Source organism: Ostrea edulis, chromosome 1, assembly GCF_947568905.1.
Source record: "Ostrea edulis chromosome 1, xbOstEdul1.1, whole genome shotgun sequence".
Taxonomy (NCBI): domain Eukaryota; kingdom Metazoa; phylum Mollusca; class Bivalvia; order Ostreida; family Ostreidae; genus Ostrea; species Ostrea edulis.
In genome coordinates, this window is record NC_079164.1 from 70149062 (window position 1) to 70270957 (window position 121896).

The 121896-nt window shown below is 34.9% G+C and overlaps 5 protein-coding genes, 1 long non-coding RNA gene and 2 other non-coding genes across 19 annotated transcripts in view; 5 read left to right on the top strand and 3 right to left on the bottom strand.

Annotated features, from left to right (window-relative positions):
- Positions 1 to 6192, top strand: part of LOC130052736 (uncharacterized) — a 13377-nt gene extending 7185 nt beyond the window's left edge. The window contains exons 2-3 of the long non-coding RNA XR_008801118.1: positions 1493 to 1678; positions 6106 to 6192. This is a non-coding gene — a long non-coding RNA (uncharacterized LOC130052736). The remainder of the gene's footprint in view (positions 1 to 1492; positions 1679 to 6105) is intronic.
- Trnaa-cgc (transfer RNA alanine (anticodon CGC)) lies at positions 3979 to 4050 on the top strand. The gene has a single exon. It is a non-coding gene; the product is annotated as a tRNA-Ala (tRNA).
- Positions 6193 to 22807: 16615 nt separating the features above from the next.
- Positions 22808 to 25775, bottom strand: LOC125683485 (uncharacterized). Of its 2 annotated transcripts, XM_048924713.2 has the most exons (3): positions 23957 to 25774; positions 23611 to 23829; positions 22808 to 23087 (listed from the first exon to the last, which is right to left on the bottom strand). In XM_048924713.2, exons 1-3 carry the CDS (start codon positions 24002 to 24004, stop codon positions 23046 to 23048), a joined length of 309 nt encoding a protein of 102 aa, XP_048780670.2. In that variant the 5' UTR covers positions 24005 to 25774; the 3' UTR covers positions 22808 to 23045. The 2 variants fall into 2 exon arrangements, 1 of the variants encoding a protein (XP_048780670.2); XR_008801119.1 differs by lacking the exon at positions 22808 to 23087 and having other exon boundaries at positions 23648 to 23829; positions 23957 to 25775.
- Positions 25776 to 28078: 2303 nt separating this feature from the next.
- LOC125683494 (protein DDI1 homolog 2-like) lies at positions 28079 to 35204 on the top strand. Its single transcript, XM_048924725.2, has 8 exons — positions 28079 to 28457; positions 30072 to 30287; positions 30892 to 31018; positions 31619 to 31746; positions 32003 to 32131; positions 32229 to 32332; positions 34325 to 34508; positions 34710 to 35204. The coding sequence occupies exons 1-8, from the start codon at positions 28193 to 28195 to the stop codon at positions 34913 to 34915; spliced, it is 1359 nt and encodes a 452-aa protein (XP_048780682.2). The 5' UTR covers positions 28079 to 28192; the 3' UTR covers positions 34916 to 35204.
- A 3317-nt stretch (positions 35205 to 38521) lies between these two features.
- Positions 38522 to 53557, bottom strand: LOC125683504 (DNA fragmentation factor subunit beta-like). The gene is made up of 6 exons (XM_048924735.2): positions 53309 to 53557; positions 50942 to 51071; positions 50222 to 50416; positions 45146 to 45225; positions 43709 to 43983; positions 38522 to 40735 (listed from the first exon to the last, which is right to left on the bottom strand). Exons 1-6 carry the CDS (start codon positions 53453 to 53455, stop codon positions 40537 to 40539), a joined length of 1026 nt encoding a protein of 341 aa, XP_048780692.2. The 5' UTR covers positions 53456 to 53557; the 3' UTR covers positions 38522 to 40536.
- Positions 53558 to 53659: 102 nt separating this feature from the next.
- Positions 53660 to 89594, top strand: LOC125683447 (centrosomal protein of 104 kDa-like). 9 transcript variants are annotated; one of them, XM_048924594.2, is made up of 29 exons: positions 53660 to 53750; positions 58632 to 58772; positions 59706 to 59797; positions 59904 to 59985; positions 60994 to 61132; positions 61599 to 61664; positions 61764 to 61834; positions 61989 to 62098; positions 62303 to 62514; positions 62968 to 62995; positions 63082 to 63196; positions 64555 to 64629; positions 67551 to 67600; positions 68148 to 68230; positions 68478 to 68642; positions 68738 to 68799; positions 69380 to 69452; positions 69727 to 69792; positions 71665 to 71789; positions 72444 to 72678; positions 72802 to 72897; positions 74172 to 74219; positions 74956 to 75000; positions 78907 to 78933; positions 80320 to 80396; positions 80673 to 80781; positions 81191 to 81329; positions 84790 to 84936; positions 88726 to 89594. In XM_048924594.2, the coding sequence occupies exons 2-29, from the start codon at positions 58660 to 58662 to the stop codon at positions 88767 to 88769; spliced, it is 2694 nt and encodes an 897-aa protein (XP_048780551.1). In that variant the 5' UTR covers positions 53660 to 53750; positions 58632 to 58659; the 3' UTR covers positions 88770 to 89594. The 9 variants fall into 9 exon arrangements, with proteins under 9 accessions (XP_048780551.1, XP_048780566.1, XP_048780572.1 ...); XM_048924602.2 differs by having other exon boundaries at positions 53692 to 53760; XM_056158620.1 differs by lacking the exon at positions 53660 to 53750 and adding an exon at positions 56102 to 56120.
- A 2122-nt stretch (positions 89595 to 91716) lies between these two features.
- Positions 91717 to 118636, bottom strand: LOC125683476 (lisH domain-containing protein ARMC9-like). Of its 3 annotated transcripts, none has more exons than XM_048924680.2 (26): positions 118460 to 118636; positions 118156 to 118230; positions 113332 to 113457; positions 112664 to 112831; positions 112189 to 112338; positions 111949 to 112041; positions 111780 to 111807; positions 111502 to 111593; positions 107243 to 107317; positions 106529 to 106653; positions 106207 to 106321; positions 105577 to 105672; positions 105253 to 105343; positions 104385 to 104508; positions 104134 to 104273; positions 103545 to 103621; positions 103344 to 103418; positions 102186 to 102276; positions 101755 to 101807; positions 101448 to 101579; positions 100888 to 100973; positions 100541 to 100650; positions 97975 to 98032; positions 97457 to 97824; positions 97323 to 97340; positions 91717 to 92732 (listed from the first exon to the last, which is right to left on the bottom strand). In XM_048924680.2, exons 2-26 carry the CDS (start codon positions 118213 to 118215, stop codon positions 92668 to 92670), a joined length of 2616 nt encoding a protein of 871 aa, XP_048780637.2. In that variant the 5' UTR covers positions 118216 to 118230; positions 118460 to 118636; the 3' UTR covers positions 91717 to 92667. The 3 variants fall into 3 exon arrangements, with proteins under 3 accessions (XP_048780637.2, XP_048780656.2, XP_048780647.2); XM_048924699.2 differs by lacking the exon at positions 111502 to 111593 and adding an exon at positions 111287 to 111297 and having other exon boundaries at positions 118460 to 118606; XM_048924690.2 differs by lacking the exon at positions 97323 to 97340.
- LOC125664966 (U4atac minor spliceosomal RNA) lies at positions 102589 to 102717 on the top strand. Its single transcript, XR_007366127.2, has one exon. It is a non-coding gene; the product is annotated as a U4atac minor spliceosomal RNA (small nuclear RNA).
- Positions 118637 to 121896: the final 3260 nt, after the last annotated feature.

Genomic DNA, 121896 nt, shown 5'->3' on the forward strand with positions numbered 1-121896 from the left:
TAAGATTTACGACTTTTTGGAAAACGGGCCCCTGGTCTGTTATTCACAGAATATCTTACGACTAAGATCAAAATTTTACAAACACTGTAATTTCCTTATTTTTCAATTCTTGTAGACTTTCTTAATCAATATGTAAAGTACATCCATGGTTTGTAAAAGTTGAATACATACTTATGACCTTGTGATCGGTATTTAATTATCAGACAGGATATTTTTTTCATCTTAGTCGTAAGATATTGTGTGAATATGGGCCCTGAGCCTTTGGCTTAGGTGAGCTAATAAAAAGACACAATTCAGTTGAAGTCCATTGGTACACAGATACATTTACAGGACTTCAATGCAGTTAATAAATTGATGGTGACCTGTCCAAGAGTAAAATACAACTTTGACACAGGAAGTAGTAGTGGGATTCGAACCCACAAGTCTCCATAAAATGACCGTTAGAACGTTAAACAATATAAAATCAATCAATCAATATATTAGAGTTTCCATATTGCTCGTTGGCCTTACTTGTGACAAGATCTTTCTACTGGTACCAAGATAGTTGTCCTTGTACATTGGCCATCTTTGAAATTAGCCATTATCGGGAGCATTTGTGTTTCTTAAACATATCTTGTTCACTTAGTTATGGCCCTTGGACCTAGAAAAATAGCATGAATTATCAGTTTTCCAGACTTTTTTGTGCTTGTAGATGTTCATTAAATATTTGGTACATTGCTTTTCCATAACAAGTTACAGATCAAGTTTGAATATGGTCCCGGTCCGTTGATTTTTTGCTTAGTTATGGGCTTATGGCCCTTCAGGCTTGGACTTAAAAATAGCATGAATAATCATTTTTCCAGACTTTTTTCTTATGCTTGCAGATATTCATTTGATATTTGGTACATTGCTTTCCCACAACAAGTTACAGATCATGTTTGAATTTCGTCTTGGTCCGTTGATTATTTATACTTAAGTTACGGCTCTTTGACTTGGAAAAATAGGTTGAATTATCAGTTTTCCGGACGTTTTTTTTTTTTTTTTTTTTTTTTTTTTTGCTTCATTCATTTGATATTTGGTACATGGCAATGCCATAACAAGTTACAGATCAAATTCGATTTTCGTCTCGGTCCGTTGATTTTGCATTAAGTTATGGTCTAGGATGAATTATTTTACATCCAAGTTTCTTATTTCTTTAGATAAGAGTACTACATTAAAACTTCTAGCATAGTAATACAACAATGTAGATTATTTATTTATGATCACCTACATTTCAGTTTATTGATTTGGTTAAAAACTTAAACCTAATTATAAATTTGTCTTTTCTTGGTCTAGTTTCTACTTGAATAGTAGTTGATTTCCAATCACTCCTATCCTAGTTCCTCAATTTTGCCTTTTACCATAACCTACATAATATACTTTGAATATTGTTGTGGTACAGTAATTTTTGCAACCGATAGGGGACTATTTTATTGTCATGCAATACTCTCAGAATGCTTGTTTGTTTTTTCAGGTTATGTTGACAGCCTGACATAAGCAGCCATCACTCGTGTAGAACGTTCCACATGTCTCATTATGATGTTATAGGGGATGCTCCTCCACTTCAACTATTGGGCTAGAGAAGGGTGAAGCTGCACATGTTCAGAAAATACTCGCAAGATACAGGCAGAATTAGCAGAGAGTATATCCATAATTTTTTGTAAGTAAGAATTATGTCATTTGTTTTCAATTTGGTGTTGGCTGGACTTCATTTCAAGGAGAACTTTACAAAACCCCAGACATTTTTGTCTAGCATCTTTTTGTGTATGGGATTGTACACAGTTGATATACAGTACAATCCTTATGTATACCATTTGAATTTTCAAAGACAGGAACAAAAAATCATGTACAAGTGCATAATGAAAATACGTGAAATGTACATATAAAACTTATATTGCAATACATTTTTAAATCAAAAGCTCATTTTGACAATCCTGCATTTAACTACGTTTTCCATCCGCAGTTTGAACATTTATATGACAAAAACAAGATGGGTATAAAATAAATCAATCGGTCTACAAGTTAAAAAACATACATGATTCTAACTTACCTTTGGAGATCGTATAACCCTCATCACGTCCTGAAAACCACCATGGAAATTACTAAAACCCAAAGTTAGCACATCACTTTATGAATATAGAAAATCTCACAATTTCCGTTGTTTTCAAGCAAAAATTATCCGAAATAAAACAATCCAAACAATTTACAATTCATATTTATACAGATGGTTCAAACGACCAAAACAAGTCGCTGCTGCTGCAGTTATCACAGGCGACGTTTTCTCTGCACAACTTTTGAATGAAGCAACAATTTATACCGCCGAAGCAAAGGCTATTCAGCTTGCGTTAGAGTGCATTAAAATTACTAATGACGAACATTTTACTATATTCTCAGACTCCCTATCTTGTCTACAGTCAATAAACAACATAAATATTGATCATCCATAAATTTTACATACTCTAAACCAGTACTACCTTCTAACTAAACAAGGTAGGGTAGTTCTGCTGGATCCCAAGCCATATTGGTATCCCTGGTAACACCATACCAGACAAAGTGGCAAAAATGCACTTCAAGATGATAATGCACACTTATTACACTGATTTAAAATATTTCACAAAACTATATGCAAATTCTCTTTGGCAAATCTATAGGGATTTCTGAAACAAATAAACTTTATTCTATTCAAAACAAGTAAACAAACCGTATAACGTCGTAATAAAACGATTATTTCAAGAATATGCATCGAACGTTCAAAATTGACTCATTCTTACCTACTTAACAAAAAACTTCAGTCTTAATGCATATAGTGTGACTGTCCATTAACTATATATCACATTCTTTTAGAATGCAGTGATTTTACGCCCATACGGAATACACGTTTTGGTATTGTGCAATAAATGCAAGAACTTTTTACAAATATTGACAATCATTATATTATACAATATTTACAAGAATGCGATTTTTACAGAAAAATTTTGATCTGCCCCTCCCCTTCCCTGTTTATTTTTAACGTCTGTCCGTCGGATGTCCCATGGTATCCCGTGTCAAAGATCACAACCACCTTGACCGTTTTCCTGATTTTCGAAAAAGAGTAGGCTCACTGGGGGCCGTCAGGAAAACACTCACAACCAGACAAATTTCAATTAGTTCACCGCCGTAAAATGGCTGAAATATGGGCAAAACGGCGTAAAACCGCAACCACGCTCCGGATCAATCTCTCACCAGAGGGCGTTACGCTACGCTCCACAACACCTCTGTTATCGTCTAATTTACAAGAATTTTGTAAAACAGAGCGTCTTTGAAAATGAGATAAATCTGCATCATTTTCATAAATAAAACATACATTTATGAGTTGAAAACACATTGGTAGGTATCGAAAAGCTGTATTACGGTAGTGCAACCTCCATATTTATGGAACTATTTTGTCTTGTGAAATGTATTATTTCACTTTCACTTCGTAACTATGGACTCTACATTAAAAAAAAACTAGCGAGATTATAATGATGAAAATCTGACATTGCATAAAGAACAAAACGTGCCTTTCTGTTGGAGTCAAAGACGTCATTTTGCCCGTGCGAGATCATGTGGTTAGCCGAACTATTTATCAGACGATAACAGAGGTGAAAGTGAAGCTTGCGTAGCGCGCCCTCTGGTGAGAGAATGGCTCCGGATTTTACAGTGAGTAGTCCCGCAGTGAATGTGACGTATAGAATTTTTCGAAATTTCCACAGATTGAAGTCGATTTAGTCTGATTTCGAGGTTGAATACATTGTCCGTCCGTCTGTCCGTCAACACTTTCTTTGTGGCACGATAACTCAAACAGTTTTCGTTGTACGGTTTTCAAATTTTATATAGAAATAATTTACAATAAGAGGAAGACACCTATAGATTTTGGGGTCATGTCACTTTATCTGTATGTATGTCATTATCTTCGTTATTATGACTGTATCTATTTACAAGGCCGCGGTGGCCTTGAGGTAAGAGCGTTCGCCCCGCATGCGGAAGGCCGGGGTTCGAATCCCCGCCGCGACAGACCTAAGTCGTTAAAAGCAGGTAATGACAGTTCCATCGCCAAACGCACGGCACCAGGTGTGAATGTCACGGGTCCTCGGAGATGACCTTACAAACGGATGTCTCGTGTCACATTGGGCGTGGCACGCTAAAGAACCCTCACTGCTCAATGGCCGTAAGCGCCTTGTAAAGGTCGAAATTTGAAGCCCTTCACCGGTCTTGGTGACTTCTCCATACGAGTGAAAAATTCTCGAGAGAGACGTTAAATGTATCAATCAATCGATGTATCTATTTACTAATGTGTAAGAATATGCATCGAACGTTCAAAATTGACCCATTCTTACCTACTTAACAAAGAACTTCAGTCTAAATGTATATATTGTATTGATATAGGATATTTTACCCCCCCCCCCCCAAATATATATATATATATATAACACAGGGGATGCTTACTCCTCCTAGGCACCTGATCCCACCTCTGGTGTGTCCAGGGGTCCGTGTTTGCCCAACTATCTATTTTGTATTGCCTGTAGGAGTTATGAGATTGATCACTGTTCGTTATCTTCACCTTGCATATATATATATATATATATATATATATATATATATATAATTATTCCCAGTCAACAACTCAGGATCGGAATACAAAATTAAATTTTAAATTTCTGATATCTGGTTGCAAAGTGGAGGTGTGTTCAAACGTAACTGCTTCATTGAATTATGTACTAATTACACCTTAGAGAACTGTTCCTTTTGATATACAAAGCCACAAAATGAGTGCATGGCCTTATTCATTATTGTTACCGACTTTTGTCGGTGAAGATCTTGAAATAGCGTGTTTCACTGCTTGCTGACAATAACGTTCACATTTCTACGCGAGTATTTTGATATTTGCTTATGAACATATTCAATAGATTTCTATTTTTAAAAATGTAGAACACTTATCAAATGTGTATGAAAACGCTCAGACCCCGATGTCAGAATTTTCTTTTCCTAGACATCAATATGTCAAATTCATAATCCTTTTCGAATGGTATGTACCACATTTTGTACCAGTTATCCATTTTGAACCCCTTTACAATGGGATTTAGTTGCACCGTTGTGTTTGAGTGGATGAGTGTGCCAAACAGAAGTAATTTACATTTGCATCAGTCTCTCATAAATATGTTTTATGCTTCATGATTCCCTCTTCACAAATTTTTATTAATTGTTACATATATACTAGCCCCAAACATTGCTATATCGGGAAGTTTCGAGTGTGCCGGTCCCCAAAAGCACGTGACTGCGCAGGGGCGGTTACTTCCCTTTGCCGTTGCTATGCGGAATGTAAACACACCGCCATTTTCATTTCCGCCTCGGATGCTGAGAAAGGAATGAAAAAGTCCAGCGGCGTTTGAGCGGATTTAAGCGGGGGGTTAGGGGCGGCAGCCCCCGATAACTTGAATAAAAATAACTTACCTCATAGAGCGAAATCGTCGAGACTGTTGTTGAAGTCGATGGTTTGAAGGACAAGTCGTTGTTTTTTCGGGTTTAACGTAAGTCTTTGGATACACGAGTAGCGGGACGAGCAGGGTAGGGTTATACACAATTTTAATACGGTCAAGATAGGAATGGGTCGGCTGAATTATTGAGATACTTCTTACGTACACAATACTGACTGAAGTACAATGTAAGACATAGTTTCTCAGACAAACAATTTCAAATCTTCTCAAGAAAATCTTTAGATATGAGCCAAGGTGACTCGATCAGGGGAGCGCTGTGGCCCATGTGCCTCTTACTTATCATGTATATCTTTAAATGGAATAAGATTGTAATTTTTATCTTTATAAATTTTCTTACTATTAAGTGTAAATTATTAATTCTTAACACCTGCACATAAATAAATATATTTTCAATAATTATTTAAAATTATACTCACAATTATGATATAACCTTCTTAAATCTTTACATAAAATCTATAACACAAGATTGCCTCGAGGTCAATCTAGAACCTGTGTCATTAAGTTTGTACAATACAAATGTTCCAAAGTGACTAACATTACTTTTGTTAATCAAAATACGTCACTTTGATTTCAGGTATACACTGGTGGGTACATCAACCCTAAAAGGAGGAAGACGCGTCGCTGATCAAGTGGAATAAATAAACATCAACTCCCCTACATATTGCAGTCTTCAGCTTGTGTATTATATTTTGGAATGAATCTTCCATTTTTGGATTTGGGAGGATGGGAGGGTTTTGGTTGATTTACTTTTGAGATGATCATCATTACTACATATTACCAACTCTGATGTCCAATACAGACATAGATCGATTTTGAAGTGGCACAATAAAGGCATCGACTGATTATAAAGGCATTGGACGACTATGGAGTCGCTCAATGCAGGCATTGGCCGACTGTTGAATTGCCCAAGGCAGGCATTGGCCGGCTATGGAGGCAGGCATTGGCCGACTATGGAGTCGCTCAATGCAGGCATTGGCCGACTTTTGAATTGCCCAATGCAGGCATTGGCCGACTATGGAGGCAGGCATTGGCCGACTATGGAGTCTCCCAATGCAGGCATTTGCCGACTATTGAATTGCCCAATGCAGGCATTGGCCGACTATGGAGTCGCCCAATGCAGGCATTGGCCGACTATGGAGTCGCCCTCTGCAGGCATTGGCCGACTATGGAATCGCTCAATGCATGCATTGGCTGACTATGGAGTTGCCCAATGCAGGCATTGGCCGACTATGGAGTCGCCCTGTGCTGGCATTGGCTGACTATGGAGTTGCCCAATGCAGGCATTGGTCGACTATAGAGTCACCCTATGCAGGCTATTGAATTGCCCAATGCAGGCATTGGTCGACTATGGAGTCGCCCTATGCAGGCATTGGCCGACTATGGAGTTGCCCTATGCAGGCATTTGCAGACTATTGAATTGCCCAATGCAGGCATTGGCCGACTATGGAGTCGCCCAATGCAGACATTGGCTGACTATGGAGTCGTCCTCTGCAGGTATTGGCCGACTATGGAATCGCTCAATGCATGCACTGGCTGACTATGGAGTTGCCCAATGCAGGCATTGGTCGACTATAGAGTCACCCTATGCAGGCTATTGAATTGCCCAATGCAGGCATTGGCCGACTATGGAGTCGCTCAATACAGGCATTGGCTGACTATCGAGTCGCTCTATGCAGGCATTGACCGACTATGCAAGTCGCACAATGCAGGTATTGGCCAACTATGGAGTCGCCCTATGCAGGCATTGACCGACTATGGAGTTGCCCAATGCAGGCATTAGCCGACTATGGAGTCGCTCAATGCAAGAATTGACTGACTATCCAGTCGTATAATGCAAGCATTGGCCGACTATGGAGTCGCTCAATGCAGGCATTGTCCGGTTGTAAAATGAAACAATACAGGCATTGGTAGATTTTGAAGACAACCAAGAAAAACAGAACAATGCCCGTTTTGAGAGAACGTTGGGTATACTAGCTTTTGCATTAAGACATTAACACAATAAATTTGGACATTGACGAACTGCAAAAAAAAAATGTTGTCTAAATTAACTACATCAGTGTACACATTTAATTTTTGTTTAAGATTTCGTCAATGCAGATTTAAATATTTTAAATGTGAAAATATTTTTGTAAAAAATTCACCGCTTTGTATTTAAAAGTTAATCATTTTATCAAATCGTCTATATTTTGCTCATATTTACATTGCTGAAAATTTTTATTACAATTTTGCACATTGCACTAGTTTTCTGCAATTGTATCAATAGAATATTTACAATACATGCCTTAAAATGCGTCATTGAAATTAAAAAAATAGATTGGACAAATTAAAAAATAGTTCACTTCACACTCTGTTAAGTGTCATATAAATGTTTCGTTGTTCCACTGACGGACAAGAATTTATTTAGTGATCTCCAGGTTGACTCAATGGTGTTGGTGTGAGCTCCAGCGTCTGGGTCAGCAAAATGTAACGAGTAGTTAACTTTCAGGTGTTCAAATCCTTCCTTGTCTAAGATATCGTATGCCTTCCAACAGTCACTTATGATAATAAAAAAAAAATCCGTAATAATTGCAAGTAAAGTGTCACGGGACCTATCTTCAACTGTAGTAAAAAAACAAACAAACAAAACCACTCTTTCTATCCCCCCAAAACCCAAACACCGTCCACTTTACGGCCCTTATGGAACTTTCTTTTTCCAAATTTGAATTCGTCTATTTCAACGACTTTCTCAGGCCCTCCGACTTTCTCCGAGTCTTTTTCTAAGATACAGGCCCCCAGACGCTGAGCACATTTTGTGCACACTGAACACGTTTCGTGCAAAATCCCTGATTCTAGGGCCTTCTAAGATGTTACTTGACTAACTCATTCTAAAAGAAAGATTTGGAATGCTTTTTAAGGGAGGTATCATGTTCTTAGTTATTGGAAACAACATAAATTCTAATGAACTTTAAATTTTAATTTTTTTTGGCTCAAAAGTTGGAGGAGGCAGCTGCCTCCTCCGCCTCCATGTAATTTACGGCCCTGGGGGACCGGCATACTAGAAGTGTTCCGCTATATCAAATACAGATGTCACTCTCCTCCAATAACCCTCAGCGAGGCCCTTGCTGACCAAGTCGGTTTTTAGTTAAAATTTAGGAACACGTTTTGTATCGGTGCCATAGTGGAATAAAGCACCCTGGAGCAAAATTTCCCAAGAACGAGTTCCACCCCCTTCGCTTCGCTCATGAAGCTCAATGGTAAGAATTTAACTGGTTTTACTGATAAAGTGGTCGATTCCTGTGATTTCTTGCATATCCACATTTTTTTCTTTTAATTTTTGATTCTCTATGTCATTGTTCACAATGCATTATATTGGAAATTCCTACAGACAACCATAAAAGTGAAGGTCCGTCGCGTGTCGCAGCAGGCGTTGACACGTTTAAAGAATCTTCATTGCTACGGTTGTAGCAATGACTGATTGATTGATGTTTTCCGCCACAGTCAACAATTTTTCAGTTATCTGATGGCGCCCAGTTTTTATTGGTGGAAGAGAGAACCCAGATACAATGTACATGTACCTTGGAAGGTCGGTGGTCTCTTCCCAGGTACATTATTTCTGGGTTCTCTCTTCCAGCAATAAAAACTGGGCGCCACCAGATAACTAAAAAATTGTTGAGTGTGACGGAAAACATCAATCAATCAATCATTGCCACAACCCACAGCGCTAAGCATAGCTCTAAATTTGTGGTACTTCACCTACAACTAATGACGTCTCAATAGAAGTGAAAAATACTGGAAGGAACGTAAGACAAACAACTAGTCATTAATGGCAGTGTTAATTGACATGAGCGTTGCAGACCTTACAATTCTTTGCTATGTAAACGATCAATATCCCTTCATTTGTTTACAAATAAATTTTCTTTTATTTTTCATATTTTCATCAAAGTGATTAGTACCAAACATAGATAAGCACATTTAAATTGAAGAGATTTTAAAACAGTACATAAACAATAATATAATTTATAAGTTGCGGTAACGCACATACAGATTAAATTCCTAGCATGATACTTGTAATTTCACACATAAATCATCAATATAAGATGTACATGTAGGAGTTATGGGATTGATCACTGTTCGTTATTTTCACCTTTCATGTACTAGATAGAAAAGAAATTACGTATGTACATAAACATTCTGTATTTAGAAATCTCAAATTACGGAAATAAATGTGTATTGCAATATCTCTATCGTTAAATCTGGCTTGTAATAATCGTTACAAATCAGAGGAAGTACCGCATTCCGTATTCCCTATTCCTAAATCCTGTGTCGCGTCCTTCTTTTTGAAAATTCTTTTAACAGTTTCAATAAAAGCTGATTTTATTTGTTGATTAAATAGCAAGAACAATAATGTGTTGGCGGTGTAGCTTGACAATCCTATATAGAACGCCAGAGTATGTAGTCTTATGTCGAGGTGGTTCATGTGGGGATCTGTGATGGTCAACACGATGAATGGGAGGATCATACCCACGAACACGCTAATTAACACTATAATCGTTCGAAGCAAACGCCTTTCGTTCCTTTTTCGCTGGCCATGAACATTCTGCATTGCGTTCACCACATTTCTCCCGCTGGATTTAAGTTTTCTAAGAATTTGAAAATAACAAAATGAAATAGGTGGTGTAGTTAAAGTTGCGAATATCACGAGAGTTAAATTCCGAAAACCTGAGTCGGTTATCAACGGATTGCAGAAAAATCGTAGCTTGTCGTATTCAAAGTTTCCCCATACATTCGTCAGAGGAAATAAGTAGAGGACTGGTAAGGATAACCAGGTGATCGCTAATATTATCCCAGTGTTTCTAGCGCTATATATTCTTTCGTACGATGTAAATCGCACTATATGAACGTACTGGTTAACGGAAAATAAAGCGGTATTCAGAGCAGAGGTTCCAGTGATACAACAAATTAGATATCCAAGAAAAGGACATGTGGTGGATCTTTGATTTTCCACGTCAGACGAGAAAGCAAAGGATGCAAATATAGGGAGGCACACTGCAGACGTGCAGAAGTTACCGACGAACAGGTTCAGAACAAATGTGAATGCAGGCTGGCGGAATAGACCTCCTTTAATCAAAACACTGATACACATCATATTAAGCAGGGATCCAAATATACACAGTGACGTTGATAATATTTGGTGCAGGGTTCGATTTCCCGACCACCCTTCAACTATTGTAGTTTCCACGCTAACATTTAACACCATAGTTGTTCGATACATGCAGGCCTGTGTAGATAGTCGCACAGCAATATGTGGCTAGCTCACAAAAATGATGCTTCAACGAATTAAAAAAAAAATCTTTACAAAATTGACTATGAAAGTATATGTTTGAAAACCGGAGATTGGGTTTCTCGATTGTCCAGGAACATCTTTTTAATCATTCCAGTTGATGTGGCATTTCCAGCATAAAGGAATCCTTTCATTAAAGTATTATTGCCATCATATTAACCCAATCCTATTATCTTGTCGCAAGTTCTCAAGTAAACATGGGAGCTTATGGATAAAAAAAATCGTGTCTGTTTTATTTTTAAATTGATGACACGAACGAACTCAATCCATTGATCAATCATCACTGATTGTTTGAATGCATATAGTTTGAAAACCAAACTGAATGTAGAAAGCTACCGGCTTTAGATGCAAAATTTAATCTCTACGTAGCGCTAATGTCGGTAGCAGAGGGGGGGTCAATAACGCGACGCGGGACTTCCGCGTTTTAGTCCCCTACCGACGAAGTCAAAGGGGACTGTAGGTTTGCGTTCTGTCCGTCAGTCCAGTTATCCGCATTTTTTCTCTGTTCTTGTAGATATTTATTTTATAATTGGTACGTTGCTTTGCCATAACAAGTTACAGATCAAATTCGAATTTCATCTCAGTCCATTGATTTTTCACATAGTTATGGCCCTTGGACTTAGAAAAATAGCATGAATTATCAGTTTTCCAGACTTTTTTTTGTGTTTGCAGATATTCATTTGATATTTGGTACATTGCTTTGCAATAACAAGTTACAGATCAAGTTTGAATTTGGTCCCGGTCCGTTGATTTTTCACTTAGTTATGGCCTTTGGACTTAGAAAAATAGCATGAATGATCAGTTTTCCGGACCTTTTTTGGTTATGCTTACAGATATTTATTTGATATTTGGTACGTTGCTTTGCCATAACAAGTTACAGATGAAATTCGAATTTCATCTCCGTCCGTTGATTTTTCATTAAGTTATGGCCCTTGGACGTAGAAAAATAGCATGTATTGTTTGTTTACATCGAAGTTTCTTATTTCTGTAGATAAGAGTACTGCACTCATTAAAACTTCTAGCATAGTAATACAACAATATAGCTAAATTATTCATGATCACCTACATTTCACAATTTATTGACTTGGTTAAAGACCTAAACCTAACTATAAATTTGTCTTTTCCTGGTCTAGTCTCTACTCGAATAGTAGTTGATTTCCAACCATTCCTATCCTGGTTCCCCGATTTTCCCTTTTACCATACAGTGATTTTTTATGGCACATTTTGGGTCCGAATTTCGGCCCTTTCCCCTCCTAAAAATTGTCAATTTTCCCCCAATTTAGCTTGCATTTTCCCCAATAATAAGATTATGAAAGAAAAGTGCATTTTAAAAAAATAAACATTCGATGTGAATTATATGCATACGACTTAACAAAGAGTTATGGCAATGATGATTTGGATAGAATAATTGAAAATTTTAGAAGGTTAAAGAAAATTAGATGTGTAAAATAAAGATAATATAATGTTTGATATGATTTTAAAACTTATTTACGATAAAATTGTTTTTCCCAATTTGACTGAAATGTCGACATTTTTTCCCAATTCAAAAGCCACAGGACCCTTGCCTAAAATTTAGAAAAAACACTGCCATAACCTACATAATGAATTTTAAATATTGTTGTGGTATAGTAATTTTTGCAACGGGTAGGGGACTATGATTGTATTGCCATGCAATACTCTCAGAATGCTTGTTAAAACCTGTGTCTTTCATTTCTAATGCTGGAATCGTGGCGAAGGAAGAGTAAATATCTATGTGAAACGTCTTAGGTTTGAGTGAGGCTGAATTTGTCATCTGAAGGGAAACTCGTGATAAACAGGGGACCAGCAATATCTTGCTTTCATTTAGGGCATTGTTGTTTAAACATGCACTTATAACTTAATAATTTCCAGCTCACGGCCTCTCACCTTTCACTGGTATTAAACTGATGTACGTAACTGCAGTTACGTACATCCCAAGATGGCGGAAGAAGAAACGGGTAATTTTTCAATTTAGATTATATCTTATCCTATCAACTATTCAGTGATATTAATTAGTCAAGTTTGTGGATTTCTTTACGCTTTATCGTTTAGAATGGTAAAATCCGTTTGTTTCTCCTGAATGGACGAGTTAAACTCCTGTGTAAAAACACACGTGATCTACGTAACTCATTAAAATATTTTTGGTTGATGTACGTAATTTTCCTTTATGATGTACGTAACTATGCAATTCACACGTAGTTCGACAAACCCTAAAGCTTGCTTTCTAAGCAGCTAAACAAGCAGAGACGTAATGGACATACTTTGTGGCAGAGAAAGAATGTCATTAGCGATCAAAAAAAAAATTCATTCTATAACCTCTTGAGATATTTGATACGAACAGATGCTGCACACAGGGAAAAGGGGGGGGGGGGTTATTACTCCAAATTTTGAACCATTTAAAGACTACCGGTATGCCTATTCTTGGGAGGACTTGTTTTGAATTTTGATGTCTTTTGGAGGTCCAACAAAACCGTAGTATTTCTGTCGGGGGGAGGGGGGGGGGTAGTAGGTAAAATGGATGTTTTGGGGTTGATTTTCTTGGTATTCTGAAGGGGTTAAAAATTTAAAGGAGAAATTTATATCATTATCAGTAACTTGTATGAATGTTTCACAAGCTTAGAAGATCTTGATTTTAAGATGTTTTATATTTTTCAGGTTATGTAGATTTTCAGTAATTCTTTATTATCATTTTTGGGCGGGGGGAGGGGGGGGGGGTGTAAAAATGTGCATAGATATTAGGGGGATGTTTTTACCAGGTATTTCTTTAGGATACGTTGACAAACATGATTTGTTTGGTATTATTTTGCTGCAATACTACGTAGACTCAATTACTCTGCTGGAATTAACTCTACTGGAAAATTTTCATGTGATCTTCAGAGCTCCAGAGTCTGTTTTATCCGAGTACAATTAATACCAATTAATTACCTTCAATATATTATTTTAATATCATTTCACGTGTTCTCGTCTGCGTATGCATGGTATACATAAGTGTTGTAACACGTCGAAATAAAAGAAAGCAAAAAGAATAGCCATATTAACAAAGTATCAATCATAGAAAAGATAAATTGGACAAACCGTTCATGCTATTACATTCATTTGATTTATCTGTTATTTCCGGTGTGTAAAAATACTTTTTGTTAATTTTGCTTAGGGACCAACCATGTAACTTGCGGAAAGGGGCTATGTTTTTTTTTTTTGGTTTTTTTTGTTGTTTTTTTTTTGTTGTTGACGAAAAAAAAATTGGCACAGAAAAAATAGGGTAAAAAATTATCTGAGGCAAGGTTTTCCACGAATAGTAGTCCCAGATAAAACCAACCAAGTTAAATGACCGGTCCCTTATCCTTTTGTTACAAAAACATGGTCGATGCTGTACTTGCTCATACACTAACGAGTTTGGTTACCGTTGAAGAATATTTGTGGCGTACTTTGAATGAAGTTTATCAGTGATTGTGCCATTTTTTGATTGATTGCTTTTTAACTTATAGCTTTATAGGTACTACGTCATAGATATGAAAGAACGTTCCTAAATCTTAAAGGAGCTTAAATTGAAGGTTTGATTTGATGGCATGTTGGTAGCATTATTTAACATGTGATTTTTATTGATGAAGGCATTCTATCGGGCTTTTTGAATGAACAAATGAATAAAAGTTTAATGGAGATCTTTTGAGTTACGTACATCTTTAATGTGCAAATCGGAAAGTTACGTACATCATATTGTGAAAGTTACGTACATCAATCTACGTATTTCAAATACCGATTACAGCAAATTCGGGACAGTATCATGAAGACTTTGGGTACAGTTCTGAACTATTGATATAAATAGACATCCTCTTTCGTGAAGTGTATTTCACTTTGCTTTCTAAAAGACAAAAACATCGCTATTCTAATTTAACTGTTTCTTCTTCCGCCATCTTTGGATGTATGTAACTGCAGTTACGTACATGTACATCAGTTTAATACCAGTGACCTTTGTCGGTGCGGGTTCGAATCCGGCTCGCACCGGTAAGTGAAAAAGTTTCCCAGTTTACTTTCGGAAGGCCGGTGGTCTCTTCCCAGGTATATTGTATCTGGGTTCTCTCTTTCACCAATAAAAGTTGGGTGCCACCAGATAACTGAAAAATTGTTGAGTGTGGCGGAAAACATCAATCAATCAATCAATCAACCCAGCTCCTTCTTGAATAATTGTGTAATATGCACATTTTTAATTTGTTAGAATTGTCATTGATCTAACTCAAGTGAATGACAAACAATTATTACAGTTTGTCGTGGATACTTGTATAAATGAAATGTGCATTCAACTGTGGTAAAAACACATTGTAGATTGTACTTCCTCCAATATGAATACATGTATATTATGCGATCCCACCTCTGGTAAATCCAGGGGTCTGTGTTTATCCCACTCTCTATTACATGTATGTATTGCTTATAGGATTTATCTCATACGTGTGGTGTATATTGAAAGTGAGATAAAGCATTAGCTTTATCACACGCCTGTTTGATAAAGCACTTCCGGTCCGAACTACTTTTGACACTGTCCCCGCTTGGATAACATATTTTCTGTGTTTATGCATATCCATGCATGAAATAAAGCGTAAAACTTATTATTTTGTATTTATTTAGAATTTCTTTTATAGCAAAATTAAAATGATGTTGTCCCCACTGACATATAATACAAGTTACCGGACACAAAAATGCCAACTCAGTCTGTAACTACTCAAAAATTACGATCAGAAAACAAAAATATGTGCACTCTATTATCATCGACAAGGAATCGAGCGCCTACTGTACAAGCCTAATCGAAAGTACCTCGACATGCTGCGGTAAGCACAGTCTTTTTTTTCTGGAGCATATTAAATGTAACAAAGCTTTACTTACTAGGCTAGGCCTATAGATGGTTTTCCATCGAAGCAATTAAGCAAGAGTTATTTCCCATTGGCCGCCATATTGTAGGTTAACATGCCCGGATTCCTTCATTATTCAACCAAAATCAGCCTTGTTATTCGGGTCACTGAGGTGGAGATAAACTGGTTTTTTTTATTAATATACATTTGTTAATGCATCTTTTACTTCATAATCAGTGCAATATGAAGACAAGATGGCGGCCAAGCGGAATAACTCTGGGTCAAAATACGTCATATGAAAACCATCTATTCAAAGTGCCTCAGGATTTCCTCTCGCCCTCAGATCCAATGAAACTACGTAAATAAAATCCAAATGCACAAACACTTCTACTTTTCATTGTAAACTGTTGAACATTCTAATAACGCTGCATTAAAATATTACTTTCATCGATCGTTAATTCGTTATTACAATTGTTTATTTCAAAACGACGACGACATCAAACTTTTATCAGAAGGTCAGGCCTACGTCAAAAAATAAATACTCGGTCAATAGGTGTTACTTTAATGGAATAGCAAAACCATTATTAATTATAACTATAATCCCTTCTAAAAACAATTTTCATCCATGGTTTCTTTTATAAAAATGCCCTTTTGTGCTGTATATTAATGGTTTATAAGCGCACTATTTTTTCCCGCGTAAGTTAGACAGAGTAAGCACGACGTCTGAGGCACGGATTCAAAACAAATTCAATCAGCTGTTTCTACCATACTGGGGATCATCTCAAAATTAAGTGAAAAGAAGACGCATGAGATAAATAGAACATCTATCATTGCGTATTTTGATATTTGGTTTATCCAACTCGTTGATATGGTGTATTTATTCGACCGACAATCCTCGCGAATAAATACACCATATCAACTCGTTGGATAAACCAAATATAAAAACACGCAATATAGATATCCTCTATTTATCAGATCGATCACTGTTCGTTATCTTCACCTTTCATGCAAAAATTAGAAAGATATGATTCCGCTAAATTTTGTACCACGGAAAAAAATAAATATATCTTTTCATGGTCGATATAACGATCCAATTTACCAGTACAACTTCTCAGTGGGTCAAATGCTGTTTGACGTGTTTCATATCAATTCTTAGGCCGTTCTTTTTTCTTTATTTTGACTACGGATTAGTTTACTCCGTTTACTTGATCAAGATATGGGGCATATGGTGGATGTGACCGGTCGACAGGGGATACTTTTTTGTACAGTTTCTAAAGTCATCTGGTCCAAAATATAGATGATTTCACTTGGAGCTCAAACCCTGGTATTCAAATAAGGAATAGATTAACAAACCAAACATTCGCTCAGTTTGATCAGCAAAATGATTTGTGTCATATTACGAGAGCTTGAAGTTGGCATAAAGTTGCAAAAATGCCATTTCCACAAATTCAGTCGGTTTTCCTTTCAGAAAACATACAGCGCATGCGTTGAGCAAATTCATATTCAAGCATGTTTTGCATCTTAAAATAATACACAATATATATAATTTTCATTTTGCTCGACAAATGCGCACATCTTTTCCTGAGCAATAATCTGTATGACATTTGACAGTTTTCAGGCTTATTTTGAGAAAAAGGCGGGAAATGTCTTGTTCGTGATGTCATAATGCTATCCATTTAGGAATATCATTCTGATTTTGTTGACATAGTATACCTGGCATATATTTTACTTTCTCAAAGCGCTGATTAAGGTTAATTCCAGACAAATTTTATAGAGAGAAAATTTTGGGCCTTTTTATGCATATTGACCTTGTTCTTTGTTATTTCTTTTATACGCTTACGAAAAATGTATGTTTTAAGGTTTTAACGACTCCAAATCACTATGATTGACATAAATATTCTTGATTCTTAAATATTAACCTCTTGAAATGATCTCTTAACACAGTATGTATGTTTTCGTGTCAGCGATCTGATCTACTTGTTTTTGTCTTGTTTTAATTTGGAGTTGTTTGATTAGCCTAATCCAAACTCTGTATTTTTTATTCTTTAGAGGAATTATAAGATTGATCACAGTGACAAAATGCAGTGACTTTTGGGTGAAAAATCTGTTTTACATTGCTTAATTTTACATCCATTTAAAGTCCAGATACACATATTAACAACATCCCAAAATTTACAAATATGGTTTATTTCTCTTGTTAGCATTGCTGGAAGATAAAGTAGTGACTTTCATGTGTAACAACTTGTATAGTGAAAAGGTGAAGATACCAAAGAATGGTGGTCAATCTCATAACTCCCATAACAAACACAAAATAAAGAGTTGGGCAAACACGGACCCCTGGATATACCAGAGGTGGGATCAGGTGCCTAGGAGGAGTAAGCATCCCCTGTCGACCTGTCACATTAGCCATGGGTCCTATATTTTAATCAGGTACACGCAGTAATTCGTGGTCAAAGTCAGTGTGCCAAGAACGGTCTAACAATCGGTATGAAATACGTCAGACAGCATTTGACCCCATGATAGGTTGTATTGTTAAACTACATCGATATAACGACCATGGAATTTGCGAAATTCCAAATTTAAACGATACTATTGAAACCGCGAAATTCCAACTTTAAACGATACTGGTGAAACCTCAATTGTAACACCGCCCTATTTTTCAGTAGCCTGTCTCGATTTAAAAACTGATCATAAACAGAAGAAGCTCCTGCGTATCGAATCAATTGAGAGACATAAACATGTCATGCAGGTGATAATGAAATATTGCTAAATAAGTAAATATATATGTAAAGTTGAGGATGGAAATAATCTCTTTTGTCATAAGGTAGAGCTTGCCGTTAGCATCTATATTCAATAAAATATCAAAGTAAGAAGCAGGTATGGTAGAATGCGATGTCTTTTATTTCAATTTCCGTGAGGATCCGGGTTAGAATAGGTCCTCAGTACGCCATGCTTGTTGTAAGAGGTGACTAAATTGGGCGGTCCTTCGGATGAGACCGCAAAAACCGAGGTCCCGTGTCACAGCAGGTGTGGCACGAAAAACATCCCTCCCTGCTCGAAGGCCCTAAGCGCCGGGCATAGGCCTAAATTTTGCAGCCCTTCACTGGCAATAGTGATGTTTCCATATGTGTGAAATATTCAATATACAATCAATCATACCTGTAGGTTACCTGTAGGTGTCGAATAAGTTGACAATTGTCCATTATTTTTAAGAATGGACAAATACTGTCCTTTCTTAAAAATAATGGACAGTAATTGTCAACTTATTGGACAGTGCCAAGTAAACCCAATGACTTATTAGACATCTACAGGTAGGCTGAAAATAAGAGAAAGACAATACGTCTGTGAAAGAGATACATATTTAATTTTAAATTTCCTACAAGTAAGAATCAACACAGATATCGGAAAAATCACTGAAACACTTAAAACGATATTTCCCCTTAATGGAATTCTCTGTTTCAACTTTAAGATTCACAATTTTTTTTATTCCATAGGCCATTATTATTATATCGCATCAAAACTTTGAAAGACATATTTCCATACTGTATTCGAATTTCGCTGGATTCAGAGGCACATTCCGAAACTTCTTCACAACACTTCTTTTTTGTTTTCTTTATTAGCATATCCTAATTCTGAATTATTATTTTCGCTTTCATGAATCATTTCATTTCACGAGATGGGATTATTGAGTTCTTTTGGCTGGCGTTAATTATTTCCTCCTCCAAACATTCGAAAACACAATGCTTTTCAAATAACAATTTGGCTCCAAAACTTTCTCACATTCCATATCACAATGTAAAATTACAAAACTTTCAGGTTAGTTCTTGAAATTCCCCCTTAAAGACATCTATGGTCCTTTTAAGGATTTTATGTGTTTGACTTCGTTGATTTCTAGCCGACTATTAGTTTTGTTTTGTTCGATCACATCACCCCATGTTCGGTTATTATATTGATCGATTCAGATTCGATTGATTGTATATTGTTTAACATCCCGCTCGAATTTTCAGTCATATGTAAGTGTAGCGGTCAGCCGGATTCGATCGCCGGTGGCCAGATAGCTCAGTTGTTAGAGCACCTGACTAGAGATTCAGGGGGGCCGGGTTCAAATCCCGGTTTGGTCCGTTGCATTTTATCCCTTCCTGTTACATTTGCTGCCGTAGACTAGCCCCTGGAACTGACAGGTGAAAATGTCTGCCAGGGGATAAAGATCCTGGGTTGATGTCTTCAGGTGTGAAGACATTTAAGGAGGGAGGAGTGTAGCGGTCAGTCGGATTCGATCGCCGATGGCCAGATAGCTCAGTTGGTAGAGCACCTGACTAGAGATTCAGCGGACCCGGGTTCGAATCCCGGTCTGGTCCGTTGCATTTTCTCCCTTCCTGTTACACATATATAATATATATATATATATATCACCATTACCGGTAAAGGGCTATAAACTTAATTTACAGCTGTAGGCTTATGCTCGGCGCTTATGACCTTTGAGTAGGGAGGGGTTGTGAAAAGAGTGTGAACGCGATTACAGGGTGTTTCTATACGGGAAAGCCCTAGAAACATCTACCCAGTAAACACTAATAAATTGATCAATTTGACTTAATTCAGTTTGCAATTCCCCTATTTTCAAATGTTATGCACATTTATTAACACTTTGTACAGAAATAGTTGAAAACAGAGAGGTTCGATTTCTTTGTACAGATGTAGCTCCCATATAACACAAGTGATTTAACTGTAAAAGGGTGTTAACTTTGTTTTAAAACTTCCAAAGGATTGAATTGATTTGAAAAGGGTAAAAAAAATTTTTTAAAAACAACGATGAACGCTTCAAACCACGCTCGTACTGACAATTAGTAAAACGTCCGAATTCAGGGTACCTAAATAACAAAATGTATGTTAAATTTCTAGTTTTTGTTCTTGATTAAAAAATGGTGATACATGTATCATTTTTGTATTCTTCAAGTTCACTCTTAAACAGTATTTTTCCACGGGATATAGGCAGTTTGTTTATTCCATCGAACAAATTTGGAGAGCACTTCCAATTATTATCAGCAGATAATAAGTAACCCAACAGTTTGTCATTTAGTATTACAGCATCATTATTAATATCAGTGAACAAGGAATACTTCTAGTAAGACTTTAAATAGATTTGGGCTTAAGCTTCCACCCTGTCTGACACCACAGTATATTGGACTCGCACTTTTTCTGAGCTTAACATCCGCCCCTATTGACAGTTCTAATTTGATCAATACATGCTCTTTAAAATATGGTAAATTCAAATTGACCTTTAACCTGGTGTTTGGACCCCACACTCCCATTGATTCACCTGTTATTCCCAAAACCGTTTGTGCTTTTATTAAACATCTACGTACGTAATTACTCAGTTTTCCCTTGATCAAATGTATATGATAATTATAGATGTGTTTGATATAGGCATAAAATATCTTCGATAATTGAAAATTAGATACAACAAATAGAGAGTTCACGAATGTTTGGAAATATTTCTTATTAATTTTGTATTGTACTTTAAAAAGGGAGGATCAAAAGACAAGGGGCATTAAGGGCCAAAATTTGCCCAATGTTAAAACACTATATTTTACTGTTATTCTGATTAATTGCGATTAGTGTCATCAATTTCAGCGATTTTTATATTGATTTTGATATGTTTTCTTAATTTTGGGGCAAATTAATGAAAAAACAACAAAAAATCACAGATTTTTGGAAACAATAAATAACTTTTATATCAAACAAGAAAGAACAAAACAAACATTTCCACATGTTAGAATTCATTATACAGGATTACACTGAAAACAATTATGAACAATAAATATGCCTAAATTCCTTATTTTGGGGTAAAACGACTGATTTTTACACAAAAAAATCACAGATTTCTGGAAACATTGAATAACTTTTATAGCAAACAAAAAATAACACAAAAATCAACTGCATATGTTAGAACCCATTACACAGCATTATATTGGAAAAAATTGAGAACAATAAATAAGCCTAAATTCCTCATTTTGGGGGAAAACAAGCGATTTTCGCACAAAAAATCACAGATTTCTGGAAACATTGAATAACTTATAGTAAACAAAAAATAACACAAAAATCAACTGCATAAATTAGAACTCACTACACTGCATTACATTGGAAAAAATTGAGAACAATAGATATGCCTAAATTCCTCTTTTTTGGGGGGAAAACAAGCGATTTTTGCACAAAAAAATCACAGATTTCTGGAAACATTGAATAACTTTTATAGCAAACAAAAAATAACACAAAAATAAACTGCATATGTTAGAACCCACTACACAGTATTATATTGGGAAAAATTGTGAACAATAGATAAGCCTAAATTCCTCATTTTGGGGGAAAACAAGCGATTTTTGCACAAAAAATCACAGATTTCTGGAAACAGTGAATAACTTTTATAGCAAACAAAAAATAACACAAAAATCAACTGCATATATTAGAACTAACCATACAGTATTATATTGGAAAAAATTGAGAACAATAAATAAGCCTAAATTCCTCATTCTGGGGGAAAACAAGCGATTTTCGCACAAAAAATCAGATTTCTGGAAACAGTGAATAACTTTTATAGCAAACAAAAAATAACACAAAATTCAACTGCATATGTTAGAACCCACTACACAGTATTGTATTGGAAAAAATTGAGAACAATAGATATGCCTAAATTCCTCATTTTTACACAAAAAATCACAAATTTCTGGAAACAGTGAATAACTTTTGTAGCAAAAACATTGTAACAAATTGTGGCATCTAGGACATGCATTAAGACTTCTTACATAAAAATACTTTAATAGCACCTTGCACTATACATGTGCAGACTACTCTTCTGTGGCACTGTCCTCACTTTCCGATTCATCCATCGGTTCTGGAATCACAGCAGCATCTTCCAGATAGTTTGCCCAGTTCTGCACACCTGTGATGGATTCTGTGTGCCGTCCATATCCTAGATACCACAGTACTGAGGCCACATGCGCACATGCCCCAACAACTCGTGCACCTGCCCGACACTGACAGTACCAGCCTGTCACACTTCCACTGGAGTACTGAATCCATAGTAGGTACGTATACTGCTTGGAAGAGATGTGGCGACTCTGGATTCGAACACGCAGGACATCAGAAATCTCAGAATTCACCATGATGCTGTAGTCACCATCTTCACTGAGATGCTCTGTTGTGTAACTCCTGGCAAGTTTCAGTTGGTATATACCTACTGTCAAGTTGCGGAGTTCATCAGGAGAGAGCCTTGGAAACTCCACTACACAGTCTTCAGCATCTAAGGCCTTCCATGAGCTGATTCTTCTATGCAGTGCCTCAGATTCCACTCTCTCTTGGGTTTCTCTGTGATGCTAGATACTACAATAATATTGTAAAAGAATAATTTTGATGCATAATTGCTTTTTGATTTTGTAAAAGTTAACAATTGATAATATCAGGTGATAATATGAACTATTATATGATTAAACACTGATGTGTAAACTCTGGACATTTTACTCATAAACTGAATAAAAGTACAAAGCACTTTTATGTTAAGTTTGTTAGTAAAATGTTCAGAGTTTACACATCGATAAATTGTTCAAAAAGAATATTTGATTCTTATAATTCCAATTCATTCACTGCATTAACAATTTTAAAGAAATGAATAGTTTCCCCACACAACGTTTCTTGATTTCAGGCATGCATGAATTCATCGCGTTTTTGGAATTATTGATATGTAAATTCTCGTTCAGCTTTCTTTTTGTCCATTCAAAATAATTGTAATAAATAGCATTGGAATTATACATGCATATCTTTTACAAGCAGATTCTCATACTCTATACACTTGATTTATCTGTGAAAATATAATAAAGTGTATATCACAGATTGTTGACATCAATACCTTCATTTTGGCACCCAAAATCTGGTCACTGTCTTGATTTCCCTGGTTAAGAGGTCGTCGGTACTTATTACAGAGTGCAGCAATCAGGCAAACATACTCTCCAATGTAGGGGATCTGTGTATTTGGCACAACGTTCTTTAGGTACCTCCACTGCTTTAACCGACCATTGACAGATTCAACTATCCACCGGATTTTGGTGACCAATCGAGCTGAATTAGCCTGAAAACAAGACTTCAAAAATTATAAATCTGCAACATCATGTTTATTTCTTTTAATCTGTAATGTGGTCATAAACCCTGTATTTTGTACATTCAATTACTTTAAAATTCAGAAAAGTACAATGTACCTCATCCACTGTGTGTTGTTTATGCCCTTTAGGGAGGAAGGCTGGCATATGGGCTTTGATTCCTAAACTGTCAAGAAAGTCAATGGAATCCCTGAATCCACGGTCTACTACCAGGATATCATCTTACTGTAACCAATCTTGAATATCCTCCACATTGGTTTTGATGGAATGTTTCAAAATGTTTGCATCATTGTTTTTGTGGTCGGCAAGATATGGCCCGAGAACAGACACAATGTATCCTGTAGTTGACACGATAACCATAGGCTTCACTAGTGGACGGTTTTTGTGTTGACTGAAGGAACAACGTTGGAATTTGAAGTTGCTGCTTTTCTGTATGTATACGTATGTTCCATCCACCACAAGGATTGCAGGTTTCTCTATGATACTGCCAAATATCTCTTGAGCTAGTGGTCTTGTGTGGTTCTCAATAACATCTCGTCTTGATATATAACCAAAACCAACATAATTTGGTGTAAACGTTTCTGTCAACTCCTTTCGTGCTGTTCTTAATGCTCTCCTTACGCCACTTTTTTCAATGTTAAATAGTGTTGACAACATTTGATTTGAAAGGCCAGTCCTTAACTTCACCAACAAAAGGGCAATGCATGTTCTTAAGCTACGATTCTTTGTTGATCGGATTGACTGGCAATGGGATATAACATCATAAAAATTTTCCTTTGAAATCCCGGTTAAATTCATATAATCTAAATCAGCAAGTCCTTTGCTGGTATCAAAGTCTAATCTGCATTTTTCATTCCTGAGAGCAACTGATCTGATGGATGATATAAGTGAATATAAGTCACTTTTGTTGAAAAAGGTTTGACATTCAGTGGAAGCAGTTGCCAGAAACTTGATAGCATCTTCCCTTAGGGAGAAATCTGATGTCATATGTATCTGGCAGCACCTTGCTCCAGGCAGTAACATGTGACCTGTCCTAATAAATATTCTGTGTCTGATATCTGTAGACACTGTTAGCAACTTAGAGTCTCTTCCTTTGCAAATTACACAACTGGAATGGCTCTTCCCAGAAGACTGTATTGGAAGAGGAATCACTTTTGGGCTTTTCACGCACAATGTCTTTCTTGTTTTAACTGGTGGTTCATAATTTGGATCACTGTCATACAATGAATTTGAAACACAATCTGTAGTTTTGTCAACTGAATTCCGGATATGACTTGCTCTGTAAAACTTGGAATAACAGTTAGTACAAGTTACGTCTTTTTCCTGACAGGTGGTGATGCCTAGGTACACTCTGTAGCTTTCGTATGAAGATCCAATAATGAATCGCCTTTGGTCAACTTTTGTTCTTCTGCCACATGAAACACATGGGTATTCCTTTGGTCCACCTCTATGCATATTCTTAAAAGAAAAAAAAATATCTTAGATGTATATACAATTTGTAAGAACTTCAATGCAATATCTGTATTAATGATAGGAAAAAAATCCAGAAATCAATTTAACCTACTTTTATCCCTAAAGTAGTTCATTGTGCACCAATCAAGTTGAAATGTGAATAGATTTTGTAATTGTATTTCGATCTGAGAAAGGTTCTGAAAAAATTTCAGCCTGCATTCATAGCGAAAAAAAAATATGGAAAAGGAGAACAAGGTTTCTTTAATAAGTGACTCATGTACTACGACCTTGAGAAACAATAGACAAACTCCACTTGGCATATGGTGTATGTGTACCCAGTTTGACTATCCTACCTAGCCCCAATGGTTCAGTCTGTATTCTGCCTACAGGGTTTTCCTAAGTGATACTACGCTCTTGACCTTTGACCTTTAAGAAGAAAAAGACTTCCTCCACTTGGTATTAGGAGTATGTGTACCAAGTTTGACAGTCCTAGCCCTAATATTTCGGTTTGTATTCTGCCTACAAGGTTTTCTATTAACTGATATTACAACTTTGACCTTTCACCTTTGAAAACAATAGACATGTTCTTCTCATCAAGGTGATCAAATGTAACAAGTTGTAAAATCCTGAAGCTTACTGTTAATTTTGCATTTTGCCTACAATGTATGGACAAACAGACTGACAGACAGAGAGGGGTATAGCGTAATAATCCCATCTTCGATAGGTGTATAATAAACACATATGCAGGTGATAGTGGAATATTGTTAATAACTATGATTAGTTTACGATGGAGAAGCTGAAATCACTCCGTTTGTTACAGGACATTACTCTTCAGCTCATAAAATATGATATTGTGACTACTCCTAAATATTGAATTGTTGCACTCTTAATCAATATCATTACTGTGATTGATATGTGGAATACCTTCCTTAGAGAGAGTAACTATATAATTTGAGATATCGATATTCATCATAATTATTCCACAACTTACATGTAAGTAATCATTATATTTCTCTTTAAAAGACGATGTGCACATTAATTCATTTGATGAAAGCAATAATTGATTTAATGATATCTTTAATTCAATTGAAGAGAGCAATAATTCTTTAAGAGAGAGCAACTATATAATTAAAGATATCTTCAATTCAACATATCCACAATTGAATTAATGATCTCTTTAAATGAAATGTTGCTCTCTTTAAAAGAAATGATGCACGCATTAATTCCTTATACAAAAACATTGTAAATAATTGAATTAAAGAGATCATCAAAATATTTATACCAAGCTCTAAATTAATTATTGCGAGCAATATTTGTACGGAATTGATGCTCTCATCAATTGAATTAAAGACAGCAATAATTGAATTAATGCGCGCATCATTTAATCATTTCAAATAACCATTGAAAAGAGATCATTTTAATATATCTTCATTAAAATAATTTTTAAAATGTTTACACAAAATAAGTTGAATTACTTTCATATTATTCATTAAACTATGATCCCTCAATTAACACAACACCCCTTATGTGTTTTTTTTTTGGGGGGGAGGGGATAGAATGCTTGGCACCCGAGGGACACCTTGTTGGTGAATCCGTCTTCAAAAGTAGTTCAAACAGAAAAGGTAAATATCACGAGATTAAAAATTTTGGTACCAAAAAGGACACATGTGAAACATAAAGCCCTTTTAATACTAACCATTCAAAATGTTATGGCCAAAGTTAAAGTTTACGCATATAGACAGACAAGCTTAAAACTATATATGCTTCCAAAACTCTCATTACAGGGGCATAAAAAAAACAATGTTGTGCCATAAATGTGTCAACTTCTTTTTCCACAACAAAATTAATTTTTTGTTAATCAAAACTGAACTGTCAATGTCTTAAATACAAATGCTTTAGATTTCAAAATAATGAATTCAACACAAATGATTGAGTTCTAAATTAATTATTTTAAAACAAAATCCAATAAAATAAATAGCATACAAAACATAAAGTTGAGTCATCTATGGTATTTGAATTTTAAAAAATATATTCTTAATATTTATGTTTTGATTATTACTGTTTATCTCTTTAACTGATTCAACTTCTAAATTAGTTGAGGGGAAAAAGGGCTCAAAATCAGTAGACTTAAATAATAATAATATTAATCACTTTGTAATTAATTGCAATACTTCGGCTTGGCCGAGTATATTTAAAATTTCGTAAAGAAGTCATTTGCGTAGGGGACGAATTCACTTCACACCTACAAGAAAAAAATAAATAAAGGGCAAGGTCATTCAAAAATAGCACACCAAAATATATTGCTTTGATAGTGCCGAGACAAAAACGTGTATTTCAATGCTATATTAAACTTCTAAACATTAAATTCGTTTGAAATATGAAAAATATGTTGGGCATATGTGGCAGCTTATGTGTACACGAAGGTCCAAATGGCAGGTGTCCTAGGACTTAACAGTCTATGTACTTGATTAATGCATGTTAGGTGTAAAAGAGTCTAAAAGGTCTTTGTGAAGTGTACAAAAGAAGTGCGTGAGAACTACGCACGTTAAGTCTGTATTTCCGCCTACATTTTAAACTCGTATAATTTTGAAGGCTTTGCAATCTTGCTAATGATATTTTTTAAAATGCAAAGTAAAATCCACTAGTAATTGTTTTTCAACTTTAATACCAGTGTTATTTAATTAATTGCTCTTAATTTCAACTCCTTTTTTATTAGAGGGTAGAAAAATATGCAAATCGATATCGTTCCGGAAATAAGAAATCCCATCCAGATATTTTTATCTTTAGGTTAATATGTAGACTGAGCGCATGTGCAGTGAAAACGGAAGTTTATTCACAATGTGTTTTGCATGATACGTATGATACATCAAAAATACCAAAGCAATGCATATCACAGTTACCACTTTGTCGGATCAAATATTTGCATTAGATGTTAGTGAGGATCTAGAACTTGAAAATTTTAAGGCATTATGTGAGTTTGAAATCGGCATTTCAGCTTCTGAAATGGCTATTCTATGGAATGGGCGTCCTCTTCACGATGACAAAAGAACATTGAAGTCATATGGTGTTAAAGATGGAGACATGTTGTTATTGCAACACATGCGTGGGGCCCCACAGGCACCTCAGAGTCCACAACAATCTGGAACAGGTTGATTTTTGCATTTATAATTGTGAAAAAATATATGGTATAAATCACGCCTTGAAATCCGAGATTGCTCCTGGCCCCTATCCCAGCTTTTTTATTGTGAGATGTACAGGAGAGAGTTAGAGCTGAGGATAGTGGTAATACAGCAACGCCAGCTAGTATTGATGCTTTGTGTAGGCCTGTCTGTTACAACTTTATTTTGTGGATTAAGCTTCCAGGATTTGAGGATTTGTAATTGGATAATTATTCTACAAGTTAACAATTACTATTGTGATGCTATCGCTGTTTAAAGGGAAGTGTATTGACGTCATGTGCAAAGAAATCAAAGGGTGAGGAAGCAACCTAATTCAAAGTGAGGCTTCATTTGTCATTGATATTAAAGGCTGTTAGATGGTGATAGCATCGTATTAGTTTTGGACAGGTGAACTTGTAGAATAGTCATGTAATTACTGAATCCTCACATTTTGGAAGCGAGATATGCGAAATAAGCACCAAATTTTCTCATTTTATAGTATGAAAAAGTAAAAGGGGTCTTTAAGAACCTCAACACTCCTTATATCACTAATAAACAAGGTAGCTGAGAATGTAGTTAGCAGACTGTACACAAAATTTTACACCTTTTCAACCCCACTTGCACTGTCATGTCTGTACATTAAAATTCACACAAAATTTTAAATTGTACTTATTCATACATTGTGTAAATTCACACTATCAATTCACTCCAATTAAAGTCCATTGTTTGATTGCATAATGTGTCAACTTCCAACAGCAGGACTTGGATATGCTTGGCTGATCTCAGACAAAGTGCCCTGCAGTGTGGTCAGAAATAGGTCAAACAGGTGGTTTGTTAGAGAAGAAATCAAGCTAATGCTAACTGACATCTTTTAAATTTGATTTTTGTTCATCATAAAGTGTAGTAAATTTAAGTTAAACTTGTAAAAATGTTTTAAGCAGATTTTTCATATTACAAGTTAATTCTGAACTCAATTATACAGTTTGTAGTGTTTGACACATCTCATTTTGTTTAAAAAATTCTATTTTCTATATGTAAACAAAAACATGGCAGATGCCTTGTTTTACATAACAAGGAATTGTTAGTGCAGCATCTCACTTGCAACTCAAAAACTGACACTCAAATTTTTGTTGACCATTATAAATATCTTAGTTAAGCATTGAAATCTTGGTAAATAAAATTCGATAATTTTTAGTTTCAATTGTGACCATGCCACTTTAAGGACACATTGTTCACTAATGAAAGTATCAAAGCAAAGCCACAAGCAAATTAAAATGCTCTGTTTTCATGTTCATATGAATAAGTAGTTATTTGTTGCATACTCAATCCACTCATGAATTCTATTTCAATGCCAAGGAATTCACTTCAGAATTTCCACCAATATAGCTGGGGGGAGAAGGGGGGGGGGGAGCAAGTTTCATTTTGGGGTTGGGGGATACATAGAATATATATTGATACAATTTTAATGTACAGCAGACTTCTGAGTGAATTTTGTACATGTTAATTGATTTTACATGTGGACTTAATCATGTCAATGTAGCAAATATAGCAGTTTGTCAATATTGTACTACACTAGTAGTAGCTGAGTTTTTAATTCATTGTAGGTGTACCACTGATTGACTTTGGGAGTATAAGTATACCAGGCCAGTCTCCAGGACAAGGTCAGGGTGGTAGTGGTGCCTCAGGAAGAGGCCAGCAACCCCTTGCTCCTGATGACCCAGAGGTTATTAGACAGATGCTGCTCAATAGTCCACATGAGTTGTCATTGCTAAAGGAGAGGAACCCACCCCTGGCTGATGCTCTTCTCAGTGGAAGTAAAGGTGAGCTTATTTCTGGGGGGGTGGGGGCTGTTCTATATAAATGTTTAAACAAGAAACTTTAGCTAAAATAATGTAACAATTGTCCATTAAAACAAAACTTACATCTGGAATGAATAGGTTATCAGGGGTTCACTCATGTGTTTGATATAAAATGCTTTTAAATGTTGAAAGGATATTTATAGGACATTATACTGCATTATGAAATTCTTCATTGATGAAAGTACGAGCCAGTTGTATTTATGGCTATGTTTGATCTGTGATGATTATGAAACACTGGTGTGAGTAATTCACAAATGAGTATATATTCTGTCCATTACGGTACATAGAAGCAGTCAGTTAGAATTGTACATAAGGCAAAATTGAAATGTAATGATCTTATTTGAAGATTCAGTCATTTATTAACCTGGTAATTTACAATCAAGTTGACTGGCAATTAAGCTATGGTGCACTGACAAGAAATTAGCCATATAAAAATTGCTTTTCAACTTAATGGTACATGTATCATGTTTTAATCATTCAATTATTCCTTGTTTCAATATATTATGTCCACCAGAAAAAATTATTACCTATCTGTGTGATGCATATTTAGTAATTTGCTTTTCAGAAAAGTTTGCAGAGGTGTTCAACAAACAGAGGAAAGAAAAAATGGAAAGAGAGAAAGAAAGAATGCAGTTGATGAATGCTGACCCTTTTGATCCCAGTGTTCAAAGTGTCATTGCTGAGGAAATAAGGTTTTTCAATATAATATTTGCTTAATAGTAATATGACTCTCAACTGTGATTATCATTATAAACAAATAAAAGTGATAAGGAACAGATGATATATATAATGTAGAATAATTTTTACAGTGAAATTTTTTAAAGAAATTCTACAATAAACAGTTGCAGTAACATATGTTATTGCAGTTGATCACTAAAACAATGAATTTGAGCATCAGAAAAGGCCAACAATTTTTTCTCACTTAAAACAGATTTTTCAGTGTGTTTGCAAACTAATCAGAACCAAAAATATATTGTAATTTAAAGTGGTTATGTATGCTGAGTGTTAAGAATGCATTTTTCCATTTCCAACATTACTCATAGGGGAAAAATGTGTGGTAACTGAATATAATATATATTACATGTATATTAAATATCTATATCTATACGATTGGGGGAAATTTACGTGCTTATTTTTTGACCGAGTAATTAGTGTAAATTTTCCCATGCGTAAATAACCACTTTTACATTGTATATATCAACCTGTCGTATCATATTTTGGATTTATTAATTTTTTTTCTTATGGGTCTTATATAGCCTTGATAACGAAATCCTTCACAAAATTTTATTCAGAATGAAAAATGTAGAGTCCAACATGGAGAGTGCCATAGAGTTTGCTCCAGAGAGCTTTGGACAAGTTGTGATGTTGTACATAGATTGTAAAGTTAATGGACATGATGTTAAAGCTTTTGTGGACTCAGGTCAGTAGATAAGAATGTATTATCATAAACATAAAAGATCAAAATGTTTGTACTTGGACACAAGAATTTAACCAGACACATTATCAATTAGTTTGAAGTTCAAAGAGTTTCAGTGAGTCAGACATAGATAACACACAAACACATGTACTGTTTATATTATTTTAAGATCTGTGGTTTTTTTTGTCAATGATTATTATAATATTTAAATAAAACTACTACACTTCCTGAATCAAATGCTCGTTATTTTGTGGTTTAGGAGCCCAGATGACAATTATGAGTCAGGCTTGTGCTGAGAGGTGCAATATTATGAGGTTGGTTGACCAGAGATGGGCAGGAATCGCTAAAGGAGTGGGTACTCAAAAAATCATTGGAAGAGTGCATTTAGGTAATTCTTTGTTTTTAGTGGAATTTTTACTGAATGTAATGCCGATGTGTTAGAGGTATAACCAGAATAAAAAACACTTATATGTTCTAAACTTCAGGACAGATTCAGATAGGCAATGATTTCCTTCAATCTTCATTTTCAATATTGGAGGATCAACCAATGGACATGCTTCTGGGACTAGATATGTTAAAAAGACACCAGGTAATTAAAAGTACACATACATCAAATAATGTTAGCATGTATGTTGTAATTTCATATACTTATTTGGATTTTATTTTTCACATGGGAAAATGCTCATGGGCTATTGTTATTTTATTTGTAAAAAGCTAAAACTTGAATCTATTTCTGATCAAAATATGTGTGTTGTTTGTCATCATTGTAGTTGGCAACGGCGTTTAATACGTTTCACATTTCCATCTTCATGTCACAGGGATCCAACCAAGATGAAACAAATATTGTTCTAGTTTCTTACTTACTTTTATTGTGCAAGGAAAAAAAACCTATAAGAAAAACACAAACTCTCACAACACACAAGACACTCGCACAACATTTAAACACACATTTAGACATTGCACATTTAAACATACATTAACAGTACAAAGAACACAACATTTTCTGTTGCCAGTGAAATTAATTATCAATAAAAAAAATAATAGAAGGAAGTATAAATCTTACCAGGACTCCAGTAATATTGTATATTATATAATTTATATATTTTGTCATGTCTCTTTAGAGTGACCATGAAGATTTTGTAAAATCTCATGGGTAAATAAAAATGATGGGAAGTGGCTTTTTTATACGAGAGTGAGGTTAATAAGGAATATCAATGTCTTGATGGTCATTGAGTTGAAAGGTCGACATAAACCACATGACTAAACAAACTTACAACCATTCATTCACACTATATTTAGTTACACACCTAGTCTAGTAGTCGATTGGCTGTACATGTATGTGCCAATAGCATTTAGAAATAGCGCTCACTCTAATACAACTTAATAAATAGCAGCCGAGACGTTCATCTATTGGTATCTTTAGGGGGAGGAGGGGATTCAACAAATGGAAGGGTGATGCTCCATTCCCCTAGTAAATAATTAAGAAACAGTACATGTAGTGATACTATCGATAAAGCTTCCTGACTATATATTTGTTTGAACCATAAACCCTGGGGTCAGATAGGATGGGGCTATGAAATAGGGATTTGAATCTTTACATACATCTGTATAGCAATATATAGGGAAACTCTGAAAAAAGTTTCTATAAGAAACAAGAATCATATCATTATGATATGTGAAATTAAAATGCAAGCATCTTTTTGTTGGGTGCATTTTTTCTAAACCCCAAACCCAGGGTGGTGCTACGATTTGGATTTAAGCATTACATTGAAAATTAAAAGAAAACAATTTTGATTTCTTTAAATCCATATGCAAAAATTGCTGTAGCTAATGGAAGGTTGTATTTGCAGATAAGATAATTATAACAACCATAAAATTTGGGAAATGCTGAAGTTAAAGAAGACTGTTGAAAGTTTTGTAGCATCAACTTATTTGTCAGTAGTCTGGTTTAGAAATTGATCAGATGCAGAACGTGCTCTTGCATATCAAATCAGTTAGAAGACATAAACATCATATACATGTGACCGGTAGCTCAGTGATAGAGCGTTTGCTTCTTAACCGGGAGATTGAAAGTTCAAGCCCCCTTGTGTCATGGCTGCATCAAACCCAAGACATAAACATAGGTAGTGATTTGCTCTTTTGTCAAACACTTGAAATCTAGAAGTGAGAATCAAGCAACTTTCAGTTATGACCTTAAAAACAGAGGTCTTGTGTTGCACATTAAAGAACCCTCACCACTATGGCCCTGAGCACTAAACACAGGCCCTAAATTTGTGGATTTTCACCTACAGCTAGTGACATCTCAATACGAGTGAAAATTTTTCAAGAAGACGTAAAACAACTAAACAACATCCTCATGCAGTTTGGATTCAATAATCTCTATTCCATGACTATTAGTACAAGAATGTGGCCAACATAGGGATTTCAAGTTTACCTTCTTTAGATCCAAACTACTGAGTAGAGCTGGGTGACTTTGATGAGCATTGTGGCCAAATGAGCTGGTTGCTTTGATATTTTCTTAAAATGACCGTGATTGACCCTTGTATTACAACATTTCTCATATGCATCTGTCTTTTGCTAGTGTTGTATCGATCTCAAGAAAAGTTTGCTGATCATTGGAACAACAGGAACTGAAACTAGATTTCTGAGCGAGTCCGAACTTCCCGATCAAGCTCGACAAAACTTTAATCAACCCATGTCTCCCAAATCACAATTGTCAGAGGATGCTCAGCTCGCAGAAGCTCTTGCAAAATCTCAAGATGAAGGCAAGTTACATTAAAAACAGAAAAAATATACTAGGTAGAAATGTTTATGCTCAAATGGAATGATTTTTAAAAATGTCTAATGCAACTTTTGGCTTCCATATACAAATGTCAAGCAATCTTTACAATAATGTTAAACTACATTATATATATGCATGTATTTATCACTTCAAATGTTTTAAAGCAAAAACTATTTCCTTTCAGCCTTAAAACCAGGTCCCTCAAGTAGTAATAAAACTGTAACCCCAAGTGCCTCTGTTAAAGCCGATTTTCCTGAGGAAATCATTCAGAGGCTTATGAATAATGGATTCTCAAGACAGGCTGTGATACGTGAACTAGCAGCTGCCAATGGCAATGCAGATCAAGCATTAGCTTCTCTGATAGCCAAGTCATTTCAGCTTCCACAATGACGAACCAAGCATTAGTATGAATGTGGTGAATGTATTAGCGCGTGGTTATGATCATGAGGTTGTAAATTTGTCAGGGGTATTTTTAATCAAACTTTTTATACAATGATGTAATCATTCTTCTTAACTCTCCCAGTTTTATTTCAAGTGAATGTGTTTTAAGCGATTGTTTTTGTTTCTTGTTGACACACAAGTTGATCTGTCTTTAAAAATTACACTTTCTTGTTTATCTCTTGTTCTGCATGTCAGGTTCTTTTAGTTCTTTAGCTCGAATAAAGAATTGATACACACATACATAGTTCTACATGCTTCCATCATAGTTGACCTCCATGGTCTATTTGTTTCCCATCTCCACAACTGGTCCAGGATATTGCCAGTGTATCTCCAGCTAGTTTTGAAAAATCGGAAAAATTTCATAATCGATAATCGGTCATAATCGGAAGAACTCTATCGATCAATGATTGATATAATTGGTACTTACATGTAGTTAATAAATGTTTATTATTTTTGGGGTTATTTCTATTTAGTTTTATGGATATGTGCAGCATACACACTTGCTGGTGTCACTGAATTCCCAATTTTCAATGTGTAGTCCACTCTGACTCCCCCTTGCACATGTCATGATATAAAAGTGGGATTAACAGTCAGATGAATCTCGGATTAGGTATTAATTAGTGTACAGGTGACAATTGATTATGAAAAATAGAACCGATAATCGGATTCGAAGAATCATAAACGATCGACAATCGTTTCATCACTATCCCCAGCCTCTACTTGCTATTTGAGAAGTAGATGAAAGAGATCTGCTGGAGATCTCCGAACTTCAGACGAGCATATCACTCGTGTAGCTCTCCACTTGACCACCGAATACACCCCCAGTATAGTCAGAATAATCCACTTGTACAGGAAGTTTTAGTGAAGTAGGAATGGGTAAAGCATGGATTATGATTTAGATGATGTCAATATAGTCGAGGCTATAAAGAAGTCAGCTGTGCATACCAGCAATGATTTCTGAATACCAAGTAACATTCACTTGTGAACAGGCATTGTTTGTATGTATTGCATAGCAGTACATATTCTCTACTGGCCCCAGGACAAAAGTTAAACTTAATCGGAAATAAAGAGAATAGAATATGGACTCTGTCAGAGAATGTGTGCTAATGCTAGTGACATCAAATTCATTTAATTAATAAAATGCTTTTTTTTTGGTTTGTTATTCGAGGAGTGAAGGCCGCAAACATTGCAGAAAAAATGCATAACCCGCATTAGCATGATATAATAAATAACCAGCGTTAGCATGATATAATAAATAACCAGCATTAGCATGATATAATAAATAACCAGCGTTAGCGTGATAGAATAAATAACCAGAGTTAGCGTGATAGAATAAATAACCAGCGTTAGCGTGATATAATAAATAATCAGCATTAGCATGATATAATAAATAACCAGTGTTAGCGTGATATAATAAATAACCAGCATTAACGTGATATAATAAATAACCAGCATTAACGTGATAGAATAAATAACCAGTGTTAGCGTGATATAATAAATAACCAGCATTAGCATGATATAATAAATAACCAGCATTAACGTGATAGAATAAATAACCAGTGTTAGCGTGATATAATAAATAACCAGCATTAACATATAATAAATAACCAGCATTAGCATATAATAAATAACCAGCATTAACGTGATACAATAAATAACTAGCATTAGCATATAATAAATAACCAGCATTAGCATATAATAAATAACCAGCATTAGCATGATATAATAAATAACCTGTATTAGCATAATAGAATAAATAACCAGCATTAGCATGATAGAATAAATAACCAGCGTTAGCATGATATAATAAATAACCAGCATTAGCATATTATAAATAACCAGCATTAGCATGATAGAATAAATAACCAGCATTAGCATATAATAAATAACCAGCGTTAGCATATACCAATTTTTTCTGCTACATTTGTGACCTTCATATTCCATAGAAAAACATATTTTTCTGTATTTTTTTTAAAAGAATACTTTAAAATATTTAAAATTAGACTGCAGAACATAATTGGCAAAATTGAAATATTACAGCATTCATTACTGTCATCTTTTGGTCAAAACACTTGACGTCACAAATAAAAAGGGCAGGTACAAATCAGCACAGACGACCGTGAAAACGTTGGACTGAAATTGTAGCTTTAGAAGTCAATCTCGTTTCATTTTGAAATTACAGCTGTACATGTATCATAACCAGTATAATGGGTATAGGGTGCAAACATGACATCTTCTGAAATGCATTGACAATCAACTTGTAATAAAATTTTATAATAAGACATAGATTTGAATATCATATGATTGTATGTTACTTCACAATAATGGAAAAATATATCTGATGTTTTAGAGGAGATCATTATTGGATGATTTTTGTAGAATATTAAGGTAGTTCCACCCTCCTGTGATGTCATAAGATTTTGCAAAGTCAATGATTTAATAAGATTTATGCATGATAGAAACGTAAATTTTGTCGGAGTCTTTTTCAATGGTTATTGTTAAAAATCTAGTTAAGGAGGTATGCTACACCAGAGAAATTTGATGTAGATGAAAAGTGTAGGATATGTACAAAAATATTTTGAATTTGAAAATTTTCAAATTTACTTTATTTTGTCAAAAAATACAGTTTTAGTAGAAGGTAATCTGAAAAAAATTTAAAACCCCTGCTGGACTCGAACCTGCGACCTACAGTTCAGCAGTCGGTATTCTAACCTACTGAGCTACTCGGCTAGGCATTTCAATGGAAAAGGAAAAGTCAAATATTGCTGATATCGATTTTGTCATCCATGTTTTTAAAGGAAGTCAGCCATTATGACGATGTAGAGTACTACCTTAACCATAAAATATTTCAAAAGTCTAAGTTATATACGAATAATCAATTATGTTTTAAAATATTGAATCCATGGGCAATAACTCTGTTTTCATTAACTTATCTATCAGTCCATTATGCGATAGATTTCCTTTATTTTTCACAAAAATTTTGTATGATTTTTAAAAAAAAAAGTTTCATGAAATTGCTATGAATACTATTATATTGTTACAACCAGTTTTTGTGAAATTTTGATAATGCTGTTTAATGAAAATCGCTATTTTCTGATGCTGATAACATGTATATTATGCCAATAGATAATTTTTTTTATTAATACCGCAACATACACTGTATTTATTTTATCACTTTTATTTGTTACTAAGATATATTATTTGAATAATCAACAATCAAATATAAGATTGAACCGATACTTCTAAAAGGGTGGAATTACCTTAAACATTACATATTAAATTTTGGGATTAGCTAGAATAAAATGAGATAATGCTCTAAATCATAAATTAAAGCTCTTTTCGAACACATCATTTATGTGCAAGATTAACAAGTAAATTAATTTATTTCATTTATTTACTTTTTTTTTTTTTTTTTGAAAGATGTAAAAAAAAAATTTGGTTAACATGATGAAAGTATTCTCGTAAGACATCAAATGCATGGTTCAACCTTGAATACTAATAGTATCATGATGATCAATATAAACAAATAATAGAATAAAATAAATACATATTCAATGAAATTTCATCAATTCTTTATTCCTGAGAATGCTATTTTGACAAATCTTTTATTCTAATAAAATTGGGTAAATAATGTACAATATATTATATATGTCCAAATTTATATGTAGCTGTAAAATTCTTTATTGGTATAAAATTTATCCTGTACACTAGATGTCATATGATAAATACATGTCATAATATACATATGTATTTTTGTTTAAAAAAGAAAGATTTCAATACACCTATATATCAACACTTCACCGCGAGTTACGTCCCTTTGCGGGGTCAGCCAAAGGTCAATCGGTGAAAAACCAAGTTTTCCTTCTTTACCTTACCAAATGTAAGATGTTATTACTTTGAATTTTAGCCAATTACCAAGTTTTCATACAAGTTAATGGGTTGCACCAATCTGGGGCATATTGTAGTTGACTGCAATTGATGGAAAAATAACATGTCAAAGCTACAGATAGGAAAATTACAAAGGCCAACGTAGGGAAATACGATTTTTATCTGCGAGATGGCGGACAAGGGACGTAACTTTCGCGAAGTGTTGATATGTGTATTCTTCACACAATATTGAGTTTTGTCACCTATCCATATCAAGTGTAACAGGTTTAATTCTTTCAAATTTAATTTCATTGAAATACAGTTGAATGTTCTCAAGCAATAGATGTGTTTGTCAAAAATAAAAGTTCATTGTGCTGCAGAGTGTAAATTTAAATAAAATAGCCCTAGACTAAAGTGTGTCATCTAAAAACTTTAAAATTATTGAAATTCCAGATACAAGTTACATATATTCTACAAGTTAACATGCAGAAGACCGGTACAACTGTATCACAGTATTGTGTACATACATTGCATAGTAATTTTATCACAGTGGGAAATAAAAATATAAAAATCCATTTTATGAAATCAGCATTCATTCATAATCTATTAATTTACCTCAAAATCAGCAAGTACATGTAACAACAAAATAACAAGCATTTGATTTTCAGGAAATTCTATGAATTTTCCTATTTATGAAATTCATAAATACCAACACTTAGTGGCAAAACAATGGTTAGTATCAAAAATAAAGTGTACAGTTAGGGCACATGAAATGCACTCATCTAGAACTATATGTAAAAAATGCATAACTAAACTCAAAGTCACAAGCTGTGACACGGTCATTTGCAATTCCAAAATGAGGCACGTTGACCTATTTCATGTTCATGACATATCTTCCCCTAAATATGCAGCAAATGACTAAGTCTGATAGTCCTAGGCCTCACAAAGCTTAAGTTGTGATTCAGACAAGATTTGAATATGTGTAGCAATAAAATACCAATACGTACTTTTGGGTTGTAATACACCTTCCCTCAGGGGAAGGCAACCAAGATTGATGTGACCTGGACACAAAAAAAGCTAACAAATGGACAGGCATGAGCCCATACCATAACACAGACCTGTAAAAGGGTGTATAATAAATACTCCCAACTTTTATTAGAGAAAAAACTGTCCCAAAGATATTTGGAAACAATGCCCCATCCTCTTCATATTGACCAGATCTTTCAATTGGCACATTTAGCCTCCTTTGAGATCATCAAAGATATCACTGAATTGGGTTTCACCATATAAGGGCAATTTCTTTCTTCGTGTATGATGTATGCATGTACATGAATGTGATTTTGAGAGAGGATACTTAAGCTCCATGAAAAGAATGCTAGTGTGAAGCTTTCAGTTCATACCCTCATGTTTTATCAAAAGTGATATTTATTTTTTATTTACATTCTACAATGTACATGTACTTGCATTTCTGCCTTTGAAAAAGATGTACATGTACTATATTTATTCAAAAGCATATTCTTCATAACTGTAACACATTCATGAAGAAATGGCCATCATTATAATTTGTAAAGATATCAAAGGCAAAAACACTGGAAATGTAAGCAATTGTATAAAATGAATGTCTTTCATAGAATGAGGATAATAGAAAATGAAGCAGTCCTAAATCATAAAGCTGAATTTCTGACATTACAGACATAATACCATCATTTAGAGCAAAAATCACTCCATTTCACTTTGCCCGATTCTCGTGCAGCTTTTTTGTGGCAGCCAATTTGAACCAGTTTTAAATTTTCCCTTGAGAAGAGTAATTTGTACAGAAGATCTACATTTAAGTTTTGATATTTCTGCTTCTTTCGAGCTGCCTCAATAAGTGTTGGTATCACCTCTCGAGATTTTTCAATTCTGAAAAAAAAAAAAATCAGTACAGAGTATGGAGTAATAAACACTTTTTAACAGAATTATGTGAATGAAAGAATAATGTCTTCATTAATAAAAGCTATATATACTTAATATATTTGCCCTTTATTTTCCTGTACTTATTGCAAAGTTTTTCATGAATGCTAGTAATTCAAAAGAATAACCACCCCCACCCCTTTCACTTTTTGGTACTCTCTTTCTAGACTAACTTTTTAAAAAATACCTGTTTAACTATTTCATAAATTCAGTATGATGTCCAAAAGGAAAATCCTATATTTTTTGAATATTCTGTTTCCACTCATCTTTCACTTCTCTAAAACTAAGCCATTGTGTACAACTATACATGCTTAATGACATATATGTATGTTGTGCTCTTTTATATTGATGTCGATCATAATTACATATTCAAGTATGGTTTATTTAATGATTCAACATTTAGCCTGCAATTATTTACAATCTATGCCATTTCTGCCACTCATCAATTTTCAAATGGTAATCCTAATTTAAAACAGTTTAACACCATATATTTCAATAGATAATTTTATATTCAAGTAACATGCATCCAGAAGTACTTTCAGAGGACAATTTTCAAGTGTGGTGAAACCAACATTTAGTATTATTGTATGAAAACTTAGGTATTTTTGACCAATCATTTGTGGTAGTTTGGTCCCCCACTCAGTGTTAGATCCTACCTGTACAATACTAGTTATCTCAAACTACTGCAATACTCCATGTATTCTTGGTTTCATGCATCAAAGGGCCAGGTTACATGTTACAAAAATATCAGGATATCATATACAGTCTAACCTTGTTATCTCAAACTCAATGGGACGAAGAAAAACACTTCTGAGGATTCCAGATACTGAAGGTAAAATACTTAGAGAATAAGTGGTTGGGATTTCACTTTGACATATCCATGGTATTTAAGATGTTGGTGTTTGAGATACCAAAGTTCAACTGCATCAGAAAATGACAAGGTGCCTGTTTCATGGGAATGGGGTATGGCAATCTTAAAGGGACTGATTTACGACCCCCCCCCTTTTTTTTTTACTTATAATGATCAAAATCTACTGTCTAATGTGTTTAAAAAGGTTTCACAAAAAAATAAGGTTATATATTACACTGTACCACAGAAGCTCATTTTAGAGAGTTTACTATTTGTTTTGTAAACAAAGATTGTGGTATGTTATTGTTTACAAAGTTTTCAAATGAAATAGATTTTGATATAAGTTTATTAGGCCATGCCAATTAGTAATCTATTCGTCGGATTTGCCACTTCTATTTGTAATAAATCCAAATTATAATATTATCAAAAAAATAATATCCACCTGTGTCCAAAAATATCTGCGTAAAATATTTTTGACTTTTTACAACAAGCACACAGACGACCTTGATGCATGTGGCTGAAAATGACAGAATCGCAGGCTCTCAAGAAAAATCCTAAACATGTAATACTGTTTTACATTACACATGATGTCTATCTTAATAGGTATGATACTTCATAACACTGGATTGGAAGTTGTTCCTTATACTGCAATCAAACTGGAAGCCGATGAAAATTCTGAAGCGCTATTCGATGCCACTATTTAGAGAACATTGACTGCGTACAATTGATTGATTATATATTGTTTAAATTTTCTCTTGAGAATATTTCACTCACATGAAGACGTTACCATTGGCGGTGAAGGGCTGCAAAATTTAGGCCTATGCTCAGTGCTTATGGCCATTGAGCAGGGAGGGATCTTTATTGTGCCACACTTGCTGTGACACGGGTCTCACCCGAAGGACCGCCCCATTTATTCGGCTCTTACGACAAGCAAGGGGTACTGAGTACTATTCTAAATCGGACCGACAGTTAACGACAAATTCACAAAAGGTTTTTGGTAATTGTTAATTATGTGTGTTCTATTAAAATTCAAGAAAAGGCTTTTAAAAAGCGATACATTGGAGATTTCAAAATTGGACATGTCCCTAGCAATATGCATAAATCTTATTAAATCGAAAGTTTGTAGAAATGAAACTAAAATTAAATTCTTTAAAAAGACCTTATCAGATAATGTTGCAAAGCGTATGTATGAGGTATGAAGAAAATGAAGTCTTTGAAACATGAAATACTTCTTATTTATTGTAAACTATATCAACAAAGTTGAAAAATGTTAAGTTCATGTGGTAAACAAATGATATCTGATGATTTTAGATCTTTATTTTTAAGCGATTGCTTTTTAAAATCACACTTAATTCAATTAAAATTATTTACATTTCTTGTATTCGCTCGCCTCATAATTTTTATCTCCAAAATAAAAAATAATATTTGTAAATTAATTTTGCCCTCTCACCACTGACACTTTTTTTGTTTGAAAATCCGAAGAACTATTTTACAAATTGGTGTGGCCTTATACATATGCATTTATCACATTTCAAGTATTCTCTAAAGTAAAATGTGTATCATATAAAATTAAATTTGTGATTGTGCAAAATTAAGATCTTTCACATAACAAAATTAACATTTCACTAGTTTATTTGTAAACATAGAGAGACTTGAGACTTTGTTTACATAACATAGAGTTAAGGCAAAACTATTGCTCATATCAAGGTCCATATTTTGGTTGTCAACATTAAATGGATTATATTTTTAATGTTAAACATAAAAAATGAAAAATATTTTTTCCCCAAACAACATGAACCAGTCCATTTTTAAGTAGATTAGGCATTACAATCAAGACAATAGGAAACTTATTTCACAAGAAAATTCCTGGCAAAATGTGGTGATATGGTGAAAAAGGTGATTGAGTGTATATCATAGTGTGTATAAATATATTTAGAGCACAAATAACATATGATGCATTTACAAGAGTTGTGTAAATATCAATTTTTATAAGGATAAATATAGAAAAAGTTGAAAAATTATCGGAATTCTTCAAATACATCAACAGTGATTTTCTCCCCTGAAAATCTTACATATGGTCCAAATTCCATAATCCAAATAGTTGTCTGTATCCCTTAGAAGCATAAGGATTGATGGTGTGAAATTTGTCGCAATGATCCACATCATATGGCCCCTCGCATCGAAACCAGCCCTGAGGGTCACACATACGACCTTTCTCATTAGATGTACGATCAAAATATAAGGAGTTGAAGTCTGATTTTTTAAGTTTCTGGAAGCCTTCGTCTAGGAGATCCAGCAGGTCCTGCTTGTTTTCCACATCAGCTTCTCTTTCTATCTGATCTTTTGCCTACAAGGTAAATATGTATTGATGAAAAAGGACAAAAGATTACAAATCCAGATTTACAATATAACAATTATAATGATATTTATCAACTGCTATTTATGATAAACATGTTTTTAAGAAATAGGGGCTTTGTTCACAGTGTAGAATTTACAATATTGGAGAGTAACAAAGTAAACATACAGTGAAAACTGCCTAATCAGACACCTGTACAATCTGTTTCACTGAGCATTCCGACCCTTATTTTCATTATCAATTTCTCATATTTTCATTGTTTTTTACACAGTTTATTCAGACACAAGGCGTATTCTGACAAGAACATTTGTCTCCCAGTGCATGTCAGATTAGGGAGGTTTCATTGTACTAGTAAATTCATACAGAATGAAAAAGCTCGAATAGGCAAAACAAATTCAGAAATATACAGTAACTTTAACAAGTGAAGCATCTCCTCATAACAATGTACAGTCACACACAGTCATCAGAGAATTAACATATAGAGGACATTATAACCCACAAAGATACTCAATCTCTCCATCCAGTGGCAGTGAACCTTCAAAATCAATGGGGTTCAACAGCTCTTCATGAGGAACAAGTATGAGTTTGACAACACACACAGTTCTATGGTCTTATACATATCCTGCCCTCAATAATATTGAGAAATTCCCACCCGTGGCTATGACCTTGAAAATCAATAGGGCTTGACAACTTACCACGGGGAACACAAAGTTTGATACCCCCCCCCCCCCTCCTCATTTTACAACGATTTCATCTTAATTTTGCCTACAAGGATTTTAAGGAATTTTCTCCACTAGTGACCTTGGCTTCATGATGGGGAACAACTCAGTCTGATTAAAATCAATCCTCTCACTTCGCTCGATATATGGACAGTCGCTGCTCCCACGTAGCGATTATCCGTACATCGAGCTAAGTGAGAGGTTTGATTGTAATCAGACTGGGGAACAAATAAGAAAAGTTTGGTGACCCATGCTACAATTTTCTTTAATTCACACATATTCTCTCACACACACACACACACATCAGCACCACTCTATTCCTGCCACAATTCATTACATTCATTGTTAGGATCTCAATTCAACATCTAAGATCTGGGGATATTGTTTACAGTGTAGAATGTACAAAGCGCTGTGTTAATCATTTGGTAACGTACTGTAACATAGTAACTGCGTATCCGGGTCTGTGCACTGTGTCTCATCACATCACTCTTGGTTTTATATTTCTTATTGAGTCCTGAAAATTAAATAAGAAAAATAATGGTTGTTTCAGGGCACAATCCATGTTTGATTTGTTTATGAAATATGTATTCCTTTACAATTTAAATATTCTGTCCTGAAACAAAAACAAGTGCAACAAGAGATGTTTGTAAAACACATATGCCCCCCATGGTGCAAAATTGAAAAGGGTTATACACACATACATCATTTAATTCAGAGTAGTATCATCAATTCAAAATATTGTGCAGACAATATCTTCCTATGTCAAGAGTGGATTGACCATGTGACCTAAAAATCAATAGGGGTCATCAACTCCCGAAGATGTACCAGTGTACCAAGTTTGATGTCTGTCAAGCAAAGGGTTCTCAAGATATTGAATGGATAGTATATTCCTATGTCCAGTTTGACCCTTGACCTTTGACCATGTGACCTCAAAATCATTAGTAGTCATCTTCTCTTGAAGATGTACCAGTGTACAAAGTTTGATGTCTGTCGAGCAAAGAGTTCTCAAGAAATCGAGCGGACAGTATATTCCTATGTCCATTTTGACCTTTGACTACTCGAGCTCAAAATCAATAGGTGTCATCTTCTCCTGATGATGTACCAATGAACCAAGTTTAATGTCTGTCAAACAAAGGGTTCTCAAAATATTGAGCAGACAGTATATTCCAATGTCCAATTTGACCCTTGACCTTTGACCATGTGATTTGAAAATCAATAGGGGTCGTCTTCTCCTGAAGATGTACCAGTGTACCAAGTTTGATGTCTGTCAAGCAAAGGGTTCTCAAGATATTGATGGACAGTATATTCCTGTGTCCAGTTTGACCCTTGATCTTTGACTATGTGACCTCAAAATCAATAGGTGTCATCTTCTCCTGAAGATGTACCAGCGTGTACCAAGTTCGATGTCTGTCAAGTAAAGGGTTCTCGAGATATTGAGCAGACAATATATTCTTATGTCCAGTTTGACCCTTGACCATGTGACCTCAAAATCAATAGGGGTCATCTTCTTCTAAAGATATACCAGTGTACCAAGTTTGATGTCTGTCAAGCAAAGGATTCTCAAGACATTGAGTGGTCAATATATTCCTATGTCCAGTTTGACCTTTGACCATGTGACCTCAAAATCACTAGGGGTCGTCTACTCCTTAAGATGTACCAGTGTACCAAGTCTGATGTCTGTCAAGCAAAGGGTTCTCAAGATATTGAGCAGACAGTATATTCCTATGTCCAGAGTAGATTGAACCTTGACCTTTAACCTTTTGACCTGAAAAACAATAGGGGTCCTCCTCTTTTCATATCCAACCCACATATGAAATATCATTACGATCAAATGAATGATTCTCAAGATATTGAGCGGACAACATGTGGTCTACCGACCGACAAGTGCAAACCAATATGCCCCTCTTCTTTGAAGAAGGGCATAAATATCATTACGATCAAGTGAATGGTTCTCTAGATATTGAGCGGAAAACATGTGGTCTACCGACCGACAGGTGCAAACCAATATGCCCCTCTTCTTTGAAGGGGGGGGGGGCATAATAAAATTTGATTTTCCATGTGAAAATGTTATTGCATGTCAAAATTTTAAACTACATGTAGTGTGCAGTGTACAGTATACTGATGCTCCTTGTACAGTACATGTCCATTGAATGCTATGATAACATGAAACCATTACTTTGTACACTACATGTATACTGTACTACCAATCCTTTAGGTATATTACTTGAATGCTCTGTGAATGGGTGGGAATGGAAAACTTTTCATTGGGAACAGAACATTGGAAGATTTTCGTGATAACACAATGATTATACATGAGAATGAAATGCTTTGGACTGAGAATGGAATGGAACAGTCTTGGTTGATATGTAAATGAAATGCTTTTTTTGGGTTTTGTTTTTGATTCTTTCCAGTTTTTATTTTCTTGTGATAAAAGAGAAGTTTTAGCAAGAGATGGAGAAAATAAAAGAGGTTAAAAGAGGTTTTTCCCCCATTAGTTTACTGCTTGGAAGTGGAGGTAACCAGTGGTTAAAATGGACAAAAATATAGAAAAATTATACTTTAATATTGAATTTCTTTTCTACCTACATGTACATCAATCATTGCATTACTGTGAATTTACAGTAAGTGTGAACGACTCAACTTCTCAAGTTCATTCGAGGTCTCGGATAGTTGGTTTCAAAACAAATCTGTCAATGATGACGCATCAAGGAAAGAACAATCACTGCGATTGGACCAATATTTAAAGGGGCGGGAATACAAATAATTTTAGATGGTCACACGTGTCTTTACACTAGCGTGTCATTACATAATCTTTTAGCACGATGGAAGAGACTGCGAAAAGGGAAAACCAATACCAACTAAAACAATGACGTTGATTTCAAAATAACATGCCGAGGGTTTATTTTATGGTAAAATCAGTAAGAAATTAGGCGTCGCAAAGGCCACGTTATAAATTTGTCAATCATGGGAACTCTTGCACCGAAAATGTCGCCAACGAAGCTCATACCGGATGTACTTTTGTTTATCGAGTATGAAATTAAAAAGAAATCAAATGTATATTAATAGAGAAATCAGACAAAATTTATTAAGAAGAAATATTTGCACCCCTGACAATGTACCATAGGTGTCTTTAATTTGTAGAGCTGCAAGAAATTTTTTGGGAAATGACTTTCAAGAAACTGCAAAGAAAATCCAAGAGAAGCATATTTCGTCTGAACACAGGGACTCATCACGAAATATTTGTCTTTTTAAAATTTGACATCGTCTATTCTATATTTACAAATAAATGTAAATATAGAATAGAGAGGGTCAATTCGTGACGAGCCCCTGTGGTCTGAACACGAACGAAGTGTTGAAAACTTCTTTGCTACTGATTTTATTGCAATTTAGGCCGAGTCAGTTATATCTATCTATATCTATATATATATCTATATATATATATATAAAGCACTAAATAATCACAACTACTGTAGGTACTGAAAATTTTTGCCCCAGCCCGGTGTCGACCCAGCGACGTACTGCACCCATCGCCTAGCAAGATAGTCAAACTTAAATATATATATATCGCGTTCGTACAACGGGTAATCGCAATCATGGACATGCAGTTAGGGTTGGACCAGCGATATAGGTTCAAAGGTACGCCAGTAACGCAACATTAACAATCAACCTTTGCTGTGGTTTATTATGACGTTATAGAAGGCGCGTCTAATGCTAACGAAATGCTGAATTTCTTTAATAATGTGTTACATGTACAGGAGAGGGATGGTTTGGGGAATTTAATTTTTGCTAGAATTCACAGAACTTGCAGTTGTTCATTCAATTAACAGTATCTAGCGATGGTTTCTTCCGAATTTCTTACGAAAATGTGGGTATATATAACAGTAAAAGACATCAAAGCATCCAAATGCCATGTGTTGAAAATAAATGTTTTCTCGAAGTAGAATATCTATTGATCTAATTACTTAATCTGACAAATTATTTTAGGGGCGAGATCAAATGTTCAATGTTAGAGAGAACAGTTCGCATAGTTCTCACCAAGACCCCCCCCCCCCCCCCCCCCAATACAAAACTAAATATCAAGTATGTTGAAACTAATCGATTAACAAGTAAAACAAATGAAAGTGTACATTGAAACTATTAAACGTTTATTAAAATGTATTATTATGTGGTTTTAAAGTCAGTTGTCTTTTTTCCCCACTAATGTGTAATCGATGTCGGATGACAGAAACTTACGAGTTTTTACCCCCTCTTCCCCCTAACTATTTGAATTTAGAAATTTTTCCGACATCGATCTTTTCCAATGCTTTGCAAGATTTCGAAAATATCCTCAGAGAGATTAATTTTAAAATAACGATATGGAAACTGCGAATGTGAAAGAGACAACAAAACAAAAGTATTGTTCTTAAACGGACAAAATCGCCTATAGAAACATGTACTGAAATTTCTAATCACTTAAAACCGACAAGTATCTACAGAAATTTAAGGGAGTAACCTTTCAATTTTTATTGGGATATAGAGGCAACTGCGGATCCTGCCTTTTCCCGCAGCATTTTCAATCCCGTCATTTTTCTTTTCTTTTCAATATTCAGCACTATTTGAATTCTGGGATATTGCTATCTTGCCTTTTCTTTACATATCGGAGCTCACCTTTTTCACCCTGTATTCCCCCTCCCATACCTATTGATACTGTGATGGATTATAAGTATAACACGGTTATTCCTGTTTAAAAGATCAAATTTATAAGGTATCTGATAAAAGTTAAATCTTCTAAAGTTTACGAGATATCTTGTATCTTTTATAAGACATCTTATATTTTTTTCTTTATAAGATATCCCATCACTTTCATACATGTAGATATCTAGTATATATAAGATAAACTTTACAAGACATTTTATTAACGTAATCTCAAATCTCCGTTGTCAAATCAAAACCGATATTGAATCTCACGCTACGTACGGTGCAATTTACACTGAAATCAAATAGTGAAACTTACACTTGTTAGGCATGAGATAATATAATGCCAAATACTTGGGACCGCCTACCTATAATTTAACCGACCTATCAAAAGCGCTCTTTAAAATCACTCGGGGACTTTCCAATGAACTATCTGGAACACGTCATGTACTTGCCGATATGTCTCGTTCACACTTACTGTAAATCCACAGTAAATATCGAGTAAAACAACAAACAAGAGCTATATAATGATGCTAAGACTCCCAAGTAGTTCCAAATGAGCAGGTACGAAGGGAATGACTCTAACACCCTGCGCAAAACAATTCTTGTTTGAGAATGAAAAGCTCTTAAATAAGAGAAAACACACTGAACTGAAAATAATGCTGGGCGATTTGAATGAAATTCCTTCAGAATGGAGACTGAATGACTCTACAAGGCAAAAACAATTTCAAACAATTCATTTGGTGCAGTACGCTTCCAGGGTCTAAATACTGTAACTATCCTATAAATGAACAGCTTGTCAACAAATACAGACATGTAACGACACTCTGATTCACCTTCAAACCAGTCTTCGTGATCCTGTCTTTTTTCCGATGAGGAGTTGGTTTCCAGAAGTTCCAGGTATTGGGATATGATGTGGATCTTCTCTGGAGCATCCTCAGCTTTCAGGAGATCCCGGATCTGTGATGCAATTTCATTCTTCCTGGTAGCGCAGTACAGCTTACTGAGGGCATCGTGAATCAGGGCCCCAGCTGTAAAAGAAAGGTCAGTGAATCTAATGAGGGCACTGATAATCAAGGCCCCAGCTGTAAAAGAAAGGTCAATGAATCTAACAATCATCCATCTTTTGGAAGCAATTTCAATGTCTATAATCAAGGTCCTAATTTTAGAAGAAAACCAAAACACCACTCCCATACAGTCTGTTTTGTTGAATCAGACGTATGTGGTTTATTTCATTCAGAATTGCATGAACACGTACATGTATTTTTCTTCATCATAATTTTTTTTGTACATGCATTGTATATTCTTCTTTATGAAGTGTATCCTTTCAAGTTGGTGAAGAATATACATAGTTGAACTTTGGTATCTAGAACACTAATACCTTGAATACCGTGGACATGTTGAAGTGATTCCGAAGTCCCAACCACTTATTATTTATTAATAAGTAATTTACCCTCGATATCTCGAATCATCAGATATCTCAAAGTTTTTTTCCAGTCCCATCAAGTTTGAGATAACAAGATTTGACTGTATGTACAACTGTGATTACTGCATACCCCCTCTCCATTTCTCTCCTTTCTTTAGAAAGACAAAAACAGTCTGGGCTGGGAGCTTTTTGAAGAATTTATCATCTGCGACCACTGTACCATCATCCTCAATTACAACAGTGACTTCATCTGAATGTAACTGCAAAACATAAATACCTGGGCAATCAACGACATAGTCACAACAAAGTAAACAACCGATACTGCATGCGTCACATCTTCATGGAAAAAACTTAATTGTAAATTTAGAAAAGTACAATGTTGTTCTTCTATTAATACTGTACAGGTAATTAAACATACACTGTACTTAGCATGTCCTATCTAAAGCAGTAATAACTATTTAAAATGATATTTTTTATGAGTAATATGTCTTTCTGACCACATCTATTGCTAGTGAGAATTTCATAATCAATGATTGGTTTACTGTAACTTACTGTAACTTAGCAATTATAATCGGACATAGAGAAATTCTATAATAAAGTCATTTAACTACTGAAAAAGTGTAAAATAATATACATTTCCTACATTATATTTGTTGTTTCTATTGCTGAGAGAGCATAAATGAATATTTACTGTGTGTATTTGTTATTCTTTTATACTATCTTAATATCCTTTAATCAATATTACTTATATAAAAGTCAATATGATTTTTAGAAGGGTTTATGCACCACAAATGGTTATGATTTGCTTCATACATTATAATATTGTCATTAACTTACAGTAATCCTGCATAATTAAAATTCCGCAAAGAAAAATAAGAAAAGAAGAATATTTTATTAAAAAACAAATCAAATCTATTGTCATATAGAACCTGAAAAGGTGATCGACGAACCCTTAGGCTATTGAAAACATGATACGCACATGCATGCAGAGTTAGTTAGAATAATCTATAACAATACTGAATAGAACATTCTATCTAGTGCAGAGCAACAGTGGCCTTTGAAAATGGTTTTATCTACAAAATTCACACATGGCTTTGTTCGTATCAAGATTCTCTTTGATGGATGGTCCTTCGTTTATATTCCTAAATCAAAGTACATCAGCATGTATCTAACCGTGCGAACATGCTTTATTCCCCAGGTAGAGATACTTTCGCTTTCATGTGTACTGCCATTATGATAAACAAAACTTTCAAGTTAACAAATAAGTCATGGCAGGAATATTTTTCAAAAACTAGTCGTTGAGAAAACAAAATCTACAAACTGATTAATTGGAATAAAATTTTCATAATCGAGCGCTTAGAATTTGCCAACAATTGACTGATTTTCGATTTTAATCGATGGTTGGAACACCACTATCTATTGCAAGTCTATACATGCATGTATATATATATGCTGACTCCTAATACTGTTACTCACTGATGTCTTACATTGCTACTTAGGAATGTCACTAGTTTTGTTTCTTATTAATTCACTGATGAAAATTCTCTCAAGGTTCTCTTGTTAAAAAATGTATTTATATTGGAAATCTTGCCAAAGAATATGCAAACTTGACGTCAAATAAATTATAAAAATTTCATAAACTTCTAAATAACTGATAACTAAATTGTACAGTAACAGGAAGGGAGAAAAATGCAACGGACCAGACCGGAATTTGAACCAGGGGCCCCCTGAATCTCCAGTCAGGTAGACTACCAACTGAGCTATATGGCCACCAGTGATCAAACCTGGCTGACTGCTACATTCCTCCCTCCTTAAATGTCTTCACACTTGGAAGATATCAAACCAGGATCTTTATCCCCTGGCAGGCATTTTCACCTGTCAGTTCCTGGGGCTGGTTTATTGCACCGATGTTACAGGAAGGGAGAAAATGCAAATGACCAGCCCAGACCGAGATTTGAATGAGGCCCCCTGAATCTCCAATCAGGTGGTCTACCAACTGAGCTATATGGTCGCCGGTGATCAAATCCGGCCAACCACCTGACCACTACAACTTCAGCATGGCTACATATATTGTTAATCCAAACTCTTCCATGTCTTGTAGATGATAATGGAAAGAACTTCCAATTCCATTGAATTTTCACTGAATTTGTATAATTTTCTTGCAACCTAATTATATGCTAGTTAGTTATATACAAGTACTAGGCACAGACACTTGTTTCTGTGAATGACTTATGACCTCTGTATACTACAATGTAATAATAACACCGTGTTATTATTAGTATACAGGTCATAAGTCATTTACAGAAACAAATACCTGTGGTACTTATAGGCCTATCCTATAAGTTATATAGAACACTTAGAATTGAAGATGGATGTCTGCATGGGTAAGATATTTCAAAATTACAGAAAACGCAGTCTTAGACTCAGCCCTAGGCCTATAGGCTAAGACTTTTTAAGAATACCCAGTCTGACAGTCAGATAGCAGTCTCCAACGCACCTTTAATTTCTGTGCACCTTTCTCCAGCAGCTCTTGGAAGTTTTTGGCAGTCACGCCTACTCGTTGTTCCCGTTTTACGTCTTGAACCTTGTAAGCCCTCATTCCGCCATTAAATAATGACAAAAACCGGTCTAGTATAAAAGTCATTTAACCGTATTTTAAACTCATTCAAGCTATTGTTCTTCTTTCATTTTGATGACAACACGTGCTAAAATTAGTAACTCGTTTCATTTTGATATTTCCCGCGTTAAATCGTATCTATCATTATGTTATTTTATTGGTGACTATTTAAGTTATTTATGGTAAAAAAAAATAAATGCAGATCTAATCAAATATTTTGAATTTTAAAAAAATTATTTTTTTCAGGGGAGACTCAAATCTCGTTTGTGCGAGACTTCAATGCAGCCATTGATGTCAATGTACACAAACTGAATGTTGTCAAGTAAATGCAGGTTTATTTTTCGTTTCTGTTAGCTAAGAATAATCCATAGATAGCGTTTGTAACTGTTAATATAGTAACTTTTATTATTATGTCAATTTTGATGTTTTAATGAACCTGAAGATGTCATTACTTTTCTCAATGAATGTTGATAAATTTTAGCGGGCACCGGACTCGTTCAAATTTTTTCAGAACTTTGTCATACTTCATAAATCCATTAAATTTATGACTCGTATAACTTATAAGTGTTTTCAAACGCATGCAGTGACATATAACAGCCGCTTGTTTAGCTCCAATTAGGTTTATGGTTTTGAAATCTATAAACACCTGCAAACTCGAATTATAAACTGACAAACATGACCTCATTTTGTCTAGTTCCGAATATCCTCAGGCCGTCATACATGTTCAGAAACTGTTTTTGTAATTATCTCTTACATTTTAACGTCCGCACGGTGCTAAGAAAATATTTGCAGTAAAATTACTTTGTAGTGTGAGTGATCAGACTAGATTGTATATTAGCCTGGGAGCCTAGCAAATTTAAAGTCATGAAAGGAAAATTCATGTATTTAAAGTTTTGTCACTTCTGAGTATGCTTGCCTCTTTTTTGTTCTTTTCTTTCTTTTTAACATCAAGTTCTTTGGTAAAGCAAGACACAATTGCCAAAGCTTTTAGAATATTGCTGTATGCACAGGCTTGATATACATTCAGTATGATTCTTTGAAGGTTGGATTAGCCCCATTCCCTATTAAAACACCATATGTATTTCCAAAATTGTAGATGAACTCTCCCCCAAATAGCTGCATGTATAAATTCATTTGTCGCAGTATTGTTCTTCTTCTTCAAATTTTGATTATTGGAAGAATTTCAATGAAATGATTATATACATTTACTTTAATCTTGGTTGAGATTCGGCTCAGCTGAATATTTGGACTGACGCCTTCACTGAATCTCGGAACAGTCCTTCATAATTCATGTCTGGAAATTTACTTTCAGCTTCGCCCAGTTCTAGCAATTAATGTGCACTTAGGAGACACTGCTGTTCGCTTCAAATAAGTGATTTGACTATCAAACTAACTCTCTATCACTATTAATTTTGTATTGCTTACCGTCTAGGTATAAAAATCCCAAAATGAAAATAGGCATTAAATTTTCCGTTGAAATGAAGATTTCCATAGCACAATATTTTAACTCCTGGAATTGAAGAGTTCCTATAGTCTGCTTTATCTAGTTACTAATACATTGTATCTATACATACCTACTTGCATTTCGCTAATTTAAGAAACAAACTATAGGAACCCTTCAATTTTGGGAGATAAAATATTGCACCATAGAAGTCTTCATTTGAACGAAAAAATTAGTGATGGTTTATTTTATGGAATTTACATACTTAGACAGTAAGTAATAGTGCATTAATAGTGATACAGATTTGGTTTAATAATCAACAAACTGATTTGAAGCGAAAAGCAGTGTTACCTAAGTGCACATTAATTGCTAGAACCGGTCGAAGCTGAAATTAAATTTCCAGACATGAATTATGAAGGACTGCTCCGAGATTTGGTGAAGGCGTCAGTCCAAATATTCAGCCTAGCCGAATCTCAACTGAGATTTCATTTACTCATCAGGCTCATTGCCACAATCAGAGAGCCAGAGCATTTATAAAACAAAATCAGTCAATATTGTATGGTTTTTTAAAATTTCATTTTTGATAGAGAAATTTAGTTCTTGAGAGACTTTTCCAACTTGACATAAATGGCAATTAGAATTTCCCATAAGAAAGATCCGGGACCCTACATTTCTGTCAGATGTTCAAAAATCGCTATTCATAAATGAACTAGACACACAACTAGTGTACAGTCCGGGATTTTTTAGGGTCTCTAGAGGGCCAAAATTCGGCCCCATTCCCAATGCTGAAAAGCAGGTGTTTTTCCCAAAATTATGCCTAAAAATTCCCAAATGATGAATGCTTGATGTCACAGATGAGAATATGCCTTGAGGGGCCATCCAACCTCAGTGCCACTCTGTTGCAAAAAAATTGTGTCAGTTTTTTCTCTGCCAAAGACCAGAAATTAAAGGTTGTTTAAGCCAGCCACATTTATTATAAAATATCAAATGGTTAACTTTTTGCTTGTTTTTCTTATTTATTTGTATGAAACAAATTTCCCAATTTCAATCAAATATCGCTAAACTTGAAGGTCCTGGTCCCCTTGATTCAAGGGATAAAAAATCCCTGACAGTAGTGCAGATGATGATATACTGTAAAATGTTTTTTGTTTTTATATAGTGCTACCATTGGGATGAGCACAGCAAATTGGAGGGAAAAGGGGGATCTGTAGACTCGGTTTTCCTCAACTGGATTGGCCAGTTGATAATGATGTCAAAACAAAGATTGACATATACATTTAAATGCATAGATTACAATGATTTTACATGCCTATTTTTTTTTTTAAATTTGTCCATTGATTTGCTAGTTACATAATGCATCAGGGAACCTGTCTATCAAAGTAAGGAGGGCAAGTTATGGAATGATTATATATTCAGTCACAGAAATTACTTTGATCATTCTGATTGTACGGTAACACTCAAATTTCGTATATACATATCATTAGAGCTAACTTCGTTTGCAGCCTCTGGGGCTGATATTTACAGAGTAGGTGACAATTGAAAGTCTGAGTAATAAGCCCTATTCAATCTACCCAATGTTATCAACAACATAATTGGGTTGGGTGGTATGCAGTACTTACAGTATGAATTTATATGATCACCAACGAATAAACAAATCTGACCATTAATTATAGTAGATATTTTGTTTAATGTATCAGTCATTGTATCTGCAGTTTATAATATTGGACAAACTATTGTTTTGAACATATCAAAAGGATTGGGTACAAGTTCTTTCAATTTACTTGCCGTATTTTCTATGCAATATAATTTTAAATATTTTTTTCTGTAGACCAAAACTGTGAGATTTAAAGCTCTAGTGAAAATCACATAGCCATAACATTATGATAGAACAGGCTCAATAATCATAGATTGAAACTTGGTAAAACTGTTTTAAACAGGTTTTGCACCGGTCATAGGGGACGAGTTATTTTTTCAATCTGTAAATCAATTTTACTGTGAAATTAAATTGTTCCTCACTAAAACAAAATAAAGTCTAGTTTTTACATTTTTGACTGTCCTTTACTTGCTTCGGGGACTTTCTTTTGTATCATAGATACAGTAGTTATGTATCATAGTATCAATAAAATGCACTGTATTCTGTATTAACAATGATGGATTTAACATGAGGCAAGGCAATAATGATTACACAAAGTATCAAATTTTTAATGAAACAAAAATATATATATACCGTATTAGTGGTATTTTTAGTGAGACACAAATTTAGCAATTTCCCCCTAAATTATGGATATATATATTTAGCGAGAGCTAATTTTAGCGACTTTATGATTCCAAGAAAGATAGCTGTTGCCTCCGATATTGAATGAATATTAGCACTCTTTAATTTTAACGATCACAACACTGTCGTTAATAATACCAAAATTAAATCTTTGCAGCAAGCTTAATATTCTACTTAGTGGTATAAAGCAGAAGATAAATGAAATTTCTAAGCAAGTTTTGAAGACAACGGCATATAAAACAGAAATCTGTATTTTCTGGACAAATGGAATTGTTTTGTAAATCATGAAAATTCAGAACTTTAAGTGATTCATTAAAGTTGCGTTGTGTTGTAGTTGAAAGAACAAATGTTGCATTTGTCTTGACAGGACTATTCTATACATTTTATCAGTTTAAGAAATTTCAAAAATACAAGTGCAGCATTTTAATCTCCTTTTATTAGTACTGGAACTAGGCATATGATGGACTATTGACTTGTACAGGTGGATTTCAAACTTTTGATCTGTTCCCTGAGGTGGAGGGGGGATGGGATTCAAAACTTTTGTCCATGCTTTCCCTCTGCAACCTTTATTCTGATGGTGGTACATGTATCTGGTAAGGTGTGGTTTGTAGTTGTATATGTGAGTTTCAAATTTGAAGTTTGACTTGGCCTATACCACTGCCTGGAGTGAAGGAAAAATATTCTCCATATATATTCTCAATACTGGAGTAGATGTCTGATATCTTGTGAAATCTAACTGGAGTAGATGTCTGATATCTTGTGAAATCTAACTGGAGTAGACAATCTGATATTCAAGCATTCTTATGTTCCGTGTTTAGATTCTTGTTTGTTTACAACATTCAACCCATGTGGTCAGGATGGTGTCACTAGAGGTTTTACAGGAATCAAAATCTTCAGAAGTCAAGAACTACAAGGATGCAATATGTCAAATTAATAAGCAAGCATAGCCATGTAAACATAGATTCAAATTTGTTCACACCATGACAGATGGGCCATGTTTTCAATACTACCGGGTACCTCCCCTCTCCCTGCTCTGTGCAGCAGGTGTATATTACTTGAGAGCAAGTCCTATCTTATATCATTGTTGATTGGAAAATAATAAATATTTTATGTGATAATTTCATGTTCATTTCACTGTATCAATATGAGGACGGGGCAAAATCAATACCTGCATGGGCTAGTGTGAAATCATAGTCTTCCACTTCTGTGTTATAATGTAATTGACAACTGACTGGTGTCATATTTATAGGATTAGTAGACTGAAATACAATCAACAAGGAAATCAATACAGTACATTTAAAGCTGATAATATACTGACCCTGTTGAGAACTTTAAATACTGAAAAACACACATTATGTCAATACATGATGATAATGCTGAGACTCATCTACACTTAGGATCAATTATATGATTGTACAAGTTCTTAGTTCTATATAGATTTATCTTTATTAGCATTCTCTAGTACAGTATACTTATGTTGATTTTAGATCAGTGTCATTTGCAATGTAAAGCACCATGCCGAGGAAGTTGCCGTTTCGAGTGCTCCATGTGTCTGGGCAGGATGAAAGCTACAGAGCAGCAGAACTGAATTATCACAGCCCCCTAACAAAGGGATGGCAGGCATCAAGGTCAGATTATAATGCTCACAAACGGTGCATGTGATTTTAATTACATTTGTAAAATTTACTGGCTTCAGATTTTCTTTTTCTTTATCATACCTAAGTTTTCTGACCTATGGCTGGAACTCAATCAAGTGAGTTGTTTTGGAACTCATAGAAAAAGTGTTTATAATCTAAAGATGTAAAGATTAATCATAAGTTTATTAAGGTAGCTTAATTGGTATCCATCATATCTAGGACATCTTGTAAATTTGCAAAATCGGAAGAAAAAAATATGTTCATTTTCTGCTCATTAGATAAGGAGTTGTAAAGTTGTTTATAAGGAATTCCTTTTTTTTTGTTTTGGTTCCTATGGTATGTTGATGGGAATCAATTAAGAGTGTTGTGTAGAACTTGTTTGAGTTCTATAGAGTGTCCAGGCATCCACCACTGTTAGATGTAGTGGTACAATAGTGTGGTCACTCTCTGACTTGCAGAGGATGCCTAAATTACTGCTGCATTCTTTCAAATATCTGCTTTTTTTCAATCTGAACTGTATTTCTTAAGGAGGCACTCTACGTCGTCATAATGTCTGTCAGGCTTCCTTTTAAAACATGAATAAAAATATAAATAAATATCAGCGATATTTGTCTATTCATTTCAAATATCATTGCCTATTATTGCTCAGTAGGTTAGCATGTCAATTGCTGAATTGTAGATTGTGGGTTCAAGTCCAGCAGGGGTTTAAAAAAAAATCCAGATTGCGTTCTGCTAAAACTGCATGTTTTGACTATAATAAAGTAAATTTGAAAGTTTTCAATTTCAAAATATTGTACATGTACATATACTCCACTTTTCATCCATATCAAATTTCTCTGGTGTAGCATTCCTCCTTAAGGAAGCATTGGATGTGCATCATCTTGGTCGAAGTGATGTACAGTAAATGATTAATTTTTTTTTTAGATATTGCCTGTACCCTCAAGACATTGTTCTACAGCTAGAAAACAGATGCAGGTTGAGGAAAATTCAGATTTTATCACATCAGTACCTGATAGGTAAGTAGGATGTGTCCTTCCGTAAGTTCCTTACTCTTTTTCGTAAGATGTTACCAATCATGTCCTGGCATGTAGATATGTCTTATATTGAATGAAATTTTTGTAGCCACGAAAATTGAGTTTTTTGTTGGAGATGTACCCGATGAACAATCACAAGACCTGGAAAATGCTCGCTACACAAGGCTTGGGTATGTAACATAAAATGCTCGCTACACAAGGCTTGGGTATGTAACGTAAAATGCTCGCTACACAAGGCTTGGGTATGTAACGTAAAATGCTCGCTACACAAGGCTTGGGTATGTAACGTAAAATACTCGCTACACAAGGCTAGGGTATGTAACATAAAATGCTCACTACACGAGGCTTGGGTACGTAACGTAAAAGGCTCGCTACACAAGGCTTGGGTATGCAACATAGTTTGCTACATGAGGCTTGAGTACATAACGTAGCTTGCTACATGAGGCTTGGGTATGTAACATAGCTTGCTACATGAGACTTGGGTATGTAACTTAATTGCTTGCTACATGAGGCTTGGGCACATAACGTAGCATGCTACACGAGGCTTGGGTATGTAATGTAAAATGCTCGCTACACAAGGTTTTGGTATGTAATGTAGCTTGCTACATGAGGCTTGTATATGTTACGTAATTAAGACATACAGCCAGACATCAGGCAACACCTTAACAAACACAGAAAGCAGAGCTTTAGTTAGCTTTTTGTCTGCCCTGTGCCTGAGTAGGACTGTAGATTGTACCTGTGGCATGAGGTACATTTTCATCTGTATTGTTTAATGCTTCTAGAGTAAGAAAGGTATTAGTAAACATCTGTAACACAATGGTACATGTTAAAAGTATAATGTACTTCAATGTGAAACTTTATCTAAATATAGAATCAAAGCTATAAAAGTTATTATCTATGTGGTCATTTTGTTTTTCTGATGATTTGCAAAATATCAAAGTGCAAAAGTTTCCATTCACATAAACTTCAGGTAATCATAATTGTATGGAACGAAAATCCACCAAAAAATAAAGCATCAGTATTTCAAAATATTCTTTCAAGATAAATCTGCCAAATTCATTGGATACCAAAATTATCTTTTATATATATTATTTTGAAAGCATTTGCAAGAAGTAAATAAATAAGATATCCATTAAGAATGTATGTGTATTAAATATCGGAATTCTTTTCCTTCCCAGATATGTGTCTCTGTCTGACAATGAGAAGACGGGCTACAAGGCCCGGGAGCTGAAGTCAGTCCACGTGGACGCCATCGGACTATACCTCAAACTGAACATCCACAAAAACCACATCAACAAGTACAACATATACAACCAGGTATCTCCCCATGTCCAACTTTCACACTCTAGACATCCTGTGGGGATCTGGGTTAGAATAAGTCCTCAGTACCCTTTGCTTGTCGTAAAAGGTGACTAAATGGTGTGGTCCTTCAGATGAGACTGCAAAAACCAAGGCCTTGTGCCACAGCAAGTGTGGTATGACAAAGATCCCTCCCTGCTCAAAGGCCGTAAGTGCGGAGCATAGGCCTAAATTTTGCAGCCCTTCAATGGCAATGGTGATGTCTCCATATGAGTGAAAAATTCTCAACAATATACAATCAATCAATCACACTCTAGACAAATAATAATTTCATGTATTATTAATTATAATGAAGGGCATGTGTTAATCAGGTTGTTTATTCTGAACAAGGAGTTTTTATTGCTATCAAACTAAGTACATTGTACTCTGATTTGACTATGCAATAAATGTTGAGATTGAAATGAGTTTGAATTGTTTTTGTTAGGTTGGTGTTATTGCTATCAACGTGATCGGAGATGATATCAAACGGCCTTTAGGAATCACGGACCCAGTAAGTGCTCATATCTCATTCACAGTGGTAACTGAATATCATTTGAAAGCATTGACAACGTCAGTTTGTAATCACAATCCCAATTGATTATCTTAACAGGATTTGTTCCTGGATAATGATAAGAGGAAGGCCATCGAGGGTGACCCGTCGTTAGAGGGACTGTACAATAAGTAAGTTCAACCAGGCAGTAAAGCTAATTATGCAAAATTGCAGACAGTTTCATATTTCTTCGTCAAGTTAACATAACAGGAAAATTATAGACTATAAAGATTAGTATGTTCATGTGTGGCTGTAGGAGAGTAATTTGATGCACTTCTTGAACAGGCCGGATTTCATTTCACCTCTGGATGATTTGGCTTTTGACATGTATCAAGATCCTGAGATTGCAGGCATCATCCGAAAGTTAGAGAAGAAAAAACAAGAGGCAGTTTTACGTAAGAATTGCATTCTATTGGAACATATAATTCATTCTTGCACTAAGATATAACATGTTAAATAAATGTTAATGTCTCTGAAAAGAAGATATGAGAGGGAGAGGGGGGGGGGGTAAATTTGTTTGAATAATGGAAAATGCAGCAAGAGTCATCATATACTGCAGATTTTGATTTTACATGACAGTTTTCGATTGTAAATTACAGAAGAGAGATTTGAGTATGCTAAGAAGTTGAAGGGCGCAATATCTGAACTGCAGAAGGTTGGTGAGAAGCTGGGTAAATATGAAGTGGAGAAACGACAGGCTGTGGAAAACGAGGACTACGACAAAGCCAAACTGAAGAAGGTCCAGATGGACGAATATAGATTACAGGTCTACAAAGATCTGAATTTACCAGACCTTCTGGAAACATCGGGGGTTAGTACTGATATAGAACTGCATTCATTACCTATTAGAAACATCAGGGCTAAGTACTGATAATTCTACATCCTTTACAATGGTAGATACATGTACTTTATAAAGAGAATTACATCTTTATTTGTTCTAGTTCGTGCTTACCTTATGGAATGGGGGAAAGTATTCTGAATTTACTGAAGTATTTTTATTACTTTTAACACTCTGCACTGTGGATCTAGAAGTTTACAGGGCATTTGGGCAAGGTTAACATTTACATGTATATGTGAGAAGATCTTTTTGTTAGTTGTTGATTGGATTCATGAGAAAATATCGTGAGAGCAAAATTTAAAAGTTTGTAATCTTGTGAAATATGCAATGAAAAGGCCTTGCGACTATAACCTATCTATAGTATTACAAATGTAATGAATGCCAAATTAAATTAAATTTCTATACCAGTTTATATTCTATTTGCAGTCGAGACATCCACAAAACATTGATTTAGGTAAGATGGATATTTAGATTTCTCTCATTCTAATACATGTAGTACATCTGTCACATTTCCTGTTCATTCTGACCATGTTATTTCAGAACCCATTCGTCAGCCAACTCCACCACGCCTACAGGAACTTTCGTACAGGACCCCACCCCAGAGCCCAACCCCCAGAACTCCCTATGATGAGAGACCACTCCCAGCCATGAAAAGGTAGGTCATTGCCTATTGATCCTTGTTCAGTATGTGTTGTCACAATTGAATATAAATGATAAGAAATTTTAAAAGCAATCCAATTTTGTAGTGTACGTATATTCTGTTGTAATTGATGTAATGCACATGTAGATTTCTATATTGTGATAATATGCATGTAGATTACTTGATGTAGTATTTAAAGTTTTATTTTGATGTAAACATTTTGTAGAGCTTCTGAAACCATTGCCACAAAACAGCAGTTCTTATTTAAGATAGTGTATCAGCTTTCCTTCACTGTTTTATTAAAATTTGTTTATTTTTATATCAAATTGCTTTTAGAAGATATATATTTGATTTTGATTCATATTTTACATTTATTTATTGCATGAATTTTATAGAACACTTTTGAAAATTTTTGCATAGGAAATATTATTGGATTTGTTTTCACTCTTATTTGGTTGGGGGGGGGGGGGGATGGTAATAATTTCATGATTAAAATGTTCACGTTACAGACTTGTACTTGTCCTACAAAGCTGTAATAAAATTAAGTCTCAGATATGTGGTTCTCTCATCAACACATTTTATGTTGTTACTTGTTGTACACTGTTTAAGTTGTGGGGAAGTCCTTTTTCTGGACAATCAGTGTGCATCTACTCCAGTTAGATATCACAAGATATCAGACATCAACTCCAGTTAGATTTCACAAGATATCAGACATCTACTCCAGTTATATTTTACAAGATTTCAGACATCTACTCCAGTTATATTTTACAAGATTTCAGACATCTACTCCAGTTAGATTTCACAAGATATCAGACATCTACTCCAGTTAGATTTTACAAGATTTCAGACATCTACTCCAGTTAGATTTCACAAGATATCAGACATCTACTCCAGTTAGATTTCACAAGATATCAGACATCTACTCCAGTTAGATTTCACAAGATATCAGACATCAACTCCAGTTAGATTTCACAAGATATCAGACATCTACTCCAGTTAGATTTCACAAGATATCAGACATCAACTCCAGTTAGATTTCACAAGATATCAGACATCTACTCCAGTTAGATTTTACAAGATATCAGACATCTACTCCAGTTAATTTCACAAGATATCAGACATCTACTCCAGTTAGATTTCACAAGATATCAGACATCTACTCCAGTTAGATTTCACAAGATATCAGACATCTACTCCAGTTAGATTTCACAAGATACATGTATCAGACAACACTACATGTACATCTACTCCAGTTAGATTTCACGAGATATCAGACAATGCTACATGTACATACATGGATAGTGGTCTAGAAATAGTCCTCTGTTTGTAACTGAGAGCAGCTGTTCGACTGACCTATTTTCTTTGCAAATCAGTAAAGACGCAAAACCGTCCAGTGATTCCCCACCCCCTCCTAGAACCCCTTATGATGAGCGCTTGTTACCGGTCAAGTGAGTATCTACTCGTTCTGGTGTGGCTCTTATTTCCTTGTTCCTCATTGGATGCTATATATATCGGTGATTCTGGTTGCGACAACTCTTCCAACAGTGATCGTATGGGCAGAGATTGAAATTTCCTAACAATATTATATCAAGCATATTTATGTTACACAGCTGAATAAAGTCAATTAGGAAAAAGCTCTTCAAGATATAATTTCGTAACTTTTAGATTTTGTTTGCAGTAATTAAACTTTTTGTATGGTTGTGTTATTGTATAATAACCAAACCTGATACTTGTTTATGGATATACAAGTACGTCATGAACTATTGTTGTGTGACAGAGTTACTGCTATGTTGTTGAACCAATCAGAATCACTGTTACATTGTGTGTGGTCATGTGTTTATCTGTCTTCAGGTTGCAGTGCTGAGCAACTAGACCAAAGAAATTCGCTAATCATTCACTGGCTTCTATGTAAACTGTTGTTTTAATAATTTAGTCACCAATTCACGGTACAGTCATGTTAAGACATGGCAATATTAATTGCAGTAGAAAGGCATTGCATTTTTGTAGAATAACACTTATTTAACACTGTGCACTATTATGTATATACATATCTAGTAAATGATTAATCTCTGCATGTTCAAGTTCAGTCGATTACACATGCCATCACAAGCACAGGTAGAGCTGTATCAAACCAGCATGTTGCATGAAAACTTGGGATGGCAAAGACTAATTGGTCAAAAAAATGTTGGATGGTTTGAAAACTTGTAACTGATGAAGGAGGTAGTCTCTACATTGTCATAATGGCTGACTTGCTTTCAAAGCATGAAAGAAAATATAAATATCAGCAATATTTGTCCATTTATTTTAAATATCATTGAGTAGCTACATGTAAGTAGGCTAGCACGTCAACTGCTGATGTTTAAATCGCAGAATCAAGTCCAGTGAATTAAAAAAAAAAAATTCAGATTAGTTTCTACAAAAACGGCATTTTTTGACTAAATGAAGTAAATTTGAGTTTTCAATTTCAAAATATTGTACATATCCTCCACTTTTCATCCATATAAAATTTCTCTGGTGTAGCACTCCTTAATGGGTTATTGTCTTAGGAATCAAATATCGTCATATTCCATATAAAAAAAGAGGGTGGCGTACTGTATACAAAGGTCTTGAGGATGTTATGACTACTCAGATTGGAGGATCTTCAAAGTAAACTCCCATGTAATTATGATAATTATTGTCCTATAATTTTATGCCTCATCCAAATTCCCAGTGCGGCTCAGTCTTCCTATAAAGATAAATGACCTAATGGGCAGTATTACACTGATAATTGTGTAGATAACAACTTACAGTCTCCTCACAGACTCACTAGTGATAATTGTGTGGATAACGAATTACAGTTTCCTCACAGACTCACTAGTGATAATTGTGTAGATAATAACTTACAGTCTCCTCAGAGACTCGCTAGTGATAATTGTGTAGATAATAACTTACAGTCTCCTCACAGACTCACTAGTGATAATTGTGTAGGTAACAACTTACAGTCTCCTCACAGACTCACTAGTGATAATTGTGTAGATAACAACTTACAGTCTCCTCACAGACTCACTAGTGATAATTGTGTAGATAACAACTTACAGTCTCCTCACAGACTCACTAGTGATAATTGTGTAGATAATAACTTACAGTCTCCTCACAGACTCACTAGTGATAATTGTGTAGATAACAACTTACAGTCTCCTCACAGACTCACTAGTGATAATTGTGTAGATAACAACTTACAGTCTCCTCACAGACTCACTAGTGATAATTGTGTAGATAACAACTTACAGTCTCCTCACAGACTCACTAGTGATTTTGACTTTTACATTCTTCAATACTATTATTTTATTAAATATTATCACAATTGTAATCGAACGAAAATCTGTGATATTGTGAACCCCAGACAGAAGTTGTTATTTAAAGACCTGAATACGTGAGTCGTCTGGACAATCAGGGAGTCTTCCGGACAATCTGTGAGTCTTCCAGACAATCCGGGAGTCATCCGGACAATCTGTGGGAATCACGTGTATGTTTACAAATACAGTGATTGCTTGATGACAAAGACTTCCATTACATTGCACTCTGTAGCCATTATACCATGTACTTGTGTAGCATGTTAAGTACAATATATATACTTATAATTTTACAAGCTTTACAAAGCGCTATATCAAACCAACTGATCTGGCAAAAGATTTTATGTACGTACTAGTTGTTGTTTAGATTGCAAAAAAAAACATTTGTGCTAGTTGATATAGATATTTTACTTTTATTCTTTCAACTGGTGCTTATTGCTTTTCAAAAAAGAAAAAGACATGATGTATAAAACCAAGACGCATTTACCGGTTCTGTTTAAACATTTGCATGAACCTTGCAACTCGCACAATTTTCCTGATTTCCTACATGAGATAATGACCCAGCTCATTTTATGTACAAGGATAAATGAAACTTGGATTTTGTCAACATCCTTACATCTCAATTATATATTTGAAACATCTGCTTATTGAAAGGAATATAATTACCTGAATGTGAAATTGAATTTTAATTTGTAATGTATGATTTAGGTAATTATGAAGCAGTTTCTCTGTAGAAAGATGTGTGCTTTTGAGTGGATTTGAGTGACCTTATAACAGTTCTTTCTCTGTAATAATTTAATTATTTTCTTTTCTTTCTTTATGAAAACAACTGCTTCGATAATCTTTATTTGCAGCATAAATCATGACAGTGTATAGTAGATAAAATTTAAGTCATTCTCATAATTTGATTGTGCTGTATATCAGTATTGTATTGTAATTCAAGATCTTGTTCATCATTTTTAAGATACCATTATATGCAGTAGAATTGTCTGAATATTTTTAATTCATGCATGACATAAGCCGCCTCCTTATTGCAGACCCCCAGCTGTTCCGGAGGAAGAGGACCCCCCTCCTGAGAGTAGTACAGGTGAGTTTCTTTACTTACCTAGCAGAACAGTTACATCAATCAAAGTCAACAAGTTGACCAGTCACCCTTTCATTTATATACCATGTAGCTAATTCACTGTGATTAATTGTAAATACAGTCAAACTTTGTTATCTCGAACTCTATGGGACTGAGAAAAAACTTCCAAGATATCTGAGGATTTAAGATATCAAGGGGAAAATACAGTATAAGTGGTTGGGACTTTTGGATCATTTTGACATACATGTATCCATGGTATTTGAGATATCGTTGTTTAAGATACCAAAGTTCAAATGTACTTGGTATATGTTTACCGTACTTTCTAAAATGCAGGTTGCATATAGGATCATCTTTTCTCTTTCTCTGAGATAAATAATCAGCCTCATAATTTGTAAATAGTATTACATGTATGATGCTTTCGGTGAAATCTTGTATATTTACTCTCTATCCTTTACATAGACAGCTTATTTTTTCAGTTTGTGTGCTGTAAAACAAAATTTTAAATACAAACTTGGCGAGGATATTTTTGCTAATGCTGTTGATGTTGTAGGTATCACTGGAGAACCTGAGCCCCTGGGGGAGAAGGAGCTGAGGGAGGCCTCTTATGCCATCGATGTTTTTGGAGAACCTCTGGTTTGTTCTGATTAATGTTGTAATGACAGTCACTAAACTTGAACATAATACATTTCTAGAATATTTATTGGATGATGTGTCGTTATTGGGTGTGTTAGGGCTTGTTAAGACCCTGACTATTTTATTATGTGAGTAAATGATAATGAAATTTAAAAATAAAAATATATATGTTGTTGTTGCAAATATCATACATATACATGGTTTTTCATTTCCAAATGAGCTTTCACTGAATTGTTGAATTGTGTAGGTCTCGAAAGCCTATAGTAAGACCTGGTCCTATAGGGAGGATGCTCTGCTGGCAGTGTACAAACAGATGCAGGAGAGCAATGTCTCAGCGAAAGAGGAGTGTCGAAACCTGCTGAAGGCGGGAATCTTCCTAGTCAAGAGAGCCGTCGACGACAAAGTCTATGCTGTATGTCAGTTATATGAAACGGGTCTCTTCACATTTTTGTTTCTATTGTGAAGGCTGAAAGCTGAATTAAAAGTTTTGATTTTGGATTTTGACAGGTGTTCAAGGCTGGTTTACATCTGCTGAGAATGATACTGAATGAATACATTCCACAACACAAGTAAGTTTGTTTGCTTTACATCGTCATAATGGCTGACTTCCTTTTAAAACATGGATGGAAATATAAATATCAGCAATATTTGTCTATTCATTTAAAAATTTCTTGTTTAGTTGAGTAGCTCAGAATGGTTAGCACGTCGACTGCTGAACTTGTAGATCGCATGTTCGAGTCCAGCAGGGTTTTTTAATTTTTCTCAGATTGCTTTCAACTAAAACTGCACTTTTTGACAAAATAAAGTAAATTTGAAAGTTTTCAATTTCTAAATATTGTACATATCCTCTGATTCTGATCTTGCATGCTTATACAGTAAAACTTGTCTAATTCAGATGTTGTGTAGACCAGAATGTTGTTAACTCTACACATATTCTGAATTCTATCATAAAAAATACTTTTTATTCTGGATGTTGTCTAATCAGAAGATTTGTTATGTTACCAAGCATATCTGCATTAGACAAGTTTTACTTTTTAAAATTTAGGTCAATATTGACAGAATTGAGTTATACAGCACCAGGTTCACATTATTCTGTAGTAATGTGAAATATATGAAGGTAAAACATTTATAGATGTCTGTCCTTTACAGATTACAGAGACAGGACACTATTTATGCTGTGGAGAAGACAATACCCAACCTCCTACACAAGGGAGGAGACACTGTGAGTCATAGTCCCATTGTCATAATGAGGACATTACGTATCCAAGTATTGGTATTAGGCATTAGTACTAATATTTGTACTAGTGAGATAATTTGCGATGAAATCACTGTAAGGTTCAATAGGGAAATTGAGTTTTCAATAAATGATAATTTCACAGTTTGAAACTCAGCTATACAGAATTGTAGCAGTTGTTTTTGCTGTATTTCATGCATGTAGGTTTACTTGTGAATGCATTTTGAAATTACACATTTCTTGATATGTTTTAATTGGTCAGGCTGCTAGATGTCGTGAGGATTCAAAGAGCTTTGTGTTGGAGGAGGCTAGCTTCTCAGAAGTCAAGGTTAGTCGCTTTGCTCCTTTTAGATTTATAAAGTGAACACTTTTAAAATATTCATTTGATTTTTTTTTTATCCAGTATTATTACTTTATACAAAACCATCAAGTCATAGAAAATTTTCTTTGATGTGGTTTTTATACCCCCCGCAACAAGTTGTGGGGGGGGGGGGGGTATACTGGAATCGGGTTGTCCGTCTGTCTGTCCGTCCGTCCGTCTGTAGACGCAATGGTTTCCGGGCTCTAAAGCATTATCCTTTCCACCTACCGTCACCATATATATATGGACTACCCATGGGATGAAGATGTTCCCTATCGATTTTGGGGTCAAAAGGTCAAAGGTCAAGCACACTGGACATCGAAGTAGCAATATGGTTTCCGGGCTCTAAAGCGTTATCCTTTCCACCTACAGTCACCATATCAAACATATGGACTACCCATGGGATGAAGATGTTCCCTATCGATTTTGGGGTCAAAAGGTCAAAGGTCAAGTGCACTGGACATTGAAGTAGCAATATGGTTTCCGGGCTCTAAAGCGTTATCCTTTCCACCTACAGTCACCATATCATATATATGAACTACCCATGGGATGAAGATGATCCCTATCGATTTTGGGGTCAAAAGGTCAAAGGTCACGCGCACTGGACATTGAAGTAGCAATGTGGTTTCCGGGCTCTAAAGCGTTATCCTTTCCACCTACAGTCACTATATCATACATATGGACTACCCATGGGATGAAGATGTTCCCTATCGATTTTGGGGTCAAAAGGTCAAAGGTCATGCACACTGGACATCGAAGTAGCAACACTCAGAAAAGAGGTAGTTTATACCTATTACCAACACCCTTTGGGAGATTGGGGTAAGCGGGGGGTATTCTTAGTGAGCATTGCTCACAGTACCTCTTGTTTAATTTATTTTTATGATGTTTGTACAATAATATGTACCCCTAAACTCTGTATTCAACATGTATTCTTAGCAGTTCTAAATACCACAAGAAAAATCATTCATATTTAAAATTTTGCACAAAGAAAATAAGAAAAAACAATTCTGGTAATTTGCAGCTTGTTTTTGCTGTACATTACAAATGAAAAGAGAAGAAAGAATACCATTGTGTGAATTTGTTATTTATTGAAATAACAAATGACTACCAACTAAAATTGCATATCACCTAATCATACGTAACAATGAGTTGGCTGGGCTGACATCAGATAATTGACTTAATAACTACAAAATGACTAGATAGTGTTTAAAACAGGCTGACTAGTCACATGACACAGTAGCCCAGCCAATAAAACACGCATAAATGCTAAAAAACACTAACTATAGCAAAAGGTAGTGCAAAAGAGGTTTGCAAAGAGAATTTCTAATCTTCATACCTTACTTTTAGTATTTTTTTGACAATATTGATTTCTAATGTGTTTTTAATAATGATCACTTCTCATCACAACCCCCCCCCCCCCCCCTTTCAGTTATAATTCAAAATTTAGCATACATGTACATAACAATATTATTACATGTAGTATTGTTATGTACATGTATATATTTTCATCCTGTGTGTATTTCTGACTGTTTTGCATTAGGATACACGGTGGTACTTACATGTAATACATTAAGTATCATCATGTTCAAAATGTCTCATGTTATGAACATTGTTTGAGCTCATACTGATAGTGCATATTCTGCTTTTTTATTCTTTTCTTTTTATTATCATTTTTATAAACATTGCACATTGAAATGTTAACAGTCATGTATGCTGTATGCCCAAGAGGGCCCTAATTTGGAAAATGAATTATAAATCATACTTTTGGGAATATTACTGAAAATAAATTATTTACTTGATGTTGATAATCCTTAAATGTATTCCACTATTAAATTACAGCCAACCAACATAGTGCCCCATGAGTGTGTGAAGCCATTTAAACTGACCCTGGCTCCTCGACAGGCCCAGTCCCAGTGTGAAATAGTCGAGGCACTGTACAAAAAGCTGGGGATCAAATCAAACAGGTCAGTTGTCATAGGAAAACAAACAAAACCACGTTCTGATTACAGTGTATAAAAACTCCAGATTTGTAATATTGTGATGATCAAACAGAATCATTCAGTATTAGACAGAAATGCAAACTGTTTTTTATACAGTTTAAAACCATCACACTGCATGAAAACTATGGTTTCCATGGTGTGGAAACTGCGGAAAATTAAGAAAACAGATGGTTTACACAAGGTTTCAGTTTGGAAACTTCAAGTTTACAAGGGTTTACGGAGTGCAGAAACTAGAAGTAAAACTCTGTAAATTACTGATATTCCTTACTTGACCAGATACATCATTTCCACACAAGTTTATGCATTGCGGAAACCATTTGGAAATATTTTGTGAAGTTTACACAAACTGAAACTCTGCGGAAACTTGTGGAAATTGTTATATAGTTTACGCATTATGTAAACCATATGTGAAACTTAGCTATCAGGTTTCCGCAAGGTTTCCATATGGTTTCCATTTTGTGGAAACTGTACTTTTCATCAAGTGTCATCTCCTCATAAATTTATGCTCCCTATATCAAAGATCAGGGACATATTTGTCAATATGTTCGCAACTTTAAATTTTATCAGACTTGACCACAGTCAGGGGTATAGTGCTTCACAAACACATCTTGTTTTCAGTGGATTGACGGTGGATAACCTGATGCAGTTCTGTGTGACAGCACTGGGGCACAATTCTGGGGAGGTCAGGGACGTGGCTGAACGGATCATTAAGGATCTCTATCGAGAGGTTAAGGACCCAGTCAAAGACTACCTCCCACCTGACAATGAAAAAAATCGCAAAATCACTCTGTATAGACAGCTGTATGAATACTTTGACAAAGTGGATGGAAAACCTAGCAAGGGAGACTTAAAGGTGGGTTTCTGAATCTACAGGGATAAGATAGGAGGTTTGTTCTTTTACCAGGTTAATTTTATTTTATACATTGTATATTATTCACCTTACATGAGATTGGATTTTGTCAAACAAAAATTTCAGAAAAAGAGGGTAGATGATGAGAAAAAGAAACAGCAGGAAATTGACATGCTACAACAACAGCTTCAGCAGCTGAAGGACATGGCATCCGGAAAACAGGTGAGGAGGATATCACACTGTACATAATTATAACATAGATTGCACTTTACATGTCCTCTGAATTGGCATATTTTGAATATGAAGTTAGGTAACAAAGCTCACATTCTGTGCACTTTCAAAGGTTGCAGTTTCTTGCTGTAGATTCTGTATTACATAAGTACTTTATATTGCAAAATGACTCGTAAACATGAAATTGCAAGAACATGAATTTGTGAGTGAACTGTTGATCAAGAGTTTTTATATGTATTTCGGCAATTTAAAAGAAAGTAGTTTTATTTTGTGAATGGTGCTTTTTGCTAAATTGCGAGATTATGAATTCCTCACATATATATATAGGAATCTACGGTATGTGAATTAAGGTAGTATCTCGAAATGGGATCTACATGTACAGTGGAGCCTCGTTAATCCGGACACTTTGGTTCCCAGCAAAATCGTCCGGATAAATGAAGTGTCCGGATAATTGAATCGAATATTTTCTATCATTACATAAGTAACCAATCTGCTTACTTTATTGATGCGTAATGAATTAAACGCATTCTATCATTGAATTTAACCATTCGCATTAGTAAATAGATTATAACAATGTTAACATTTACATGCATTTCAAAGCATTAAAATTGAAATATACGTGTGCAGTGTATTTGCCCATGTTTACATTTTACATGTATATTAGCACTTCAAATAAATATCATATCATTACGGCATGGTGTTTAATAAAATAATGTGCTACATATTTATTCACAAAATTCAACACTACGCGGAATACAGATCTTATGTGCAAAAATTGGCAATACAATGTCTCGATCGGCATGCGCTATCTAACTGACATATCATCATACACCACCTGGTGTTGACAGGATACAGATAATCACATCTATTAGACAGTTTGGCTTGTTTTCTTTATAATTTACGCCTTGCTAAAATTGACCGACACAGACCTTCCCTCAAGAAAATTATCGTCCGGATTAACGGTACAATTTTCAATGCATTTTAACGTTTTGTAGTAATTAATGACCGTCCGGATCTGGAACGCGAATTTCCGGATTAATGATGCAAAATAACGTATAAAAATTCCGTTCCCTAGAAAAATCGTCCGGAAGGTGAAGTGTCCGGATTAATGGCGTCCCGATTACCGAAGCTCCACTGTATATGTACATTGTATCAGAATATGTTTGTAAAGTGCGATTTGGTGGTTATTATCACCAGGTACATGTAGTTGTACAAGGAAGCTGTTGTTTGTATTTCTGTTTTTACTTTTTGTATGATACCTCCAGGATTACCAACCCTCTCCTAGGCCTAAAAAACTCAAACCCAAACTGAAGGTAGCCCAGTAGAACGCTGTTGATTGTGTCAGTGTTTTTTACTTTAGGTGTACCTAGAGCTTTTTCAATTTCTCATTGTGATACTTGTATGTGTAGAAGTCTTCTACTGCTAAAGTGACAGCTTTTACTTTGAAATGTTGTGTAATTTTGAAATATTTGAGCTAGATACACAGTATATACATGTAGGTGTATATTGAGTAGAACCATTTGTTAGAACTCTTTATCTCATTAGATTCTGTTATTGTATGTGTCAAAGGGAAGAGATAAAATGTACTGATTATAAGTTATCAACTGAATGTCAGAAAATTTGCCCTCCCAAGGCCTTTGTGCAGTAAAGAAGACAGGCCTTTATATTATATATTTTCTCAAATTTTATGTAGTACTTCTAACTTTTGAAGTGCACATTCCTTTAACATATTCAGCAGTTGACAAAGTGTTTAAGTCCATTATAATTTGTGAGCGGAAGTGACATCACAAAATGAGTTAAAATAGTCCCTGACTTTTTACAGTGTGGGCTTTTATGCGTCAGTTTAATCTGGGTACTCTCTATAGAAAAAATATATCAAAATATGTAATAATAATTAAAGTAGAACGACCCGGACATTGTATCTCTTCTCACATATGGTTGTCATTCTATGTGTCAAATTTTGTAAGGTTTATGTATGGGGCAAATACTATTCGCGTACAACAGCTAGCAATATTAGAAAATATAGTTTGTTTTGTTTACTTTCTTCAGCCAGTTGACGAGTCAGTGTTAGATTCCAAGAAAGCTGCCCCACGAGTAAGTATCACATTTCTCTCTCTTCATGCTGCTTTGTATCTTGCAGTGTGTGTTCAATGAAATTCAACCGATATTGTATTTTATTATATACCCATCAATGTATCGTTCTTTGATACTGTGGATTTCACAGCGTGTGATCCGGTTTTCTGGATCACCACACTGTGGTTTTCTGATTCCGTATCAGTATCCTCTGAAACTGATGCCGTCACAATGCATCAACGCAACGTTTTTTGCTTAAAATAATGGCCGCGTCACAAACAAAACTGCATACACAAAACATAATTTCACTGTATGTCTGTATTTTTGATCATTTGGATTACATTTAGTATCATATAAATGTGGATTTAAAATGCATAGGGGGTATATAATAAATTTATCATTACTACAGTAACTTGATCCGAAGAGTTGGATCACGTCTCGTTGACAGGCGCGGATCATCAGATCAAAGTCGACGCTTCGCGTCTCGTGTGATCTGATGATCCATGCCTGTGAACTCGATGTGATCCGACTCTTCGGATCAAGTTACTGTAGTACTAATATATATATATACATATGTAATAAGATTGTATAATACAGTATGTAAAACAGAAAAAAGAAACCTTAGAAATCAGTGACACAGACAATTTGAAAGTTGTCAATTGTCAGGACATCTGTCCTTTCCATACACCAAACAAGAAAACTACTGAATTTCTTTTTTTTAAATGGAAATTTAACACCATGATTGAAACTATAAACTTATATGAAAATAATTTGATATACAGTGCTACAAATTGGGTTTTGTCTTAATGTGTTGACTGTGCTGCTAGACTAAGTGTAAATTTTCGGATTTTCGTGCCCCAATTTTAGGAGTGGGGAATATTGCTTTACATCTGTCGGTAAAGAGTATGTTGTCCAAATGATCACAAGAGATTCTGTTTTTGTCTCACTGACTGATTACCAGGACGAAGTCTTACTAAAGTCCTAAACTCAAACATAGATGTATATACACTGTATATGCGTAACTTACAAGTACATTTGCATTTTACCAAAAGCTGTAACGTACATTTACAAACAAAGTTCCTAGAATATCTGAATATCTTCAAAATGTGTGATCACTTTTGAGTTATCATCAATTTTTTTTACTATAAACTATTAAACCAAAAGACCGGATTTCATTCTATCTTGATGTTAAATATTCATGGTTAAAGATTGAGAAAAAAGGGAGAGGTTTACCTTAGCCCATCTTTGAAAAGTTTCCAAAAGCATTGTTAGTCATGACCCTGAAATGATTTTTAGGTCAAAGTTCATGGGGTTTTGCAACATGAATACATTAATTATCCCCTCACAATTTATTGTAATGGCCAGGACTGTTCGTTTGTGGGTTTGTATGTAATACTGTGCTTGTAGACACTAGACATTCTACAGGCCACATTGTTTGCTTGATTGACTTGATACTTAACAGGTAGCTTGTTATCAAGGGAGAAAGAACCTTATCGATTTGGGGGTCAAGGTCATGTCAGGACTGCACATTCTACAGGCCCATTGTTTTTGCTCAATTAATTTGATACATACATGTACTTCACATATAGCTTTGTTATCAAGAAAGAAAGAATCCTATTGCCTTTGGGATCAAAAGGTTAAAGGTCAATGCTACAGGACTTATTAGAAAAAGATTATGGACATACACCGTGAGGGGATATGCTCTGCCTTTCGAAGTTCTTTTTGATTTGTGATTAGTAACTAGAGGACCCTCTGATTGTCATCAAACATTTTAGGCAAGATGATCATGACTAGTATATGACAGCTATTGGTTTTCACATCAAAAGGTCACAGTTTTTTAACAGTATTTTATATCCATCTGAGAACTGAAGAACCTTCTACTAGATAGTCATCAAACCTCACAGGCAAATTGATTAATCCTCTGTAGATGATCTGTATTGGTTTTCAGGTCAAAAGTTCACCATGTCTTCTAAACATGGATTTCAATATTAAGGAAAGGGGACATGCTTTGCAAATATATTTTTCTACATTCCTGTAATTGGAGATTCAGGGGCATATAGTTTTTGTTCTGTCTGTCTATTTGTCTACTAAAACTTCAACTTTGGCATAACTCTTAAATGGATGGTAATAGGGCTTTCATATTTCACCTGTGTATTCCTTGTGACAAAACCTTTCTTTTGGTACCAAAATAGTTTACCTTGTGACCTTTACATTGCTTTGAACTACTTTTGAAAAACACTTTACCTTGGCCATAACTTTTCTGAATGGTTGGTGATAGGGCTTTTATATTTCACATGGATATTCCTTTTGACAAGGCCATTCTTTAGGTAGCAAAGTTTTGACAGTATGACCTTGACCTTGGAGTTTGACCTACTTTTGAAAACTTTACCTTTGGCCATAACTTTTAAATGGTTATTGCTAGGGCTTTCATATTTCACAAATGTATTCTTTGTGGCAAAATATTAACCTTTCTTTGGGTACCAAGGGTGTTTGATCTTGTGACCTTGATCTTGGTGTTTGACCTACTTTTGAAAAACTTTAACCATGGCCATTATCAACTGTGCTGCCATACAAGGGCAACAGTGTTTCACAAACACATCTTGCTTAAAATCCTGTCTCCTGTCAATCCATTCAGACACTGGAGGAGACTTTAGGTTTTCTCTTCATCTATCTCTGTCCATCCTTCATGTATTTGTCCATCCTTCAACTTTTGTTACTATTGACCCATTATTTTTTTTTTTACAAGCAAAAAAAATGAATTCATTTTTCTCACTTTTTACATATCTTTGTTGGCTTGTTGTTATGCATCACATTTGAAATATTTTCACTCATATAGGGACATTGGCCACAAATTTTGGCCTATGCATGGTGTTCAAGACATAGTAATGATGGTTTTTTTTTTGCCATGTCAACACCTACCATAACACACGGCATTTGTTTTGAAAGTCATATATAATACACCCCATGACTTTCACTAATAATGCCAGACATTTAGTATAGGAGCAGTCACTACCTGTGTTAAACTTCTTAATAAGTTTGACACAGCTGTCAGAATCAAGAATTGAGCCCAAACCCTCCTGTTTATAAAGTGAGCACCCTAGCAACCAGTTTTTACATGTTTTAGGTTATTGTTTTTTAGATGGCGATGGATATGAAATTTTCCATGTTAGATTTTGAGTAAATAACTACAGTGTATATACTGACTTTAATTTACCATTGACCCACTTTTAAATGAGTTATGATCCTTTGTATGTTACGGGGGTTGAGTTATGATCCTTTGTATGTTACCGGGGTTGAGTTATGATCCTTTGTATTTTACGGGGGTTGAGTTATGATCCTTTGTATGTTACGGGGGTTGAGTTATGATCCTTTGTATTTTACGGGGGTTGAGTTATGATCCTTTGTATGTTACCGGGGTTGAGTTATGATCCTGTATGTGTTACGGGGTTGAGTTACAATCCTTTGTATGTTACGGGGGTTGAGTTACGATCCTTTGTATGTTACGGGGGTTGAGTTATGATCCTTTGTATGTTACGGGGGTTGAGTTATGATCCTTTGTATGTTACCGGGGTTGAGTTACGATCCTTTGTATGTTACGGGGGTTGAGTTATGATCCTTTGTATGTTACGGGGGTTGAGTTATGATCCTTTGTATGTTACCGGGGTTGAGTTACGATCCTTTGTATGTTACGGGGGTTGAGTTACGATCCTTTGTATGTTATGGGGGTTGAGTTATGATCCTTTGTATGTTACGGGGGTTGAGTTATGATCCTTTGTATGTTATGGGGGTTAACCTGATATTGTCACTGTTTGGAAGCAGCATCATGCTTGTCATTTTAAATCGTCTAAAATTTAAAGATTGTAAGATATCTAGTACTGATTCTAAAATACAATGTACTGTCAATCAAATGTTTATTTCCTTATTCAGAGACCTAGCATTGCATCAAAGAAAATGGTTGGTACAAGTTTGCACCCCTAATTCCTTAATTATTATTTCATTTGGAGGCTGTTGTTTCATTTTCATTTAGTTATCTGTATTTAGCTTCGGTAGAAATCATTTATCCACAATATATGCAGATAAAACAAAGAAAAAAATTGCCAAGTAAAGTCCAGCAAGAAATGGAAAAATTACCACAGGGTTTGCATCTATAATAGTGTTTAGTCAAACAGGAAAAAGATTCATTGAAAAGAGACAAGTGAAAATGCTTGAATGAGACAATAATCCAAATATGCCTTTTTATTAAAGTTACTATTTTATCTCGGTTTACTGTACATTAAAATGATTTTTTTTGTTTCAAAATTTATTAATTGATAGTTTATGCTTTATTAGAGAAGGATGCTTTAATTAATCTACATCTACTTTGTTGTATGCATGGAATTACATTCAAATTTCAAATATTTTTGCCTTTGATGTCTTTACCAATGGTAATGATAGTCATTTCCACATAAATGTGATGCAGTTGTAAAAATGTGCATATGAATCTTGATAAATATAGTACTTCTATTTTAACGACTGGAAATTCCGACAGAAATGAAAGTAGAATGTGAATATAAAAAATGCAGTTCATTTTTGTAAATACATGAGGGTATGAACTGTAACACTTCACACTGACATACTTTTCATGAAGCACTAGCACGCATCTTAAAGTATGCCAGCATGAAGCATCATAATTCAAATCCACATATATTTTCAAAAATGAAATTCATTTCTTAAACGGCTTGCATCTTTCAGTTAATAATTTTGGTATTTTCTTCTAAATTGAGTTGGTTTTTGTTTTGAAATTAATTTTGCATATATTATTTATTTCCACATCAAGTGATCTAACTCTTGTCTTTTAAGCGAAAATAATCAGTGTAATAAATTTTGCCTCGATCCTAAACCTTTTAGTTCAGCTGAAATATTAACTTGGTTCTTCCTTGATTATTTTTGTTGTCAGATTTTCAGAAGATCGAGTTTTATGTTTACAACTGAGTAGCCATTGCATTTAACCCTGTTCACCAAAATCCTGTAAATTGCTTTATTTCCATCAAAATAGGCAACACAGTTTGCAGTTCAGATATCAGTTTGTACAATAATGATTGTTAAAGCTCAATAATAAGAAATGATATTAAAATGAAGACATAAGGTTTCAGTTTTTATTAAATGGTCATTGCTGTTGAATTTGTTAATGTTTCAGTGTCGATATCTAATCAATTAATTTTCCATCTTTCTTTTATGGTTGTAATTATACACATGTACTTTCCTGATTTCAAATATTATAACTTCCTGCGTAAAATATTCTCATTATAAAGCTACAGAAGACTGTGTTCCAGCCTTCTTATTTTCCGAGTTGTTTTCCAGAAAACTGATGTAAAGAAAAAGGCCGAGAAAAAGAAACAGAAGGATGATGATGATGTTTCTATGTACAATATGGACAAGTAAGTCTGGTCATTTTATCTATATGTACAATATGGACAAGTAAGTCTGGTCATTTTATCTATATGTACAATATGGACAAGTAAGTCTGGTCATTTTATCTATATGTACAGTATGGACAAGTAAGTCTGGTCATTTTATTAATATGGACAAGTAAGTCTGGTCATTTTATTTATATGTACAATATGGACAAGTAAGTCTGGTCATTTTATCTATATTTCTTTCAAACAACAAAGGAAAATGGTTTCTTTCTACTGATGGAGTTTGTAATTTTTCAGCATCTGTATATTCTGTGGAGAGAGAAATGAGAACTTTACAGAGGAAGGTTTAGATCTGCATTACTGGAAGCATTGTCCAATGTTGAAGAGGTGTACCAACTGTAAGCAGGTGAGTCATTAGACACAGTGGCTGTAAACAGGTGAGTCATTAGACATAGTGGCTGTAAGCAGGTGAGTCATTAGACACAGTGGCTGTAAGCAGGTGAGTCATTAGACACAGTGGCTGTAAGCAGGTGAGTCATTAGACACAGTGGCTGTAAGCAGGTGAGTCATTAAACACAGTGGCTGTAAACAGGTGAGTCATTAGACACAGTGGCTGAATATATCTTCCATAATTCACTATAATACTCAGAATTAAAGCTGAAAGTTCTTTGATTTTCTTCAAATTAGGGATATGATATCCAAGAAGTCCTTTTCACAATTAGAAGGTTTTTTATTTTACAGTGTAGAAGTTAACTTAGAATTAATGAAATAACAATTTTCAGGCCTACTGCAATGTGTTATGATTTCTGTAACAGGTGGTGGAGATTGCTAGTTACACAGAACATCTGCTGACGGAGTGTGAGGCGAAATCCAACTATGCCAAGTGTCCACGGTGTTCGGAAGCCATTGCTAAGTCAGACTATGACGAACATATAGCTGCTAAAAGCTGCAATCGTGAGTACTGTTCTATACAATTTAAACACAGACAACTTATTTCCTTCAATTGCAAGTCTTAATATCTGAAATTAAATATTTCTTTTCAATGTCTTCAATTTAAGATCAATAATCATTGTCTTGACAATGAAATTATATGTGGAAGAAAGTTTATAAAAAAGAAAGGTGGTAAGATTGATTAGATTAATGGTCCACAACTAGAGATGTTGCAATTATTGCCAGAAATTTGATTAGCAGTCACTGAAAGTGCAGTAATCAGAATAATCAAGTGTTCTTTGAGATATTGAAAATCATAAGTTAAAAAAAAAATCAGATGTGTTAAAACAAAAGGACATACATCATGCTAGTGGAGATGAAAACAGATACAGGTATAATTACAGACCCTGAAACGTGCTACTACACCAGTTGCACGGTACGGTTCGGTACGCTTTATGAACGGTACGGTTCGTTTTCTGAATGGTACGGTTCGTTTCTTGAACGGTACGGTTCGTTTCTTGCACGGTACGGTACGCTTCTTGAACGGTACGGTTCGCTTCTTGCACGGTACGGTTTGCTAAAAATAGCTGCACGTTTTGTGAACGGTTTGCACGTTTTATTAATGAGGTGGGCGTGGCCTGAACGCTTTGACTTCGTATAAATTGTACGTTTCGATAGTTTGTTTTCACTCGATCGGTCTTATTCTGCTCTTTGATTATTATCGGCTTTTGTGGTTGTGTTAGAATGTGCACATGGGGAAATGAGACGTTATTTTTTATTGCTTCGATGGAATAATTCCATATTGATAACGTACATAAAGTTATAAATAAAAGTTTTTAGAATTTGCTTAAGTCTAAGTCTTAATGGTTGTTATTACGTTTCAATTTGTTTTTCATTTCTCATCAGACATTTATTAATTTACGATTTTATAAAAAGTTGTTACATGAACTGCTCCCCGACATGGGCGTGCGTAAGTGTAAAAACAAAGCGTATTAAGTTTCCGGATATAAATTACAGTGCCTAAATTGGAAAAGTTTTTAAGAAGAAGTGAATTTTGTTTTGAATACACTAAAGTCGCAAATGACACAATGATTATTTTCTGCACTTCACATTTATTGTGATTTATCATCGGCATTATGAAAGATCCAGGATATCTGCACGTGAAGTTTGTACGTCCTTTTTTGTCAGCATTCAGTCATTCATAATTAATAATGTTAGATATCTGTTGCATTTGTCTTTGAATCAAATAAAATGATGATAATACATATATATTCCTATCCTTTATCACGCGAAGTCCGATTTTCATTTCCCTGACTTTATTTTTGATCACTGAAAATTGAATTTAAAAAAAATTAGCAGAAAAGTAAGGCAAGTGTATAGTTTGCAATAAAAATGTTTCATATACCTTTTCTATATATTGTTGAAATACTTGAAAATGCTGAAATGAATAATTTTTTGCGGCCGATTTGATGCTTTGCATCAATTTAACTTGTTTACATTCTTTTACACATGTATGTATCTATTTATTTCTCTGTCGATGTAATTAAAAATTGTTTATTAGTGTATATAATAAATCCGCCAATCTACATCTATCTATATGGGTCGTTATCAATGTAGAAGAGAAAAAGATATGTCAAAATTATTGCTAATAAAGTAATGAAAATATTACAGTGTAGAACGTGACAATTTTTCTAATTGGTCTAGAAATTTCTCATATGATTCAGACACTGTACGTAGGAAAGTACATATTGAATACATTAACGCTACAAATATCAATTTCATCTTCTTACGGCAAGCCCTGTGCCATACGTGTAGTAGCATTATCAGGGACGTCGACGTCCCTGATTATATGAAGAAATTAAATAGGCTACTTGTAAGTACTATTACAGTATTGTAGTTAACTTCACCCTTGAATTTAAAAGAATTGATTGAAACAGAAAGTCTGTTAAAACAACGAAATGCCCCTTGGTTCACTCTTTAAAAGTCTGTAAGTGAAATATACATCCACAGTACACAGGACTGGCTGCAGAAGCATGCATGCAAAATCCGTGCAGTGATCTGACGTCTATTTCTGTTAACAGTTCACAGTATAAAACGAATTTTTATGCATAATTCAGTCAAAACTTGGGTACTTGTTGAAAACATACATACACATATATGCACTGAAACAATGTGACATTTACGGAAAGTAATTTTAAAAAAAAGAATATCAAAGATGTTTTAAGCATCTCGGTGATTTTCACAGTTGATACCCAGCTTCGTAATGTTTGAGGATAATGCTTCGAATAGCCAGCGATAGTCTACGACCTCCTTTCCCATCGGGCGCCATTGTGAAAATAATATACTGTGGCTGAAAAAGTGGGTCACGTGACATAAATTGCACGCTTTCTGCACGGTACGGTACGCTTTTGGGGGCGGGGTTTGCATAATATTATCCTGCACGCTTTCTGAACGGTACGGTTCGTTTCTTGAACGGTACGGTTCGTTTCTTGCACGGAACGGTTCGGTTCGTTTTTAAGGTGTAGTAGCACGTTTCAGGGTCTGTAAGAAATAAATTTCATTTTCAAAAATACATGAGGGTATGAACTGTGACGCTTCACGTGGCATACTTCATGAAGCATATTAGACACTTTGAATTTTTATGCTTATTAGACACTTTGAATTTTTATGCTCCCAGAAAAATGGGGGGGGGGGGGGGGGGGGGGGGGGGCATATAGTCACCATCATGTTCATGTATGTCTGAGCTCATACCTTCTAAACCTTTCATCAGAAATTGATATAATTGATAGCAGATGTTCCTTGAGATAAGGACTTTTGGACCACAATGTCTTTCAAGGTCATTATGGAAAGGTCAGGGTCATTCAGAACAAATAAAGTTCCTTATTTCAACAGTTTTTTATATAAAAGTTCCCATCTCCGAAAACTTTCATTAGAAATTGATTATAATTTATCACAAATATTCCGTGATACAAAGACTTTTGGACCAAGGTCATTTTGAAAAGGTCATGGTCACTCAGAACATATACCTTATATAAGTAAAAAGTTCTTTATTTCAAAAGTTTTGAACAGGTATTGATCACATATCACCCAAATAAGTACAGGTGTAATAGGCAAATGGCTTTCAGACAAAGGCCACTCAAGGTCATTTTATAAAGGTCAAGGTCACTAAGAACATATGATATCACACAAATTAGTAATAGGGAAATGCCTTGCAGACAAAGGTCACTCAAGGTCTTTTGTAAAGGTCAATGTCACTTGACATATACCTTTTATAGTTTTTTCATGTACTTTTTTTGACAATTGCTAAAATGATGTTTTAGCCATTTAATTTGATTTTTCACACATTGTATTTACAAGCTTTCTGAATATGAAATGATATCAGTCATAATCAATTCATATTTGATTATTGTCTATCTGATTATTCCAATGTTTGATAATCATTTTCTACTCCATTGTACATCACTACCTACAATTATTTTCTCAGCTTCCAAATCAAGCTTTAACCACTGTCCACTGTGTCACCAGAACATAGGGTCTGGAGAAGATGGCTGGAAGTCTCATCTGATGAGTAGGGACGGCTGCAAGCAGAATCCCCGCCGATTACTGGCGATCAATAAACAACCAACTGCAGGTATTTAAGAAATAAATTTCATTTTTATACACCCGTCATCAGACGGACGTATTATGTTATGGCACTGTCTGTCCGAGGTCATGTTATCCAGATTTTTTTCCATAACGGATGCAAGTACGGCTTTGAAATTTGGTCACAATTTCTCCCTCAAGAAGTGTAAGTGCATTTCAGCTGGACAGATATTGCCGTTTATCTCATACGTGTGGTGTATATTGAAAGTGAGATAAAGCATTAGCTTTATCACACGCCCGTTTGATAAAGCACTTCCGGTCCGAACTACTTTTGACACTGTCCCCGCTTGGATGACATATTTTCTGTGTTTATGCATATCGATGCATGAAATAAAGCGTAAAACTTGTTATTCTGTATTTCTTTAGAATTTATTTTATAGCAAAATTAAAATGATGTTGTCCCCACTGACATATAATGCAAGTTACCGGCCATAAAAATGCCAACTCGGTCAATAACTACTCAAAAATTACGATTAGAAAACAAAAATATGTGCACACTATTATCATCGACAAGAAATCGACCGCTTATGGACAAGAATAATCGAAAGAACCTCGACATGCTATGGTACCAAGTATTCACCAGCACTGTCTCTTTTTTCTGAAGCATATTGAATGTAACAAATCTCAACAGCTTTACTTACTAGGCTAGGCCTATTTAAAGTGCCTCAGGTTTTCCTCTCGCCCTCAGATCCTTAGAAACTACATAAATAAAATCCAAATGCACAAACACTTCTACTTTTCATTGTAAACTGTTGAACATTCTTATAACGCTGCATTAAAATATTACTTTCATTGATTGTTGTTACACATGTTTATTTAAAAAAGACAACGACATCAAACTTTTATCAGAAGGTCAGGCCTACGTCAAAAAATAAATACTCGGTCAATAGTTGTTACTTTGTTGGAATGGCAAAACCATTATTAATTATAAACTTTATACCCTTCTAAAACAATTTCATCCATGGTTTCTTTGATAAAAATGCCCTTTTGTACATTGGATTATAAGCGCACTATTTTTTCCCGCGTAAGGAAGACAGATTAAGCATGACGTCTGAGCCACGGATTCAAAACAAATTCAATCAGCTGTTTCTACCATACTGGGGATCATCTCAAAATTAAATGAAAAGAAGACGCATGAGATAAATAGAACGTCTATAATTGCGTATTTTGAATTGCTTTATCCAATTCGTTGATATGGTGTATTTATTCGCTCGGCAAGCCTTGCGAATAAATACACCATATCAACTCGTTGGATAAACCAAATATCAAAACAGGCAATATAGATATCCTCTATGAAATTTAGTCATAAGCTTCCTCTTGGAGGAATACAAGTTCAGCTTGCATTTCAGCTGGATTGGTCTGTCTGTCTGTGACCTACATTAGGGCTAAAAGTAGGTAAAACAGTTTTCTGGACTTTTTTCATCATGGATACAGATTGGTCTGTCCTTGGCCTACTTTCAGGCTAAAAATAAGTCAAGCAGTTTTCCAGACATTTTTCATTTCCTATACAGATATTGCCCCGAAATTTAGTCACAAGCTTCCTCTTGGAGGAATACAAGTTCAGCTTGCATTTCAGCTGGATTGGTCTGTCTGTCTGTGACCTACATTAGGGCTAAAAGTAGGTAAAACAGTTTTCTGGACTTTTTATACCCCCCGCAACAAGTTGTGGGGGGGGGGGGGGGTATACTGGAATCAGGTTGTCCGTCTGTCCGTCCGTCTGTAGACGCAATGGTTTCCGGACTCTAAAGCATTATCCTTTCCACCTACCGTCACCATATCATATATATGGACTACCCATGGGATGAAGATGTTCCCTATCGATTTTGGGGTCAAAAGGTCAAAGGTCAAGCGCACTGGACATCGAAGTAGCAATATGGTTTCCGGGCTCTAAAGCGTTATCCTTTCCACCTACAGTCACCATATCATATATATGGACTACCCATGGAATGAAGATGTTCCCTATCGATTTTGGGGTCAAAAGGTCAAAGGTCAAGTGCACTGGACATCGAAGTAGCAATATGGTTTCCGGGCTCTAAAGCGTTATCCTTTCCACCTACAGTCACCATATCATACATATGGACTACCCATGGGATGAAGATGTTCCCTATCGATTTTGGGGTCAAAAGGTCAAAGGTCACGCGCACTGGATATCGAAGTAGCAATATGGTTCGGTTTGTCATGCCATTTGTTTTTTACACTCAGAAAAGAGGTAGTTTATACCTATTACCAACACCCTTTGGGAGATTGGGGTAAGCGGGGGGGTATTCTTAGTGAGCATTGCTCACAGTACCTCTTGTTTCATCATGGATACAGATTGGTCTGTCCTTGGCCTACTTTCAGGCTAAAAATAAGTCAAGCAGTTTTCCAGACATTTTTCATTACGTATACAGATATTGCCCCGAAATTTAGTCACAAGCTTCCTCTCTGAGGGATATAAGTTCAGTTTGCATTTCAGCTGGATTGGTCTGTCTGTCTGTCTGTCTGTCTATGTGTCAGTCCAAGGTAATGTTTTCCAGACTTTTCTGTAACAGATACATGTACAGCATTGAAATTTGGTCTTTCTCAAGAAGCGTAGGAGTTAACTTTGCATTTGAGTTGGATTAGTGTACCTTGACCTACTTTCGGGCTAAAAGTAGGTTAACCGGTTTTTCCGGACTTTTTTGTTAGGATACAGATATTGCACTGAAATTTAGTCACAAGCTTCCTTTTGGAGGAATACAAGTTCAGTTAGCATGAACAGCTGGATTGATGCACCATGACCTAATTTAGGGGTTGAAGTAGATCAAACAGTTTTCCAGACTTTTTTTCGTTTTGGGTACAGGTATTGCTCTAATATTTTGTCACAACCTCCTTCTCAGAGAAATACATAATCAGTTCACATTTCAAATTAATTGGTGCACCATGACCTACTTGAGGGCTAAAAGTAGGTCTAATAGTTTCCTGGACTTTTCTCATCATAGATGAATATTGCACTGACATTTTATCAGAGAAATACATAATCAGTTCACATGTCAGATGGATTGGTGCACCGTGACCTACTTTAAGGCTTTTCTATTCAGAATGTGTGTGATATAATCAATTCAGAGTGCACATTATGCTTACAGGTTGAATTTCACTGTCAGACGTGCATATCTTGTACCGTTTGCGGTACTTTTGTTGAAAGTATAATCATGAGGGTTTGAACTGAAACACTTCATGTCACCATACTTCATGAAGCACGTTAGCTTTCATTTCTATTGGAATTCCCAGTCGTTGAAATAGACGTGCTATTTTTTAAAAAGATTAATACGGGCATTGTTCATAGCAACAGCGCATTCATGAAGAAATAGCCATCTTTATAATTTGTAAAGATATCAAAGGCTTAAGCATTGGCAATGTAAATATATAGTTGTGCATTGTGATGTTCGGTTAATGAATTGTAATGAAGCAAAACGTCATGCACATTGAGACAGTGTCGTGCTACAGCCTTGAGCCAAGGTAGTGACGGTTCTTATCATGTCAAAACGTAGGACTCAAGTTTTAAGGTTTCTTCCAAGATATTTCTGATTTTTCACATTTTAATGCATTGTAATGAAGCAAAACGTCATGCACATTGAGACAGTGTCGTGCTACAGCCTTGAGCCAAGGTAGTGACGGTTCTTATCATGTCAAAACGTAGGACTCAAGTTTTAAGGTTTCTTCCAAGATATTTCTGATTTTTCACATTTTAATGCGACAAAGGAACATTTATGTTACATGTCTAACCTGGTTGATGTAATCTTTTTTATTCTAATTTTAGGAAAAGGAAAGCCTGCTCCAAAGGGCAAGAAAACTCCCAGATAAATTCATTGATTTGGTGGATTATATGTATGTGCATCGCTGTGATATTAAGCTGGATTATGGTTCTCAATTTAATACAATCATACCCCACTCATTGGTACATCGAGAGAAACGTTTGACAATATGGGATGCAATGTAGAAAGCTACATATGTTATTTATATTTATTCAAGTTTATGCATAGTTCTAGTACTGATATACATCTAGAATATCCAGAGAAATTTTTGTTTTGAAATATGAAGTTGCTGCAGAGTATTGCTGCCTCAAGTGCCAATAACACGATTTTAAAAGACAGAGGAATTTCAGAATCTCAGGAGTCGGGACATATCCGAAATATTTGTTAACGAACAATTACATGGATTATACTTTGTGATTTTTGTTTAGCCTGTGTGTTTTGTGTATGCAGTTGAGGGAACTTTTTTCTTAAAAATTGATTATATTGGATTTTTGGGGTACAGTTTTTTGTTTGTATTTAATATCACAGTTTTTAAAATTAAGTTCAATGATGTGTCATTAGTTATAATGATGATCATCATAACTCTAAATAATTTAACACCCTCACCACCCCCACACTTCATTGGGTATAACTCTAAATAATTTAACACCACCTTCACCACTCCCCATTAAATATCGTGCTTGAAATCCAAATTTTCATTTTCAGATAATCCCCAAAAAAGGAAATCACTCATTCAATACATTTTTCTGCAAGTACAGAGACTCAGGATTACTACCATTAAATGCGCTATGTAGTAGCTGATATGCCTATTTTCTGGAAAGTAAACAATATCAGATTTAGATATGGACTTGAATGAATAAACTATATACATTTATTAGAAATTTATTGTTCTTTATTGAGGTTCTCATACTGAGTGATATTTTCTTACATAATCACCAGTGTGAGATCGACTTTACCTGTGTGAGATTTTTCTTTCTCACATTATCACCAGTGTGAGATCGACTTTACCCATGTGAGACAGCCATGTGAGATTTTTCTGTCTCACACTGCTGCGACGTCATTTGATTGTGACGTCATATATTTTCTATGATTTTCGTTACACGGTGAAGATTTACGTTACACGGTGAAGCAAAAATATTTTGCATTGTTATCTTTAAATTTTAATGTATATAGCTTTCTGTTGGACAACCTTGGGTTTTTTTAGTTTACACTTACAGTGTAAACCATTTTCGGATACGCTCTTTCTGCCTATCTAATTAGTTTTTGCATCGAAGTTCAAATGAGGATTTTGATAATTTAGAATTTTCTCAAAGCTCCTAAATTTATGCACTAAACTGTAGGTAAAATGTGAGAAAAATAATCCTTCATTATTAACTCGTGTGGGGTAGGGAAATTCCACCTCTGGAACAAGATTCGCTGTCTAGGACTTGGCAAAGCCTCGTCCTAGACTGCGAATCTTGTTCCCTCGGTGGAATTTCCCTACCCCACACTCGTACTAATGAAGGATTCTATTATTCTTACACTGCTGCGACGTCATTGATTGACGTCATTTGTTTTCTATGATTTATGTTGCACAGTGAAGTAAAGATTCTATTAATATTTGCATTCATCTGTGACCATTATACCTAATACTCGCTAGTGTGTACACATAAATAAGCACTGTACATGAATTTAGTTAGCATGCATGGAGATTCTCTGAAGGAGTGTATCCCACTTGAAAACAGTAGCTATAACAAGGCATTCAAAAACCATGTCCAGCAAACGTTTCTTTTTTTGAGTCCGTTCTGTATGCAAAAAATAAGTCCTCCCATGCTGTGTTGGTAACTACTAAAATCCCGTTTATTTTAGTGTGGAGTAATTGCTATCATCACATTAAAGAAAGTCTGCAATCAAATTACTGTATACAAGTACGATTTCATGGATCTGTCACATACACATATACTTCTCAAGAAAGAAAGCTCCAGAGCATGCAGTAATGAGGTGTCACTATATGCTTTGTTTGTTTCCTCAATATTCTTTTGGGTAACTCTGTAACCCCTTAATGCAGCTTAATCCGTGTCTTTCGGCAACAATGGTTTGCTACACAATATGATGAATCTTATAGTACTCTAGTTCTTGAAAAGATCCCGGGGGGATAAAGGGATCCCTACTAAAATGTCTACAGCCGTATTAATTAGTGGCTCTACCTGGACCCCAGGATCAATGTTTTGAACAAGAACTACTGCAACATCAGCAAGGTAGCTTAAAAAATGTATGTGCACACTTTTTTTTACAACATTTTAGTCAAGCTGTTGTAATTATAGTAAATAGAATTTCATTACAACTCTAGTTTGCTTCAAATTGAAATGTAGTTATGGATGGATGTGGATCATTGCCAACTGGTCAGTTTTCCAATTCTATGTAAACCCTTGGACCCCAAAGGGCCTGTCTTGTCCTCGGGAGGAGGTGGGTGTCATGACTTCAATAATTTATAAAATCTCAACCTTATGAGGACGTTATCATGCGGCTTATCACTGTTATGTGATACTATACTAATGTTTACTTATCTCTCTTTGCAAAAAAACGATCCTTCAAATTCTAAATCCCATTTATCCCAGATTTATTTATGCAAAGTTGAAAATGGTTCAGAGGAAATACATGTATGTGTTCTGTAGACACAAATGCTTTATGGACTTTGATCAGAAAACCTGTCTAATACTAATAAGTCTGTGACTCAGATGAGCAAAATGACTTCAGAATATAAATCTCAGTTTATACCTATGAAGTTAGGTACATGTATATTAATATATTTACCAAATGGACCTTTGTGCTTTCAGAATATATCCTATACAAAGAATTACTTGTGATTTAAAGCTATTCCATTCCAAACAGAATAAATGTGAAACAAATACTGATACTGTTTAGTACTCACAATGTGAATATCACCAGCTAAATTGGTTCTCTCATATATTAAAAACTTCTAACGAAGTTTGAAAAAACTACTATGCAAAGTGAAAATAATTTCTAAATTTATTATCATTAGAGTTCACATTAAAAACAATGTTCAATAAAAATTACTGCAAATCACAAGCAAAAATTAGACTTTCAATACAAGGACACAATTTCTGCATATCAAGCAGAACTGGACTACTTAACAGGCAGTGAGCAAGCCCCTCTTACATGTATGTCTTGTAAAGAAATTCAAGACAATATGATTGCTAGTACACCTGAAGCACTATTACAATTTGTTAAGAGTTTTTCTCTCCTTAACCCTACATTTCACAGTAGTTGCTCATAATGAAGTTAAACATTCATTTGACACAGATATTATGTAAAAAAATTTCCAGTCGTTACAAAAGTGGACTGTGTTAAAAGATTACAGCATTTAATATCAGTAGTATCACAGACGGGGGGAGATCCTGAAGGACTTCTCAAAACAAATAAATAAAATACAGTAATGGAATATGATATCACTAAAACCCTTCATCTTATTTCTTAACAACATAGTATTTGAAATACATGTACAACCTTAAAACTTTGGACAACATTGAAAATTCAATTTCAAAAAATATGCAATCACATCGAAATATACATGTATATCCATTTGCTTTTAAAGGTATGTAGATACCGGTAAAAGTATTGACAACAAATTTAAGATATTAATAATAGGATTATGTATAAGGCTCAATTATTCCATCACTATAGTCTTGCAATGTACAGTATCTACATACATGTTAATGCTACTGCTCTGGTAATACAGTAAATGTTTAATCTATCCTGTAGGATTGCTCTACCTTCTAAGATGATGTCATGTGTGAATGATTTATATCACCTACTATTAAGAATTCAAAGCACATATGTCCTACAAAAATTACAGGAAGTATGAGCATGCCAGAGTATTCAAAGATGAGAAAAAGCACAAGGGAAAGTCCGGACAGAGTTTTCAGGAACAATAACTCTGCATGCAGCTATATCTCGGGAGTCTTCGCGGTATCTCTCTGACTAGCAACAGAGCCTTTTCTTGATGGCGGAGCTAAAATGACAAGAAAATATCATTAAAGTTCTAATATTACCAGTGGAATAAACTATTGAACATTCATGTGATTAGGGTATTAATTGAGAGATATATATTCAATGCTTTTATTAGCCTGTTACATCAAGTTTTATGAATTACAATTGACAAAAAATATTTACAATCAACAGAACTGTACTTAAAAGACATTTCATTATAAACACTGGCCAGGAGTCAATAACAAACAGTGAAGAACGCACAACAAACGGCCAACACAGAGACAAACAGTGGCGGCTGTGTGTGAACAGTTTTTAAAGAATGAGAAAACTTAACTTGTACATGTAGTATAATTATTCTTTTGTCTGCAATTGTATGGTGGATGTAAATATTGGTAGTATGTTGACCCAATGATACTGTACACCAACTTTACTTGGAGTGATCTGCTAGAAATATCTAGCAAATTGACAACCAACACTCTCTTGACAAACAACACCCTCTCTAGACAAACAACACTCTCTTGACAAACAACACTCTCTCTAGACAAACCACACTCTCTCTAGCCAACCAACATTCTCTATAGACATACAACACTCTCTCTAGACAAACAACACTCTCTCTAGACAAACAACACTCTCTAGACAAACAACACACTCTCTAGACAAACAACACTCTATAGACAAACAAAGAAATATCTAGCAAATTGACAACCAACACTCTCTAGAAAACCAACATTCTCTCTAGACAACCCACACTCTCTCTAGACAAACAACACTCTAGACATACAACACTCTCTATAGACAAACAACACTCTAGACAAACAACACTCTTTCTAGACAAACAACACTCTAGACAAACAACACTCTCTCTAGACAAACAACATTATCTATAGACAACCAATGCTCTCTCTAGACAAACAACACACTCTCTCTCTAGACAACCCACACTCTCTCTAGACAAACAACACTCTAGACATACAACAATCTCTATAGACAAACAACACTCTAGACAAACAAACAACATTCTCTCTAGACAAACAACACTCTCTAGACAAACAACACTCTAGACAAACATTTTCTCTAGACAAACAACACTTTCTCTAGACAAACAACATTCTCTATAGACAAGCAATGCTCTCTATAGACAAACAACACTCTCTCTAGACAACCAACACTCTCTCTAGACAAACAACATTCTATAGACAAACAACACTCTCTCATGACAAAAAACACTCTCTAGACAAACAACACACTCTCTAGACAAACAACACTCTAGACAAACATTTTCTCTAGACAAACAACACTTTCTCTAGAAAACAACATTCTCTATAGACAACCAATGCTCTCTATAGACAAACAACACTCTCTAGACAAACAACACTCTCTCTAGACAAACAACACTCTATAGACAACCATCTCTCTATAGACAAACCACACTCTCTAGACAACCAACACTCTCTCTAGACAACCAACACTCTCTAGACAACCAACACTCTCTCCAAACAAACAACGCTCTCTCTAGACAAACAACACTCTCTCTAGACAAACAACACTATAAACAACCAACACTCTCTAGACAAACAACTCTCTCTCTAGACAACCAACACACTCTCTAGACAAACCACACTCTCTAGACAACCAACACTCTCTCTAGACAACCAACACACTCTCTAGACAACCAACATTCTCTCCAAACAAACAACACTCTCTCTAGACAAACAACACTCTCTAGACAAACAACACTATAGACAACCAACACTCTCTAGACAAATAACTCTCTCTCTAGACAACCAACACACTCTCTAGACAAACCACACTCTCTAGACAACCAACACTCTCTCCAAACAAACAATGCTCTCTCTAGACAAACAACACTCTCTCATGACAAACAACACTCTCTCTAGACAAACAACACTCTCTAGACAAACAACACTATGGACAACCAACACTCTCTCGACAAACAACACTCTCTCTCTAGACAAACAACATTCTATAGACAAACAACACTCTCTCATGACAAACAACACTCTCTCATGACAAACAACACTCTCTCATGACAAACAACACTCTCTAGACAAACAACACTCTCTAGACAAACAACACACTATCTACACAAACAACACTCTCTAGACAAACAACACTCTCTAGACAAACAACACACTCTCTAGACAAACCACACTCTCTCTAGACAACCAACACACTCTCTAGACAAACAACACTCTCTAGACAACCAACACTCTCTCCAAACAAACAATGCTCTCTCTAGACAAACAACACTCTCTCATGACAAACAACACTCTCTCTAGACAAACAACACTCTCTAGACAAACAACACTATGGACAACCAACACTCTCTCGACAAACAACACTCTCTCTCTAGACAAACAACATTCTATAGACAAACAACACTCTCTCATGACAAACAACACTCTCTAGACAAACAACACTCTCTAGACAAACAACACACTATCTACACAAACAACACTCTCTAGACAAACAACACTCTCTAGACAAACAACACACTCTCTAGACAAACCACACTCTCTCTAGACAACCAACACACTCTCTAGACAAACAACACTCTCTAGACAACCAACACTCTCTCTAGACAACCAACACACTCTCTAGACAACCAACACTGTCTCCAAACAAACAACACTCTCTCTAGACAAACAACACACTCTAGACAAACAACACTATAGACAACCAACACTCTCTAGACAAACAACTCTCTCTCTAGACAACCAACACACTCTCTAGACAAACCACACTCTCTAGACAACCAACACTCTCTCTAGACAACCAACACACTCTCTAGACAACCAACACTCTCGCCAAACAAACAACACTCTCTAGACAAACAACACTCTCTAGACAAACAACACTCTCTAGACAACTAACACTCTCTCTAGACAACCAACACACTCTCTAGACAACCAACACTCTCTCCAAACAAACAACACTCTCTAGACAAACAACAATATAGACAACCAACACTCTCTAGACAAACAACTCTCTCTCTCTAGACAACCAACACACTCTCTAGACAAACCACACTCTCTAGACAACCAACACACACTAGACAAACAAAATTCTCTCTAGACAAACAACACTAGACAACCAACACTCTCTCTAGACAACCAACACACTTTCTAGACAACCAACACTCTCTCCAAACAAACAACACTTTCTCTAGACAAACAACACTCTCTAGACAAACAACACTCTCTTGAATATTTGTTGTCACTAATAAGTCGGTTTTTTATGCATACAATGTAACTGCTGGCTCACTCACAATTCCTAATGAATGGGGTTCCCATACACTACAGGTGTGGATAAAAGTACATGTGGTTGCTTCATGTAATAAAAGACAATTGAAAATCATTTTGGTGAATGTTAATGTGTCAAAATATATGTACAATTATGCATGTGATTATATCATATCTAAAATGTGTTTAGTTTCTTTCCGAGATTGCACAGATTATACGACTGTCGATATGAACTACTGTAAATTCCTAAATATAAGCGAGGAATTTATTATCATGTAACTTCGCAAGAAGCATCAGTAGTCAATTAAAATTACTTGCTTTTATTTTCATATTGCTAAAATACATGTAAAGACTTTTGATCAACCCAGCACCCGTGAATTTATGTTCTCGCGATTTGACATATAAGTAACTGTTATTTCGCAATATTAAGTATATCTCCTTGTGTAAAACAAGGAATTTACCGTATTTTCCTGTGAAAACTTAACATCAACGACACACTGCTAAGTTACTGTTGTACAAAATGTACGAGTCAAAGTCACACAGAGCCTATAAGAAAATGTGGGTCTAATTTTCCTAATAAATATGATTTTGGCAGTCTTTCCTTTATCACCAAACCACTCTAAACTTAGACCTCTGCCAAAGAAATGATATACTGTAAAACAGATTACATTTTTAAAGTGTTAACTTCAAAATTTAGTTCATAAGAAATTATGAAAAATAAAAAAAGAACTATAATCAAAAGTTTTTTAAGTATTAACCAAATCAAAGTATAGAGAATACCAGAGCGTGGGAGAAGTTGATAATCTCTGCTGTCAATCAGACTGCACTGAACATACAAAGGACTTGCACCTACAGGTATTGTCATCTCAAATATTAACAGGACTGATAGGTACAAAGAATATCTTATTATACTGGAATTTATCGGGTGGGTTATTGGACCTTTATCAAACATTTTGGTGAAACAGTGATGCATGTAATATAACATTTCTTATGAAAACTGCATTTTTTAAGTGCAAAAGAAGGAATAGACACAGTACAGATATATTCACAACCTGAGGGTGTGAGTATAGGAAATTAATTTTAGTTTCATGTCGTGATTCAGAAACTGTGCAACATTACCCAACTACATCCTCTACTCTACCATCTAAGACGAAGCTAGTCAAACATTTTAGAAAGTTTACAATGCATGTATATGTCATCTTTAATAATAATATATATACATGTATATATATATATACAATAAGTCCAATCTCTGTACAATGTAGATTGTTCAGAAGACTTCCACTTCCCACAAAACACACCATTACAACAATGATTTAGGATTTCATATTCTACAGACGATTTACCATTTTCTGATCCATTGACTGAAATACACATACTTCAAATTAGTATGTAAAGTCTACAAAATTTCCATAAAACGTTTTCTGTAATTATATGCTTTATAATTAGGTCATTTGATAAACTGAATTTTCAAACTGACCTGATTTTCCAGCAGAACTTGGACGTGGTCCAGATTCGGAGTACTGTGGCTGAGGGGGAGGCATTCCACTGATGGACCCCCGACTAGTGGGGCGCTTGCCGGAGTCAGGGGTACGGGGCACTTTGCTCAGACTCCCCATCTCTCGTGACCCCCTCCTGGCACTGACCCCATCCCCTTGAGATCCCTGGGATGTTCTTCCCTGATTCTGCTGTGAATTTCGACCTTGACTATTCTGGGAAACTTTCCCCTGTGAGTTTCGGCTCTGATTCACAGATTCTACAGATTGAGATCCTTTCCCCAGGCTGGATACATCCGGTGTACGGGGGATCCTTGGACGGGAACCAAAGGCCTGATTATATTCCTTTACCCTACAACATTTTCAATCATATTCAACAGTAAATCTTAACATGTTACAATTTTCAACTAGCATAACCTTTGTAGGACGATTCAGTAAAGTCAGTGTTTCAAAATGGAATCTTTATTCACAATTTTTAACTTACATGTAAATGAACACTTACTCTGGGTTGTCTTTAGAAACTCGGGCACTCCCTTGACTTAGCTGACTTGCTCTTGAAGCTACAATCACAGGATCACAAACAATGTAAAAACATCACAATCACAGGATCACAAACAATGTTGAAAAACACCACAATCACAGGATCACAATGTAAAAACACCACAATCACAGGATCACAAACAATGTTGAAAAACACCACAATCACAGGATCACAATGTAAAAACACCACAATCACAGGATCACAAACAATGTAAAAATACCACAATCACAGGATCAAAAACAATGTAAAACAAGAGGTACTGTGAGCAATGCTCACTAAGAATACCCCCCGCTTACCCCAATCTCCCAAAGGGTGTTGGTAATAGGTATAAACTACCTCTTTTCTGAGTGTAAAAAACAAATGGCATGACAAACCGAACCATATTGCTACTTCGATGTCCAGTGCGCGTGACCTTTGACCTTTTGACCCCAAAATCGATAGGGAACATCTTCATCCCATGGGTAGTCCATATGTATGATATGGTGACTGTAGGTGGAAAGGATAACGCTTTAGAGCCCAGAAACCATATTGCTACTTCGATGTCCAGTGCGCTTGACCTTTGACCTTTTGACCCCAAAATCAATTGGGAACATCTTCATCCCATGGGTAGTCCATATGTATGATATGGTGACTGTAGGTGGAAAGGATAACGCTTTAGAGCCCGGAAACCATATTGCTACTTCGATGTCCAGTGCGCTTGACCTTTGACCTTTTGACCCCAAAATCGATAGGGAACATCTTCATCCCATGGGTAGTCCATATGTATGATATGGTGACGGTAGGTGGAAAGGATAATGCTTTAGAGTCCGGAAACCATTGTGTCTACAGACGGACGGACGGACGGACAGACAGACGGACAACCTGATTCCAGTATACCCCCCCCCCACAACTTGTTGCGGGGGGTATAAATACCACAATCACAGGATCAAAAACAATGTAAAAATACCACAATCACAGGATCACAAACAAAGTAAAAATACCACAATCACAGGATCACAAACAATGTAAAAACACCACAATCACAGGATCACAAACAATGTAAAAACACCACAATCACAGGATCACAAACAATGTAAAAACACCACAATCACAGGATCACAAACAAAGTAAAAACACCACAATCACAGGATCACAAACAATGTAAAAACACCACAATCACAGGATCACAAACAAAGTAAAAACACCACTATCACACGATCACAAACAATGTAAAAACACCACAATCACAAACAATGTAAAAACACTACAATTATATCATAATAGGAAAATGTTATACATGTAGTAAGTTAACATTGGTACAGCAGTTTGATATACAGTAAAACTCTGATATAGCGAATTTCTGTGGACACTCTATAATAATTCACTATAAGCGTAATTCGCTATACGTTTATAGCGTATTCACAATTCAAATATAGCGAAATCGTTATAAAAAATTGATTTGTTCTATATGTATATCAGTATATAAGAAAGTAGCAATCGATATACTTGCATTTGCATAGTCTTTATGAGAAATTAAGCTTATATATTTTCAAGAAGAAATATTTTTATAAAAGATATATATACACTGATTTATATATGATAATTTATCTTGATGGATTATTTAATCACACAAACACATGTCAAAAGAAAAATGTCAACAAAATGATGTGTAATACATACAAACAATCTATGACCTTTTAAAATATCTGTCAATCATAGACTGTGTTGTTTTTTGTTTTGTTAATAAATTTCACAATAAACGTATGTGTAGGTATTGTTTAATATTAACATCCTCTTTTTAAAAAATACAGAAATTTCGTAGTAAGTATGGATCCTTTATGGCTAAAGACAGCGATTGTTAAGAACCGCAACGAGTTTAAAACGAAAAAATCGATATAAAAGGTGATTTTTACGTACATTTTCAATTAAAGGGGAATGGGAATTTACTTCGTTATATCCGTAAATTCGCTATATCCGTATTCATTATAGACGCAGCTTTTTATATAGAATATGTAAAGAATTTGCCGGGGAAATCGATTTCACTTCGCTATAGCCGTAATTTAGCTATATCCGTGTTCGCTATATTTGAGTTATGCTGTATTACAAATTAATTCAAATAAAGACTTTAATTTCATAACAGGCACTTGTGGACTTCCAACTATACAAGGTGGAAATCATTACATTTTGTTCGGATTCAACTTTGTGGGAACCTCTATCTCATAAATTTAAACCTACACTGAAATATACACGTACTATCAATTCATAATTACTTCTCAAATTATAGTCACTTGATTCATTGCCATATTTGCTATAACAACATGTTTTGTCAGGAATGTTTATATAACTCTATGGTCTATATAAAAAAAAATTCAGAGAGCTATAGTTCTGCAGCTCTTGTGTAGCAAATTTCATATACACATAATTTTGGCACAAAACACAAATGGGGCATATTCACCTTGCAGTAATGAAATAGTCTATATACCTCTAGATGTATTATTCCATTAATATAAACTACATCATAATAAAGTACTGTGATGGTATGACTGACCTGATCGGAGTCCATCCTGTGTGTTGGGACGACTACCACTCCTGGTGGGGGGACGAGACATGTCCATTCGCCCCTCTGGAATCTGGGACAGCTGGGAGGTTGGACGGCTCCTGATCATCAAAGTTTGCCAGTTTTTTAATCAATCAATTATTCAATTTAACAAATTGCTATGAAAATTAATAATCTAAATAATTATCATTTTTCCTCAGCAAAATTTCCTTGTATGTTTCTCACAGAAAAATCATAATACTGGAAGTATTGTCCAACTTGATAGGCTCCATGCAGCATATGTGCTATCAAAAGTGATTAGAATTTAATCTGATCATCTCTCTCTTATAACAACTTACTGAATGATAGACGGATGCTCTGTTGCACGGCGTTGGCTGGGAGTGATTGGACGCTGGAGAGGCTCGTGCATGACAGTATCTAAGTGCTATGACAACAAGGGTTAATAAGACATCTAATATCAACTTGGTCTATAAAAAGGACTTATTGTGCAAATCATTAAAGTATATCAAATAATGATTATTTTAATATTAAACATTTGAATATGAAATAAAAAATGCATGCAATTTGTCATTCTTAAACTGTAGAAATAAAATGTTTAGAAATGAACTAAAACCACAAAGTTCTAATCAAATGAACATAATGATATTTTTTTCCAGACATATAACGAGGGTTATCCAATCTGGATAAACCTGGTCAATTCGTGCAGGTTTTTGCAAAGTACTTGGGTGTTTTCTTTCCCATATATTAGATCTGGTTTTTTGGGGTTCAATATTTTACTTTCCTCTACTGCAATTCATCTAGAATTTTCTATTTTATTTTGTCATACCAAAAAAATCATGAAATAAGTATAGATATCGTGAGAGTTATCCCTCTTTGTATTCAGTCGTATTTAGGCTACCTTTTTCTTGGGTTTGGCGCCTGCAATGGCCTGATATTCCTCGGTCAGTAATTTCTCCCCAGTAAAGTCACTGTCATCGATCTGAATTTCCTCATCTTTGTCCAAATCTAGTTCCATGGCATCCTGGTCCTCCTATCGACAAATAAAATTTCCATTAATCACCTACACATACACATGTGTATGATTTTGTATTGGAAGAAAAATCATTTTACACTATTCATATTTGATTTTTAACCTTCTATGTATTATTTTTAACTAATGCAGGTAATTTTCATGACTTCATCTGTCATCATACAAGCATTCTCACCTCTTCCTCATCATCTTCCTCATCATCTGATTCATACTCATCAACTGTCTCCACTACAAGGCAAAAATCAAAATCCACATGATTTATTAATTACAAATCTTCTAAAGGATATAATCATTATAATTATCATTAGATTTTTGACATACCTAAACATTATCAAGCATTGATAACATACCTGTCTGTATGACAACAGATTTAAATAAGTATTCCAGTTTTACACACTTATTGATTACAATCTATTGATAAACTGCATTATAAATTTAAATCCCTTCATAATTTATAGGACTTTAAAGCAATAAATCATTTCCTTTCTTTACCTAATGGGACTTACACTTGGATTATATATTCAAAAGTCAGATATATTTGAAATGACTACAATAACCAATATTTTTGTTTGCCAATAATTCATACACCCTGTAGAAGAAAAGTACCTGAGTTTAACTGTTTTATAATAAACTCAATCTGCCTATTCATATCTGGTTGGTCATCTTTGATAAAACATCGCAGAATTTCCTCCATGCCCTAAAAATGTGAAATTTGTAAAGAAAGATAACTCAAGTTATTTTTTTTATTACCTCCCTTATCAAAAATAATCCTAAATGTCTATATCTTATTCATAAAAGTTTAACAATAAAATATTTTCACTTCTCTCATCAATTCTAATCATTTCATCAAAAATATGTAATACATATATCAGTAATAATTCTTGTATTATCTAAATAGTAATTTTTGTAAATAATTATGATTAAATCATCACACAGTAAAATAAAAACACTACAACTTATTAAATTTCAGGTAAGTACATAAGCTTAGACTACTCATATGAAAAATTTGACCGTCCTTATTTGGGGGTGAAAGCACACTCAAGGATCGTTTAGAGAGAGTATGTATGCTGACACCAACACATAACAAGATCCGCACCGCTCGCATGTAAATGTGGGTTTGGGTGCAATTTTTGGAACCATTGGAAATGGTAAATTCTCCCGTTCATATAAAAAAATAGATCACTATGGTACATTTTTTGGTACTTTAGGTTACTATTAAGATACTGAACGATTGTTTTGATAGTTTTTTCTTCTTATTTTTACCAATGCTACAAAACACCTGAGATAATTGACTGGTTTTAAATTTTTCAAATTGTTTCATTTCAATATATTGTGTCTATTGCACATAAAGGTATGTTTCAATAGAATTAACATTAGCTCTACAAAAGATATTTACAAAACAAAAACCACAAAATCCTTGCAAGGTATAGGCCTTGTAGGAGAAACAGGTAAAATTACATGTTCTGACATTAGTATTAAACTAGCTTTCTCAAAATATCACTCCTTGATTTATTTTTTTTAATTTTTCAAGATTTATTTCTCTTGAAAATTACCAGTAAAACAATTTTTAAAAATCTTGAGTTTGAGGGGAAAAAAGACAGTTAAACTCACCTTGCTAAGAACCTATTAGCTATAATAATTTAGCTCTCTCAAATTCTTTTTTTTTTTTTTTTTTGAATCTTGGCCAAAAACGTCAGAAAACAAAAATGAGAGAGGGCTACATTATTGCAGCTTTATAAGTCTTCAAGGATCAGTTTTACTTACCATTGCCTTGGCTTCTTCTCTGATGGATGGGATAGCTAGAATGCTGTACAAGGCACCATTTACATATGGACGGATCTGTCAAGTTTGCAACATTCAGTTTTTTTTAACAATGTATGATAGAAAATATCTCAATTTTTCTCTTAACATTTTCATAATCTACAGGATGATTTAGACAGAATTTTGTGCACAACAAAGCCCTACCTCCTGATTCTCGTGGCCAAGGAGATCACTAAGAACTTTCAGCGTCTGGTGGGCGTTTCCTACACAACGCTTTTTACCTGCATCAGATAAGACCATTCAAAGAATAAACATTTTTGTCTTGGGCGACTTTCTTAACATTTTTTGCTTCCCATAAGGATCAGGGTTAGAATAGGTCTTCAGTTATACCTTTTATGCTTTATTAAGACTTCAATAAAAGTGCAAAGAGTCTTAGGGAATTGAAAAAACTTTGGAAATTGAAAAATGGGTACAATAGACATAAAACACATACAAATTTACAAATAGACATGCTACTACAGGATATACTTATTAGCTTTGTTTTTGCAGATGAAAAGGGGAGGGGGTTACTAGGAGTCTGGTGCCTTTTACAGCTTCAAGAATCATAAACATACTTTATATGAAATACCTTGTAGATAATATTACCTGAAGTTCTGGGACAGAGGTTCATGGATAACATTACCTGAGGTTCTGAGACAGAGGTTCATGGATAACATTACCTGAGGTTCTGAGACAGAGGTTCATGGATAACATTACCTGAGGTTCTGAGACGAAGGTTCATAGATAACATTACCTGAGGTTCTGAGACAGAGGTTCATGAGCAGAGCAACAGAGTACTCCAGTGTGTAATCAGAAAGGTTGTCATTGTCCTCAAGAACTTTGACAAGCCACTCGATCAACCCGGCATCAATCATTGAAGACTGCAGGTTTCGTCTGTAAAAGATTGATAACAAAATTGATCTAGACTGCAGGAACAATCTTTTTTAAATCATTCTATATGTGTTATATTAGGGTCCTCTACTAAGATGTCTGCCTATTGAATACCTGAGACTGAGTTTCTGTAGTGCTCCTAACACCATCTCCCTGGTGATTGACTCCCGCTCCTCACTGTGCAGATTGTCTAACAGAGCCTTAAACAATTCCTGGTTCTGAGCCAGATAGGTTCGACCTGCAATACATGTGGATCTTCATCTTTACAACTGCCTCAAAAAACTAGAAATTGTTTTTATGAAATACAAATGTCTCCCCAGCTCCCCAAATTGGAAGTGCTCCAAATGAAACCTCCTTCCCTTAATGTACTGTATGGTAAGGAGGAGAAAGCATGAGCAGGAACATGGACATTATGAACTCCGATAAGCCACATAGAAGTGTTCACAAGCTATTTTACACCCACCACCCCTCTCTGGTGTTTATTGGTTTAATACATAAATCTTCAGAGAATTCCTTGTTTTATTCATTCTCTGACTATGGCTGTTCCGAAATCTTGTCTAGTTCTCAAGATAAATTGCTGAGTCTTTGAGGTACATGTAAATGTATCAAGGGTTGTCTACCCTGCTTAATATAATCTTGTTTTGTATCTGGTAATTCTTGTAGGCACAATTATTGTTCCTGTTACTTTACTAGACCTACAATCCGTATTTTATCATGATTTTTCCTACAAAAAAATCCAATTATCTGCAGGACTGTAGAAAGTATTTGTATACTACTTGTGCATATTGTACTAATACACTGCACATGTACTGAAATACATACACTGATCTACATGTACTGATGTACATGTACTGATGTATAGGTACTAATGTACAAACATTGATATACTTGTACTGATCTACATGTACTAATATACATACAATGATATATGAAAGATCAGAAGAGTAGTGTGTCATATCAATTAATCAAGTGGTTTTCTTACCCGCACAGAGAGAAGCAAATGCATTAAAGAGTCTGGCTGCTGTCTGTTTCACCATGTCATCAGATGATGTCAGGAGCCCCAGCACTGCAGTCTATAGCACAATCAAACATTCTTGTAGCAAAGTGCTAAGAACAGCAAAATTTGTCTCATTATACGCATAATTCATAATACTCAATCATTTCATCTCTATTTTGATTCATGTACAAGAATAAAAGTCACTTCATTATGTAACGGTTCAATACAAGTTATTATACATTCATCAGGCTAGAATTTTCTGACTGTTGACTGCAGATTACATAGCACTTCATTCGCAAACATTCCTACCCTGTGAGCCCCAGGTTTGGCACACCCCAGCAGATCATTGTCTCTGTAGGCAGTCATAGTTGTGTCCCTTTGCTGCGGATTGGATTGTGTCAACCTCTGTAAATAACAGATAATTTATGTATTAATCCTTCATCTTAATTTCATATCATTTTGAATTTCTACGGCTTTTGTGAACAACATGAAATATTCAACAGAATATCGAGGGAATACATTTCGTTCATAATACAGTGTGTACTGAAACAGGGTTACAATTGCAAATTTATAACTAAATATAGATATTGGAATACTTCTCCACTTCTGTAACTACATGCACTTATTACAGATTGAATGATTGGTTCATACATGTACAGAAAAACTTCTCAAAACCAACAAGCTGTCTTTCTCAAAAAGATGGCCAGTTCAGAGGGCTGGCACAAGGTCAACTTAGCTTATACGATATAACTAAAGTTGTCAAAAGACAACATTGCTCGCCCGGCAGCGCGACTCTACTTATCCTATCAACCTTGGTTCAAATGACACAAGTAAGGTTAAAGTTTTTGAAAAGTGTGTAAAGATCCAAGGTCACTAAGTCATAAGTCTTGGTACCAAATGAAAGGCGTGGTCATGAGGAATCTATATTCCGATTCTCACCCATCTGATGGCTTGTAAAAGGAGAGCTTTTCTTTTGTTTGGTCCATAGGCTAAGTCCTCTTTCACCTTGGGGTAGTCAACAGGTGGGTAGGCATCTGGTTCCTGCATGGGCTGACTGTAAAACATAAATTGAGATGAAAATGAATCATTACCACAAGTTACGAGATATGTAAACATTACTGATATTGAAAGACAGAAATGTACACTTATAGTTAGTGAATCCACTGAGTTTATCTGTACTCCATTTTGAATTTTCATATGTACAGTTGAAGTGAATCAGTTATGTGTTTATGGATCCCAATAGACAGCTGGAAATACTTACATTTGTGGAGCAATGGACTGTCGGAGAAATTGACTAGCTGTTCCTGGACGAGTGAAATCAACAGAACCCGACATATGATGACTGAACAAACGTGAACAAATTTCCTGAAGGTACTCCGGTGTTATCTGTGTGAATAGTGAACCCACATATATACATCTCTATGTGATTTCTACACCAACCTCTCTCCACCCCTACTTTTATCTTTGAATCAACTGATAATTCATGCTATTATTCTAAGTCCAACGACAATAACTCAGTGAAAAATCAATGGACTGGAACCAAATTCGTACTTGATCTGTAACTTGTTTTGCAAAAGCAATGTACTAAATATCAAATGAATTTCTGCAAGCACAACCAAATAAGTCTGGAAATCTGATAATTCATGTTATTTTTCTAAGTCCAAGGGCAATAACTGTGTGTATCAGGATATCATGTAGATTCTACTCAATAAACATGTATATCTAAGAGTCTTAAGTGGAAAACTAGAAGAATATTGATTGATGCAAGATACGGAGCACAGTGTAGGAATATTTCCAAGCTGCGCAAAGTCCTACATACTCCTGAGCTTGATATAAAATCTGAATATTTCTATTGATAAGATCCACATACATAATTTCAATGTTACTGACACACAGACAGAAAAAACACAAAATGAAGAAAAACAAAACGCATTTCTATCGACTTGTAAAAAAAGAAAACGGGAATAAATCTCACTGGTTTTCCCTGGACAGTAGATTCAAGAGCATCCACCAAGTCTGCTGTGATTCCAATCAGATTGTGGTAATCCGCCTGAAATTGAAATGCATACAGACTACAGCTTTCTAGGAAAATGTGCCACCTACTTTGAATTTGTAAAGTGTAACAGATAATGAACAAAAATGATTCCCAACAGTCATTTTGCTTCTCAGGTGACAATTTAACATGTACAGCTCTTTATATCCATTCACGATCATTAAAATGCTCATTATTTAATATTTATGTATCAGTTTGTCAAATATGTGTTTCAGATATATTTAAATTTTCTGAATCACACCAAAATTAATCTAAAGAATCTTCCTGAATTTTTTCATGAAATTGATATATGTGAAAATAACTTTCATACTGGTGAAGAACAAAATAATAAGATAATAAAAGAGCAAATCCAAGAAAATTCTGGATTAAAACACTCAATATCAAATATTGGTAAATATAGCTAAACCCAAAAACTGGAAAAGGCCAATCCACAATACCATGTTAATCCGCATTACTTATTTAATCCACGTTACCATGTTAATCCACATTACTTAGTTAATCCACATTACCATGTTAATCTGCATTACTTAGTTAATCCACATTACCATATTAATCTGCATTACTTAGTTAATACATGTTACCATGGTAATCCGCATTACTTAGTTACACAGTACATGTACTTGAGAATTAAATTATGTCTTCTTTACAATGCATAATGTTAACCTATGACCACTTGCATTAATATGTCAATGGGATACATTTTTCACAGTGCAGTATGAGTTATTTCCCCTGATTATGGGAGGAACGCAACCCGTTGCAGTCCTCTATTCATAGAGTCAACATAAGGAATAGATAAAAACTTTACTATATCTAATTATAATTAAGTGCCAATTATAATTAAGTACCAGTCAAAGGATTTTGCTAAGAATTAAGTGTAAATAATGAAAAATAATGTGACTTTACAATAATTTTAGTCACATGTTATATTCATGTGTCCATTGTGTGATTTTTTTCGCAGGCAATGTTGGTTCATGATGTAACAAAGTCTGTAGATATTCATCCTTGACTTATTGAGATCAGGATCAAGATGTCTTTAGCGCATCATCAATTCTTCAGTATAAATTTTAATCAATATCTTCCACGACCAAAACACAATTAAATATGCAGAAATTACATGTGCAACCAACGCATATACATTAACTTATTATTGTTTCACACTGTGGACAATGAATGGAACATGTTAATTACATGTATATCGAATCTGTATCTGATGTAATCTTTCTGTTGAATGGAACATGTTAATTACATGTATATCGAATCTGTATCTGATGTAATCTTTCTGTTGAATGGAACATGTTAATTACATGTATATCGAATCCGTATCTGATGTAATCTTTCTGTTGAATGGAACATGTTAATTACATGTATATCGAATCCGTATCTGATGTAATCTTTCTGTTTCACACTGTGGACAATGAATGGAACATGTTAATTATATCGAATCCGTATCTGATGTAATCTTTCTGTTGAATGGAACATGTTAATTATATGGAATCCGTATCTGATGTAATCTTTCTGTTGAATGGAACATGTTAATTACATGGAATCCGTATCTGATATAATCTTTCTGTTGAATGGAACATGTTAATTACATGGAATCCGCATCTGATATAATCTTTCTGTTGAATGGAACATGTTAATTACATGGAATCCGTATCTGATATAATCTTTCTGTTGAATGGAACATGTTAATTACATGTATATGGAATCTGTATCTGATGTAATCTTTCTGTTGAATGGAACATGTTAATTACATGGAATCCGTATCTGATATAATCTTTCTGTTGAATGGAACATGTTAATTACATGTATATGGAATCCGTATCTGATGTAATCTTTCTGTTGAATGGAACATGTTAATTATATGGAATCCGTATCTGATGTAATCTTTCTGTTGAATGGAACATGTTAATTACATGTATATGGAATCCGTATCTGATGTAATCTTTCTGTTGAATGGAACATGTTAATTACATGGAATCCGTATCTGATGTAATCTTTCTGTTGAATGGAACATGTTAATTATATCAAATCCGTATCTGATGTAATCTTTCTGTTGTATATGGAATCCGTATCTGATGTAATCTTTCTGTTGTATATGGAATCCGTATCTGATGTAATCTTTCTGTTGAATGGAACATGTTAATTACATGGAATCCGTATCTGATGTAATCTTTCTGTTGTATATGGAATCCGTATCTGATGTAATCTTTCTGTTGTATATGGAATCCGTATCTGATGTAATCTTTCTGTTGTATATGGAATCCGTATCTAATGTAATCTTTCTGTTGAAATCTGGTGGGGGGGGGGGGGGGGGGGGGGTTTATGTGTGATTCAATCTTTTGAAAATATTTTTTTATGTACATCAACTTAGATTGCGCAGCTTGATCTGCATTGTAGTTACACAGCATTAGGGAGTGGAGGTAGGGACTAGCCCCACACTTTTTTCAACATTGTACTTTTTCTGCAATTATTACAGGCAAAGTTGGCCATTTTTTGGAAAAGTTCTATCAGAACTATAGGTTGGTCCCCGACCTTTTTTCAAAGAGTAGTAGAAAATTGTAGTGGAAATGTAAAATTAACCAAACAATTAAAATGAGGGATCAACCCTTGTCCCCTTACCCCCAAAATTTAGGATTTAGAGCTTTTTTTTTTTAAATTTGCTTGATAAGAATTTTCAGGCAATTGTGAAGTCAATTTCTCCAGCTACCTCCCCTCCCCCCTTTAAAAAAAACAACAACCAAAAAACGATACATGCATAATATTTATAACATCGCATGATTTCATCATGCTTTCCTTTCCATGTGTCTGTTTTGTACAGATTACCTCTAAAATTCTCAGGATTCATTGTGTTACAACTTGGACAGAAATAAACATCAAATACAGCTCTAAACCCTCTCCCCCTTTTTTCCCCCAAACCCTACAAAATTGAAACTAAATCTTGTTTTCATCAAAGATATTTTACAATCTGTTAAAACACAGCACAATAGAGTTTGGCACCATAAGATTTTCTATATCCTGTTTTTTAAAGTAAAGTTTAGAACTGCATTGATAAGCATGCCCCCATTTCATTCAGCCCATCCTCTTTTGCCAGGTCAAGTGTACAATAATACAGATTAATCATGATGCACTTTTATAATATGTCACAATTGCACTGCAAAATGTCATTTTGAACAGTTGACATTTTAATGTACATTGTAACTAATGTAAAACTTAAAATGGATACTGTAGTCTGCAGGCACAATTCATGTTTTCTTTTCAAAAATTTCACAGTTACAAAAGAAATCCATTATGATACGATGGTATGAATAAGATAAAAGAAATCCATTATGATACGATGGTATGAATAAGATAAAAGCTGAACATGTGCATTCAATATTTCTAAATGGACAGTGCCTCAGCTTGTTAACTCTTCAATGAGTCACTGAAATTATAGCGTGACTGCAATGTCAGTAAAATACATTGTACGTGTGTATTGTGGATATGGTTAATCTGCAATACATTCATCCCAATTAACATAGTGTGGACTGGTCTTTAAATATTCTACTGACATGTATGAACATTCTATAAAAAAACAATCGTAAATTGAATATCAAATTTTATAAAGTGAATATTAGATTATGTATATTCTGTCACTATTTCTAAACAAAGAAGACTGGAAATAGAAAATGCATACACCAACGCTTACAAAATTAAAAGTTTAAATTACACTAAAACAATGAAGCAATCTAAAATCTATTCTCAGAACTGTGTTTCTAGTGGTCAGTATATGGAACATCTATAGTTCAAAGGAAGTTTTCAAAGCAACAGCAAAATGCCCAAAACATCCTCTATCAAGGTGCTGTTCTGATTCAAATAGGTCAAAAATTAAAAATCACTCTGTAAACACCATAGAAAAAATTTATAGATATTAGAAATGTGTTTTAAAATTTTCTTTCAATGCCAGTCTGTAATATGAAAACTTACCGCAAAGCTCGCTGTTCCATACACAAACAAAAAAAGCAGATAGTGTTAGTATGGAAATAATGACATGCAACAATTCAACAGTCTCCTACCACATGACCAATGTTAGTGTACTAAGTGTGCAAGCCAAGGCATGTGACCGAGTTCCAGCATCATCAGTCCTTTGTACAGCATGCACCTACAGTGCTCCGTGTTAGTGACTGATTTTAAATCGTTACCTGTACGCGATTGTGTCGTTTTATGTATGACATTGTTTTGCGCTCCGAGTCCACCAGTTGCTGCTGCAGGCGAGATATTTGTTGAAATTGGTCTGCAGAAATCATCATTAGTACAATTTACATATATAGTACCCTTCACAATATGATGTACTAAATGGTATATCTATCATTAAGTATTTTCGGTGAATGTTTTCAATACATTTTATCACAATATCTTCTTTTAGAAAAACCATACTGTTACAAAGTTTTATTCACTGACAAATCTGCAAAAGTTTTACCTGTTTCATCTCCATCTTTGTTTCCTCTCTGTGAAAAATGCTTAAGGAAAATTTCACCCTAGGATGCTCTAAACCCACAAAGAAGTTAAATAATACATAGTGTATATACAGGCATCAAAAAAAGTAAGTGATTTTTAAAAAAAAAAAAAATTCATGTTACTGAGGATACATAAAGTTCAAATAGTTTGGGTTGTGGTCTGGATTTCAGAGTCAGAGTTAGGAACTTCTCCACACGAACTTCGAGATCTTTAACCCAAGAATCCTATGAAAAATTAAATAATTCAAAAAATTATCATGCTGATATACGTAATTCTTAATCTACAAAGCCTGCACTCACTTTATTTCAGTACAATAATATATACGAAATATCATGGTCATCAGAAATTGTTAGAATTCATGAATGGCTTACAGTAAAAAGTTCTTTGTAAGATGGATGACTTTTGGCATTTGGAACAAACGGTAAGGCATAAAAAGGCAGAAACTCTGTAGTCTGGCTCAAGGAAGCACCCCTTGTCTCTAGATATTTCTTGAAGTCTCCCATAGCTCGGTCTGCTTCCCTCTGTTGAGACATTATTAGCAAACAAACTTTCTTTTAAAAATAAAATGATTATGATATTCTTTAAAGCTTTGCAATGGGAATCCATAAAATTTTCAATCATTCTTTTTAATACACTTATAGTCAATTCAACAGAGAAAACTTCAAACTACAAAATTGTCAAGATGACAATGTTGAAAATTCATTTCCACTTTGAATGTAAGATACATACATGTATATGGCAATGACTGAGCCATTCTCTTCGGTCGTTATATTCTTAACGCACCTGTATATCATATAGCAATACCAGCATTTTACTTCAAAGCATTCTCCTAAGTGTGTCAATTACCTGTCCTCTGGCAAATTTAATTGGAAATGTTGCAAAGTATATATTCAAGTAGAACTCCAGCTTTTTTGCAACAGCATCTCCATCACGAACAGACGGGTGGAGGTTATCATTCCACTCTTTAAAAAATCTCTCCCTTCTCCCTTTGTGAAAGTGTTGCATCAATTCATTCTGTTGAAGGATGCAAAACAAGCATTAAATACCAAAAGTGTTCTGTTAATCATATTGATCTGCAAGTCAAATTTATTTTCTTTAAAGGGGAGCCCCATTATCTGTCATTTTGCCACCAAAAATTGAATTCAATGAAAATTGTTCTATCTCATATAATTCAGTAATAACACTAGCTACAGAACTGTAGCTCTCTGAAAAAATATTGGAACGGATCGTCCGAATAGTTTTTTCAGAGAGCTACAGTTCTGCAGCTATAATAATACCAATAATAAAGTCTTGCAAGACAATAATTCTTCCTTATTTATTTCTTTTCACTAAAAGTGGTTATCTACTGTAGTTTTATAAAGGTTTCCCTTGTTTTTGTACAAAATGAATGTTTTTATTAGTCCCTATACCATTGAGAAAATGGTTGCCATCACTTTCACAGCTAATGCCACATCAAATATATTTACTTATAAGGCCACTAAATTTTGGCTGGATCTGGATTTGCCTGTACTTACCTGTATGGCCACCAATTTTTGGTTGGACTTGGATTTGATGCCATGGGTTGCTATTGGTTTGCTTTTCTGCTCACATTCCTTTTGGAACACTGAGGTACATTTATCGAAGCCACTGAATTCCAGGTACTGTAAATAACACAATCACACAATACGTTAATAAACGCGAATCACTGAAGCCTATATACAGTTGAACTTCAATATCTTAAAGAATAATATCTCAAATATCATGGATATGTCAAAGTCATTGGAAAGTCCCAACTATTTAGGGGCGAGATCAAAAGTTCAATGTCTGACAAAAAACTAAATTCATATAGTTTCCCCTTAACCTAAATATGATGAATGTTGAAACTAATTGAAAGAACAAGTAAAAACATACGTGTATAAATAACACTCTGTATACATTTTCTCCTGTTTATTCACAAATAAAAGTGTACATGAAAACTATTAAATATTCATTAAAATGTAATTATATGTGGTTTTTAATAGTCACATCTTTTTTTCTATTTTCACTAAAGTGTAACCGATTTCGGATGACAGAAACTTACAGGAGATTTTATCTCCCATCCCCCTTACTATTTGAACTAGATTTTTATCCGACATTGATCTTATGATCTCATCCCTTATTCTTTAAGTTTTTACCCTTAATATCCCAAATATCTCAAAGTTGTTTTTTTTGGGGGGGGGGGGGGGGGGGGTGTTTCGGTCCCATCAAGTTCAAGATAACAAGGTTTGACTGTAGCTTGCTACAGCAGATATAATAAATCTAATGAGCCTTTAGATGGTTGTTTCTGTTACTATGCCTCCAGAAACTATATAATGAAACCATCTGAAAAGGACTATATTCAATATATTACTAATCTAATATGTGTGGTAGCACCCTTGTAAAGTATTAAAAATTTCACTTGAGTCAAATATCTAATGAACTTACTACAACACATGAATCAATGCCTGTATCCATAACATTGTTTATGAATTTTTGTGTGACTCAAAAAATAATAGAGCACATGCATGATTAGAACTCCCAAACATATAATCATATTTCATTGAAATAATCAATTTGATTCTCATGATATAATTCTATCCTGCAACTATCCTCTGTACCGACTCAAAAGCTATTTTTGATCAATGTCCCAATATACCTTCATCTGTTCTATTTTATTGTGATTTGCTCATATTTTTCAAAGTTTATATTGAGACACAACCATTAAGGTGATGCTCAACAACCACCCTCTGACACCTCACTGTTTCAGGTGCGACTCACGCCAAACACCTCTCTCTCATCATGGTCTCTACTTTTTCTTCCAAACTTCTACCCTGATTTTCTTATTGCTTAATCTATAACTTGTTTACTCTAGGGGAATGCTCACTATAACCAAGATTCCAAATAAGTTGCAAAAATCACACATTTCTCCATAATTGTTCTCAACTTAGAGATTAAATTGATTTCTCGCAATTTTGTGGGAATGTCTAAAACTCCTGGCTAAAATTAGAGTCAATTCTTAAGTTTACTATCTAATGATGTTGTAATCTCAAACAGACATGTCGATAATGGTGCGGTTCAGTGGTCCTGCAAGACATTTTTAATGAAGAACCGATAGAAAACATATAGCCAACAGCCCTATCTATTGTCTTATTAGGTTTCTGTCCAGTTTATACAAATGGGACTGTGATTTATTTTGAAAATTTTCAGGACTGACAGAATCAGCAGGACAGACAGAAAATGATTGGTCTTCAGTTCTGATGTCTGAAAGACTATTTCTCACTTTCGACACATCTGCTCAGATATACAAAATAATTATTAACAGCAACAATAAAGTCTCAGATCAGTATCAGTCACTTGTCCAGGCAATGAAATTAAGGGGAAATACTCTCTAAATGCAAGTTGAAAATTGAAATTGCAAGTGAAAATTCACAAATGGTCACAATTTTTTGAGAGTGAAAAAGACATCTTTTTTCTGGATTTTCTTGGTTTATTTGAAGATTGCAATAATTTCAGCTTGTGCATAGAAATGCTTTACTGAATGATTATAAACATATTGTAAAAGTAAACGTGGATTCAATAAATAACTAAGGCCTAGATCATCTCAGTGCTGCATTCAATAACAAAGAACTTCAAGCCTACTTTGAGTGTCGTAGAGAATTCTATCAAAGCATCCTAAGTTTAGACATTTGATCAGCCTATTCATTTAAGTTACATGGGGAATACAACGCAATTGATGTAAACTGTGTATTGTCATGTAATATTCAGCGTTGGTGTTTAGCAAATTTACAAACATAAGAGACATTGTACAATCCCGTTAATCTAGGAATGATTGTAATATATGATTAAGAAAAATATGGTTTTACATGCTTTTACGGATTTTATGTAACATTTCAGAACGGCATGAACTTGGGTACAGTCTTTTGCCCAGTTCCGGATCATGGCCAGTTCCAAATCGCTTTGTAATTATCATTAAAAAATACTTAATTAATGAAATGATTTTTACTTAGAAAGGTAAATCACGTTGAAAATGAATGCTGATGGATACAAAATTGTTGTAATTTTTATCCAACCCAGGTTTATTACTAATGTCACACTTCTTTAATACATTAGGACTTCGACATCTTGGTCACTTACACGCTTGGGAAAAAATCACAATGGAGGGAAAAGTTGTCTGTAGCTAAAGAATAATTTCTGCACAAAAACTTAAATGCATTTAATTGATATATCTTTCAGCAAATGCATCAATAAATATTTCTTCAGTGAAAGCATTATTATAGTTGAGATGCCTTACCAAAGAGACACCATCTTTTTGTCCAATTCCGGATCAGTTGTATCAACTACTGTCATACGCGTCTTGCTGAACTTAGTTTTAAACTTTGAGCAATATCTCAGTTTATATTAAATGCACTGTTGGATTTATAGAAGTAGTGTCAGATATAATACGCACACATTTTTTTAATAACAAAAATAAAGTATTTTATTTTAACAAAATAGATACACCCCCCCCCCCCCCCCCCTCCCGGTAAATAATACATTTTAAAATGAGAAAATTGGGACAGTAAACATACTATGTATTGCATCTAGATTTACATCTTGAAAATGATATTTAAAAAGTATTCTGTAGTCAATTCAATTTTAAGCATATTAATATACATGTATGACTGTATTATTATTTTTCTTCCCAACCTCGCAAACTCCACAAGAAAATGCCGAAGGATTGTTATCCCGGGTAGATGTAACATTAAATCATAAACACACTCAGAGAAAGATAATTATTAATGTTGATTAAGAGAATTTTGAATGCCGTAGTTTTGGCTATGCTAATGCCTAAATGTGAAGCTTTGAATATTGTTCAATATATAAAACGTCAATAATGTAAAGATTAATTTAAACTAGTGTTTGATTTGGTTTTATTTCTACAAAAACTAGGTATATATTAAGCGAAATAAACATACACACGTACTGATTTAAAGTTTCAGACCGATTGAAAGTCGGATCGGGTCAATGAAAGTTCGAATCGGCCTGCAGTCGTTTCAAACATCCCCGTGATTCGGAACTGGCAGTGTGATTCGGAACTGACCCATGAACACGGGTATAGAAAATGCAAAGGCCGGTGATATTTACAACGATTTTCAAATGATTTTAGTTATTTTTCATTTTAGTAACTTCTGATCTTCTCACAAGACGATTAAAACCTGTAGTATCTCCGTGGATTATACCGCTAGCAATCGTTAATGAAAATGTGATCCAGAACTAGGCAAACGACTGTACACGAGATTTAAAATATAGAAATACATGACTGTCCTCGCATTTGAATCTATGCCATTTTGACCAAAATTTTCAAGTTTGATAGGTATGGTTTGATTTTTCATCAGTTTCCTATTAGGGCTGTGCGTTGCACCGAAAATTTCAGTGCACCGCGATTCATACCATTCGATTCGATGCACCGATTATAAATTCCTGATTTCGGTTCGGTTTAGATTTTACTTACACCACAACAACAAATATGGTGTCCGAATGATGTGCAGAAACATGGTTTTTTATGCAACAGAGATTTAAATCACTACTGTGTTGAGAGTTAGCATTTTCACCACTCAAATACCAACAGAATATGGTCCGTAAGATCATTGCAGTTTATCTTTACATGACATATAGCATTTCTGTCAGTGGTGGAGTGAAATCAACATCATAGGTAATGACACAGATTTGACAGTTAATATAAGACAAGTAAATCAATAAAGGAGAGATTTTCAAAGACTTTCAATTGATAGAATTGTTGAATTTTCGCATATCAATGGAAACAATATCATATACACTTTAGATTCACTATAGGTTTGTTTAATAATCCAAACCTTGTGCAGCACATTAATATAACACATTTTAATAGACTGTCAGTGTTTTCTTTTTTCTATCAAAGTTATAAAGTGTCATTATAAATAGATATGATGTTTACAAATGATGACATATAGTTATATAACTTGAATGAAATCAAATCAAATATGCTACTCATTAAAATTGTTAAGTTTTGTGCTGTCATTAGATAAATTGGACCTAACATGAACTGAATCGAAAATAACCGAACCGTGCTGTTCTGAATCGAAACCGAACCGAGCTAACCCTGAATCGTCCCAGCCCTATTTCCTATATTTTCCTTTCTATCATGTATTATATATGTGTTACCTACAGGGTCAGCTAAGCTCGTCGCCCAAAGGGCTGTGTGTGAGAGGGCTTCACCCTCTATTAGATATACATACATGTACTATCAAATCTGTCATGTCCTTGGTACAACAAAAGACATAGCTTTTCTGTGTGTATTGTACATCCTGTTTTTATCTACTTGCCTCCTGTACGATGGCATTTAATTCCCCTTCAAATGAAACAACAGACAGAGATCCGGACATCTTGAATTTATCCCCCTACAATGAAAAGGTACATTTAAAAATCATTACTTACACGTTGGATTTAATCAAATATCTTATGACTTTACTAGGCCTAATACATTTTTTTACATTATAGTGTGGTCTGTTGCTTTTAAAGCAAACGAGTCTGGGGTCATGAGAAAATTCTGGCTACTGCACAACCGATATTTTAAACGGCGCGGCTGTCTGTTAAATGATGACTTATTTCTGTCCATATTGTCATTACCTTGTTATCTTAATGTATACCCTCAAACCATTGAGATGAGCTGTGCAAATCTATCTTCAATCGGCTACTAATGCAGATTAATACATCCCTTGAAAACAAAAATCAATATATTCAATACACTCTCCATTGGCATGCAGTAAACAAATAATCAGCGTCACTGGAATGTTTGATTGTATTAAACAAATCTTACGTATAAAACTCGTCTAGGCCAACCAAGGAAATTGTCAAGGAAAAGGGCTAACCTGGTGCCCTGATCTTCCCATAATGTTCCGCAAACTTCATTTGCGGAGCATTATGGGAAGGCCAGGGCACCAGGCTAGGAGAAGGGCGACCTAAGAAAATATTAAATCCTCCCTCCCAAATGGTACAAAATTACCATTTTTTAAATGTTAAACGAAAGGGGGTAGGGGTTAAAAGTCAATTAGGCACCTGCTAAATTCAGCACCTGAGATGCTGTTCAAAGAAAAAGTGAATTCAGCACTATAACTCGGCACCTAGCCGTAGGCCTATAGTGAATTCGGCATCAGAATCTGATCAACTCGGCACTTGTTTTGGTTGACTTGGCACCTGTTTTGATATATGATATGTATTTTTCTCTAAACATAATATGATAAGTGACTGTTATCTTAGGTTTACTAGATCTACAAGAACTCCAGATCATATGTTTATACATTGTATTAATATCATCGAAACTTATTGTAATAACAAATAAGGAAGTTGCTTTAATTGTTGACTTTCGTATTTAGTGTTTAACTCTATTATTCATTCTTGCTTAAAATGCAAACTTTCAAAATTATGCATTGGAACCAAGTTTTACAATCTTATTAAAGGTACGTACAGTCAAAGCAAATCTTGAGTTAATTTTTTTTTTTTAATCTCATACTGAATACTTTGACATTAAACTCGGTGTACAACAGGGTGATGATCTAAGTCCCAAGTTATTCATCTGACAATGACTTGCAAAATTTACAATATTTATCAATGACTTGCCGTAATACATTGAAGATATACTCCTAATCCTATTATACTGAATGATAAGGTAGTATGCTCCTAATGTTATCCCAAACAGCAACAGGTCTTCAGTCTAAATTAGGTAAGCTACAGTGCTGCAATGATTGGTGTCTGCAAGTGAATATAGCTAAAACCAAAGTTCTCATATTTAAGAAAGCAGATCGTTTTATTAAAATAAATATATTTTACCATGCTTTAGAATGTGTGTTTTTTGTATGCTCAGAAAGACCTGTATAAAAGAGCATTGAAAGAATTTTTTAAGGTACAGAAAGAATTGTTGTCATTACAACCAAGTTTTAAAGCATCTCTTTATGTATTTGATCATACCATAAAACCTATTTTACTTTATTAAAGTGTCAGAATTTCCACATGAAATTCTGCAGAAATATTTTAGGGTTGCATAGAAAGAGTGTACCTTATTTCTCCACACTATCTGAACTTGGTCATCGTCGCAAACCAAAATCGACGAGAAGCACTTGTGAATAAACGACATGCTTCCTCCCCAGTTTGATATCATAAAATGATATTTTTAATTATGCACATAGATTAGAAAACCTAGACACTTCATTTCCTATGGCATGTCAAACGTTGCAATATTTGATCTTTTCCATTTGTATTGTATAATTTTCCATTTGTATTCTATATTTTCCATTTGCATTGTATAATTTCCATTTGTATTCTATATTTTCCATTTGTATTGTATAATTTTCCATTTGTATTCTATATTTTCCATTTGCTTATTGTTTATTTTGATTTGTTACGAAGGATTTCATTAGTTAACGTCATTGATGCACCACATCTGTAGACGTGCTTAGCACACATGACCGTAGAAATCACGGTTCTCTATCGTGCCAACTGCTGTGCAGCGATACGGAATATCTGTTTTTAAGTTCACTACGGAAAGACCCGTGATTCTCACTTTTAAATGCCGAGTGTTTGGCAAAGGAGCAATCACTGTCTTTGTTTATGTCAAAGGTTTGATGCGGCAATGACAGTAACGGTTCTCGACCTCACGACCTCTCGCCCACAAACCAAGCGATATATTACTGAGCTACCGCGATCAGGTCCATGCAGGACTAGTTATTTTTGAAAATACGTAGCTAGCTCTAGTAATGGCGACCCCCCCCCCCCTCCGATCATTTAAAAAAAAAAAAGAAGAACTGTTCAGAAAACCATGCACATTTTTATTTAGTCAGAATTCAGTAGATTCGGGGGACTTAATTCGGCCCTTGGATCCCCACCAATTGTTAACATCGAGTTTGGTTTGTTACAACTATTCAATGGATTAATCTAAGTTATCGTTTATCAAATTTGGTAATGCGCGAGATGTTGAAGAGGTAAAGTTCAGGAGCCACGTTTCGCAGGAATGTACCGTATTTGCTAAGTGTAATGGCGTAACCCCACCCCCACCCCCAATTAATTGATCGCTTTTATGCGTCTAATATGATGAGCATATTCAAACTAGTCTCCTATTTAACCACTGGCTGATCTAGATAATTTTGAACTAAAGGATGCAGTAAACTGCTGGATGGCTGGGGATTGTCTTAAGATTCCTAGTGAGTCCAAGTGCAAAGCCTTGGTGGGGGGGGGGGGGGGGTGCAGGGGGAGGGCGGATTTAAGAGGGGGCGCAGTCGGCGCCCCCCCCCCCCCCTCCATTTTCAAATTTAAGGTAAATCTTGGCATCTTGTTTAGAAAAATGTATTAAACGATAAAAGAAGCAATAAATTCTTCCATTTCCGGAGAAATAAATGACAAAATCTTTTGATTTCTTGAATTACTTTATTGAGAAAACTTAATTTTTCCAGAAACCCTTAAAATTTGCGTCATTTTACTAACACTTTATTAAAAATGACATATTTCAAGCCCTGGCTTCGCCCTCTGGACCCCTACCAGGGCTTCGCCCTGGACCCACTGGGGCCGCCTGAAGGCGGCCCCCAGACCCCCTGCCTCAAAGTGGCGCCCCCGTAACCGCAATTCCTGGATTCGCCCCTGAAAGTCCCCTGGAACAAGTGCGTTCTGACAAAATAAAACGTACATGCATGCTTCTATATATAAAATATATTTGTGAAGGGAAGGGGGGGGGGGTCTCCCGGCGCAAGATTCCTCATTGCTAGCTACATGTATGTTCAACTAGTCCTTATATGGAACCGATCGCGGTAGTTCAGTGATATACCCTTTGGTTCGTAATCGTGATGTCGCATGTTCGAGTTCTACTCGTGTCATGGCTGCATCAAACCAGTTAATACTTTCCCATACGCATTGCTATCTAAAAGTGAGAATCACAGATCTTTCGGATAATGTGACCTTAAAAGCAGACATCCCGTGTTGGGACAGGCGTTGACACGTTAAAGAACCCCCACTGTTACGCCACTGTGCGCGTCCATGTAGCATAGTAAGTCTATTTGTGGTACGTCACCTGCAGCTGG

What these genes read in the sequence shown, in the direction of transcription:
- LOC125683485 (XM_048924713.2), bottom strand. Translation starts at nt 24,004, where the DNA reads ATGCCAGCCTTCCTCCCTAAAGGGCATAAACAACACACAGTGGATGAG. An exon ending in AACAACACACAGTGGATGAG is followed by an intron (nt 23,830 to 23,956) that starts GTACATTGTACT and finishes TCTTGTTTTCAG; the next exon opens with GCTAATTCAGCTCGATTGGT. An exon ending in TTTTGGGTGCCAAAATGAAG is followed by an intron (nt 23,088 to 23,610) that starts GTATTGATGTCA and finishes ATATTATTGTAG; the next exon opens with TATCTAGCATCACAGAGAAA.
- LOC125683476 (XM_048924680.2), bottom strand. Translation starts at nt 118,215, where the DNA reads ATGTCCGGATCTCTGTCTGTTGTTTCATTTGAAGGGGAATTAAATGCC. An exon ending in CCAAACTATTTGAACTTTAT is followed by an intron (nt 111,808 to 111,948) that starts GTATCCTCAGTA and finishes CATTTTTCACAG; the next exon opens with AGAGGAAACAAAGATGGAGA. An exon ending in CCTCTGTCTCAGAACCTCAG is followed by an intron (nt 103,622 to 104,133) that starts GTAATGTTATCT and finishes TATCTGATGCAG; the next exon opens with GTAAAAAGCGTTGTGTAGGA.
- LOC125683504 (XM_048924735.2), bottom strand. Translation starts at nt 53,455, where the DNA reads ATGACTTTTATACTAGACCGGTTTTTGTCATTATTTAATGGCGGAATG. An exon ending in AGGAGAGAAATGGAGAGGGG is followed by an intron (nt 50,417 to 50,941) that starts GTATGCAGTAAT and finishes TTTCTTTTACAG; the next exon opens with CTGGGGCCCTGATTCACGAT. An exon ending in TTATGGAATTTGGACCATAT is followed by an intron (nt 40,736 to 43,708) that starts GTAAGATTTTCA and finishes TTTTTTTTTCAG; the next exon opens with AATTGAAAAATCTCGAGAGG.
- LOC125683447 (XM_048924594.2), top strand. Translation starts at nt 58,660, where the DNA reads ATGCCGAGGAAGTTGCCGTTTCGAGTGCTCCATGTGTCTGGGCAGGAT. An exon ending in CTTTAGGAATCACGGACCCA is followed by an intron (nt 61,665 to 61,763) that starts GTAAGTGCTCAT and finishes TTATCTTAACAG; the next exon opens with GATTTGTTCCTGGATAATGA. An exon ending in ATGTTTTTGGAGAACCTCTG is followed by an intron (nt 68,231 to 68,477) that starts GTTTGTTCTGAT and finishes TGAATTGTGTAG; the next exon opens with GTCTCGAAAGCCTATAGTAA.
- LOC125683494 (XM_048924725.2), top strand. Translation starts at nt 28,193, where the DNA reads ATGCATATCACAGTTACCACTTTGTCGGATCAAATATTTGCATTAGAT. An exon ending in CATTGGAAGAGTGCATTTAG is followed by an intron (nt 32,132 to 32,228) that starts GTAATTCTTTGT and finishes TCTAAACTTCAG; the next exon opens with GACAGATTCAGATAGGCAAT. An exon ending in ATATGTTAAAAAGACACCAG is followed by an intron (nt 32,333 to 34,324) that starts GTAATTAAAAGT and finishes GTCTTTTGCTAG; the next exon opens with TGTTGTATCGATCTCAAGAA.